We start from the raw sequence: 143,758 nt of genomic DNA, 5'->3' as shown, positions 1-143,758 counted from the left end.
GCTGAGGCCATCTGCCTAGGCCACAAACATCCCACAAGCTTCTCTTGAAGAACAGAGCTTTAAATCCTGTCCAGCATACCAAGCATAGAATCATAGAATTGGAAGGGATTTCCAGGGTCATCTAGTCCAACCCCCTGCACAATGCAGGAAATTCACAAATACTTCCCCCTAAATTCACAGGATCCTCACTGCTGTCAGATGGCCATCTAGCCTCTGTTTAAAAACCTCCAAGGAAGGAGAGCCCACCACCTACTGAGGAAGCCTGTTCCACTGCATGTTGGTAGCATCTCTCTCTTTTGCACTAGTTAAAGCATGACAAAGAGGGAGAGGGAGAGAGACAGAGAGATGGAGACACAGAGGGAGGGAGACAGAGAGAGGGAGACAGAGACAGACAGACTCTTAAAGGGAGTTTTTTGGCTCACTGTGGGCTACAGTCTTTAAGAAGAAGATGAAGATATTGGATTTATATCCCGCCCTCCACTCCGAAGAGTCTCAGAGCGGCTCACAATCTCCTTTACCTTCCTCTCCCACAACAGACACCCTGTGAGGTGGGTGGGGCTGGAGAGGGCTCTCACAGCAGCTGCCCTTTCAAGGACAACCTCTGCCAGAGCTATGGCTGATCCAAGGCCATTCCAGCAGCTGCAAGTGGAGGAGTGGGGAATCAAACCCGGTTCTCCCAGATAAGAGTCCGCACACTTAACCACTACACCAAACTGGTGCAAAAGAGAGAGGTGCTACTAACATGCAGCACCTGGGCTAATTCGAATCTCTTAGAATTTGTTTGCTGCTGGTGGTGTTGCTCTGAGAGCGTATTTGGGGGATGGAGGAAGCCCCCCCCCCCAACTGGGAGTCCAGAGGCCAGGAATCTGGGTTGGCTAAGCAGCTTCCTCATTTGCGTGGCACAGAAGCGGGTGCCAGTGGGGCATGTCTCACCACAGATCTTTGCAAAACAAAAAGAATGCTTTTGGCTGCGGAATGGTTGTCATTCATATAGAAACGTATGCAATATTTAATCATTTTATTAATCATGTAAAGTGCATCTGATTAATCAGCTAAGAGGGGGGGGTTTAATTGGATGCCTACAAATTGAGTATATGCAAGAACAACCCTGCATAGCTGTTTTCAGAAGCCTGGAGTTAAGTTTTCCCATCACGTTTCGAAAAATGCTTTTGCTGCAGCACAACACCTCTGCCGGTGGGTTATATTGTGGTAAACCAGTAGCAATCAACAATTAAAAGAAGCAAATTAGGCTTCGCTGTTTCGATGAACAATACTGTGGTTGAAAAGCTGCCCGAATCAGCAGCGTTGCTATGAACAGGAAATGCGGTGAGCTGCAGGAGAAAGATTCCAGAGCCCTGCTTGACTGAGGAACCTGTTTCCAGACCAGCAGCAGTGTCAGGCCTTAATGTCTCTTGAGATTGTCTCCACTGAGAGCACAAGTGAGCCCCAGAGAATCTGAGCCCACAGCCAGGTGAGGGAGCTTCTTTGCTTCACGGCGTGTTGTAAAGACCACAACTGTGGTAAGGATTTAAGTGAATCACCAGAGCAGTGCCTGTGACCAAAAGCCACATGCCAGCAGGAGTTGCGATCTTGAAAATGAGGTGGGAAGAAAAGAAAGGCGCCTTTCTGATGCTATCTCCTTGATGGCAAGGGTGGCAGAGTGGAACAAGTGCTAGACTTTGATTTTGTAGATTCAGTCCCAGCTGGGTCATGAAGTACACCAAGGGACCTCAAATCTCTCTCAACCTACAGTTGCCAGACCTTCGGGTGGAAGCAGGGGTCTTCTACTGACAAGCCCTGCCACCCCAGCTGCCAATCAGCTGGACAGCAGGGAGGACACACCTGGAGAAAGAGAAAGGGCCAGGCCTTCTTGCCAGCATTGCACAGGAAGTGATGCCATCATACCAACAGTATTTAGGTGATGCTCTAGTATTTGGGAAAAAACTCTATGGCAGAAGCTGGTTTTATCATATTTTTGCCTGAATACCAGAATGTCACCTGGATATCGCTGGTGTGATGATATCATTTCTTGTGCAATGCCAGATGAGGTCTGGGCCTTTCTCTTTCTCCAGGTAAACCCCCCATCCCCCACCAGGAGGGACCTGGCAACCCTCTCAGCCTAACTTACTCTACACCAGTGTTTTCCATTTGCAGGGTCATGACCCGGTACCGGGCCACGGAAACCTCACTACCAAGTCACAAAAAAAGCCAAAGCTAGCCCCACCCCCAGCAAAGCTAGTCCCGACCCATCTCTGTGTTGTGCAGAGAGGAGCTGAGCTGCCTCTCCTTCCTTCTCCCCCGCTCCCAGTGTTTGAGAGAAAAGCTTGCATCCACTGGCACTTTAGACCCATGAAGTGCTCTTCAAGGTCTGAACTTTCATGTGCCTTGCAGTATGTTCTTTTGGGAAGATTTTCTCGAGAGGCCTGGGCGGCAAAGAAGGGTGTGTGTGCTTTTTTCAGCCGGGAGGGGTGGGGAGTGGGCATTCCAGTAGCTATTTTTTTTACCAAACAACCCCTGGGCAGAATTTTTGCTGGCTGGGGTCATCTGATGGTGAGGAAGGCTCCTTCTTTCTTTCTTTCTTTCTTTCTTTCTTTCTTTCTTTCTTTCTTTCTTTCTTTCTTTCTTTCTTTCTTTCTTTCTTTCTTTCTTTCTTTCTTTCTTTCTTTCTTTCTTTCTTTCTTTCTTTCCCTGCAAGTGATGCTCTGTCTGTATTCTTGATGCTGTGGGAGGGGGGAAGCAACAGTGGGAGGGCTTCTAGTGCCCTGGCCCCACTGGTGGACATTCTGGTGTTTTGGGGCATTGTATGAGGGAATTTTGGACTGGATAGTCCACTGACCTGATCCAACATGGCTCCTCTTATGTTTATGTTCTTTCTTTCCATGTCTTTCTTTTCTTCTCTTTTCCTTTCCTTTCCTTTCCTTCCATTTCATTCTTTCTTTCTTTCTCTTTCTTTCCCTTTCTCTTTCTTTCTTTCCTTCCATTTTTACTGGATGAAACTTTTCTGTTCATCATATTGTTGTTGCAGGCATAGGAGCTCTGCCAATGAAAAGTTGCACCCCCAGTTGTAGCCAGGGGGCCTCCTATGAGATTTCTGTGTGAGTGAGTGAGAATGTGGGGCAGAAAGAGATTATTGGAGATTACTGCGGTATATCTCAACAGCACTGGAAGAGATGGTACTATGAACTTGGCACCATTTTACTGGTCCTGCTTTTAACAGCTGTCTGACACCAAAATTAAACTCCTCCTGTAGATATTAAAAAGGATGAAAGTAGTTCACTGGCTAAGTATCTGCACAACAGGTTGCTTTTAAAGGCATGGGAAACACAGCCAGTAAAAAGCTGCAAGTCCTTCATAAATATCCTTTTTGGGATAACTGCAGAAAAGCTTGTATGAACTTCATATAACTTGAAATTAATTCATTAATTGCAGTACAATTCTCTGCTACTTTTCACAGCAATTTCCCTGTGTTTCAACCAAAGAAAAGTATGAAAAATAGCTGTCAAAAGATTTTCTTGAAACCAAGCAAGCTTGGTTGTAGCTTGAGGCAGCATTCCAGTAGTAGCAGCTGAAGGAAGGGCCTATTAAATGTGTCAGCATATTTTGAGGTAGAGCAGCTACCGGGGCCCAGTGTGGGTGATACACAGTGCTGGCATTCTTGATGACAATAGCAACAGCACTCCCAACTGCATACAATGACCAGTGCTGTTGAGGAAGGGATGTGTAGGTGGTGCAGGCAATTGAATATGGGCATTAGGAGTGCTTGCAAGCTGGAGAAGAATACACAAACAGATAGGTGCATGCAGGTGTGGGGGTGAAAAGAGAGGACCGCCCACTTTCCACCCCCATTTTGGCTCAGCATGAGTTTCAGAGAGATTTTTCTGAAAATGAATTTACTTCTGAAGAAGAAGCGGGTTTGGAGGAGTGCCCTGGAAGTGACATCACAAAAAAGGTGGAATTTTGGTTCAGTGTGCCCTGGAAGTGACATCACTTGGTCCTTGACACTACAGGAAATGACATAATTCCTGTCTCCTAGCTCCACCTGCAAAGTCTCCTGGCTCCACCCCCAAATTTTAGTTGACCATGAAGGAGAAGTGCAGAAATAATCAGGCCATGGGAAAAAGGGGAAACCCTGCTCTACACAGTTGCAAGAATGAAAGGGGGCAGGATTGTCTGTGCGTATCACCTCAGCTGCTTGGAGAAAGTTGAAATAAAAAGGTAACAATCATAAATAAACCTATACCTTTCTCTGTACATCTTCTTACTGCTAGTTTGAGGCCTACGGGAGGGAGGGAAGACAGCAGGCACAAGAGAAGGCGGAAGGGAGAGGAGGTGAACCCTCCTCCCCTTCTTGTCCCCTGCCCTCCTCCTTCTTTCTAGGGCTATCAACTGATGGTGGGAGGATGTCTGCTGGTGGGCTCATCTCCCTCCCCTGCTTACCAGATGGGAGAAAGGTCTGGGGTGGACAGGGCTTTTTTGGTTGAAAAAGCCCAGCAGCAACTCATTTGCATATTAAGCCACACACCCCTGACGCCAAGCCAGCCGTAACTGTGTCCCTGTGCATTTCTGCTCAAAAAAAAAAAAAAGCCCTGTGGGTGGAAATGGCAATGCATGATGTCACACAAAATGCAATGTCATTTCCACCCTTGACTCTGCCCCTAAAGCTGCCAGGAATACTGGCCACCAACCTGGCATCCCTACTTCCTTCACATGACTCCACCGCTGTTTGTGTTGCTTTCCAGAAGGGGGGAGAGGGGTAGGCTTACACAAAGATGCTAAGGAGACAAAATAATGCACAATTTGATAAACCTCCTTCTCCTGGGCCTACCAAACTCTGCTTTTCTTTCCAGAAACACACCAACCCAAATACCCCACTGGCAATCTAACCCTAATCAGTATTATCTTTCCCTCCATCCATCCTGTCTGTGCTAATCCTTGCCAAATACATATTTCAAGTGGTTTGAAAACCTGGCTTTTGGGAGCAGAGTCAATTAGGCAGACTAACTGGTTCTAGGCGAATCTTGGCGACGGGGCGTCCGTGTGAGTTGGATCCTGGGGTGTTATTGCTGGAAGTAAAAAAAGAAAAGATAATTTGACCCAAAAACAACCAGAAGCTGGCAGCCGGTCTCTTGAGTGCCTGAAATACAATGTCTCTTGTTCCGATTTTCCTCCCAACAGACAGTTGTTTTCTCTCTCCTCCCGATCCCCTACCCTTTCTTTCTTGCCAGCCTGCAAGACTTGGCACCTAACAAAATAGAGACATTGAAATATTTCAGGTTTATCTCATTGACTCATCTGGTTCTAAGTAGCTCCCGACAAGCAGGACTGAGAATAGCATCAAAGGCCTTTTTTTTTTCTGGGCTGAAATGTAAGAAATATGTGAGGGGCTGCAAAAGGACTCCGGGAAAGTCTCTGTTTCTTGTTCCTTCCTCTTCTCTTTTCCTGTGGTTGGTGGCTGAGCAGTCGGCAGAGTGTACGTGTGCCTCCTGAGCTTCTCCCAAGCGGTGGCTCAGTGTGCCGGACTCGAGAGGCAGTTAGCAGCCTGTGGTGCTTTGCAGCCAGGCGGCCCTGGGTTCAATTACTGGCAGAGAATCAGCTGAAAAGAGAAATGGCCCTCTGAGCTAGGAAGAAAACCCTGGCCAGAAAACAGCTGTGGCCAGTTGAAGCAGATTGTACTGGGCTGAATGGACCCAAGTAGCTAGTCTCGATCGGGGTGGAATTCTAGCAGGAGCTCCTTTGCATATTAGGCTACATACCCCTGATGTAGCCAATCCTCCAAGAGCTTACAAAAAAGAGTCTTGTAAATTCTTGGAGGACTGGCTACATCAGAGATGTGTGGCCTAATATGCAAAGGAGCTCCTGCTAGAATTCCACCCCTGGTCTCGATAGAAGGTAGAGATGCCAGCCTCCAGGTGGGACCTGGGGAACCCCCAGAATTACAGCTCATCTCCAGACTACAGAGATCAGTTCCCCTGGAGAAAATGGATGCTTCGGAGGGTGGACTCTAGGGCATTGTACCCCACTGAGCTCCCTGTCCTCCCCAGGCTCCACCCCCAAATCTCTGGGAGTTTCAAAACCTGGATCGGGCAACCTGACCCCTCACCGGTGGCCAAAGGGGACCTAGTAACCCTAACCCAAAGAAGCTGTAATATAAGGTCGAAGGAAGGGGATTTGGAGGCCAGGACAACCCACAAGGACCTCCAGAAGATTATGGAAATGACTTTTCTCTTGAAATCCTAGATAGCTGCAACCAGCCCAAGTAGACAGTACAGAGTTCAGCGGGCCAAGGGCTTGACTGCATTTGCTAGTCTAGTTGCAAGGGGAGATTGGGGGTTCGTAGGCTGCAGAAGGAGAGGGGAGAGTGATAAACATTTGCATAAATGAGAGAGCAGCAGCTTTGAGTGCAGAAGGCCGTTGGTGCAGTCTCCGGCATCTCTGGTTAAAAATCACAGATAGCAGAGACACCCCCCCCACACACACACACACACTCTGTTTTGCAACTCTGGAACGCTGCAGCTGGTCAGAGTGGGCAATAATGAGCCAACTGGAGAAAGTCCTGATGGTGCCTGGCACCTTTGACTTCCATCTTTGCAAGAAAATGGCTCCATTTAGACATAACTCAGATCCTGGGTGTCTTTTAACGCTAGGTCATTTGTGAAACCAGGAGTTATTTGTTCCACTTATACAGCAGGGACCCCAAACAACTTCTGTTGTTTTCCTCTCCATTTTATTCTTGCAATAACGCTGAACAGTAGGTTAGGCTGAAAGAAGGTGTGACTGGCCCAGGGTCACCCAGCAAGCTCCTATGGCAAAGTTGGGATTCGAACCTGAATCTCCCGGATCCTAATCTGACACTCTAACCACTACACCACACACAACCAATTACAAGCCCTTGACTCCTGGGTGGCCTCAACAACTGTTGCTATCCTTTCCACTCCTTGCCTCTCCTCCCCTGCAGAGACCCACCCACCTGGTATCCTTGCAGCAAAGACCGTGCTGGGAAGAAACCAAGATGTCTGTGATGGTACATTCTGTGGAACCCTCATTTGATTGACTGCCATCAGGGGTGGAATTCTAGCAGGAGCTCCTTTGCATATTAAGCCACACACCCCTGATGTAGCCAATCCTCCAAGAGCTTACAAAAAAGAGCCTTGTAAGCTCTTGGAGGACTGGCTACATCAGGGGTGTGTGGCCTAATATGCAAAGGAGCTCCTGCTAGGATTCTGCCCATGACTGCCGTGAATCGACATCTTCCAACCGTGGTTTTCAGAGCCTGGTTCTTCAGATCCTAGTTAGCCCATGTTTTGACAAACACTCTCATTACTGCTTAATTAAAACCACGGTTTGGCATTATGTCTGAGCTGAACTGTTCTGTTCAGTGTCTAAAGACACCCTACTGACCCTCAAGGCAGCAGCTCTGGGGTATGCCTCTTATTTTTATAATGGAAGGAAGCCAAGGGAGGCTGAGGAGTTGTTTCTTCGGGAGAGGTGTTCGAGATCTTGGCTTTTGTTACTGCTGTGCTGAAGCTTTGTTCCTTCCACTGGGCTCGCCGTTGCAAATCGCGTGCAGAAATTTAATAAAGACTATGCACAACAACGAAAGAGTTGGACCGGCCATTTCCCAGATCACACTCGAGGGGCAGAACGATATATTAATTTTTTGTTTGCTCCATCATTCTTTTTACCAATATTTCTCCGTTTTACACAGCACAGCTGCTGGGTGTGTGATTTAAAGGGGAGAGTGGAGCTATGTCACCTTTGCCCCTACATTTAGATTTCCCAGCAAAGATGGGGGAAGAAACCCCTAGGATTGCCAACTCTGGTTTGGAACATTCCTGGAGATGAGGGTGTGGAGCCTGGGGGGAGTGGGCTGTAGAGAGGACTTCATGGAAGTTCAGTGAAGAGCCAGTTTGGTGTAGTGGTTAAATGCACGGACTCTTATCCGGGAGAACCGGGTTTGATTCCCCACTCCTCCACTTGCACCTGTTGGAATGGCCTTGGGTCAGCAGGAACACAGTTCCAGCTGGCTTGGCATCATGAGGTGTGGCCTAATATGCAAATATGTTCCTGCTGGGCTTTTTCTACCAAAAAAAAAGCCTTGGGGTCAGCCATAGCTCTTGCAGAGTTGTCCTTGAAAGGGCAGCTCTCTCAGTCCCACCTATCTCACGTGTTTGTTGTGGGGGAGGAAGATAAAGGAGATTGTAAGCCACTCTGAGACTCTGATTCAGAGAGAAGGGTGGGGTTTAAATCTACTGTCTTCTTCTTCTCATAGAGTCCATCTTCCAAAGCAGCCAGAGGAACTGATCTCTGTTGTTTAGAAATCAGCAGTAATTCCAGATATCCAGGCTTCACCTGGAGATTGGCAGCCTAACTTCCAGATCCTAGTACATCACTCTAAGCACTACACCACACTGGCTCTCTTTACAAACTGGTTACCTGGAGTGGGGGAACGCACAGGCTAGGGTTCTGCCTTTGTGATTAAATGTGAAACAATTAACTTTCCTTTGCTCCAAATAAGCTGCAACGGCACATGTGGCTCCTTTTTTCTCTCTCTATTTTCACAGCAACCCTGTGAGACAGGCTAGGTTCCTGCCTTAGAGCTGTCAGGTTCCCGTGGCCAGTGGGACATCTCCCACCCCCTGCAAGTCCTTCCCACTGCTACTCAGCTGGGTGGCAGAAGCATAACTGAGTGGGAATCCTGACATGAAGACATCGCTCACTTCCAACAAAACCAGAAGTGAAGTCGTTGCCACAGCAGCACTACTGTGATGTCACTAATGGTCTTGCTGGAAGTGACATCATTGCATCACTGCTGCCTCTCAAGTGAGTCTCTCATTGGTTGATGGCCTTATGTTGGCAACTCTGCTATGGTTAAAGGCCATCCAGTAAGTTTCATGGCAGAGTGAGGATTTGAACCCAGGTCCTCTCCCTTTCTAGCCTGACATTCTAAATGCTACACCGTACTGGCATTCTTTAAATGTGTTTGAGGGCTCTACATAGGGTTGCCGAGTCCAATTCAAGAAACATCTGGGGACTTTGGGGGTGGATCCAGAGGACTTTGGGGGTAGAGCCAGGGGACTTTGGGGGTGGAGCCAGGAGACATTGGAGTGGAGCCAGGAGCAAGGGTGGGACAAGCATAATTGAACTCCAAAGGGAGTTTTGGCCGTCACATTAAACGGGACCACACACCTTTTAAATGCCTCCCCCCCACACACTGGAAATAGTGGATAGGGGCACCTTCTTTGGGGGCTCATAGAATTGGACCCCCTGTTCCAATCTTTTTGAAACTTGGGGGTATTTTGGGGAGAGGCACTGGATGCTATACTGAAAAGTTGGTGCCTCTGCCTAAAAAAAAATAGGCCCCCAGAGCTCCAGATACCCATGGATCAATTCTCCGTTATTTTCTATGGGAATAAGTCTCCATAGGGAATAATAGAGTTCCCAGCAAACATTTCCCTCCCCCCTCCCCCACCCCCCGCTTTCTGATGACCCTGAAGCGGGGGGAGGGCTTCCAAACTGAGGGATCCCCTGCCCCCACCCGGGGATTGACCACCCTAGCTCTACCTGAGCGGCCATTCTCTTGTTCACTGGATGTGGTGGAAAAGAGAGTTAAACCCTGAGGATGTAAGACTGGCTGCCTTGGTGGAGTTTTGCTCTTTGACCATCGGCCTTTTTTTGCAAAAAAAACAACAACGATGCTCAGTGTAGCAAGATATTTTTAGCTCCAGTGTGGAGCTCGTGCTCTGGGGACCCCCAGAGATTCAGCAGTCCTCAGATGTCAGCGTTTGGGTCTCTCCTCTTTTACACATCGATAGCGGTTGGTTTTTAAAAGTCTATGCTTAATGGAAATAAATGGGAGTGATTTATAGTCATTATTTTAATATAGGCTGTTCTTGATATTTTTCTTTTCTCAAAAATCTGGAAACACATTTAATTTCCCATATGAAAGGGGGGGGGAGGAAACATTCACATTTATCTTAATTTTCTTGCAGATGGAGTCAGATGAATCTGTTGCCCATATATGCAAAACATATGCGACATATACAAACTGTTTGGATGTCATAGGCTATGAAAGGGAATATAATAGGTATATTACGCATGTGTGTCTGATTTGCAAATGTAATAAGCGGAATTCTAGCTCTGCCAAGGCAAAGCATCTGTTAACAGAGCTGAAATAGACAGGCAGCCCCGGCTGGCGCATAGCATTTCAGACTGCAGGCAAAAGGCACCATTTAAAGAAAACATACTCCCTGAACATAGAAGGCTAGCAGATCAGGAAGAAGGTGAGAAGAAGGACTTCCAGGGTTAGAAAATGCCGAGCTGAACTGCTTCTCAGAAGGGGAGCAGGATGGAACTTCTGATTGGGGTAGTGGAAGGCAATCTAATGCCTACTGCCTACTTTTCTCAGTCAGAGATCAGTCCAAGATATGCACAGGAAACTTTGAGGAGATTTACCTTGGCTAAAAGGGAGTCCCGGGGGGGGGGGCTCCTTTGAGGGATCTCCGGAGATGAGTTGCATTTTCATCATCTGCAGAAGTTTCCAGAGTCATTTATTTGACATAAGCTCGACAGGATCCTAATCTTCTTTGATACTGCTAAACTTCTAAAGCTATACAAGACCGGTGTTGATCTGGATAACTACAGAAAAGGTACAGATTGCTATCTTTAATTCCGGGACTAATTAAAGTTAAACAAAATAAAATCAGAAGGTGGGAAAATGAAATCTAGAAAGCTTGGAAGAAGAAGGGGAGAAGGGGCGAAATTTGGACTTTGTAAATTTAAAGGACAGTGTTAAAAAGTGGAAAGGAATTTATTGTTTTGTCTACTTGCAGTTTTGGAGAAAAAGCCCCATTGTCATAGACTTGCAGCTCCCACAGCCAACACAGGAAATACGTCAAGCATCGTGAGATCTCTCTACCAGCGAAAACGGGATTTGGTGGCAAGCAAAGCAGGAAGTATTGGATGGAAAAGGGAAATCATTGAAGCAGCCAGCCTACTCTAGGACTATAATATCATAGAAAAACATTGGAGGCTAAAAATTAAATAAAAATGTTAAAGTGTTCGGGACATTAAAAATTGGTGGAGCCAACAGAGGTGACGATTATAAGGTAAATACTATTGGACATTACTGTTAATAACTATTTTAGAAGCCTCTAGAGAAAAAAGGAAAACATTTTTAAAGTGAGGCAGAAAGTCGCGACCGCCATTTTGGAAAAAAAACTTTTAAACATTAATATCTGAGCCCAGGAGGCTCCAAGGACAGCGAAATTAGGCTTATTGAAAATAGCAAGTCTCACTCTTTTAAATCTGATAGTTGAAATTTAATTTGGTGAGGTTAAAATTTTCGGTGTTTTTACATGTCAGACCATAAGCAAACCCGTGCAAGGACTGCTTCACTGGAGAAAATGCAGGACCAATTAGATGCAATGGAGCCAGGATAATGAAAGGGATGAAGGAGATGATAACTGCTTCCAAAAAAGAAATTAGAAAAGATATTGAAGAGCTAAAAAAAGATATAGAAGATCTTAGAAATGAGGCTGGTGACATCAAAAAAATTGTAAGAGGTGGAAGGGAGAGTGAAAGTACATGATTCCACCTTATTAAAAATATAAGAAAAAGTGGCAATTCATGACTGCAAATTGATGGAGACCTAAATACGTCTGAGAGGAGTACCTGAGGATGAAGAAACTGATTTGAAAGAATATATAATAAAAATAATTGCAGAATTTTTGGAGGAAGATCCTGAAGGGACTAGAAACATGTATGACTATATAGAGTGAACTCACTATATGCCAAAAAAAATAATCTACTAAGAGATGTGGTTATAAGATATATGACAAAAGAAATGGTGGGGAAAATCATGAATAAAAACATTGCAAAGACATTGATAGTGGAAGGCAGCAGAGTAAGAATTATGAAGGAGTTGCCAAGACAAGTGATAAATGACAGAAGAGCATATAAGAAATTGACAGAAAAATTACAGGACAATGAAATGAGGTATAGATGGATAATACCTGAAGGTTTGAGATTTGAGCTACAAGGAAAAAGGATTACAATTACAAGCACACAGAAACTGCGTGGATTTTATGAAGAACATAAAGAATTTGCACCATGATGGATTACAAATTATTATCTTGGAATGTAAATGGACTAAATTCACCACAAAAAAGAAAGGCAACGTTTCATTGGATTAAAAAGCAAAATTGTAATATAGTTTGTTTACAAGAAGTACATATCAAACAAAAGGATTACAAATTTTTATGGAATAAACAATTGGGACTAGAATTTCATTCATTGGCTGAACAGAAGAAAAGGGGAGTGATTTTTTATATTAAACAAGAATTGGACCTGAAACTAGTGTTTAAAGATAAAGATGGAAGATTTGTAGCGGTAGAAATAAATATTAAATGTAAAAAAAATGTTATTGGGACTGTATGCACCAAATGGAGTAAAGAATGCTTTTTAAAAAGACATTATACAGCAATTTGAAGAAGTGACATATGATCAAGTTTTGATAATGGGAGACTTTAATGGAACAATTAAGAACACATTGGATAGGTCTGGGGAAAAAATAATAAGGAAAGAAAATTGCCAAAGTCTTTTTTTGAATTGGTCAAACAAGAAAATTTGGAGGATATATGGAGGAAATTTAATCCTGAAGTGTGGGACTATACCTTTTTTTCAGCAAGACATAAAACTTTTTCCAGAATTCACATGCTGTGGGGTTCTAAAGATTTAGGCCTTATAACAAAGAAAATAGAGATTTTACCTAAAATAGGGGCTGATCATAACCCAATAATGTGGATTACAAAATTGTCTAAAAAGTCGAGAAGATGGAGATTGAATGAAGATTTACTACAGAATAAAGAAATAGTGACATCTCTAGAAAATGATACTTAAGCTTTCTTCCAAATAAACGATAAAGAAGATATAGAATTTCAGACTGTGTGGAATGCTTACAAAGCAGTGATGAGAGGAATATTGATTACATTGAATAATGGAGACAAGAGGGCAAAAGAAAAACAGATGCTGGACATTCAAAATGAAATAAAGAAAAAGAAGGAGAACTGAGAAAAAGACCAGGGAAAAAGAAAATTATGAGGGAGATTACAATATTACAAACACAAATGAGACATTTGTTAAATAAAGAACTGGAATGGAATCTGAAAAGGTTGCAGCAGAAATCTTTCGAGGGAGCAAATAAACCTGGAAAATATTTGGCCTGGCAATTGAAAAAGAGGGAAAGTAAAATTATTAATAAAATTGTGGTGGAGGGAGGAGAGGTGGTAGATCAAGAAGGAATAAAAAGAGAATTTTTAAGTATTATGCCAAATTATTTAAGGGTATTAAAATAAAGAAAGAAAAGATGGAAGAGTATTTACAAAAGATTAAAATAGCACCCTTAATAGAAAATATGGGGAAAGTCTTGAATGATCCAGTTGAAAAAATAGAAATTGAAGCAGCAATTAATGCAATGGAAAATGGAAAAGCACCTGGGCCAGATGGATATACAGTTAAATTTTTTAAAACCTTCAAAGAGGAGTTAATTCCGAAACTTCAGAAATTGATGAACATGATAAGAATAAAAGGGAAAATACCAAATACATTGAAGGAAGCAGTTATTTCGTTGATTCCAAAGGAAGATAGAGATGTCACGAATGTAAAAAAATAATGAACCACTCTCACTATTAAATAATGACTATAAAATATATACAAGAATCTTGGCAGAACGGCTTAAACAATATTTGATAAATTTTATAAAGGAAGATCAAGTGGGGTTTCTCCCCAAAAGGCAAGTAAGAGAGAATATTAGAACTGTTGTAAATATTGTAGAATATTATGAAAGACATCCAGAAAAGAAAGTAGCATTATTCTTTGCGGATGCAGAGAAAGCATTTGATAATTTAAATTGGGACTTTATGTTTGTAGTAATGGAGAAAATGGAGTTGGAGGAAAACTTTCTAAGGATGATAAAAGCAATATATACTGAACAACGTGCAAGGTTATGTATAAATGCAGATCTTACAGAAGACGTGATAATTAGCAAAGGTACAAGACAAGGCTGTCCGCTTTCCCCACTGTTGTTTATAATGACTCTTGAAATCTTACTGATGCAAATCCAAGAAGATAAAGAAATAGAAGGATTAAAAGTAAAAGGATTTACTTACAAATATAGAGCATTTGCAGATGATATGTTTATAAATGAAAATCCCATACAAGTCACACCTTTGTTGTTAGCTAAAATACAAGAATATGGGGAATTGGTGGGACTGTGTATTAATAAAGAAAAATCAAAACTTCTATGTAAAAATATGCAAGTAAGCAAACAAAAGGAACTGCAGAAGATAACGGGATATGAAGTTACCTCTAAGGTAAAATATTTGGGTGTGGAGATAACAATGAAGAATATTGACGTTTAAAAACAATTATGAGAATCTATGGCATAAAATGGATGAAGATATGATAAAATGGAATAAATCTAATTTGTCATTGCTTGGCAGAATAGCTGCAATTAAGATTAATATTTTGCCAAGAATAATGTATTTGTTTCAAACTATTCCGATTGTGAAAGACAGTAAACAATTTAATAAATGGCAAAGGAAAACTTCAGAGTTTGTGTGGGCTGGGAAGAAACCAAGGATCAAAATGAAAATCTTAATAGATGCAAAAGAGAGAGGAGGATTCCAATTACCCGATTTAAAATTATATCATGAAGCAGTTTGTCTAGTGTGGATAAAAGAATGGGTGACGCTGTTAAACAAAAAACTTTTAGCGTGGAAGGTCATGGAAATAAATTTGGCTGGCACGCTTATATGTGCTATGGGGGAAAAAAGATGGATGGTTTTTTCTCACACCATTATATAAGAAATAATTTGCTAAACACTTGGATGAAATATAAGAAGTATGGGGATGAGAGAAAACCATTATGGATAGTGCCAGCAGAAGTAATAAAAATAACAGCTGAGACGGGTGAAGAAAAGTGGTTGTCATATAATCAACTATTAAAAATACAAAGTGGCAAAATAGAATTGAAAACTGCTGAAGAGTTGAATAATAAATATGATTGGTTCCAAATGCAACAAATAAAGAGCTTGGTGGAAAATGATATTAAAACTGAAGGAATAAGAAGAGAGCAAACAGAAATGGGAAAAGTTCTGCTTGGAGACAATGAAAAATTAATTTCAAAATTATATAAATTACTTTTAAAATGGTCTACAGAAGATGAAGTAGTGAAATCTCAAATGATTACGTGGGCAATTAATGTAAAAAAGAAATACAGATGGAAATGTGGGAATATTTGTGGAAGAATTCTATAAAGCTTTCGACGTGTCATAGTATTAAAGAGAACTGTTTTAAAATGACGTACAGATGGTATATGACTCCTAAAAAGTTGGCAAAGATGAACAATAAGATGCCAGTTAGATGTTGGAAATGTAAAAAACATGAAGGTTCTTTCTACCATATGTGGTGGACTTGTGAAAGAGCGAAAAAGTATTGGCAGATGATTCAACAAGAAATTTCTAGGATCTTGGGATACGAATTTAAGAAAGTTGCAGAGACTTTTCTGTTGGGATTACAAATAGAAAAAATTCCAAAAGAAGATAGAACTATAATCTGGTACTTGCTTTCAGCTGCTAGGACACTGTATGCGCAGTTGTGGAAGCAAAAAACCCCCCCAGAAAAATGGGATTGGATTGTAAAGTTATGACATGGAGTGAAATGGACAAATTAACAAGAATTTTAAGGGACTATGACTTAGAAGTTTTTAAGATGGAGTGGGAAAAGTTTCGAAGATATGTAGAAAAAGAGTGGAAAATAAAAGGACATTGGACAATTTTTGATAATGATTATGTCTTAGAAGGAAAAAGAATATTAATCTTTGTTTTTATTAGTTAAGGGTACCTTTAAATGTTAGTATTTTAAGTAAATAACACCGGTGGGGGTCAAGTAACGGGGGGAGGGGTGGTTAGAAAGTAATATATGGGATAGATAAAAAGAAATTATTAACGATGCAAGAAATATATATTGTTACCATATGTTACTAAATAAAATTGTTTTAAACAGGAAGAAGGTGAGAAGAAGAGAGGAAGTAAGCACGCAGTAAGCATACTTCTAACCTTCTTCCCCCGCGTGCTTTCTTTCTTTTACAGGCTTTATTTTATGCAGGATAAAGCATTCAAATATGTAATTTCTCCTCCTCATCACCACCGCCACCCCAGCTGCATCTTGAAATAGAAGCTACACCAATGGTTGGCTTGGGGCCTTCTAGTGAACTTCTCGTAAAGGCAGTCTGATTGTCTGAGTGTCAGACTGCAGTTGAGAAGCCAGGGTGCAAATCCTACCTATGATGCCCCCGTGGAGCCAGTCTCCATCTCTAGGGTTGCTGACCTCCAAACTGAGCCTGGAGATCTCCCAGAATTGCAGCAGACTAGGCAACAGATCAGTTCCCCTGGAGGAAACGGCTGCTCTGGAGGGCAGACTCTATGGCATTATACCCTGCTGAGGTCCCTTCCCTGCCCACGCCCTGGAATCCCCAGGCTCCACCCCCAAATTGCCAGCAATTACCCAACACAGAGCTGATAACTGTATCTGTTTTTCAGTCTAATCTAACTCACAAAAGGACAAAACTGAGCAGGAGAGACAATTTTCAGAGAAACGGTAAGATAAATATGTAATAAAGGCAGAAGTCAAACCAGGAATGTCCTGGTTTGTCACTCAGTCTAAATCGTACATTTGCAATACTGCATTCACTGCTATGCCATGAAATCTAGGATATGTTCTTTCTCTCTCTCTCTGTCTCTCTCCCCCCCACCCACTTCACAGATTTGTTATTTATCATGCATCAAATAATGTGTGTCCATGTCAAAATGTGCCTTTTCCATTTGATTACTCTGGTACAGGTCAGCAAAACCAAAAAGGAAATCAGTGTTCCTTCCTAAGTTCCTTCTTCTTCAAAAGAGCTTCTCTAATTTTTTTTTGTCTGTTCCTTTTTCAGGAGGGTGGGCGAATAGAGGCTTTATCCAAATGGGGGGGGGGGGGGGGCGGTGGCCTCCCACATCAGCGTTACTGATCAGTTATAACTTATGGTCAACATGGCTGTAGTCCTCATTATATAAAACAAGATCTATCGATGCTTTCAACCCTGCGTTGGCTCCTGGAGAACTGGGGAAATAACCTGAATGTAGGTTGGTTAGATTCAAGTTCAGTAGCACCTTGGAGACTAGGAAGAGTTTCAGCAAATAAAGCTTTCAAGAGTCAAAAATCCCTTTTTCAGACACAAGTAGGAATGGTTGTCATTCTAAGAGTACCTTTGACATTTGATGTCTATATTTATGAATGATGAGTGAAGAAGGAATATTGTACCTTATAAATCATAGATTTTTTCAAGGCTTTTTTTGTAGCAGGAGCTCCTTTGCGTATTAGGCCACATACCCCTGATGTAGCCAATCCTCCTGGAGCTTACAATAGGCCCTGTAAGAAGAGTCCTTTAAGCTCTTGGAGGATTGGCTACATCAGGGGTGTGTGGCCTAATATGCAAAGGAGTTCCTGCTACAAAAAAGCCCTGGGATTTTTTTTTAAAGACCTTTGTTTTCAGTTAGGGTTCCCAGGTCTGTATTGGAAAATACCTGGAGATGTTGGGGGCGGAGCCAGGAGAAGTTGGGGTATGAGGAAGGAAGAGGCCTCAGCATGATACAATGCCATAGAGTCTGCCCTTCAAAGCAGCTGTTTTCTCCAGGGGTGCTGATCTCTGCCAGCTGGAGATCAGTTGTAAAAGCTGGAGATCTCCAGGCCCCACCTGGAGGCTGGCAACCCTATCCGGCACATACAGTATTACCCTACTGTTAAATTCTGAGGCCACAGATATAAGTGGCAAAGGACTATATACCTATCTAATTTGTTTCCCGACTGAAGATACTGTGAGAAGAGGAGGCTCAAATGAACAGTCACCCCCTCCCCAAGATCCCACCTCTCGCATTCTTGAAAAGGGCCTGCATTCTGCTCATTTCCCCATATCTGCAGAAGAAGCCTCCATCCACGTTTTCTCCTGCCCAGCGATTTTTCAGCGAGTTGACCTCAACTGGACCGCCTCCGTCGTGCAAGGCACCCATCACTCTCTAGAGGGCGCTTGCTCTTCAATCGTACATGCCAATTTTTGGAAGGGCTGCTTGTCGCCTTGCCGGGATTGAAGACTGTGCCACATTAAAGCCAGAAAAATAAAATAGTGCTACTCTCCCAGCTGCGTTCGCGTCTGGTATCAGAAAATCAACATCAGGAAAGAGGCCGGGGGAGGCATTTCATGGGCAAGGGAGCCTCCCCCCTTCTCTAAAATCCAGGCTTCTAATTTCTGCTTTTATACCTCTTTGGTGTAGTTGTCAACAAATGTAAAAGGCTTAGATCTTCAAATTCTTGCCTATGTGTATGGGTCTGGACTTGCAAGCCCCAGCTTCCCTCCAATGTACATTAGAATGCCAGCTTCCACGTGGGACCTTGGAATCCCCTGGAAGTACCGTGCATCTCCACACTACAGAGATCCATCTCCTTGGAGAAAATGGATGTCTTGGGGGGGAGATACCAAAGCATTATACCTCACTAAGGACTCCCCAGGCTCCATCCTCAAATTCCCAGGAGTTTCCTAATCTGGCAACCATCCCCCCCATCCCCCACTGGGGGCGGGGGGGGGGAAGCCTAGCAACCCTAAATGCATATTTAACTTCTCCTAAGCCACTTTTGGAATTAATGCAATCTTATCCAGGGCTTTTTTTTTTTTTTTTTAGTTCTGGCAGGCTTTGCATTAGGGGGTGTGGCCTGATATGCAAATGAGTTCCTGCTGGGCTTTTTCATAATAATACCCTATCTTATCCATGCCTCTTTTCTCAGCTGTGCAACTTCTAATCCCACCATTATTGTGCAGCAAGATGTGTGAATGTTTTCTGGGGAAATGCTCGCTACTTGAGGACATATGGAAGCAGGGTTCAATATTCCTACCCTGCACACAGCATCATTTGACAATGCAGCTCACCAGTGATGGCCCTCAACTTGCTTACTTCACTTATATCCCACTTTTCTTCCCAATGGGGACTGGAAGTGGCTTATACTATTCTCCTCTCCTGCATTTTATTCTGACAACAACCTTGAAGAGTATGTGACCGGCCCAAGGTCACCTCAGCAAGATTCCATGACAGAGTGGGGATCTGCACGTGGGTCTTCTAGATCCCTGTCTGACACTCTACACCAGGGCTTGGTGTAGTGGTTAAGTGCGTGGACTCTTCTCTGGGAGAACCGGGTTTGATTCCCCACTCCTCCACTTGCACCTGCTGGAATGGCCTTGGGTTAGCCATAGCTCTGGCAGAAGTTGTCCTTGCAAGGGCAGCTGCTGTGAGAGCCCTCTCAGCCCCACCCACCTCACAGGGTGTCTGTCGTGGGGGGAGAAGTTATAGGAGATTGTAAGCCGTTCTGAGTCTCTGATTCAGGGAGAAGGGCGGGGTATAAATCTGCAATTCTTCTTCAATTCGACTTCTTTATTTGTAGAAAAAGCCCAGCAGGAACTCATTTGCATAGAAGGCCATGCCCCAATGCCAAGCTAGCCGGAACTGCATTCCTGTGTGTTCCTCCTAAAAAAAAAAACACCCTGCTCTACACCATGAAGGCTCTATAGCCACTCCTGTCTTGTTGGTCTAGTTTTATACTTGTAAGGACAGTGTTTTTACACAGGCATGCATTTGAAATTGTGGCCCACACCTCCAGTCGAAAATGCAGCAGTCCATTCTACCATCTTATCCTGCTGCATGAGTAGACCAAGCCTCAAGGGCTGATTCAGACCCAGCTGTTGATGCATAGGAATTGCTCTTGTATGGTTTTCTAGACCAGTAATTCCCAACGTGGGGCTCATGGGAGCCATGGCAACAGTGGCTGCGCTAGGACGCTGGCCTGAGGCCTGTGCCCTGGAAAGGGCACCAGTGCCGCCTCAACACTGGTGACGGCAAGCACAGCTGCAGTGAGGCTCCTGGTGGCAGCATGCGCGCCACTGCAGCCCCCCCCCCCCCCCGTTGCTCTGCCTCTTGCATTTGTGACATGAGAGACAGAGCAACAGCAGGCAGCAGCAGCAGCATGCACGCTGACACCGAGACCCTCGCTGTTGCTTCTAAGTGGACAATTTCAGTCCGCTTAGAAGCATGGGTGGGAAGGAGGGCCCAAATGGGTGCCCTCTCCCCAGCTCAGCACTCCAGGCAGCCGCTTACTACAGCTCAATGGGCATACTGCATGGCAACTGCATGGCAACTGCATGGCAACTGCATGGCAACTGCCGATGTGTTTCTTGGGGCCTACTTGCTTCTTCTCCAAAGTAGCTCTTCCATAAAGCCAGAGGGCAGTCCTGGCTTTCTCCTTTGTGTCTGCAGGGAGCATCTATTTGGAAACAGCTGCCTCCGTCATAGAAGAGGGCTTGGCTTGGAACCTCCCGACATTTTATGATTCGACCCAACCTCGATGGCAACCATTTTGTGGCTGGCTGTGCTCCCCTTCCATGGCAGCCATTTCATAAAGGGGCCCTCTGCTTGTTTTCAAAGTTCCCAAAGCATCCACAAACTCAACCATATTGGCGACCCCTGAACTAGACCTTTGCTAATCAGGTGAGCTAGACCTATGCCACTCAGGTATAAACACAATCTGCATGAATGACCATAATATGGTTACATCCAGGGCCAGCCCCCAACCCCACCCCCGCTCCCAAAGAAAGAGCTATCTAGTCCTGTTTGCCCATGTTATTTCTGCCCACATACATTGCCAGAATGACATGGGATTGGACAAGAAAGGGATAACTGTCATTCCACAATTTAAACAGTTGAACTGAGCTTTCTCAGTGACAGATCCAGGGCTCTTTTTTGAGAAGGAACACACAGGAATGCAGTTCCGGCTGGCTGGGCATTGGGGGTGTGGCCTAATATGTAAATGAGTTCCTGCCAGACCTTTTTCTACAAAAAAAGCCCTGGACAGATCCTTAGGGAATTTTCAAGGATGTTACCTGACCTAGATGACTCAAGTTAGCTTGATCTCATCAGATCTCAGAAGCTAAGCAGGGTCAGCCCTGGTCAGATGGGAGGCTACCACAGAAGTCCAGGGATGCAACACAGAGTCAGACAATGACAAACCACCTCTGAATTCTCTTGTCTTGAAAAGACTACAGGGTTTCCACAAATGAGCTGCAACTTGATGGTCCTTTAAACCACCACCAAAGCCTACATTTTGGCCCATCACTAGGAGTGCATGCACTTCATATGTCCATGGGATGTGTTGTGGAAATATAGATGTCCTACACACCATCTGACCAAAGGCAGATCTGATTTCCATATCTTTGACCTTAACAACTCACTATGCTCATTTCTTCCTTTGTGAGGATGCATTTTAAAAAGTTACTGTGAATTGCAAGGACTGTCATTCTACAGTATTCAGCAGCTCCCTTCTCAAGGCCCTTGGGAGTTAAAGTTGAGTGGGTGGTAGTGGATGCATTTGATGCTCATGTAGATAAATGCTTGTGCACAGGCACCCCTGTGCCGTGCATTGCACAGCCTCCCACTGAAATGCACCTACAGCTGATGCATCTTGAACCGTTGGTGACATGTTGTAAGGCAGTTATGCATTTCTAGCATATTGGCAACCAAAAACAACCATCACCTTCTTGGCTTTTAAATCTGTAGAAGAGGGATTAAATTAAATACAGCATCCAGCAGGCTATGAAGATAGGGTTGCCGCTTATCCACTGGTAGTGGGCCATTGTCTTCTGCAGCAGCAATCTGTCCCCCACCTCCAGTAAATTTGGTAGTGAGAGGTAAGGGGGGAAGCCTGTGCCACAGTGTAATCTCCCCTTCTTTGGCTCTCCAGAGCCCCTCTGCACCCCCCCCCCCAGTAAATTTCCTGCTGGTTGCAGGCAACCCTAAAGCAAAGGGCCTTAAAAAAATGTGTATCAGTGGAAAAGGTGAAACTTCCATAATTATCCCAGACATGAGAAGTACTACACAGTAGGAGCATAAGGACCAATGGGGTCCACGCCCCCCCCCACACCCCTGGCTCTGTACTGTTTTCATCAGATATGGTCGGAGGATGTCAGTAAAGTCAGTCTCTGTCTTTGTTTAATTCAGCATTGCAGGCACAAGCACAAAATGGCTGCCACGAATAAGCAAGCCCCCTCTACAGAGGCAAAGGGGCCCATTGAAACCAGTTCATTAGATTGACAGTGGAGCCAGACTTGTCAATATTTCTTCTTTCCCAGGGACAAGGAGGGAAGGGAAGAAAAGACTGGCCAGTAAGGGACTCTTTCAGATAGATAAAAGCTGATAATTGCCCAAGCCTCAATACAGTGATGTACTGTCCCTTTAAAAAACCCATTTTCTCTCCTATTTAGAATCAGACCAAAACTCTAGAGTAAGAGTTCCCAATTTTTTTGAGCCTGTGGGCACCTTTGGAATTCTGACACAGTGTGATGGGTGCAGCCACAAAATTAAGGTTGCCAGTCCCCTGTTCAGAGTGGAGGTTACTCTGATTTTGGAGGCTCCAATCCACTGCCAGCCAGCTGGCCAGCAAGGGAAGTCCCACCCTGAACAGCCCCCTCCCAGGTCAATATCATCAGCATGATGACATCACAGGTGTGACATCATCATGCTGGACACATTGCACATTGACACTAGCAAAATCTCTATGGTTCCCATAGAGTTTTTGACCAAAACGCTAGAGCATTGACACATGGTATGCCCCTGATGTGATGATGTTACTTCCTGGTGATGTTGTAATCACATGAGAGAACATCCCAGAATGGACCTGGGGGGCCCCTGCTGGAAGCCAGGCAGGATCTGGCAACCGTACACAAGATGGCTGCTACAGGAATAACAATGAGCTACAAAATGGCTGCCACAGCTTACCTTCAGCCACACAACAAAGATTCTTCTGCTGTGGTGGCAGCTGCTGCCATAGCAATGTTTTAAAAAATTGTCACAGCCAATCAAATTTCCAGTGACCAATCAGAAACCTTGCTGGGCCAAAGGTCTAAATGGCACTGTCCACTTTCTAAAAATGGCATTTTTCATAGCCTGTAGCAACAACTTAACCCGTTACAGCACTAGGATTATCTTGCAATAAAAAAAGAGAGCAGGAGAACAAAAAGAAGAGGAAAACTTTTTATAAATGTTACTGACCACCTTTCTTTCAATGTAATTATGGTACTTTTTTATCTACACGTATCTACAAATATCTACAAATTATCTACATTATTTGCAGATATGACTCTTTGGTTGAATTGAATGCCTTTTTTGTTACACTGCAACAATCAAAAAGAAGAAAAACACAAATTGCATAATTGTGGGGGGAAGGGAAGAAAGAAAAATAAATATACCAACATTTTTAAAGGCTTGACCAAAAGCTTTGGCACTGATCCATGTACAGGAAGAAACCCCTTCAGAAATAACAGTGGCCAAGAAAGGTCACATGGGTGAGCATCTTGGAACCGGCGAGCAAGACAATTTCACGCCAAGTCTTAAGAACAGTATTCGACAGCATGGTTTAATCAGGTACTTTAAAGAACTCACAATTCACTGCAAATATTACTTTTCCTTTTTTAAAAAATTGCATATGTCTTGGAAACCATTTTATAATGGATTCAGATGTTTGCAACAGAAAAGAAAAGTTAAGGAACTCATTTGCTTCTGCCTGCACTCCTGAATGTTGCCAGACCCTTCAGGAAACAGAGAGCTCAGTGCTGAACACGGGGCTGAAGTTACCCTGCGGTAGCAACACTGCATGGGGGGGGGGGTGAGAGCGAGGAGATGTGCTTGGGAGCAAGAAGAAGCCTGTGGAATTTGGAGTGAAGAGGCATGAAGGAGGAAGTCACACCCAAAAGCCTGGGTATGTTTAGGCTAGATGCGGGTCAAGATAGCAAGCATATTTTTAAAGGCTGCCATTAAGAAAAATGAGCTCATAGCTTTTCAGAGCTGCAGATGGGTAGGCCTGCATCAGGAATGCCTTTGAGTACGGGGCTTTTCACTGGATACGGTTGAGCAGGATAAGTTGGGTTATAGCTGAAACACCAAATCATACTTAGCTTCCCCCTTGCTGTTGATTGCAGGCTCTGTGGCAACTCGGAGTTTGAACTGTTGTTTGTAGCGGGAGGGGGAGGCAGCAGGAAGGGGGGGCGGGCGGGAGGGCCACCTGCTTGGAGCTCCACAAAACCTTGGGCCGGTGCTGTCTAGACCCTCAGTATATATAATATGTGCCCAACTGAGCCGTCATTTTAACTTATTAAGATCTGCCAAATTGTGTTGTTCGTATTGATTTGGTTTTAACTGTTTTTTAGAATGTTGTTATCTGCCCTGGGCCTGTTTTTGGGAAAGGGTAGAATATAAATTGCCTAAATAATAATAAATAATAATAATGGGGGGGCACTCAATTCAGCACCCCCAGAAGGCCAGTGCTCTAGGCAATTGCCTAGTTTGCCTAGTTTATGGCCCTGACTGTAAATTCATGTCCAGTAGCACCAAGAGGATTTCCACAGTATAAGATTTCAAGAGTCAAAGCTCCCTTCACCAGATACAAGACTTTGACTCTGGAAAGTTCATACTCTGAAATGATCTCTACGGTGCCGCTGGACTCGAATCCAGCTCTTCTACTGCAGACCGACACGGCTACCATCTGAAACTCTACCCAGTAGGGCATGCTCCTAACGTGTGGAAGGTGAAGATGCAGCTCCATCCCATTCACATCAATCACACTGTGTTCAATAGAATTTTACCCCAAGCAACAGTGGGTTACTACATTTCTACACAGGATTTTAAGGCAATACATGGGGGAAATTGTTTGATTTCTTTATAATATAACAGGAACTTTCAAATCCCTGCTATGTATCTTCTGAGTATTTTAGTGTCCAGATGTTGTTAAATCAAATAGGAACCAGGTATTTTTATATCCAGAAGTTCTTAAAATCTACTAACAAAGACTGTCTTCCTTAACAGAGAAGGCCCTAATGAGTCTCTGGTGTCTTTCCAGTTCACAGTCACGATGGCTAACAGGAGGCTGATTGTTCAGGGTCGCTGAAGGAACATTCTGAGCGGGAGTGGGGGAGGGGGGATGAGAACAGGGTGGGTTTGGAACACAGTTCCTTTGGGGCGACATCAGCCCAGAGATTTATTTAAACCAGAAACATCCCTGTTCTTAAAAACCAATACCCATTCTTTACATGGATGCTGCTGTGTCACAACTTTGAGAGCCTATTTTTGGGGGGGAAGCCTGAGGTGGGATAAGCCAGTGTTCTGGGTAGCATAGCATTGCCCACTCTGCTCTGCTGTAGTTGTGTAGCACACAACTGCCAAGCCCTTAACAAAATTAAAACTTGCAGGTGAGAACATTGGGGACTATAGTTTACTTCATACATGGATTGTTCGGTGAATTTGAAAGGCCAGCTAATAATCAGAGTTGCTACAAACAAACAGTGTACATCATCTCTCTGTTTTTAGCTGACTTTAAGATATTTTTACCCCACCATTTATCTCCACTGGGGGCACAAAACACCTAAGAAATTATCTACTGCTTTTTATCCTCTCAATGTTCCTGAGAGGCAGTGACTGTTGTCTGCGGTCTGATTATGTGGCCCAATAGGTGCACCGATGTTTGCTGGATTGATCAGGTAAAGAGTTTCGGGGTATCTCCAGCTGTGTAGTGAATGTGCACCCCATCCTTCACTCTCTGCATAGTCAAATACAAGAGGCCCCTGGGATTGCTGTGAAAAGCATGATTGAGCTGTGACTCATTCCACACACTTAGAAACAGCAGGTTCCCATCCCAGTACCTCCTAGTAGTGACTCAATGCCCATATGCACCAGGATGGCTTCTCCTTGGGGCAAAGCCATTGAATAACCAATATGCAATAACCAGGAAGCTGCCACAGACTGAGCAGAAAGACAGTGGCAGCTGACTGTGTTTATCAGTCCTTGGATAGGACCCCAAATGGTCCATTGGTATCTTAAGCGGTAGAGGGGAAGACCAACCAGTGATGCTAACCAATGTTGGAGCAATCTGATTCTTAGCATATACCGTACTCTTTCTTTGGACCAACACAAATTAAATTTGTACTATCTTCTCAGATGTGGACAAGGCCTCAGGGCTTTCCTCTAAGGCTCCTCCTTATGCAATTGCAGCCCTTTACCCATCATTCCATAGCAATGGATGGGTTCCCCCCCCCCCACTTTTTGCAATCAAGTCACGGATGGCTTGTGGTGACCCCATAGGGTTTTTAGGGCAAGAAATGTTCAGTGATGATTCGCCATTGCCTGCCTCAACATCATGACCCTCAGGGGTGGAGTTCTAGCAGGAGCTCTTTTGCATATTAGGCTACACACCCCTGATGTAGCCAATCCTCCAAGAGCTTATCAAAAAAGCTCTTGAAGGATTGGCTACATCAAGGGGGTGTGGCCTAATATGCAAATGAGCTCCTGCTAGAATTCCACCCCTGATGACTGTGATATTCTTTGGAGTTCTCCCATCCAAATACCAACTAAGACCAACCTGCTTAGCTTCCAAGGTCTAGCCTTGGTGAGGGACGGTGGCTCAGTGGTAGAGCATCTGCTTGGTAAGCAGAAGGTCCCAGGTTCAATCCCTGGCATCTCCAAAAAAAGGGTCCATGCAAATAGGTGTGAAAAACCTCAGCTTGAGACCCTGGAGAGCCGCCGCCAGTCTGAGAAGACAATACTGACTTTGATGGACCCAGGGGGGTCTGATTCAGTATAAGGCAGCTTCATATGTTCATATGTATCCAGGTCAGGCTGAATGGGGTCTACTGCCAACTCATATGTGAGAAATGAAGAAAGTGAGCTGGAATAACAACTTCACTCCATGACTAAAGGGAGGGGAAAGCAGCTGCCGCTGGGGAAAGGGCTGGAGGGACATAGTGGCCTGCACATTTCAGATCTTGTTGCCCCAAGAATTTCTTTTTTTTTTTTGGGGGGGGGGGATCCCTGCTGGAGAAACTTGCTGATTAGCTTGAGCTCTAGGAATACCACCAAAGGCAGCTATTAGTATCTTCTAATAGGGAGGTTCAGTGGTAGAGTATCTGCTTACTAAGCAGAAGGTCCCAAATTCAATCCCCAGCATCTCCAACTAAAAAGGGTCCAGGCATGAAAAACCCTCAGCTTGAGATCCTGGAGAGCCACTGCCAGTCTTAGAAGACAATACTGACTTTGATGGACCAAGGGTCTGATTCAGTATAAGGCAGCTTCATATGTTCATATGTTCTAATGGACTGGGCTGACCCTCAGCATGCATGGACCAGGTATTGGGAACAGACAAGATTAAAAAAAAGGCCAAAGTCAGAAACAAACAAGCGAAACAGTCAGTTGAGAGAGCTTTTGCTGAACTGTATCCTTTCAGACAGCAAAGGACATTGTTTTCAGTATTCTTAGGCACATATATGTCATGTCCTGAGCATCTACAGCTTGCACCTCAAAGAGAAGGTGAAAGTAGAACTCTTTTCCTGGATGTACTAGTTCTGCTCGCACAGGGAGACAGATAGATGTGTATTGCACACGTATTCAGACATCAGCTCCCCCGCCGACACTGTGTTAAAACCCAACAGAATGTGTGTGTTTTGCCCATTTGTTTCTGCTCAAAGGATTCGTTACACCTTCCTTGCAGAAAATTGGAACAACAGGGAGGAAACACGTCTCTGGATTGTTCAATTGCAAAGCCTTTTGCAAGACGTTATGATCGAATGCACACTGCTGTGGCATTATAACTGCTAGAATTATTATCAGAACGTTCATTCTGTCACAAGGCAATTGACTTCTACAAATTTAATGCCATAATAGGGCTCTTTCAGACAGACAGCTAGGGTTGTCAATCCCCAGTGGGGAGCAGGAGATCCCCTGGTTTGGAGACCCTCCCCTCGCTTCAGAGTTATCAGAAAGCAAGAGCAGGTTGACTGTCTGCTGGGCACTCCATTATACCTTATGGAGACTGGTCCTCTTAGAGTATAATGGAGAATAAATCCATGAGTATTTGGGACTATGGGGGGCTGTTTTTTTAGGTAGAACCACCAACTTTTCTGCATAGCATCATGTGCCTCTTCTCAAAAAAGCTCCCCAAATTTCAAAATGATTGGACTAGGGGGTCCAGTTCTATGAGCCCCAAAAGAAAGTGCCCCATCCTCCATTATTTCCATTTAAAAGGAATGAGGTCCCTGTAAATGTGATGGCAGAACTCCCTTTGGAGTTCAATTGTGCTTGTCACACACTTGCTCCTAGCTCCACCCTTAAAGTCTCCTGGCTCCACCCCCGAAGACCCCAGATATTTCCTGAGTCAGACCTGACAACCCTACTATCAGCCTTGCAGGCACAACGTGCAGACTGGTCTGCATTCTGAGAACAAATATGGCTCCCTCTGTGCCAATAACGCTGCACATGAATTGGGTATTCATGTGATTGGTGTCACTCCACAGTGGTAGGAGGATCATGAGCCCTGTGCAAATCCCTTGTACATTTACACTGTTTTCATGCAACACCATTTGTGAAGGGTCAGGTGTGGGTGTTCCCAAAGGTTGGGCTTACTCTCTCGCCACGCTACGGATTGGATAGCTCTCCTGCAGGGCCAGCATCATGGGTTGGTAGCGGTGTACCCTCTAAGCTGAGTTAGCATGAGCTAGCTCACAGACTTTTAGCCTCCAACTCACACATTTTTGTCTTAACTCAGAAAGGATGACCCCAGAGCAAACTAATTCATGCAATTGCTCACAACTTTAATGCCAGTAGCTCACAAAGTAGAATTTTTGCTCACAAGACTCTGCAGCTTAGAGGGAACATTGGTTGGTAGGCTTACAGGGACACTCTCCAGCCAATGAAAGCTGCTGGGGGGAGCTCATCATTCATCTTTGATCTAGCCTCACTGCGTATTCTTGACCAAGTCGCTATAGCTTTTTCCAGCCTATCTCTCAGGGTTCTTTTGAGATGCTTATTTACTTCATTGGTACCCTGTATTTCTTCCGAACAGGGATGCAAAGTGGGAAGGGAGGTCATGCCCAGGGCCTATGAAAACCCTGCTCTTCTTCAACATTATTTGTTTGCATTCAATGGCGAGAATTACATGATTGGGACAGTCAGGGGTCATTTTGTAGCAAAATAGGTGGTGGAAATCATTGGCATAACTCATTAGTATATCCTGCCCACCCACCCCCAGCCAAAAGCAACCCAATGCAAGAAAAGAGAGCCCCAGGTGAGCGAGGCCTGCTTGAGCTGGCTAGAGATTCAACCAGCCCAAGCAGGCCTCACTCACCTGGGGCTCTCCTGGCCGCTGCCCCCCCCCCACACAGTCAAAAGGCCAGCAAGCCACCCGCCACCCCAAATCACATAAGAAGTGAAGAAAGGGTGGCACGGGCTTCTCCAGGGGTTAATGAGAGCTGCTGGGGGCGTGGCAAAACTGGTGGCTAGCTGGCTCCCCGCTCTCCTAACCAGGGATTGTTATGCCGCCCTGAGCCTGCCAAGGTGGGGGAGGGCGGGATATAAATGAAATTAATAAAATAAATGCAGCTGTACCTACTATTCAATGGAAAAGATAGGTGGGGAGGAGGAGGGGGTCCATCAGAAAGGTTCAGAAGCTGCACTCCTGTGAGCTCCTGCTGAATTCAAGGCCTGGGGACAGTGAATAACTGCAGTAGCATTGCTGGGTTGTCCAAGCTCTCTGCCCTGTTTGGGACGACAGATTTAATGCCACAGAGCACTCACTGAATGGTTGAGATACAAACAGCATCAGTTACCTGGTGTATAGTGAGCCGGTGCCCACATTGCTAACAAAATCATGCAAATAAAAGCACCAGGGATGACATTCACTGTGCATAGCTGATGTTCACCCTTCCAGGTGTGCAATTGCAAAGGTCAGTTGTTTATCAGCATGCTCTGCTAATGTTAACTGGATTGATGCATTTGCAGACAGAAGCCCATCGCATTAGACTGGCTTTAGGCAAACATCAGTTTGCTTCAGTTTCATAGGGCTATCTGCAGGACGAGCTGTCCTACCTATAACACAGCAGTGCCGGAAGCAGCCTTCCTCAAGCGCTTTGAACAGGTAAAGAGCTGCAAAAAAAAAGAGGTAAAGGTTATATTAAGGGGACAGCAGCAAGGGAATAAAGCAACATATGGCTTCATTTATAGAGAAAAGGAAAAGTGCAGCTGGCAATCTCTGCGTTGGGTGGGGGGGGGGAGACTGGTGCTCCCAAACATGGTGGGAGATGGTGTGAAATGCCGCAGAGGAAGTCCCGACCGCCATCCATCACTCCAGTCCTGAGCTCAGTCCATCTGAGTTAAGCCGGCCTATCATTTCATCCCCTGGGATCAGGAAGGAAACCGGTCTTGATGGATGAATCTGAGGGTGCAAAGAAGGGAGGTGCAGACGAGCGATAAAACTTGTGCAAGAGATCAAAGCGCATCCCCCCCTTTGCGGAAACACAGAGGTTATGGTGCCAGTTCTTCCAGCAAGATAGTGCTCTCCAAAAACATACGCTACTGAGCAATTCAAACCATGCAGAAAGCCAGTCAGAGCTTTGGGAACCTTTGGATGGCGATGTTATCTCGGTCCGTAGTCATAGCTGGTAGGAGCTCCTGTGGTGGAATACATGTTGGCTGCGGCAGCGGCTGCTGCTGCCGCAGCTGCTGGATTCATGTGGTGGTGATGGTGGTGGTGATAACCGTGTCCCCGGATGCTGGGCAAAGGGTAGGGTGCCGGTCTCTTTGCTCCCAGGTAATGATCATAGGCCGAGACTGGATGTTTGTAGGGGTGGTGATGAAGGGTCTCCGAAGCAGAGGGCTCCAGCCGCAGTTCATGGTGTGGAGGGCTGGGCCGGCTTCCTGCCGCACTGGTGAGTGGAACCAGGCCACCTCCGCCGGGCACAGGCAGTGCCGGGCTCAGCACCCGAGACATGAGCTGCTGGTGGGCGGGATCAGCATGCAGAGGCGTCCCGCTGGCTGCTTCCCGTTCGTACTCCCGCCGACTCTCCACTGCATCTGCAACAGGTGCCAGAGGAAGGGGGAAGAGAAAGGCACAAGAATCAGTAACTGACAGAGACCTTGGCAGCCTCATGGAAATTCCTGGTTTCCAAGGACTGATCTAGAGTCTGGAGAGAAGACAGGGAGAAGACAGAGAAGACAGGGAGCCCAATCCTCTTATTGGTTGTAAGCCCCATGGTTCAAAAGGTGACTTACATATCACTAAAGATGCTGATGGATACCATACTGGGCCAATATGGCAGACCTAGGGTTGCCAGCACTGCCACAGCAAATGCTTGGAGATTTGGAGGGCTGGGCCTGGGGAGGGTGGAATTCGGGGAGGATATGACATCACTGCTGAGGGATGCTCTAGGAATTTCCCCACTCTCTATGGTAAAGACCACAGAGATGCAGGGAAGTTCTTAGAGCATCCTATAGAGGTCATTGTTTCTCCTCAGCTTTTTGAGGGCAGGGGATCAGGGCCAAAGGCAGGGAGGTTTACCTGCCACAGGCAGGCATATGGCAAGCCTAGACAAGGCCTCCCTTTCCACTTTGCATCCATGTTTGGAAGAAAGGCAGGGTAACAATGAAGTAAATAAGCATCTCAGAATCCAGTTCTATTCTCTCTCCAATATGGTTGCCCCAGTAATTTGGCTTCTAGCATGTGACAGTTATTGCCGTGCCATCTCAGTCAAACTCACAACTGCACAGGGCAGTCAAACATGTACAAAAGCCAACAGCAACTAAATTAAACAGCACTGGACTCTGCACGGGACGTGGCTTTAGTGCAAGAGTGCCCATGGACTCAACTCAACAGTCAGATGTGCTTAGACTGTGGAAAGACACAATCTGTGGAGAAATAGGTTGAATCTTAAGTCTCAAACCAAACACAAACTCCCAGACCTTGGGCCTAAACCCATTTGGAGCCAGCTACTGAACAATTTAATCTCAATACATTCAAAACGTCCTGGCAAGTGTGGTTAGGATCACAGCCTTTCTGGATTTCAGGGAATTTTACTATCAAGCGGGGATTGCAGTGATAGGTATAGCTATGGAAGTGTGAAAGCAAAGGGGTCTACTTTTGAGGATACACGGTAAGGATGACGTCCTCAAGTGTGTTTCAGAGCTACCAGCTCTGAGTTTTGTAAGAATATAGCCATAGTCCTGCAGGACCAAAACAAAGGTTCATCTGGCCCAGTAGTGGTCAGTCAGATACTTCTAAGAAGCCAACAAGCAAGGCATGAAGGCAATAACCACCCACTACTGTTGCCCTTCAGTACCTGGCACTGAGTGATATCATGGGCACCCATCATGGTCAATAGCCATGGAAGAACTTATCTTCCATTAATTTGTCCAGTCCCTTTTCAATCCATTTTAGCTATAGACGATCTCTGAATCTTGTCACAGTGAATTCCATATATTTGAAGTAGAAGATATTGGATTTATACCCCACCATTCACTCTGAATCTCAGAGTAGCTTACAATCTCCTTTACCTTCCCCCCCCCCCACAACAGACACCCTGTGAGGTAGGTGGGGCTAAGAGAGCTCTCACAGAAGCTGCTCTTCCAAGGACAGTTCTATGAGAGCTATGGCTGTCCCGAGGCCGTTCCAGCAGCTGCAAGTGGAGGAGCAGAGAATCAAACCCAGTTCTTCCAGATAAGAGACCGCTCACTTAACCACTACACCAAACTGGCTCTCGTATATTTGCTACATGTTGAGTGAAGAAGTATTTTCTTATGTACAGGGCTGGCCCTGCTACTAGGCAAATTAGGCAATTGTCTAAGGTGCCGGCCTTCTGGAGGCACCCCAATGTGACTCGGTGACGTTATCAGTGCAGGAAGAGCACCAGATGTTAGGGTGCCAGACAATCTAAGGCCAGCCCTGCTAATGTCATGATTATTACTTTTTTTTTACTGTTAAATCACAGCTGACTTATGGCAACCCTGCAGGGTTTTTCAAGGCAAGAGATATCCAGAAGTAGTTTGCCATTGTCTGCCTCTGTGCAGCAACCCTGGAATTCCTTGGTGGTTTCTCATCCAAAAACTCACCAGGGCCAACCCTGTTTGGCTTCTGAGATCTGAAAAGATGGGTTATCCAGGTCACGGTGTCCTAAATCTACTGCCCAACGCTGAGTAGCCAAAAATTCTAGTATTATGGGAGACTTGAGGGGGGAAATATCTCTATTAACTTTCCCCATTACCTCCCTATCTAAAACACTCCCTGCCTCTTTCCACCCAGATAATGAGAGATTAGGGGAAGGTCCTGAAGTTGTACCCTAATTATTGCAAAAAGCATACCCTGCAACATTTCACAGATGGAAACCGGAAAACCCTTGTAACTCCCCTAAATTTGGGGGGTTTTATCCTGTCCTACCTGCAAGTGGGCTCGGGGTGTCTTACATCACACCATAAAACAATGCATAAATTCCAAAGCAGAAAACCATTAAAACATCAATATAAACTTAAATTCTAACATGATTAAAATTAAAATCACCAATCCAAAATGTCTCACATATTATTGCTGTATACGTTAATTCTTTGATAGTTTATTCTACCCTACTTTAAAAAAAAAAAAAACCAAGGAACCAGTATGAGAAACAATGACAGACAAGGAAAAAAGCAGAACTGTCCTAAAGTCCAATGGTAGCCATGTTGGTCTGAAGCAGCAAAAGTAGCATATAACATAATCAAGACATTAAACGTTATGTTGTATGCTAATCTGCTGCTCCCTTTCTACCTATATGTATGGACTGGCAACTTCCACTCCAATGTATCTGAAGAAGTGTGCATGCACACGAAAGCTTGAATAAAACTTCGCTGATTTTAAAGGTGTCACTGGACTCAAACTTTGTTCTGTCCTACGGTCTGTTATTATCCACAGTTCAAAACAACTCTTTCCTGAAGATGCAATGGCATTGCACATTGCCTTAATGTCCATGTGTTTAAACACGTGTGCGTTAGAGACCAGATGCCTGGATTCCCCCCTTGCCCATTCAGGGATTTGACAGCTACAAATCCTAGAGTGGAAGCTGAATCCTGAACAAGGGACAATTCAAGCAAGAAAGACTTTTTCTTGTGCTAAGAAAAATTGAAGGCAGTAGGAAAAGAGGAAGACCCAACATGAGATGAATTGAAGCCAAGGCTGTGAACGATGGGATATTTGGGAGGATATTAATTAATAGGGTCACCATAAATCAGAAGTAACTTCATGGCACTTAACACCAGGGGTGGAATTCTAGCAGGAGCTCCTTTGCATATAAGGCCACACAGCCCTGATGTAGCCAATCCTCCAAGAGCTTACAAAAAAGAGCCTTGTAAGCTCTTGGAGGATTGGCTACATCAGGGGTGTGTGGCCTAATATGCAAAGGAGCTCCTGCTAGAATTCCACCCCTGCTTAACACACATACAAGCATAATTTAACAAGGTGAAAATTGGAACAAAATAGGGACAGCTGTTTACTGGGACTAGAAAACAGGGGCGATCCTGGAAATTATGGAAGAATTCCTTTTTGGACGCAGCCTTTCTCCAATGTTGGATTTTCACCCAGCAAAACTAGGGTGTCCTTCATTAAGGAGAAGCCAGTCTGGGTTGGTATCATCTTATGCTATTTTGTAAAAGGGGCACATTCTACACCAAGGAATGCAGTTATGCTAGACAGTGGAATTTCTTTCTTATTTTTGCTTGCTTGCTTTAAACTTACTATTAGAAATAACTTTTACACACACCCCTGTAGGAATTGTTCATTGTAATGTCACTGTGTTTCAGAACCAAAACCAAGGACCGCTTTTGTTGTTTCTTAATGCAAAGATCTTATGTTAACACAGAAGAGAAGAGGAATGCCAGAAATAGCAGCTCTTGAAAAAAAATGAAGTGTTTAACATTGTGTTCAGCAGAAATCCGTGCTCCTGGGACAAGACATTCTGACTGTGATAAATAGAGCTGAGTTGAGTGACAAGTTTGCACACGCTTGAAATTTTTGCAATTGTATAACACTAAACAAATAGAGACTTCTCTTTATTTTAATAGGCCTGGAGTGTGCTGGGGGAAAAGGGGGCCCCCGGGTTTTTCTCCTTCCAATTGTTTACTCTGCGTAATGGAAGGAGAATCAATGCAAAGTTCCTAATGGGTATTCAGGGCTCCGCAGAAGGCTAAATACAACTACTGAATTTTAGGATTTGTGGCACATTGCTTTTTCAAAAGTAAATAAAATAAAACAGAGCATACAAAACACTGACAGACTATAGTGAGAATGCTGGGCACGGAGAAGAGATCTTGGACACTGGGAGAAAGGGAATGGAAAGGGGGGGGAGTTGTATTTTGGTATGGAGTTAATTTTAGAACCAAAATCTATGACTTTTCCTCCCAACAAAGATACAAAAAGCAACACAGTGCTGAAAGGAATATCTCAATCAAACTTCTAAGATTTTACATCTAATCTCCATCAAATTTGCATGAATTGGAACATGTCAAAATGTAGGCGTGTTTGTATATTAATATGCATTATCTTTCCAATATTTATCCCATTTTATTGTAGTTGTATATTAGGCTAGAACAAAAACACTAAGCATTGGGGAAATAACTCTGCTTTTAATAAAGCATCAGTGGAAAGGGCCTGGAAATGATTGGAAAGAGGGGAAGTGACACGTCAGGAGAGATTTTCAAAAGATCAAGGCAAATTTCTTAAAAAATTATAGTGATGTCTCTCTCTTTTTTTAAAGTCTCTGAAGGAATGTGTAAACATCATTTTAAAATCATTTAAGCAATTTTTGAGCAGTGCCAACTGATTTCCACTGTAAAGATGAGTATTTTATTTAGTGTTCATTATTTTTAATAATTAATATTTAGTAGTATTAATATTACCTTTGATCAGTTTTTTTCTATGTTTCACAAAATGGCATAGTGCAATGTTATTTTGCTGCAGTGTACTTTGCATTCAGAATACAGATTTTTAATTGTCATTTGTGGTCATACTTCATATTCCCACACATTTTTAATGTTTTTATTTATTCATATGGAAATAGATATATCTCAGGTTGCCTCAGTCAATGATTTCCAAAGCAGTTTACCGCATGCAGTAAAGCCAGTAAAACAAATAAAAATTGAACAATTAAAACTAGTAGCATACAAAGCAGCAAAAGCAGCAGCAATAAAGACAGTGCCTTAAGCAGTGTGAGTGGAGTTGCCCTAGAGGACATTCACCACGGCTTTAGTAGCCTTCTGTGCCCCTTTGCACTGTGATCCTGCAGAATGACACCTTAGGATCCAGACCATTTAAAATAAATAACAAAAGGATAGATAATGCAAAAGCCAGCAGCACTCTGTTTTAAAACCCTCAACAAATAACAAAGCAACCCAGCAGAGATAAAAGAGTCATGTAACAAAAATACGTTAACCCCACAAGAAAAGGTGCAGTGTAACAAAAATACGTTAACCCCACAAGAAAAGGTGCAGAACAAAACAACCAAAGAGCTTGAAAAAACACAAGCTTATTGTCTGAATGGCTGTGAGTTGTATCCAACAGGGGTTTTTTGTTCCCACATAAGCGAACTGCTACCAGCAAAAGAAGCAGTTGCTGATTTTGAACTCCCACTGCAAACCCTCACAATCTGTTTAGCATGTTCCTAGTCCTCTTCATTGGGAACACCATAGGCTGCATCAAGAGGCAAGGGAGACTGCCCTTTTATTTCTAGAAGCCAGGGCTTTTTCTGAGCAGGAAAGCACAGGAACACAATTCCTGCTGGCTTGGTGTCAGGGTGTGTGACCTAATATGCAAATGAGTTCCTGCTGGGCTTTTTCTACAAAAAGCCCTGTACAAAACAATGGTGATCTCAGGGGGAGTGGCCTAATATGCAAAGAGTTCCTGCTGGGCTTTTTCTACCCAAAAAGCCCTGCTAGAAGCTATTTGTTAGAATGGCTTTATGTTGAAGTATATGTGGGGTGAGGGGGGTGGGCTGCATGTTCCACTGTGCCTTGAATTCCCACCTCAAACCAATGAGCAAAGCAGCTGAATCCTCAGAAGTGCCCTGAGCAGGGTTTTTTTTTTTTAAAAAAGCACTGAAACATACAGTTGCTCATCTACAGCTCGAAATGGTACAACCCAGGAAGACCTTTTAGTGCTCGATTCTGCGGCATGTTTGAGGTGATGCTTGGATGGATTTCTGACACCACTCATCAAGCATCTTGACCCAAAACACAGTCACACTGATCCAGTGAGAGCAATCTGTGTGTGCAGACAGGTTTCCACAAGCAGAGTTGCTACGCCAGGTGTGCCAAAACTTTCTGCAAGGGGGGGGGGGATGGAGAGAAGGCAAATACAGTATTCAAACTGTTGGGAAACACAGGCATAATTCCATTGCTTAACCCAGCAGATGCACATCTCCTCCAAGCTAATGCACAGTGCTCACTATTGGTATGCCAGCATAACAGCCAGTGAAGAAATCTTGGTTGCTCCTTCGGTTCTAGGCCTGACAGCCATCTGCCATTTCCCAAGCCTAAAAGAGTGGCTTTTCAGTTTTATATGAGGAGCCTGCAGAGAGAACAGGTAAGCTATCCCAGGTGCATGCATGCTTTGGCTTGTATTTGCATGTCTTTACACTTCTGGGGCCTGACGTAGGAGCAAGTCCCATTTTCAAGGCACCTTGTTTCCAAGAAAATGTTATTTAAAAGAGGCACCGATTGCAACTCAGTATACCTCTGAAGCTGAAGCGTTTGGGTCGAAGAGGACTCCTGCCTGGCCTATATATGTGACAGAATAAAAAGGCTAAGGTGGAAGGATGTACTACTGAGAAAGTGCATTTTCCAAACTTTCCCTACCCGGCCTGAAAATGGCAGACTAGCACAGCATGTCAAGGAACTAGCGCAGAACCTTTAACCTGATGCACTATTTTTTATTTACAGAGAGGTTTTTCTTTCTTTCTTTTTTACAGAAAGGAGCACTGAAAAATGTGAGATCCTCCCACCAACAGTGATACAGCCCATTCCAATGGTGGTGAAAAGTGCTATCAAGTCACAACTGACTTATGGAGGGGTTTTTAAGGCAAGAGGCGAACATGAGGGGGTTTCGCCATCACCTGCCTCTGTGGAACAACCCCCGACATCCTTGATGGTCTCCCATCCAGGGGTCATTTTGTAGAAAAAGAGGTGCCAGAGCTCATTAGCACAACTCATTTGCATATTCCACACACCCCTGACATCACTGGAAGGTGTACTAAATTATATCAGCTCAGCATCTACCTTAAGAAGAAGAAGACTGCAGATTTATACCCCGCCCTTCTCTCTGAATCAGAGACTCAGAACAGCTTACAATCTCCTATATCTTCTCCCCCACCCCCGACAACAGACACTCTGTGAAGTGGGTGGGGCTGAGAGGGCTCTCACAGAAGCTGCCCTTTCAAGGACAACTCCAAATGCTTTTTGAATTATAAGTGTCATAATAAAACCTTGCTCCTATCATACTTTTCCAAATTACTTTCTCCTATGTGGCCACAGCGGCATGATGAAGATTTTCATTTGTCTGCTTTATAGGTTTTGGTTATTTTCCCATTTTTTGTGGGGGGAAATATGAGAAAGTTTGTCAAATCTTAGAGTTCAGCAAAATTCCCACAGGGATTTGGACAATGGAGAGAAGCAAGTATTGGGGTGGGGGGAGGAAAGAAAGAGCACAATAAAATTTGGAGGTTCTGGAGCTCTGCTCCTGTGAACTCCTGCCCCAAATGAGGCTTGCTCCCATCCAAATGCTAAGCAGGGCCGACCCTGATTAGCTTTGCATATCTGATGAAATCCGGCTAGCCTTAGCTACCCAAGTTAGGACTACTGCCCGTTCTACTCACAATAACATCACTGCATTCTGCAAAAATGTCTAGACCAAACACACCCTCCTGAACCACTCACTAGCCCAACTCAGTCCTCTTCAGCTGGGCAAAGCTACTCTATCCTTTCAGCCATTCTCTGGGCCTGCAGGCATATATACATCCATAGCCATTTGTAGATTTATCTACCATGAATCTAATAATCTCCTTTTACAGCTGTGTATTCCTGTTTAATCCATCCTCCTCTCTTACATGGGACGAACAGCCTATTCTAAGTCTTGCTAAATCAGCAAGTGAAGCATTTGGGATGAGATTGCAAATGTAAGGTGGTAGAAAGCACCATCAAGTCACAGTAGGGTTGCCAAGTCCAATTTAAGAAATATCTGGGGACTTTGGGGTGGAGCCAGGAGACTTTGGGGGTGGAGCTAGGAGACTTTGGGGGTGGAGCCAAGATCAAGGCTGTGACAAGCATAATTGAACTCTAAAGAGAGTTCTGGCCATCACATTTAAAGGGACGGCACACCTTTTCAATGCCTTCCTTCCATAGGAAAAAATGAAGGATAGGCGCACTTTCTTTGGGAGCTCATAGAATTAGACCCCCTGGTCCAATCTTTTTGAAACTTGGGGGGGGGGGGGTACTTTGGGGAGAGGCACTAGATGCTATACTGAAAATTTAGTGCCTCTATCTCAAAAAACAGCCCCCCCCCAGAGCCCCAGATATCTGCAGATCAATTCTTCATTATTTTCTATAGGAATAAATCTCCCTAGGGAATAATAGAGTTCCCAGAAGACATTTCCCTCCCCTCCCCCCGCTTTCTGATGACCCTGAAGTGGCGGGAGGGCCTCCAAACCGGGGGATCCCCTGCCCCTACCTGGGGATTGGCAACCCTAAGTCACAGCTGACTTATGGCAATGCTGTTGGGTTTTCATGGCAAGAGACATTCAGAGGTGATTTGCCATTGCCTGTCTCTGAGTGACTGCCCTGGTGTTCCTTGGAGGTCTCCCATCCAAATTCCTTGGAGGTCTCCAATCCAAATACCAACCAGGGCCTGCCCTGCTTAGCTTCTAAAAGCTGCCGAGATTGGGCTATTCTGGTATACATAGGAGCAAATACTAGAACAAGAACCAGATCAGAATGTAAAGACAAAAAGCTCCGAGTCTCTAATGCTTCTGTAAGCACGCAGATACTTTCTCTTTAGGAGTGAGATTTTTTTCTTGTAAGTCGATAAAGCCCGACTGGCAAACGTCCCAAGCATTGTGTCTTAACTAGTTAGTGGTTCTGGCTGTTAATCACACTTCAGTTTAGAGTCTCCTGCATTGCAGTGCCTAGAGCCATGAGCACACTTAACAAGAATTTTGCAAGGTGAAATTCCTGGTTGTTAACATGTCTCTGGTTCTAAATGCTGTCCCACCTTGCGGCAATGAACACAATGGATTTTCTACCTGTATGATACAAACTCACCTTTCTCACTGCCATTCTGATGCACTGGAGAAGATACTGGATTTCTGGACCTGGCAAAAGCACTCATGAGAGGCAGGGCCCCAGGCCTGTGATTTCTGGGCCTAAAACAGGGAAATAGAACAGTTACAATCAATTACACACAACATGCACCAATATCAATAAATAAGCAGTTCAAACAACTATTATAAAACAGCTCAAACAATTAAAAAAGATACAGCAGTGTACTAATCTGAAGGCGTCAGATGTCAATGTATACCTTCCCCATGGGGGGTGGGAGGGATGGGCAAGAGATGGAGACCAGGCTTAATGGCAAACCATTGCTGTCTTCCATGGGTGGAATTCTAGCAGGAGCTCCTTTGCATATTAGGCCACACACCCCTGATGTAGCCAATCCTCCAAGAGCTTACAAGGCTCTTTTTTGTAAACTCTTGGAGGACTGGCTACATCATGGGTGTGTGGCCTAATATGCAAAGGAGCTCCTGTTAGAATTCCACCCCTGCATGTCCTCAGTCATAGGCCTGACAGAACATCTCTGTCTTATAAGCCCTGTGGAACTGTACAAGGTCCCGCAGGGCATGGGTGTCACTAGGCGGAGAGTTCCACCAGGCCGGAGCCAGGGCCAGCCAGATATCTTTCAATACAAGATCACCCGGAGATTTTTGTTCCCCAGAGCAAGTATCAGGAGAGGCAGTCCCAAATTGACACTAGCCCCTGACCATTCAAGACCTTAAAGGTTAATACCAGAACCTTGAATCTGATCTAGGGTTGCCAAGTCTAATTCAAGAAATATCTGGGGACTTTGGGGGTGGAACCAGTAGCAAGATTGTGACAAGCATAACTGAACTCCAAAGGGGTTCTGGCCATTACATTTAAAGGGACCACGCACCTTTTAAATGCCTTCCTCCATTGGAAATAATGGATAGAGGCACCTTTTGGGGGGCTCATAGAATTGGACCCCCTGGTCCAATCCTTTTGAAACTTGGAGGGTATTTTGGGGAGAGGCACCAGATGCTATGCTGAAACTTTGGTGCCTCTATTTCAAAAAACCAACCCCCCCCCCCAAGCCCCAAATGCAGATCAATTCTTCATTATTCCCTATGGAAATCTGTCCCCATAGGGAATAATGGAGTGCCCAGCAGACATCCCCCCCCCCGCTTTCTGACAATCCTGAAATGGGGGAAGGGTCTCCAAATCAGGGAATCCCCTGCCCCCGCCTGGGGATTGGCAACCCTAATCTCATCTAATACTCAACCTGGAGTCAGTGCAGCAGTTGAATGTGTGCTCATAAGGGGTCACACCTCTCTAGGAATTCCTGGAAGCGCTATGGTAGGCTGAAGCTAACCTCTTTGTATGCTTGAGAAATGTAACTTCTTCCCAAATAATGACTACTTCAGGCTTCATGTGTGACCCTAAACCTCACACTGTTCCGATAGTTTATTCCCCGTCCCCAAGTTCTTCATGTGGTTGTTCTTTGGACAGGCGTTCACTGGAACCAGCTAATGGAATTCATTCGTGGTGGCAAGTCTACTACTTGATAAGTTGTTTTCTCAATTAGCTAAGTTTCCAACCATGTTTGCAGCATAAAGAGCTTAAAAGTATCCTGTGGCTATAGATCTCTCCAGGAAATCCAAAAACTAGGCATGAAGGTAGCAAGTTTCTCACTGGGCTTGTCTCCTGGAAGTCTCAGGCAAGGAAAACACAAAGATTGTGCATCCTCTTAACCCCCAGCTCTTCAAGACCCAACTCCAAAACCTGTTCTGAACACACTCAGCATTTTGCATTCCAAATCAACCAGGTGATAGATAGATATTTATTTACGACAAAAGCCAGCATCCTAAACAAAAAGAATATCTATACATATCTGTAAGAGCTATCTGTAAAAACATGATAAAAGTATTATGACATTATTAAAATTGAGAAATATACAGAAACGGCCATTAAGACAAACATATTCTGGCATTTTAAGCCGCTAATAATTTTTTTGTCCTAAAGGCAAGCCAACCAAATGTGGCTATTTTAAGAGTAACTGCAGGATATTTGCTCTCCAGGAGTTCTTTGGTATATTTTTTTGACTGCTGGAAGGGGGAGTGATCATAGAAGGCAGGAGGGTTTCCCTATGCTTACTATACACTTTGCAGTCATAAAAAATATGAACTAATGACTATGCCATCATTACAGCAAGGGCATGTACGAGCTTCATAAGGTGAGTTCATTCAGGTTAGTTAACACACATTCCCATGATTTTGCTCAATTTGCAAGGTCCTTTTTATCAAGCTGCAAAAAAGGTGGCATGCACTGGAAGGGGAGGGGCTAAATTGGGGGGTGCTAACAGAAACCCAAACTCTCATGGCCTGAAAGCCTTGTCAGTTTATGTCACTCCACTTCTATTTTGCTGAAAGCCTTGTCCACAGCCTCCTTCCTGTAACTTAAAAGGTCCTGTTAAAGGTAAGCTGTGGTACTGGCTAGGATAGTGAAGGGGCCTGAGTCAATAAGTAAGGAGTAATACAAAGTTCTGATTCAAAGAGTTTTAGCAATTTCTGGCAAATATAGGGTTGCCAGATCCACTTCAAGAAATATCTGGCAACTTTTGGAGATGGAGCCAGGATCAAGGTTGTGACAATCATAATTGAACTCCAAAGGGAGTTCTGGACATCACATTTAAAGGGACTGCCTTTTAAATGCCTTCCCTCCATTGGAAATAATGACAGGTAGGGGCACCTTCTTTTGAGACTCATAGAATTGGACTCCCTGGTCTAATCTCTTTGGAACTTGGAAGGCGTTTTGAGGAGATGCACTAGATGCTATGCTGAAAATGTGGTATCTCTACTGTATGGAAGGTTCTCCATTTGATGGAGCTTTTTAAGCACCTGGGCCCAGCTTTAGAGCTGCCAACCTCCAGGTGGCACTTGGAAATTTCCTGCTATTACAGTCATTCTCCAGATGACCAGGACTTTTTTGTAGCAGGAACTCCTTTGCATATTAGGCCACACACCCCTGATGTAGCAAATCCTCCTGGAGCTTATAGCAGGCCCTGTACTAAGAGCCCTGTCAGCTCTTGGAGGGTTGGCTACATCAGAGGTGTGTGGCCTAATATGCAAATGAGTTCCTGCTACAACAAAAGCCCTGCAGACAACCAAGATGAGTTCCCCCTGGAGAAAATGACTGCTCTGGAAGGTGGCATCTACAGCATTATACCCTGCTGAGGCCCCTCCCCTCCCAAACCCTGCCCTCCTCAGGATCCACCCCCCAAAATCTCCAGGTACTTCCCACAGAATTACAGGGTAGCCTCTTAGTGCAATCATGTTTGTGTTGCAGGACCTTAGCAGTGAAAGAAAATTAAGACCTGCCTTACCAGTCTTCTGGGTCACAGTCTCGGAATCCTTTAGCAAAAGGGTTGCTGGCGATCTTGAGCTGTGTAATCTGGAAAGAGACACAGGGTCGGGAAGAAATCGGTGTTGGAGTCAGCCAGGAAGAAGCCGGGAACAAATGGAAGTACTTAAATAAATACTAAGCAAACATAAAACTTAGCCAGCGCCCCCAGCACAATTGCAGCCATCTATTAATTACATCACTCTGTCTTTACGTATTTCCTTGGAAATTAGCTGGAAAGCTGAGCAAAAATACCAATAGTTAATTTTTAATACTGCCTTTACACCCAATTTGAGTTGTCAAAGGAGCAAACAGTTAAAAAAAAACGTATTAAAATTCATCTTTTAAATGATACATGGATTTTTATAAAGCAGAAACTGAAAACATGAAGAGGAAGGATAGTCAACAAGGAGAAGCCAAATGAAACAAAAAGGACTTCAACCTAGGGTTGCCAATCCCCAGGATGGAGATGAAAACACAGAGAAAGGTCACTCTAGATTGCAAAATGGAAACAACCCGCAGGGTTATAGTGACCAAGATTACTAAAAGTTTTATGCACCAGAATTCCAAAGTTATAGGTGAAACATAGATGCACACATACATTAAATTATGGAACACTCTCAAAATACATTAAATTATGGAACACTCTCAAAAATGTCTTAACACAATAGAAATTCACAATACAAAGTAGAGTTCCATTGTACAGGAGGTCGACTTCATATCCTGCTTCGAAGTTCCTTCCAGCAAAAGTAAGTTCTACAGTCTTTTTTCCACAGAGACCACTCCAGTAATTTCAAGCACAATCCAAATGAAAGACAACTTCAAATTCTTCCTCCTTCAATTATTATAAATTCTTCATATAGTATATTTACGACTGACATCAAAGTCATTTTTGAGCAGTTTGCCTATTAGGAAAGTGACAAGACTTTGATGTCAGTTGTAAATGTACTATACGAAGAATTTCTCCATCTGCCACCCATCAGTTGACTGAAGCACCCAAAGCAAGGTCCTTAAAGTTGACCATAATTGTCAGGTAGCTTCACATGAGTAGGCAGTCCTTAAGGTATGCTGGTCCCAAGCTGTGTAGGCCTTTAAATGAGCCCATAAGCATCTTGGAAGCCAGTGTAGGAAGAACAAGGCAGGAGTGATAAAGTCCCTACAACACGCTCCAGTCAAAAGTCTTGCAGTAGTGTTTTTTACCAAATAAAAAGGTGCTTGGAGAAGGGATTCTCAGTGAAGGTGTAGGCAAGACGTTATAGGGTACCTGTCACCCCCTTGTCTCCCCCTCTGCAACCTCTGAGTTGGCGATCGATAGCTGGCAGTGGAGAGCTCAGTTGGAGCTGGGTGTATAAGGAGCCGATTTCTTATTGGTTGTGTCTCTCTTCAGGGGCTTGAAGCCAAAGGCGAGAAGTACCACTTTGGCATCGGTACTCTGCACTAATCCATACCTGCTTACTTTGGAGCTAGGGTGGTGAAATGCACTAATGAGCGATGCGCTTATGGTTATCTGAGGTCAACAGCGATAAACCTGGGAGCTTGTTTCCAAAGTTGCTAATATATGCACATGCGGGGGGGGGGGGGGAGAAGGGTAAGGATACTAGAGGTCTCTATGTCAGCATGGCATGTGCTCTGTCATTTGAGCTACAACCTTCTCCCTAAGGTCATGCAGACACTATACACCCCCGTTTAAACTACTTTCCTATAAGGAATCCTGGGAATTGCATAGGGTGGGGAACATAGAGATCTCTGACAGATAATCCCCAGCCCTCACACAAAGCCCCAATGCGGGAGCTTCCTTACGGAACCGGTTTTAGATTTGCAGAAGGGATGAGCAAGCGCTCCTCGGTTCTCTTCTTTTTATGTATCTGTTTACATTTTCATCAGCAGTTTCAGTTCTCTGTTTCGCTGTTGTTTTTGCAGATTCCTTTGCGTTGGGTACACACGCTGTATAGCTTTGGTTTGCAGTGTGTAGATAGAACGTATGATGTTCACACATTTACTTTATGTATAATGGATAAGGCTAATTTATCGATGCAAAAAACATTGTTGAAAAACGTGGGCACATTTCGTGCGAAAATTCGGTGCAAGGAAGAAGAAAGTGGCACGAAACGCTCACAATGTTCACAGTTCTCACAAGGGAGAAACAAAATCGAATGAGGATTTTTCAGGACAAAACAGCAAACAGACATAACTGGAAATCTGAAATCATCCCTACTTCGCAAGATACGACACGTAAGCCAAAGTTCTGCCCTGGGATTGATGTGGCTTTTAAGTTTTTTTCTTGCTTGCAGTTAACGGGGCTGTAGACCCAGGTCCCCTTCAAAAGCAAAAGGCAGTGGGACTGCATGTGAGATCTCCGATCTGGCCTTGGAATTCAACCATGTGGTTTCCCTCTGCTCCCCAAAGTAGAATTGTCTTCTATGTAACATTAATTCGCGGCACCAGAGAAAGGCAGCTCATAAGCTGTCTGCCATGAATGCACTTGTAAGTGGATGCCACATTACATGGCCTTCCCCACCCCCCACCCCCGCCACAACGGAGCAGCCATGTATTTATTTCATTCACCAGGGAGAGGGAGAGAGAAAGGGCATTTTTCTATATTTAAGCAAATCCACGGATAAAGTATGAGATTGTGAGTTTCCGGAATGGGTTGAAAAACAAACTTTAAGCCCCTCAGTGACAGTTCCAGCCTTAGAGGTCAAACTGATAGAAAGCAGGAGAGAAGGAGCAGCTGTCCCGAGCCATCAGATGAATGCCAGTCTGGGAAGGCCTCCGGAGTCTCTTAAAGGCACAGCGCCCTCCTCTCAGGAAGGGAGGGAATGGTTTCAGACGCTGTCAAAACTCAAAACAACCATTGTGGCTTAGTCCCCCCACCCCACCTTTGTAGCACATGGCTAAAAAGTGAAAAATTACAGGTGTTTAGTTTTTCATTCAGCAGTTGTAAGCACTGGTTTTTTATAGTAAGCTTCTATCACCAAAAGCAGACTTTTAAATGTCATCCAACTGATGCATTTGCAGATTAGGCCCGTTCCATGATTTGGTGGAAATTTCAAATATAAACACGAAAGCTTGATTCCATCCACTCCCTGGTAAGGTGTATGAGCTTTAAAATAAAAGGGATGTCAACGTACCAAACTGAATTTTGTGCCCAGTGGCTGCTATAGGACCAACAAAATTTTATTCTCAAAGTTTAAGCTTTCAAAAGTGTGCATGCACATGAAAGCTTATACTTTGAGAATAAAATTTTGTTGATCTTACAGGTGGCACTGGATACAAACTTCAATCTGAAGAAGTGTGTGTGCGCACAAAAGATTATACCTCGGATAAAAAATTGTGAGTCTTAAAAATGCCACTGGAATAGAATTTTGTTCTACTGCTTCAAACCAATACAGCCACCCACCTGAATCTATCAACATATCAGACTGTGAGGCTGCTTCAGCAGCAGTGTAAACCTCCTCCCCCCTTTAATGATGTTATGCAGATGAGGCATTTGGGTCATCTCTAATTCATGGCAAACATGAGAATCTGGGGCCTGCTTTGATTTCCCTACATGAAAAGCATTCCTGTGTGCAAAGTGTGCGTAGCCCTTTTGCCACTATTATTCTGCCTCCGCGCCACACCGACCCTGTTACTCTATATGGGAACCGTCTGCTTTCTTCTGGCAGAGTTCAGTGCTACCTCTTTTATAGAAGGGTTTATATACAGTTTTGATATTGGCCTTGCTTTTATAGCTCTATTATGCTGTGTTTTGTCTTGTCTTGGTATTGTATCAGTTAGCTTTTAAATTGGGGTGGTTTTTATGTGTGTGGGGGAGGTAACTGGTTTTTTGCTTTTTTTTAATACTGTCTTGCTGATCAGTCTTTTTAAAGTTGCAGCTTAGTTTACTGTCATGGTGTTCCTATCTATTCATTTATGCATATTCTATAGCTTTTGTGGGATTTTTTTTAAGAATCCAAGAATTTGAATTTTTTCCCTAAGAATCTGAGAAAGTTGAAATAACATTTTACTTTACAAATGCATTACACGTACTGTTATTTGTTGTATACATTTTTATATATTAACTTTTGTATTTCTGTAATTGTATAAATACACACTTCCCTGTACTATTTTGAATTTAAGTTATTCACTGCTCTTTATGTGATTCTAGCAGTTGTTTTATGCCTATTTACTATTTTTTTTTATTTATCTGAAACATTTACACTGGCACTCTCAGAACACACAAGCAGCTTTTAGTCTCAATAAGAATTCTAACAAATTTCAGAAACAAATATAAAATCACGAACAGCCTACAAAAGCAACTGAAATTACCATTAGAATCAATAAAATAATCAGAACAGTCTGAACATTTCCTTAAATGCTAGGAACAGCAAAAGGAACACAAAAACCAAGAAATATCATCTCAGAATTGGAGAGGCAACAACAGAAGAGGGATGGGTAGGAGGAAACTAATGTAACTAATGGAATTCTCATGTAGAATCAGCATGGTCTAATATCTGAATGAGGACTTAGAAGACCCATGTACATGAACTACATTGAGCGGCTTTGGGCCAGTTACTCTTTTCCAGTTTAACCAAACTCATAGAAACATGTCTGTCTCGCTACTCCTTGGAAGGATAAAAATGTGATGAGGAGAGAGGGGCAAGGTTAACAAAGTTTGTTAAATCTCATCTCTGCCTGACAAACCACTCTCTCTTACCTTCAGTCATATAACTATACCTATTTATAATGTAAATAAATCTATAATATGAGGACAATAATATCGTCACTTGAATCATGTCTGTACTATGCGCTATACTCTGTAAATGCTAATTGTATTATTATTGCGCTGTTGTTGTTATTATGGCTTTTTTAAAGAATATAAAAACATAAGAAAAGCCATGTTGGATCAAGGCAATGGCCCATCCAATCCAACACTCTGTGTCACATAAGAACATAAGAGAAGCCATGTTGGATCAGGCCAGTGGCCCATCCAGTCCAACACTCTGCGTCACATAAGAACATAAGAGAAGCCATGTTGGATCAGGCTAGTGGCCCATCCAATCCAACACTCTATGTCACACAGTGGCAAAAAAACTCAGATGCCATCAGGAGGTCCATCAGTGGGATCACTGGGAGCAGGAACACACAGGAACGCAGTTCCAGCTGGCTTGGTGGCAGAAGGTGTGGCCTGATATGCAAATGAGTTCCTGCTGGGCTTTTTCTAAATAAAAAGCCCAGTGTGAAACAATGGTGATGAGTTCCTGCTGGGCTTTTTCTACCAAAACAGCCATCATCATCATCATTATTTCTATGCACAATGTTCTCTATAAACTCTAATATGAATACTTGTAATTGGGAAGAAAAAGAAAAATGCATGTAACTAGCATTTCACCTGACAAATGATTAATTGTCAAGATGACAAAAAAAAATCTTAAAGGCTTTCTCTGGTTCAAAAGATACATTTAGGAAGTCTGAAGTGCTGAGTGACTAATTGCAGAGTTTAACCAAATAATCCTTTCAGCCTTAAAACAACTATATTTAAATTTGTGCCTGAGTTTATATACCACATCGATATTTATTTTGACAAGAAGAGGATTTTTTAAAAATCACACCTACAGAAACAGAACCGGTGTTATGCTCATACTTCTGAAATGTAATTTTTTTCTTTCTTTCAAATTGCTCCCTCACAATTCAACAAAATGTCTGGGTGAACTGGAGGGGGGCGTTCTCCAATAAAGGTACTTTCATACACACTGAAGAATGCAATTTCAGTCCACCTTCAATGCACTTTAGCAATCATTCGCAAGCCACTTTGCTGTTTTTACACAGTAAAATCCAGTTGCAAAGCAGTCCTGAAAGCGCATTATTCCACATGTGTGAAAGAGCCAGCAAAGGAGATGGAACAACTCTGCCAGTTCCAAGCGAGAGCAGTCTACCTGGCTGACCAATCTGCATTGATCACACTCCGTTCTGATCAAGAGGGGTAGCCGTGTTAGTCTGTCTGTAGCAGTGTGCCCCGTGGCGCAGAGTGGTAAAGCTGAAGTACTGCAGTTGGAGTCCTCTGCTCATGACCTGAGTTTGATGCCAGAGGAAGCTGGGTTCAGGTAGCTGGCTCCAGGTTGACTCAGCCTTCCAGCCTTCCGAGGTTGGTAAAATGAGTACCCAGCTTGCAGAGAGAGGGAAGTGTAGATGACTGGGGAAGGCAATGGCAAACCACCCTGTAAAAAGTCTGCCGTGAAAACATTGTGAAAGCAACCTCACCCCAGAGTCGAAAACGACTGGTGCTTGCACAGGGGACTAGCTTTACCTTTTAGCAGTAGAAAAGAGCAAGACTGATTCCCCACTAGGCTTGTTCCAACGTTGGAGCTTTTTTCTCTGCAACGCTTCCGTCCAATTTTGCACACGCTGCTGCGAGGCTGCAACTCGCCCTGCCTCTTTCCCCTGGCAAGCAGAAACCAGTTTTTAGAGGATCTTGTTTGCCGTGGGAAAGAGGCGAGGCAAGTCACAGCCCCAGGGCAGCATGTGCAAAATTGGAGGGAAGAGTGGGGGGGGTGGGGAAAGAGCTCCGATGCTGGAACAAGCCTAGTGGGGAATCGGGTCAAGAGTCCAGGAGCACCTTAAAGTGACAAGATCTGTGGCATGGTAGGAGCTTTTGTGAGTATCTGAAGAAGTGAGCAGTGACTCACAAAAGCTCATACTTTGCCACAAATTTGGTAAAAGGTGCTACTGGATTCTTACTCTGTTCTGAGGAAGCATTGCCTAAACTGTCTCTGCTAGTTCTTTATACAAGCACTATATCGCTGACCGAAACGACTGCAGTGAAATGTGCAGGAGTTAGAGGTAAAGGTAGTCCCCTGTGCAAGCACCAGTCGTTTCCGACTCTGGGGTGACGTCACATCACAACATTTTATGGCAGATTTTTTACGGGGTGATTTGCCCTTGCCTTCCCCAGTCACCTACACTTTCCCCGCAGGAGTTACAAAGAAACAAAAAGGTGAAACCCTTGCCAGCTTCTTTTAAAGGAATAATGAAGCAAGGACTCTCAGGATGATCAAATTCCTCCAGCAACCAAAGCATGGGTTTAGCAGATGAACTTCTCAGGGGAGGAAGAGGAGAGTTGCCTGTCAGCAGCTTGAGGAGAGACCAACAAATCTGACAGCAACACAGTCCATTCAGACCATATTGGAGTAATCCTCAACCTTCTGGAAGGGGGTGGCTGTAACAGCAAGCCACGAGGAGAAGAACTTTGAAGCTTGCTCTTGTTCATCTGCATCTTGCCATGTCTATGGGATTGCACCACCAATGCAGCGATGTTTTAAACCTGTTTGACTACTGCTTCTCCTCACTGCACATTAGCCCAGGTTCAATCCCCAGCATCTCTAGTTTAAAAGGATCAGTCAGTCGTGATGTGAAAGATCTTTTGCCTGAGACCCTGGAGAGCTGCTGCCAGTCTGAATAGACACTACTGACCTTGATGGGCCAAAAGGCCTGATTCAGTGTAATGCAGCTTCACCTGTGAACCTTAATGTAAATGTGCTGACAATTCTCTGCTGGAAATCCCTAGTTCAGGAGTGGCCAAACTTGCTTAACATAAGAGCCACATAGAACAAACATCAGAAGTTTGAGAGTCATAAGACATGAACGTCAGGTGTTTGAGGAAGGAAGGAAGGAAGGAAGGAAGGAAGGAAGGAAGGAAGGAAGGAAGGAAGGAAGGAAGGAAGGAAGGAAGGAAGGAAGGAAGGAAGGAAGGAAGGAAGGAAGGAGAGGTAGAAAGAAAGCAACTTTAACTTTAAATGCATTATCCAGATCTCTTCTTTCCCCTGTTTCCCTGATAGAAAATGCTCCCCAAAACCTGGTTTAAGCCCTGATAAGGGATGGGGGAAGACAGATGCCAGACAGTCTTTCCCCACTAGAAGGACTTAAAGCAGTGTGGGAGAGGCAGCTACATTTTCTATGAGTGAAATATCATGGGAGGGAAGAATTCACCCTTCTCTTCCCCAGTCCATATCAGGCCTACCTGTGGTTGCTTTGTAAGGGCCAAATTCTAACTCAGCAGTTCCAACAGAACTTAAACATCATGTCTGGCTTGGCTCGTAAATTGTCCTATGCATTTATCTCTTAAATGGAAGAGGTGGCACTTAAAAGAGGGTTAGTGAGATCCTAGACACCTTTCTTCTGAAGCAAGTTGCGATAAATGCTTTCACCCAGAGCTTTTTTTGTAACAGGAACTCCTTTGCATATTATACCAGAGGCCCTGATGTAGCCAATCCTCCAAGAGCTTACAAGAGGCCCTGTACTAAGAGCCCTGTAAGCTCTTGGAGGATTGGCTACATCAGCGGGGTGTAGCCTAATATGCAAAGGAGTTCCTACAACAAAAAAAACCCTGTGTATTTCCCAAAGCCTGCATTCAAAGCTGAAGGATTCTCCAGGGAACAAGAGGCATACTTAACATGTATAAATACATGACTACACTCAGAATAAATTAGGGTTGGGTTTCCGAAACTGATTTTCTTTGGGATAAAGAGGAAATAGTTTGACTCTGCTATGCTGACCATACTAGTTTTGAAAACGTGACTAGAGCTGTTTTCACAGCCGCTTGAATAAATTCTGCATGAAAACTGTTGATTGCCCACATCCCAGGGTGAAGGGAAATGTACCCTCGTCATGTATTTTTAGCATGTTAGTTATAAAAAAGTAAACAACTGCTGTGGGGTTTTTTTTTTTAACTGCTTAATATAACCTAGATTAAAAGAATTAATGTACAGTGGTGTGTAAAGTGCTACATGCGGGTTGTGGGAATGTCACAGCATAATCCTATGCATGTCTCCATTCAGAAGATCCTATGCATGTCTCCATTCACTGATCTCACTGAGTTCAGTGGGGGCTTGCATACAGGCTAGTGTGCGTAGAATTGCAGCCTCAGCTCCAAATAGTGGAGAGGAGAATGGAATGCAGCTCAGGGCATGCAGAAGTTTTCCGGCAATTCCAGTGGAGACGGCTGCAACCAGCAGAGTAGAGACAGAACTCTGAAGATATGCTGACAGTCAGACTAGACCAGGAATGGCCAAACTGTCGCTCTTTCACACATATTGTGTGACTTTTGAAGCCAGAGGCTTGGAGAATGCATTTATTTTTTATTACTTTCCATTTAAAGTTGCTTTCTTTCCACCTCTCCCCATCTATTTGCCTACCTGCCTGCTTTCCCTTCTGTCTTGTGGCTCTAAAACATCTAACATTCATGTCTTGCGGCATTCAAACACCTGACATTTATTCTATGGGGCTCCTACGTTAAGCAAGTTTGGCCACCCCTGTACTAGACACATGAACACATGAAGCTGCCTTATACTGAATCAGACTCTCGGTCCATCAAAGTCAGTATTGTCTACTCAGACTGGCAGTGGCTCTCCAGGGTCTCAAGCTGAGGTTTTTCACACCTACTTGCCTAGACCATTTTTAGTTGGAGATGCCAGGGATTGAACCTGGGACCTTCTGCTTACCAAGCAGATGCTCTACCACTGAGCCACCGTCCCTCCTCGACAATAGTGTGTTAGAGAAGCCAGTATCTTCACATGCCCACATGAAGCTTATACTGCCTTATACTGAATCAGACCCTTGGTCCATCAAGGTCAGTATTATCTACTCCGACTGCCAGCAGCTCCCCAGGGTCTCAGGCAGAGAGGTCTTTCGCATCACCTACCACCTGATCCTTTCAGCTGGAGATGCCAGTGTTTGAACTTGGGACTTTCTATATGCCGAGAAGATGCTCTACCACTGAGCCATGACCTCACCCTCATCTTTACCTTGGATATGTCTTGTAGTCTAATTAGCTTCTAAATCAAGAGTGGCCAAACTGTGGCTCAGGAGCCGCATGTGGCTCTTTCACACATATTGTGTGGCTCTCAAAGCCCCCACCACCCCATCAGCCAGCTTGGAGAATGCATTTAAAGATAAAGTTGCTTTCTTTCCACCTCTCTCTCCCTCTCCCAACTATATCCCTGCCTGCCTGCTCTCAAGCATTTGACATTCATGTTTTTCAGCTCTCAAACATCTGATGTTCATGTCTTGCAGCTCTCAAACATCTGACATTTATTCTATATGGCTCCTACATTAAGCAAGTCTGGCCACCCCTGTTCTAAGTGAAACTAGAACTGAACAAGATGTGACTTGGGGGAGGGTAATAGCAACTGGGGAAGGGGGATTATCCTGGTCAGATCTGCAGTTCTGGAGAAGACAAGACTTAACCCCTGCCTCCATGCAGGGATCTCTCTCTCTTTTAATAAAGCCATCAAGTGGTGCTCTGAACTTGTCTGAGGAAGAACGGGACACAGCTGTCGATAATGTGACATTGAATCCGTGGCTGTTGTAACTTGTTGCAAAGGCTTATTGAGTGGAATTCTTGTCAGCCTGGATCCAGTTTATGATTCATTTCCTGCCCTTTCACTAAATAATAGCTTTGGCTTAACTCATTGGGGATAGGCCGCAAAGAACAAAGTCCCAAATTATTACTAGCATTAATAAAACAAATAAGGCTCACATATACGATTTTGTCTTGACCTGGATAGTCCAGGCTAGCCTGATCTCATCAGCTCTCAAAAGCCAAGCAGGGGAAGCCCTAATTGGTATTTGAAAGGGCGACCACCAGGGAATGTGGTGTGGAGGCAGGCAATGGCCAGCCACTTCTGGATATCTCTTGCCTTGAAAACCTCATGGGGTTGCTATAAGTCACCTGTGACTTGACCGGGGGAGGAGGGTAGAACCTGCAGTCTGTAAATGGACTGATATTGCAATTCTATGCACAATTCCTAGGGAATAAGGCTTGAGTGGAGTTTACTTCTGAGTAAACAGTGCAAGACAGCATTGTTAAGTATCAGAACTAGCACAGGTGACTTTGTATAACTGCAGTTCGTAAACCATGGTATTGCAATCCTATGTACAATTCCTAGGAAATGCCCTGTCGACTGCGGTGGGATTTACTTCTGAGTAAATGTGTGCAAGGATGCATTGTAAGTAGTACTTAAACGGGCATTCCACCACATTCCACCACCACCACCTCAAAAAAAACCCTGGAAATAACTTTGCCAGTGGCATTAGAACTCATTTCTATGTGTTTAAGTTTGAGGCCTTAAATAATGTGGTTTAATCAGGCCTTGGCGACTTGTGGCTCACAAGGTATGAAGGCAAGTAGAAGTCAGGAACAAACATGCAGCTTAATATATTCAGTTCCATATAAATGCTAAAATTGGATCCCACAAACAGTTTTAAAGATGACGTACCTCCATTTATTTAAACCATGTTGAATCTCGTCTGTTTAGTCTGATCACAAACGGGACTACATGACCTTTGAAGGTGTTGTGGATGGCATCCGGTATTGTTTGGTCCTGAGATTGTTGTTTTTCCCCCAACTAAAGCCCCAACTTGATTGACTGCTCTGAACAATCTATCCTTCCTGCCTTCCCTTCTCGACCTCCCCATCCATCATGTTGCTGGAAGTGAGGTGAGGCGGGAACCTTTTTTTTTTTTTTTTTGATAAATGAAGTACTGGAAGGTTTGTGTCTCAGTAATGAATTCCAGATACTCACTCTGTGGTTCTGGTAGGCCGTCACTGCGGTGAAGCGGGTCTCCTCAAAGACAAAGGTCTTAAAGTTCTCTTCAGCATACTTCTCGCTGTCTTTCCTAGGGTCCACATAGACCACGTGGAAACGAGGCTGATATCTGTGCATGGAGTTCAAAATGATCTGAATGATAAAACGAGCAAGGGAGATCATAATTGATTCATTCTACTATACCAAGACGGCATGTTGAGAATGGAGGGGGCCCCACACCCACACAGAGGGTACCAAATGCAGTGTCAGGATGGGAGGCTATATGGGGCAAGGAGTGGGGGGGGGGATCACCGGGCCTACTGCTGTCTTTGAAGAGAGAGCTGGACTGGAGGAGAAACAAATGAAAGTGACAAAGTTTATCAGATCGTGGCATGAATAATTTGGATTTATTACGAGGGGGAAAGTCTTATGCTATTAAAAATTAATTTTTACTTGTCAAGGTAAAAAAAATTGTCTCCTCCAGTTGTTTGACTGCATACTCTCTTCATTTGAGATAATAAATTCCAATCTTTTTTTATCTGATAGCAATTACTTAGAGGGCAAGTGACATCTCCTAGCAAAGAACCTTTTGATGGATACCCTTCAGTTAAGGGTACAATTTAGCCACCAGTGTTTTAAATTCTGATTTCAGCAGAAGAGATTAAATACTTGCTTGCTTCTCCCATGGAAATGTCTTTGTGCTGTGTCAAGTGCTGTCAAATTGATTCCAATGTACAGCAATTTTATAAATTAATGACCTTCCAAGTGCTGTTGTTAGTAGCCTTGCTTGGATCTTGCAACGTGAGTGGCATGGTTACCTCGACTGAGTCAACCCATCTCAGAGGTGGAATTCTAGCAGGAGCTCCTTTGCATATTAAGCCACACACCCCTGATGTAGCCAATCCTCCAAGAGCTTGCAAGGCTCTTTTTTTGTAAGCTCTTGGAGGATTGGCTACATCAGGGGTGTGTGGCCTAATATGCAAAGGAGCTCCTGCTAGAATTCTACCCCTGATCCATCTCATATTGGGCCTTCCTCTTCCCTGCTGCCTTCAACTTAGCCTAGCATTGCTGTTTGTCCCAGTGAGTTTTGTCTTAATGTGACCAAGTTATGATAATCTCAGTTTAATCCTTTTTGCTTCTAGGGAGAATTCAGGCTTGATTTGATTTAGAATCCACTTGTCTTTTTGTCCATGGAAATAATGAAGTTTCAAAAAGCCGAAGACTGCAGTCTTCTGAACAATCATTTGGAAGCAGCCAGCCCATTTCAGTTACCAGGACATAGTTCCAAATAAACATACCTACGACTACACAGACAAGGCTGTAGTCCTATGCAAACGTATGCGTGTCAATGAGACTTCATTATTAAATCTGACTGATTGAAGTCTTAAAATGATAGCACTAAGCACTATACAAGTGTTATTGATATAGACAAAACTGGATCTAGATCCAACCGGGAAACCACACACAAGCCAGCATCTTTTCCACCTGTTAAATGAGCTCTGGAAGTAACTGTTGCAAAATATTAGGAAAGACAAAGTCCTCCTCATAACTGTGTGCAATTGGAAATTAAACCCCGTTAATTTCATGGAGCCTTATTTTTCAAAGAAAGATCATTAGGATGACAACCATCTTTGTACACAGTCAATATGACATACTTAAAACAGCATGGTGATAATGTTATACACTCCAATAAAGTTACTATTTTAAAATGTTTCATTGTTTTCATAAGAAAAACAGCATACTTCCCCCCCAGGGGTGGAATTCTAGCAGGAGCTCCTTTGCATATTAGACCACATACCCCTGATGTAGCCAATCCTCCAAGAGCTTACAAGGCTCTTTTTTTGTAAACTCTTGGAGGATTGACTACATCAGGGGTGTGTGGCCTAATATGCAAAGGAGCTCCTGCTAGAATTTCACCCCCTGCTTCCCCCCATTACAAGACATATTAATTGCTTACTTCATAGGGATGTTGTATGGATAGAAGAGTTACAGAATGCAAATAAGTTTACATAGCAAATTTACAACAGATATGCCCGTTGATATCTGTTGTGGTATTTTGCTAGTAGCCCTTTAGAAAGTCTCAGGTTTCGGAAGGCCACACATCTGTCCCAGATGTGAACCCTTCAACCTTGGGCTGATGCTCTTAACAGTCATTTTCTGAGGCTTTGCTGCCCACCCACAGGAAGGCCTAGATCCACCATCCCACCCTCTTGAGATTCATCTGCTATTGCATTGAGCTATTGCATTGATCAAACCCTTCAACCATGGTTTTCTGCCTCCCTCTCGTAACACTTACATGTCCGTTGTCATCCAATAAGTTGTTAGTCAGCTTAAGTTTGTCAAAGGAGACAATCTGTTTCATCCACTGAGCTCCCCGGGCTGGGGAATCCGGGTGGTAATGGACTCTCCCGGGAGTTGCCGGGTCAGCCTTGCCAGCTACTAGCCAGGAGGAACTGTGAAATGCATATCTGCATGGAGAGAAAAAGCCGGGTCTGAGCATGAGTAAACTCCAGTGCAACAGTCCAGAAAATTTACTAGACTCTGGCAAGGACCTTTCTGCTATCATGCACCAGGGCTGATCCTTTTCCTGGGTTTTAAAATTCACCGTGGCTCAGAACACAACGGTTGTTTTTTCAGCACAGATCAGGGATTCTATAGGCATATTCCCGAATGCATAGAGAGAGTTCACCTAGAATAGGAAGTAGAAATGGCTCTGGTTTGTATTTCTGTAAGTGTAGATGGCTGGGGAAGGCAATGGCAAACCACCCCATAAAAAGTCTGCCATGAAAACATCATGATGCGACGTCACCCCAGAGTCGGCAACGACTGGTGCTTGCACAGGGGACTGCCTTTACCTTTTTAATGCATTAGAGTGAGTCTCTACGTGGGCCTATATAAATTCTTTTATCCAGGCCTCAGATTCAGCGGGCGCTCACAGGGGTGCAGCTCCTGAACCTTTCTGAGAGTTCCACCTCCTCCTTCCTACCTTGTCCACTGAATAGTAGGTGCAGCGGTATAACAATCCCTGGATTAACTCCACCACCTATTTTTCTACAAAACGACCCCTGCTTTTATCTATTTATTTATTTACTTTATTAATACCCAACCTTTCTCCTCAGTGGGTACCCCCAAGCGGCTTACATTATTCTCTGGCGGGAAAGTGATTGATTTTTTATTGCTAAGAAATTTGTCTAAAAGAGTTGACATAGCATAGCGACAAAGAAACTGAGGTATGAAAACCCTGGGGATCAGATTTGACCCTTGGCATGAACTCACAAGATGGGCCTTAAGGCAAGCCATTTTCTTTCTGCCTCAGCCTTTCTATCTGCAATATGGGGATATGAATGGTCCCCACATGGCAACAAGCTTGATATAAGGAATATAACGGGATGGTATGCATCACTGCTATATTTACGCAGAAGCAAGATGAGCCCACCTGCTAATTCCATGAAGGGAAAAAGCAGCCCCATAGCTAGGGACCATGAGGCGAAGGGGCCAAGGGGGAGGGGGCCTTTTAAATCATGGTGACTGCTCCTGCTGCCCCTCCCGCATGATTTGGACTCTACCGATCAGCTGATTTGTGGACCCTTTAAATGGCATGGGAGGAGAGCAGCTGCTCCCGGGTGCCTCTCCCATGCAATTTAAATCGCTACAGGCCTGAGAAAAAGTGTTGGGATTTGCAAGTTCCCCACCTGAAGCCACAATAGAATTAACTGTTTATGCATGCTGATGTCCTAGCTAGTCAAGTTTAGGGACCAACCCAATGGTAAAGGCTACTATAGGACTCTCCACTGGATACTTCTTATGTCTTATTTTTGCCAAGTGAACTCAGTGGAATTGCTGCCAGAGCAAGGTGACAAAATGTATAATTAGTATTTGGGTTCTTCAATCAAGGAATCAATACATTGGGGCTGGACTAGAGAGTAAGTCCTGTTTTATTGCTCTTTGTCTCTCTAGTTCACGCCCACATGAGGTTTAGAAGTACAAGAGTAAAGATGTAGGTTAGAGCAGGTAGCCAGGATGTTAATCCTTGTTTTGTTTATTTAATCTCCCGGGAAACCCTTTCCTTATTAGTAAGTAAAGTTTCTTTTAAGGCTAATCCAGATTTCCGTGGCTGTGCATGCTTTATCTCTGCTTGTTGGAATTCAGGTTACTTACAATTCAGCCATTATGGAGTTAACAAATGTTAGTTGTTAGCAAACAGGATATGATGTTATGGATAAAGACACTGCTGCTTTGCATACATAACAAAAAAGGGGCTGTCTTGCATTCCCATACATGTTACAAGGATGAACAGTAATCAAACCTTTTTTGTGTGTGTGTTACATTTGGGGTCATCTTAATTCAAGATCTTCTTTCTTTGGGTTAAATGCTATGTATTCAAAAGGCGAAGGAGACTTGTGGCGAGTACCATTTGCCAATAATCATTCAATAAGGAAGAGAGATGAAATGGAAATTTTGTGGCCCTAGTCAGGCATGGAATTCAGCAGGAGCTCACAGGAGTGAACCTTTCTGAGGGTTCCCCCTCTTTCTCCACACCAACCTTGTCCATTGAATAGTAGGTGCCACTGCATAACAATCCCTGGATTAGGAGAGCAGGCAGCCAGCCAGCCACCAGGGGCTTTGCCATGCCATGCCATGCACTCATTAACCCCTGGAGAAGCCCACACCACCATTTCTCTACTTCTTATGTGATTTTGGGCAGCGGGTGGCTTGCTGGCCTTTTGATTGGGGGGGAAACCAAGGAGAGCCCCAGGTGAGCAAGGCCTGTTGGGCTAGCTGGATCTCTAGCCAGCCCAAGCAGGCCTCACTAGCCCAGGGCTCTCCTTTCTTGCGTCCTATTGCTTTGGGCTGGTAGAGGGGCAGCATACCCTAATGAGTTATGCTAATGAGCTCCACCACCTATTTTTCTACAAAACGACCCCTGGCCCTAGGTAAAATAAGTTAAGTGCTCCTAAACATTTGGAGTTAAACAATGTCTTCCCCCCAGGTTTGGGGAGGGGAGCCTAAAGTTTCAGGGGCCCAGGGAACCAAGCAAGATGCCACTGAGGGAAAATAGCAATTTTCATTTTATTTAGTCTGCTTTTATCACTTGGACTCAAAGCAGTTTACACAGAGCGAATCAATACAATGGACGGGATGGGACATTGAATAAACAATGCAATAGGATAAGGATGTAGAACTAACTAACAGTTTTTAGAAACAGAACTGAAACGAAGCATTACTAACATGACAGATTAGGCCAGGGGTGCCGAACTCATTTGTTATGAGGGCCTGATCTGACATAAACGAGACCTTGTTGGGTCGGGCCATGCGTGTCATAAAATGTAATTCCAGGTAGCAGAGATAGAAACTTTACAAAGGACACAGATAAAAACAATTAAAGCATTTTTAAAAAACTTAAAAATAGAACATGTTTAAAAGATTAGCACTCTTGCAATATTTTGTTTATTGAACAATCTGACACCACTTGCTCTGAATTATTGCACAAAAATCTGGAGACAATGTCTGTGCTGTAGCAATCTTAAGTATGCTGTTCAGTTGTTGTTCTGTAAGTTGCAAACCTACGTTTGATTTATTAACATTCATTGCATAAATCTCATGGTCAATGCTTTGAGCCTTAGACCTAGAGGAAAACACAAAATGGCTGGCCATTGCAAGCTTTTGTACATAAATTGCTTCTTGTGCTGGTCAAGAAGATGTGAAGGCACCATAACACGGGCTGAGGGCTGTGTTTGTCTACAAAACCATAGTCGTCCCCAGAGAAATAACTGCAGCTCCTATGAGGCAGAGCCAGAACAGAGAAACAGCAACGTATAGTGGTCAGTATCAGCCTACTTATATGGGAAGATTAGGTTAGAATCACCAGTCTACAAAGTAAATATGCTGAGTGAACTTGGTCTGAACACACACACTCAGCCTAACGCACCTGGTTGGCTTGTTGTTATTCCTCATCTAGATAGTTCACAATGCTTTCCTACTGAGAAAGACTGGATCATAAAGGCATGAATACAGAGAAAAGGGAAAGGCAAAACCCAGTTGCACCCAGGACAGCCCTGACATAATGAGCCAACAAAACACGCTCTCTCGCACGCACATGTGTGCAGGCCTAATGGGAGCCCTCTGGGGGCCTGGTCTGGCCCCCGGCCACACATTTGACACCTCTGCATTTGACAATGCAATATTCCATAGTAGGAACCTAGCTGCAGCAAGCTAAGAGAACCAGTTTGTACACTGACTCTTATCTGGGAGAACTGGATTTAATTCCCCACTCCTCCACTTGCAGCTGTTGGAATGGCCTTGGGTCAGCCATAGCTCTGGCAGAGTTGTCCTTGAAAGGGCAGCTGCTTTGAGAGCCCTCTCAGCCCCACCCACCTCACAGGGTGTCTGTTGTGTGTGTGTGTGGGGGAAGGTAAAGGCGATTGTGACCACTCTGAGACTCTGAGATTCAGAGTATAGGGTAGGATATAAATCTAATACCTTCTTCTATACATAGCGGTATAGTCCACAGTCCCTAATAATTTTATTCCCCAAGTAACCTTGTGAAACATTTAGTACAGTGGAACTCAGTTGCCCTTGTAGAAAATATCTCTGTTTCAACTGCTGATCTTGTCTTCTGAATGTGACGTGGGTCAGAGGGAATCTTTGTCTGGGGCCTCTGGTGTGCACAGGTACAGGGCAAAACCATGAAAGCATTTTCCAGCTTCTCCCCCCCCCCCCCCCCCCGTATTCTATCCTTTCAAAGTACATATTGATTCAAGAGCACAGACTCAGACCTCTCCTCCCTTTGCATGTTTATTTAAAATCCAGCCCTTTGCTCAGTGGGAGAACTCACTCGCATCGGACTTGAGCAGAAACACAAAGAAAAGAGAAAGGGGGCTGGTGGGAGAGAGATACTCAATTGGATGTTATATATCCCATTTCCTTTGACAAGCAAACATTTCTGAAACGGCCTGGGAAGCTGGAGATCTGTCTAAATATTTACATCTTTGGCATCACCATTCGTAGGCACAGGGGCTTTTCAGGCGTCTTGGATCTGTCGAGAGAAGGGTATAATGCGTCTTTCACTGGCCCTTTTAAACTCAAGGTGTTAAGAAGTCAAAGCACAGAACTGGCGGGGAGGGAGGGAATAGCAGGGCTGCGCCAAGTCGTGGCCTTCTGGAAGACCACCGAGAGAAAGGAGGTTGTGGTAGAGAAAGCATCTCCGGAGGGAGAGACACAGGCTGAGACTAGGAGGACAACCGGAATATCAAATCGCTTAGGAGCTGATCCCCCTGGAGGTTTGCCGCCTGCAAGGAGCATCTAGGTCAGGGCAGGATGGCCAAACTGTGGCTCTTTCACACCTACTGTGTGGCTCTCCAAGCTCCCTCTGCCCTGTCGGCTGGCTTGGAGCATGCATTTAAAGTTGCTTTCTTTCCACCTCCCCTTCCCCTCTATTTGCCTTCCTTCCGGCCTGCCTTGTTGCTCTCAAACATCTGATGTTTATTCTACGTGGCCCTTACCTTAAGCAAGTTTGGCCGCCCCTGGCGAGGTTTTGCCTTCTCCAGACAAACATCATTCCGGATCCCTGGCTCTCTTTTCAGGGGAGGGAAAAGCCCTTCGTGCCTTTGCCGTGGGCCGTCCTGCTTCCCGAACAGGGTTCGGCGGTCAAGGCCAGACATCTCTTCACTGGGGTGGTGGGATCGCTCTTGGGAGCGCTGATTCCTTGCTCCTTCCTGGGCTTCCCCAGAGCTCAAAGCCCGGATCATTCCCCCAGAGACTGGCCACCTTCGTTCCAAGTCCCTTGCTGCGGGCTGTGGAGTGGGAAGTCCCCCCTTTTGCCTGGGCCAAGCCTGGCCCGATTTCCTACTTGGGCTGGATGTTCCTTGAAGAGGTGCTATTCAGTCCGGCCTGTTGCTCCTCGGCGCATAAGAACCGAACCCTAATTTTGGCAGGGCCCCGCCTTTTGGAAACGTCACGGGTGTTCTCAAGCCCCCTACACAGCACGTGTATAAGAAAGCGATAGATTTCCTAGGCTAGCCCGATATTCACTTTAAGGAAGTCCCAGTGGACTTCTTACGGTCCTTGTAGATAGATCCAGGTGGGCAGCCGTGTAGGACTCCAGTGGCACCTTTAAGACCAACAAAGTTTTATTCAGAATGTCAATTGTATGCATGCACACTTCTTCAGACGAAGGAAGAGGGTACTTACCCCTATCCCCTCCTCCGATGAAGTGTGCTTCGAGCACACGAAAGCTTCCATTCTGAATCAAACGTTGTTGGGCTTAAAGGTGCCCCTGGACTCCTGCTTTGTTCTCCCAGTCCGGTTGGAGGTGCTGCTGAAGGCAGCCGGGCGCCTGCAAGGATCCTGACCCCCAGCGGTCCCTCGAAGCTGACTTAGTGTGAGCGAGCTCGCAGTTTTTTGGTCTTAGCTCAGGAAGGATGACCCCGGGGCCAAACGGCTCGCTCACCGCTTTAATGGCAGGAGCTCGCGGACTACAATTTGTGCTCACAAGACTTCCACAGCTGAACACCATAATCGGTCCCATAGAAGGAACCACCTTCTGTCTCTCTCGTGGCATAAGGAAGAAAGCACCTTCTGCGTAAAGACCTAAGCATATGGCTGCGAGATAGATTTTAAAAAACCCTGCAAAAACTGGGTCTAATCGGTTACAAATTGCAGACGCCCCACGGCAAAAAAAAGGGGGGGGGGAGAAAGAAAAGACAGAGAATTAGAGGCTCCCGGGTCGGCTGGCAAACTGCGGGCTTCAGTGCTGAGTCAGAGGACCCGCGGGAGAAACAAAACAATCCTAGAATCACCGAGTTGCTTTCTCTGGTTCTAGTATAGAATGTCTGTTTGGAGACAGGGCTAAACCAAGATTAAAGGTCTAGTGAGAAATCCCCTTGCAAAACTTTGCGCCCCCAACTCAAGCTGCCCAAGACCCGCGCAAACGCCACTGCCCCGATCCAGATGGCCCGACGCTGTCGTTTTAGGACCGTTGTTTCAACTGCGCCAACGTTTCCCTGCCAGGATAGATGCAGTAGTGGGGGGGGGGGGGGGGACTGAGAGCCTTCGCACGTTTTCCTAGGAGGAAGCGCCACTGGATGTAGTGGGACTTACTTCCGAGTAGACTTCCGGGGTATCCTTTCTCTCGCTCTCCTTGTGCCCCCCACCACGGGGCACTGTTTTAAAGTAAGACACTTGTACACTGATGTATAGGGAGACGCGGGTGCGCGGGGAGGAGGGAGCTGGAAACCAACAGAAACCAGGCAGCCGGTGTTGGAAAACGGATTGGGGCAGTGGGGTTTGCGCGGGTTTGGGCAGCTTGAGTTGGGGGCGCAAAGTTTTGCAAGGGGATTCTGCATTCTTTAGCATGCGTGATCCCAGTCGAAGTGTCGTCTTTGAACTCAAAGACGACACTTCTGGGATCACGCATGCCAAAGAATGCAGTTTCAATCCACTTTCAAACTGGATTTTGCCAGTTCGCACAGTAAAAACCCAGCTGAAAAGTGCATTGAAACTTGGATTGAAACGGCAGTATTTAGCATGAGTGATCGCATCGCAGCCTTTGTTAGGGCACCTGGGCCAAGCCTGGAGACCCAGTTCAGGCCCAGCGGGGATTTGCGGCGCGTTTTGTAAGAGCCTGAGAAATCTTTGCTGCGACAGTCCCAAGAAGACCGGTCTAGCGCAGCCCTCTAGAAACTCACTGGGGCGGGGGTGGGTGGGGGGGCCTGCGTGGGTGATGGACACCTGTCCTTGATCGTCCCTGGCAGCTGGGCCTTTAGAAGTCCATAATGCCTCTGAATATAGATGCTCTGTTTTTAGCTGTAACCGTCTATTCTCCACGAATGCGCCTTCCTGGGTAAACCCGAGGCCTTCGCCGCGCCCCGCGGCCATGAATGTGTTTTTCTCTTGCATCACCCATCAACCTGCCTGCTGCGGATATGGATAAACCCGCTGTGATTGGAGGGCTGGTATTTTATCATGCCTTTTAAAGGCTAAGGTTGCTGCTGGTGGCGTCCGGAGTTAAGGAATATTAAGAGAAAAGCGGGGGGGGGGGGTGTTTGTTTTTTAAAAATTGCATCAATTTGTTGTGCATCCTTATGACAGTAGGGTATTTATGGCAATGATTAGTTTATGTGGCGCAGAGTGGGAAAGCTGCAGTACTGCAGTCGGAGCCCTCTGCTCACGACCTGAGTTCGATCCCAGCGGAAGCTGCTTTCAGGTAGCCGGCTCCAGGTTGACGCAGCCTTCCATCCTTCCGAGGTCGGTAAAATGAGTACCCAGCTTGCTGGGGGGGGAAGTGTTATGACTGGGGAAGGCAATGGCAAACCATCCCGTAAAAAAGGTCTGCCGTGAAAAAAGGTCTGTTGTGAAAGCAACCTCACCCCAGAGTCGAAAACGACTGGTGCTTGCACAGGGGACTACCTTTACCTTACCTTTTCTTTTTTTAGTTTGTGACTTACGGCCATGGGCAGCAAGCCCGGTGCATTGGGCAGAATATCGCAGGATGATCCGGAAAGGGCAGTTTCCCCGGGAGGAAAGGCTGAAGCGTCTGGGGCTGCGTTCATACAGCGACTGTTTGCAAGTGGATTTTGCTATTCTTAGGCTATGATCACACACAAAAAATAATGCACTTTCAATCCACTTTCAATGCATTTTCCAACTGGGTTTTGCCAGTTCACACAGGAAAATCCAGTTGGAAAGTGTACTGGAAGTGGATTGAAAGTGCATTATTTAATGTGTTTTATTGCAGTCTCAGGCTACGATTACACACACTCAATGTACGTACTTTCAATCCATGTACTTTGGAACTGGGTTTTGCCAGCTCACACAGTAAAATCCAATTGGAAAGTGCACTGAAAGTGGATTGAAAGTGCATTATTGAGTCTGTGTGATCGCAGCCTTACGCAGTAAAAAAATCCAGTTTCAAAGCACCTTATTTAGTGCGTGTGAACGCACCCTGGGGCTTTTCAGTTCAGAAAAGAGATGGGGTGTGGGGCGCGCATGATAGAGGTTTGTCAAATTATGCAAGGGGTGGAAAGAGTTGATAAAGAGAACTTTTCCTCCCTCTCCCAAAATACTAGAACTTGGAGGACCTCCAACGAAACTGATGGGCAGTAGGTTCAGGATGGACAACAGGAAATACTGCTTTAGGCAGGAAGTGATTAAGACGTGGAATTTGCCGCCAGAGGATGTAGTGATGGCCAAAGCTTGAAAAGAGGATTAGATAGATTCAGGGAGAATAAGCGTTGGAATATTTGCAAGCTGAATATTTGTGAGCACTTCAGTCATGACAGAGTTAAACTGATGTTGTGTGTAAACTGCATGTTACCTAGTTAAGCTGCAACCAATTAGAAGTAGGGAAAGTTCCCCGGGTTAGGGTGGGTGGTATTTAGTATAACTGCTGTGCTCTTTAGTCTTGTTATTGCCTGATCAATATATTTGTTTGAAGATGTGTTTTTGGTCACCCGGGCATTTGTTTGATAAATTTCTGTTCGTTGTCCTGAGAGTTGTGACCAAAGGCGGAGTTGCCATCTTTAGCTTTTTAACTATGTACCTGCAAAGATCTATCTATATGAAGTTAGAATGTACCTTCTTACTTTTCTCCAAATGTAACCCTCCCCGTTCTAGACAAAGCTTGCTTTTACTTTAAAGCTCACACACACACACAGCCCGGCTCTCCTTTATTTACCTTGCTCTACTTCATTAGCACAACGAATTATAAGTCTATCAAATGGCTACCAGCCATTGTGTCGCTTTTGGGTGCAAACCTACTCCTTTTCGACTAGGGTAAAGGGATTTTTTTTGCAGCAGGAATTGCTTTGCATATTAGGCCACACCCCCTGATGCAGCCAATCCTACTGGAGCTTACAGTAGGCCCTGTACGTAGAGCCCTGTAAGCTCTTGAAGGATTGGGTATATCAGGGGTGTGTGGCCTAATATGCAAAGGAGTTCCTGCTACAAAAAAAGAAAAGAAAAAGCCCTGTCCCTCTTTAAAGGGCTTTTTTTGTTTGTTGTTCGTTTACTTCAATCATGGAGATACACTTACCGGTATCGTTTGTCATCCACTGGTACGAAGTCCATTAGGAGCATGTAGTCAGCCATGGGGTCCATCCCGAAGATCTTCACCTGGAAGGTGGGGAACATGCGCCTGGAAAAGGGGGAGGGAACAGCACAGAGCAGGAGATGAGCTAAACACCCATTTCTGGTATTGATCTCGCAAGAGCCAGCATCCCGCTGAACTTAAGCGCTTGGTGCGTTCAAGGAAGACACACCGAGCGCTCACTTCAAGCTGCCTGATACTGGGTCACACCCCGGGGGTCCATCAAGGTCAGTCTGGTCTACTCAGATTGGCAGCGGCTCTCCAGGGGCTCGGGCAGACAGAGATCTTTCACGTCACCTACCGCCTGGTCCGTCCAACTGGAGACGCTGGGGATCGAACCGGGACCCTCTGCATGTCAAGGAGATGCTCTGCCACTGAGCCAGCCACAGCCCCTCCCCTAAACAGCTCTGCTCTCCTAAACAGGTCTACTCAGAGGTGTTATGCAGCTGGGATTACTCTCGGGAAAGTGTCTTTAGGATTGCAAGCTTAGTCTCATATGTATATGTATAGTCTCTGTGTGTGTGTATACTCACACCAATGTTCCCTCTAAACTGTGGAGTCTTGTGAGCAAAAATTTTATTTTGTGAGCTACTGGCATTAAAGTTTTGAGCTACTGCATCAATTAGTTTGTTCTGGGGCCATTTTTCCTGAGCTGAGACAAAAATGTGTGAGCTGGCTCACACTAACTCAACTTAGAGGGAACACTAACTCACACACATATGAAACTATACTATATAGAGAGAGTCTCATATAGGTATATAGTCTCATATAGCCTGCCTCGGCGGGGAGGGCGGGGTATAAATAAAAATTTATTATTATTATTATTATTATTATTATTATTATTATTATTATTATTATTATTATTATTATTGTTGTTGTTGTTGTTGTTGTTGTTGTTGTTGTTGTTGTTGTTGTTGTTGTTGTTGTTGTTGTTATTATTATTATTATTACGTTTGAAAACTGATTTGGTCGAACCGATCTCCGTCCTTGGACCGCTAGGAACAAGCTGGAAAAGAAACGCTCAAAGGAGATGCCTCCTTGTCCGCAGGTGTCGTCGGCGTGGTTTTCAAACGAAGGCCCTAATCTTCTCTAATGGGGCGCCCCAGCAGTTCCACCGTCTCCAGCGCTGCCGGTTTCCACCACTGCGATCCTGACTGTAAACGAACCCCGAAGAGGAGCGGCCTCATCCTTTCGACCCTAACTGCAAATGTATCGTTTGGATTTTCAGTCCCCCTTCCACACGACATCAATGTCCCTGACCAGATTTCGGGGCGCTGGGTTCCACTGAGGGAGGGGCGGGATGGGAGCTGGAGTGCATAAGTCTATCATTAATGGTTTTTATGCCCTCCAAGGGGGCGTTCGCACTACACTATATAACGTGTTTTGCAACTGGGTTTTTACTGTGTGAGACTAGCAAAACTCCAGCTGCAAAACGCATTATTTAGTGTAGTGTGAACCGATGTTCCCTCTAAACTGCAGAGTCTTTTGAGCAAAAATTCCACTTTGTGAGCTACTGGCATTCAAGAGGTGAGCGACTGCACCCATTAGTGTGCTCTGGGGTCATCCTTCCTGAGCTAAGACAAAAAATGTGTGAGCTGGAGGCTAAAAACCTGTGAGCTGGCTCACCTAACTCAGCTTAGAGGGAACACTGGTGTGAACGCCCCCCAAACTGGCATCCTTTGAATTCTGAAGCCGAGCCGTTCATTTTACAGCGCATCCTACTTGCCCGTGGGATCGGAAAAGCGCGTCGGGCTGCTGGTAAAAAAAAATTAACAAAATAAAATGAAATCTCAACAATTGTGTTTGGGTTTTGTTTTATGTCGGTGTCTGAGACTGAGAGACGGCGGTTCCTCCGTCTGCGATAAAAGGGAGGGACGGTGGCTCAGTGGTAGAGCATCTGCTTGGTAAGCAGAAGGTCCCAGGTTCAATCCCTGGCATCTCCAAAAAAGGGTCCAGGCAAATAGGTGCGTAAAACCTCAAAACCCTGGAGAGCCGCTGCCAGTCTGAGTAGACAATACTGACTTTGATAGACCAAAGGTCTGACTCAGTATAAGGCAGCTTCATATGTTCAAAAGGCTGTCAGTGTGCGGCTATTCCGCTTCGAGGGTTTAAAGGGGAGGGGGCGGGGAATAAGACCAGAGTTCTTGTCGAGGCGACCGATTAAGGCGGCCATGTGAAGCATCTGGACCTTACTTGGGAGCAAGTCCCAAACGGAACCAGTGAGATTTTCACACCGACGCAGGCAAGCCAGTTGCGCCGTAAATCTTTTGACTTAAGCCGGTTTCAGTCCTCCAGAAATAAACTGGCTGAAATCCAAGGGTAGCTGCTCTGTCAGGGCGGGGTTTCGGGGCATGCAGCTGAGTCCAAAAGTAGGGTTGTAGCACTAGAGAGAGGCGCGGCAGAAATGAATGGCAGGACCCAGGAAATGGGACGGGACTGTAACAAAACCATTCAGAAAGACGCTTGGAGGTAAAGAGGCTGTATTTTCTGCAAAATAACCCCAGGGGTTATTTTGCAGAAAAAGAGATGCCAGAGCTAATCAACACAACTCATCTGCATAACGCATTTGCATATGCCCCACACGCCACACCGCTAACTTCACCGGAGGGTGTACTAAATTATATCAGCTCAGCATCTACCTTGAAATGTTTCTTGAAGTATAATTGCCACCTTACTCCCATCATAATTTTAAAATTACTTTCTCCTATGTGGCCACAGTGTCAGGATGAAGATTTCCATCAGTCTGTTTTATAGGTTTTGGTTATTTCCCCGTTTTTTGGTGGGGAAAATGAGAAAGTTTGTCAAAATCTTAGAGTTCATCAAAATTCTCAAGGGGGTGTGTGTGTTGAGCAATGGAACCCAGAAGCAAGTATTTTTTTAAGGGGGGGGGGGGTAAGACAGAAAAAGCACAATAAAATTTAGAGCGTCCGGAGCTCCGCCTGTGAGCTCCTACCCACAATGAGGCCTGGTTATACCGCTGTATTTAGGCTGTACTATCTGTTGCCCTGCGCAGGCTCTCACTGTGTTGTTTGTTAGTTTTTTGCAACCTTTAATGTGTCATCATCACACTTATGCTATGCCTCACCACTGTTTTTGATCTCTGGATGGTTCCACTTTCAGATCTTTACAAATCTTTAAGGTATTGTCCATTGGACGTCCCATCCTGCTGATAGCATCGATTTATTCTGGGTAATCCATCTGGAGTTCCAACGGGAAAGACGGACTACGAATAACGTTAAAAAGTAAGGTGGTAAAGGGGACTGTACCGCTTCAGGGATGTTTAAAAATTACGCTATCCCGTTGTTTTTAACTCCCTGCAAGGGGGAGGGGGAACATCGTCGATAGGATGTTTTCTACCCAAGGAAACGTTCAAATGTGATCCTTAGAACTTCAGTTTTTAAAAAAATTACTGTGTGTTCCACCCCCACCCCCCCGCAGGACTCTAACACCTCCAGCCAGATGCGTTTGCAGTCTGGGCCAGAACAGCTGGGGTGGAGGGCAACGCTTCCTCTAAACTGTGGAGGAGTCTTGTGAGCAAAAATTCTGCTTCGCGAGCAACTGGCGCGAAAGTTGCGAGCGACTGCAAAAATTAGTTTGCTCTCTGGGGCTCTCTGGGGCCAATGTGTGAGCCGGAGGCTTAAAGACTGCGAGCTAGCTCACACAAACTCAGCTTAGAGGGAACCCTGGTGGGGGATCCGGCTGACGCAGCCAACCGAATGGCCTTGAAACGGCAGGAAAGTTGAAGGGTTTGGCTTCTGGGGGCTGCAGAACCGACCCAAAGGCCAGAGACTGGTGATCGGACCTCGGCGGTGGGGAAGCCGCCGATCGTTCTCAAAGCAGCGGGATTAGGGCCGGCTCGGGAGAAGCGGGGCTTGAGAGGAAGGGCAGATTTACACGGGGTTAGCGCGAGTCCCCTTGGCTCTGGTTCCCACTGGCATTAGGATGGCGGCATGGCGCTGCACAGCTGCTGAGCGCCGAGCCTTCTGGGCTCAAGGGGGGCTGGGACGGTGCAAAACGCTTTGGGACCAATACTTCCTCAGAGCTGTGGAGGGCACAAAATCTGCTTTGTGAGGCTACTGCCATTAAAGTTGCCAGCTCCTGCATAAATTATTGCCGGGGCCATTTTTCCTGAGCGAAGACAAAAATGTGGGAGCCGGAGGCGACTTAGAGGGAACATTGGTCATGGCCCTGTATCTCTAGGTGCCTGAAATTTAACCATCTTTTAGTCTGTTCCAGAGCCTTTTGGTAGAAAAAGTCCAGCAGGAACTCATTTGCATATCAGGCCACACCCCCTGACACGTTCCTGGGCCTTCCTGCTAAAAGAAAAGGGGGGGGGAATCCCTGGTCTGTTCACACTTCTCTGATGGCTCCTCAGCAGAGTCAGTGTTCAGACTCCATAGCGAAAAGAATGCAGATATTTTCAGGAAGGGATGCGCCAATTTCTGCCTTGCACATTTAAAAACCAGGCACAAGTGTTCCAAGGCTACTAAGTGCCGACCACACTCCCTCGAAGCTGCAGTGTCTTGTGAGCAAAAATTCTACTTCGTGAGCAACTGTCATTAAAGTGGTGAGGCGGCTGCAAAAATTAGTTTGCTCTGGGGCCACTTTTCCTGAGCGAAGACAAAAATGTGTGAGCCGGAGGCTAAAACATTGTGAGCTAGCTCACACTAACTCCGCTTAGAGGGAACGCTGCTTGGGACCGCCTCGTTACTCGGGGTTCAGGGACAAAATAATGTTCTCTTGGCGATCGGATTCTGGAAAAGGCTCAGAGCGGAGGCGGCGATCACACACACGAAATAATGCACTTTCGATCCACTTTTCAACTGGATTTTATTGGGCGCACTGGCGAAATCCAGTTGGAAAGTGGGCGGGAAGTGAATGGAAAGCGCATTATTTCGTGTATGTGAGATCGCAGCCTGAGAGACCCCATCACAATACAAAATCCCCACAATCCACCTAATCTACGCCGGTTTGGAGAGCAGGGAAGCTGGCGAGAAAAGGCCTCTAAAACCCCGGCCGCGGACTTCTTTCCTGGGGAACCTCCGCAGCTTTCCGCCGCAACAAAATCGAGAGCTGCAAGCTTTCCTTGGGTTGTGCCGGGTCCGGCGGAGCGCAGACTAAGCTCAACAAAACAGCTTCCTTGCACGGGTAACATTAACCTCTCAAGAAGAGGCCTCGCACGGAGGCTTTTTTCTAGAAGCCCCAGTGGGACAGACAAACCGGATAAAGATCGAGGTAGTATCTGAAGATAGAAGCCCCGTGGCGCAGAGTGGTAAAGCTGCAGTACTGCAGCCCGAGCTCTCTGCTCAGAACCTGAGTTCGATCCCCGCGGAAGGTGGGTTCAGGTAGCCGGCTCCAGGTTGACTCAGCCTTCCATCCTTCCGAAGTAGGTAAAATGAGTACCCAGTTTGCTGGGGTGGGGACGTGTAGATGACTGGGGAAGGCAATGGCAAAGCCACCCCGCAAAAAGTCTGCCGTTAAAATGCCGTGATGCGACGTCACCCCAGAGTTGGAAAGGACTGGTGCTTGCACAGGGGACTACCTCTACCTTTAGTATCTGAAGAAGTGAGCAAGTGACTCAGGAAAGCTCGTGCCCTGTCGCAAATTCTGTTCCACTTTAAGGCGCTACTGGTCTCTTTTTCGACTAAGACAAACTTGGGCGCGAGCAGCGACCACCGGATTTTGCTGCGTTTAGAAATCGTGCCTCAGCTACTTTCATTGCCCCACACCTCGAAATAAGAGGGAGGCTCGCTCACTCCTTTCAGGACTGTGGCCTAGACTTCTGTATTGTTGCCTGATAGATCCAGGTGGGCAGCCCTGTTGGTCTGAAGCAGTAGAACAAAGTAGGAGTCCAGTGGCACCTCTAAGACCAACAAAGTTTTATTCAGAATGTCAGTTTTCGTGTGCATGCAAACGCCATCGTTGTCTGATGAAGTGTGCATGCACACGAAAGCTTACATTCTGACTAAAACTTTGTTGGTCTTAGAGGTACTACTGGATTCCTACTTTGTTGTATTGTTGCCTGTCACTGCAAGGACGCTCCGACTTGGCTTCTACACCGTTTGACGTGTTGTGTTCAAATGCTCGTGCTTTGTTTTAGCTCTGTTTTAAATTTCTGCTGGTGTTCAGATTTCTGCCCTCCTCCAAAGCCCCTGGTGCAGAGTGTTAAAGCTGCAGTACTGCAGTCCTAAGCTCTGCTCACGACCTGAGTTCGAACCCCGGTGGAAGCTGGTTTTTCAGGTAGCTGGCTCGAGGTTGACTCAGCCTTCCATCCTTCCGAAGTCGGTAAAATGAGTACCCAGCTTGCTGGGGGGGAAGTGTAAAAGACTGGGGAAGGCAATGGCAAACCACCCCGAAAAAAAAAAAAGTCCGCCATGAAAACGTTGTGAACGCAACGTCACCCCAGAGTCAGAAAGGACTGGTGCTTGCACAGAGGAGCTTTCCTTTTTCCCAAACCCTATTGCGCTGTTCATTGGATGTCCTGTTAATCGTCTTTCGATTTACACTATGTAATCCGCCCTTTTGAGTCGCAGTGAGAAAGGCAGACTATAAATAACAAAGAAATACAATTCAGGTGGGCAGCCGCGTTGGTCCGAAGCAGCAGAACCAAGTTTGAGCCCAGTGGCACTTTTAAGACCAACAAAGTTTTTATCCAAGGTATAAGCTTTCGGGTGCATGCGTCTGAAGTCAAGCGTGCGTGCGTGCGCGCGCACGAAAGTTTACACCTTGAGTAACATTTTGTTGGTCTTGAAGGTGCCTCTGGACTCAAACTCAGTAAAGAAAAAACGTAGCACTGAGTAAGCCTCATTGCCGTCAAGGCTGGGAATCCTAAACGGAGTCACACCATTCTAAATCCATTGAGTTTACCGAGCTTAGAGGCGCGTGACTCATGTTAGGATGGCGCTGGCCCTGTCTTGGCAAAATTGAAAGCACCTTTAGAAGAGATTCCCCTCTTCCAACGTCATTGGCTGATAATCCAGTCTCCTCCCACCTCCCAATTCGCGACAGTTCGTTTAAGCAAGTTGGGGGGGGGGGCCTAAGGAGGCTTCCTCGGAAGTAAATCTCAGCGAGTTCTCGGGAGCTTTTTCCCCATCAGTGCGGCTGACACAAGACGAAATGCCTTTCGGCTTCAATGGGGTTTGGATACAGACGCATCCGCTTCACTGAGTTGCGGGCTGTTAAAAGAAGGCTCTCCTGGGTGCTTCGCAGCCTGCTCTGGAGACGGGCCCCCCTTATTAACCTCCTTTCCAGGCGGCCAGGCTGGGTTCAGCCTCTCCCCAAGGTCACCTCTTCCAGCGCAGGGGCAGACGGGAGCGGGGAGCAGGAGCCGTCCAGACGGCGTGGCTGGAGTGTGCGCGCCTCAGGAGCCAGAAAGGAGTCCGGGAAGCCTTCCAGGGAGAGGCGAAATCATCGCCGAAAGCAACGCAGCCTTGGCTGGGCAGCTCGCAGGTCCCCCTGGCTTCTTAAAAGGAAAGCCCATCAACGCTATTGGGATTTCATCGAGAACAGGGAGCGAGCAAATGCCATGGCCGTCGCCCGGCTTTGCTTCCAGACGAAGCTTTCAGCATTAAAGCTGTCGGACGAGAAGGAGGCCAGCTCGCCGATTTTGGGGAGTAAAACCGTCTCCCCCCTCCCCCGCAGGCAGGGTTGGATTAACAATTAGGCCAAGTAGGCGCTGGCCTAGGGGCCCCCACGCCTTTCGGGGCGCCGGGCCTGCTCCCCACACCCCGTTTCCCCCTTGCTTGTAGCCCTCCCAGCCTGCACAGCCAGCAACAGAGCCGCTGTTTGCCTGACTTGTCTGGTGTGGCTGCTGACCTCGTCTCCAAGTTTGCCTCTCTCTCCTTCTCCCCCGCAGCTTTGTCAAAGGGGCTTTTGGGAAGGTGCCTGCAGGCTGCAGCGGGGGCCACGGGTGGCGGCGCCAGCGCTCCAACTCTGAGATAATTTGTGAGGGGGGGGGTTCCCAAGATTTTGACTGCCTAGGGGCCTCCCCAGGGTTTAATCCAGCACTGCCCCCAGGCCTACGCACATGGCTAGGCTGGCCAAGAGAGCCCTCCCCCCCCCCACTGCTCAGGCGTAAGAAATATCAAACCTTCCAGGTGTGTCCAAGGAGGGTATCCAAGGACAAAGGCTGTGGTCGCACACACTCAATAATGCACTTTCAATCCACTTCCAGCGCACTTTCCAACTGCATTTTACTGTGTGAACTGGCAAAACCCAGCTAGAAAGTGCATTAAAAGTGGGTTGAAAGTGCATTATATAGTGTGTGTGATCGCAGCCAAAATCGCCTGTGGCTGCGGGGAATTCCTTCGAGAATCGGTCGCCGGGCTTCCCAACAACCCTCTGCTCTTGTGGAAGAGGCCGTTCTGACGGGCAGACGTTGTTTACAGACGGGCTGGGCCAAAATCAAAATGCAAAAATAAAACAACTCATCAGGACACCTTTTATTGGGGCCAGTCCAAACGACGCAAAAGGGCACACAAGCTTTTGAGTTTTCCAGAATTCTTCTTCCAGCTGGATGTTAGTAAACAATTATTTTCAGAGCAGTAGGGAAAGGGGGAAGAAAAGAAAAGGTGTTTCGGGCCATGGTTTTAAAGGCCTTTTCTCGCCAGCGCCCCTGCAGTCAACGCAGGCCTGCAAGTGGATCTACAATAGGTGGATTAGATCCAGAGAAGTTAGCCGAGTTCTGCAAAATAGTGAAGAGCCCAGTAGCACCTTGGAGACTAACCATTTTTATGGGAGCATAAGCTTTCGAGAAAAACAGCTTTCTTATTATTAACCTGCATCTAACGAAGAGCGCTGTGTTTCTCCAAAGCTTATGCAACGATAAAAATGGTTAAGTCTTAAAGGTGTTACTGGGCTCTTTACTAGTTGGTGGCTTGTGGGATTTTTATTTTATTGGTAATGTTACGGGGTCATGAGAACATAAGGGAAGCCATGTTGGATCAGGCCAATGGCCCATCCAGTCCAACATTCTGTGCCACACAGTGGCCCCAAAACCCAGGTGCCATCAGGAGAGTCAGGGTCACTTAGCGACTGGCCTTTCCCTTGATTTCCGAGGAGAGCGTTTTTCCAAAGCCTACCCGCCGCGGTCCCTTATTGTGGTCTTATTCCCTCGGGCGGGTTTGCATTTGACAGGCCCCACTAATCCTGGCCTATTCCCGGGGAGGCCGAGCCGCTCGGGCGACACCGAGGGCAGCTCTTCTCCCCAGGTCCTTGTGGAAAGCTAAACACTGGAAAGCGCCCCGGGCTACAGCGGGCGAAGGCGAACTGTGCCCGTTGCGAGCAGACAGCTGTTCCCGCCCGGGTGTCCCCTGACGGCTCAAGGCCTCGCCCTCCTCGGCACCAGAAACCCGGGCTTTGTGCAGGAGGGAGCGCGCCCGCGCCCTCGGTGAGCCCCTCGGCCTTGCAAAGGCGAACCGTCTCCAAAAGGCAACCTTTACCGGAACCCAAGCAGGCAACGCTCTTCACCTAACTCGGTTCTCCTAAAGTGGCACTCCGGTCCTTATACACAAAAGCGCCCACAAACTATTACCAACCAAGGGCGCAACAGCCGTTGTCATTTTAGCCGATGGAGGCTGGATTCGCTTTGAGTCTTACCAACCTCCTACTCGCCTCCTGTTTACGTTTCATGGAGGAAAACCCCAACTTAATGGAGAAACCCCCAAAGTTTGCTTTTTTCAAAAAGGATAGTCAGAGAACCTTATCGAGAACAGCAAAGCAAGAGCCCCTAATGACTGCTCCCGGGATGTTTTCACCAGGGACCGAAAGCCTGTTTTTTTGCTTTTGCCTAAATGTTCACACTCTCCCCAAGATTATAGGCTGTTCTGTTTCTCAAGACAGTTGGGGGAGACAGAAGCCCCCAAACGACAAGAAATAGTATCTTTGTTGAGTGTTTTCTCATTTCAGCTTTCCTTCACTCCAGAACGGTTCTTTTCTCCTCGTTCAAGGAAACGCACTGGCCAGGGCTGTCCCGGGAGGCGCTTCACTCATCTCTGTTAAAGGGTCTCTCACGCAGACCCTCAGCAACCTTCAGTGAAAACAATAATCCTTTCTCCCGTGTAAAAAAAAAAAAATTCTGTGCTCCCAGAAGAGCTATCGGGATTTGAAGTTTATTTTTAGATGTAGCAAATTTGATTTGTCTACTTGGCGCTAGAAAGTCTTTTCTTGGAATCCCCAGTTCCAGCATCCCTCGCAATCACCAACGTTAAGTGCTTTGTGAATAATAAAATGTATTTGAGTCTGTTTTTTTTAGCATTTATAACCCTCTATTTCTCAAAAAAAAAAAAAAAAGATATCTGGGGTTGCTATGCGATTCCACCCAGAATGCAGGGTTTGATTCCAGTCGGGTTTGATTCCAGTCCCCACCCCCCCCGCGCGCATCTTAAAACACAATATATTAATAATCCTTCCACAGCTCCACGTGTTAGTCGAATTAAATAGGGGAGGGGGGGAGATCTAAACAAAAACAGAGCTGCAAATCCAACCCCTTCCCCCCTCTTCTTTTATTTCTCTCCCTCCCCCCCTTTTTGGTAAAACCCCTAACAAATAGGACAGAAGGGAGACCCCCGGGATCCGGATCCACGCTAAGAAAAGGTGTCCGAAACAAATCCGGAATTATTGTTTTGTTTGTCAAATGCATGGATGCTTGGACTTCTCCCCTGTGCCTATAAAACCCGGCTGCCACCCACCCACTCACCCACTCGCCCTGAATATGCAACCTTTGTTTCATTGCGGCTGTATAGCTTTACCCTCCCCTCTGGCTCCAGAAGGCAGACTGCTCTCCGGTTTCACGCCGGCTGCCTCTCGGCTCTCGCTCCGCTAACTTTATCTCTCCGAGGCCCGGGAAGCCTTCTTTCGATTTGCCTCTCTCCCCCGCTTTTGTGGCTGCCCTGCTGTCTTCTACGCTAGGTTACTACGCTAGGACTGACGCTCCGGGTCAATATGGGCCTCTGGAGCTCAGAGTAACGGAAGGACTCTTTTCTCTCTTGAGCCGAGCGACTTCGGAGGGCGAACCAAGGCCTCTAATACCAGGCAGCTGAATATACCCTGTTTGCTGAGCGATTATGGCGGCGCTCTCTGGGATACAGTTGGGGGGAGGGGGTGTTGGGCCCAGTTTTATGGGCCCCCAAAAATCATAAGGGGGGGGGATTCGCTCCAAGAGAACGCGGTGGGCAGGAGGGCAAGGCTTTGCCAAAATGAAGGCCGCAATTCTATGTACGCTCTCCTGAGGATTGAAGTCCCCCTGACTTCCCCACGGGCAGGCGAGGTTCTAGGGCCCTTGAAAGCCCCGCACGCCTTGGGACAGAGGAGAAGTCCAATCCCTTGCTCAAAAGCAGGGCTCGACGGCTTCCAAAACTGACAGTGACTCCCAAATAAAGGTGGGTGGGGGGTGAAAGTTGGCAATCCTGCGCCCACTCGTTTGGGACCACGGCGAGGTTCGCTTTTGCGCAAACACTGGGGAATGGCGAGGCAACAATACAAGCCTCTGCCGAGCCATTCCAAACCAAGGGAGTCACTCCGTATAGGAATGCACCGCTGAATTCAGGGACTTCTGAAATGGTGAATGTATGGTTGCATCGTGTGTCCTGCCCCCGCCCTCCATTTTCTTCTACACATCCTGCATGCAGAAGTTTCTCAATTGTGTGTGGAGGGGGGAAGGATATTGAATGATGTCCCCGTTTGCAAATCTCCATTCACTAAAAGTCATCTGTACTCGAACAAGGACCTTACGGATCTATGGTCAATATTTGCATAAGACCATCCTGGATAAACTAAGTCGGAAATACCGACAGAGCTCTCGGTTCTCCTCTAAAGGAGAGGGAGGGGGAAGAGTTGTTTCTCAAGGGACAAATCCAAAGCCTTATTCGTTTGGCAAACGGCACACGTGGAGAACCTACAGTCTACGAATTTGCAAAATGACAATACTGGGAAACCACCCCGAGGGATCATAGAATCATAGAGTGGGAAGGGACCTCCAGGGTCATCTAGTCCAACCCCCTGCACAATGCAGGAAATTGACAAATACCTCCCCCTAAATTCACAGGGTCATCTTAGCCCTACTCTCTGCCCGTGACCCATCAGACTTATGGGGTTCAGGCTACCCCCTCCAAACCACCCACTTGAAAACTGATGAGATACACTGCTTTTATATGAGTTAGGTGGAAATCAGGCTTGGTGGCTTTCGTCCTATTACAGCCTTAAAAAATGGAAAACAAAATAATAATTCAGCTCAAAGGAGTCCCAGGTGGTCTTGATAATAGCAGGAAGATTCCTGACATGAATTTATGACAATTTGTAATCTTTCTTGTTTTGTTTTTTTTAAATAAATTCCCAGGCAAGATTTGCACCTGGACCAATAGCAAAAGCATCCTTTCTCAAGGAAATATTTAAAGGGCACCTCCTGGAGCACATATTCGCAGTCCAGAGCAGATACAAAACACACACCATTTTTTTTAAAAAAATAATTTCATTACATACAGTTTTACATTTTTAAAAAGCTACGCGCCACTTGTGTTGTCTCCTGAACCTGGAAAAGGTGAAACTGTCTTTTCCCACCATAAGATAAAAATTTTACGAGGCTCTGTCTGGACGCCTCGACCTTCCCGGGTTCTGACCACTGTAAACAGCCGCCTTCGGGAAGAGCTCTCGGCGTTACTCCCCCCCCCCCACACACACACACACACGACGAAACGCAGAACTCGTCTTTACAGAAAACACAAATGACTGAAAAGCAGATTGCAGTGAAAAATGGGAGGGAGGCAAATCTCTTTCTATTCTTCGAAAACAGGCCTGTAAATGCGCCCCGCTCCCCCCCCCCCCCCATTTGATTCCATGCCCTAAGGGGTGGTGGTGAGGAAATATATATATTTGTACAAGGATCCCATTAAAGGCCTTTGGCAACAGAAGCCCAAATTCGTTGCGCTGCATTGCGGGGAGGCAGGAAAACACAAAACTGTTCCTAGAACCAGGTTTCACAAGAGCTCCAGAAAGACTCCGAACCCAGTCCAAGAGCTCACAGCATGGCGGAAAAAGAATACAGGCTAGAACGATATTAGGGCAGCGGAAGCCGGACTCCTCCTGGGACCTGGTGAGAAACAACAGGCATTGGTGGGATTTTCAGATCCCCCCTCCTGCTCTCAGCCTCTGGGCCTTTCCTAAAAATTGGGGGGGGGGCTCCAATTACAAGCCAAACCACCAAGTTTAGAAAGTGGAACAGGACCATTCAGGAATGTTTCTATAGAAATAAATCCCAATGAGTTCTATAGGAATTTTCTCGCGGTGCAAAAGCAAACGAAAAAGACCAAAGAGGACTGCCTCGGCCCACGTGAAAGGGGTTTTTTTTGGGGGGGGGGGGTCCGGGTGGCATCTTTTATTGCATTCAGGAGACCACAGACGACCCCGGGTCGAATGGGGTTTTTTTTTGGGGGGGGGGGAAGAATACAAGTGCTCCGAGAATGAGTGATTTATACTTTGTGCCAGGAAGCCCAAACCGGTTTGAGAACCGGGGCGGCGGGACTGACGCTTAAAGGAGAAGCAGTTCTCAGACAACGGGGTGCAGGATCTTTTATAATTATTACTTTTAAGAAATGCAAATCGGGCCCCGACGCTTCTTCGGAAGGGCGAGCATTTACCCGCAGGCCCACCTACTCCGGCTGGTCTCCAGCCATTATTTATCGCCGCCGTCATGTTGACAACAATAACTCACCCCTCGTCTGAACTTGGAGCGCTCGCCTCGTTGCCCGTCGGAATTTCGAGGAAACCTCAGGCATTCCGAGCCACCTACATCGACGGCGTTCCACGTGCTCGAAAAGGAACGAAGTAGGGGCTTTTGGAAAACAAACATGGCAACATTTGCGGAGGGGGTGGGTGGGCGGGCAGGCTGCGGGTTGCACCCACTGGATCAAAAGGGATCCGTGTCTCAAAGGCGAAGCTGATACTTTCTTTTTTTAAAGCGCCGACGGAGATGTTTCTGTATCAATGAATTATTAACTGCTTCATGAACGAAGTCTCCGCAGGAAGGAAAACAGGGGAGGACAGGAGGCGAAACCCCGGAAGGCTGGGGGCGATTTAGCGACGAATGCCTGGGAAACAGACGGCTCGGATTCGTTCCACCCCGGGCCATGGGGAAGTTCAAGGAGCCCCACAGCCTCTGCTCCGACCCCGAAGCCTTGCCAGGGGATTTGTTTCTCAGGGTTTCAGTTCTGGGCAAAGCGGAGCTTCGAAACGCAACCCCTGGGCTCTCCGCGGGACTGATTTCTAGGCGGTCGGAAAGATTCTAGATAGCCTGAAATCGAAAGCAGCCCGATCTGCTTCCAAGGGAGCAGGGAGCGAAAGGGAGAGGAACCGAGCTGTGTGCTTAACCTTCCAGCACCCTCGCCCGGGAGGAAGCGCCGCTGGGATCCGGCGGGCAGGGGTCCAAGCCAAACAACGCAAAAGAGCAACAGTACTGGTTTTTCCACGATCGTAGCGCAAGCAGGCTCCCGGCAAACGCGGCTGAGGGCTTGTAAATTGCCTCCGATTTTCGGGACAGAGTTGAGCGTCTGCTGAAATCCTCCCCCTCCCAAAATAAAAAAAAGCAAAGGGGTTTGCAAGCGCAGATGTTTCCCAGTCGAAAGCCTTCGGGTTTATTTATTTATTTATTTTATTGTATCAGATTTATATCCCACCCTCCTCTGACTAGGGAAGAACTCCTTTCGCTGTCAGGGAAAAAGTCACCTTCATAGGAAGGTGCCTAAGAACACTAATAAGGACGCAAAACAGAAAGGAAACACAGAAACTCGACTATTGCCGGCCGCCCTTGGAGGACTCCAGCCTGCTTTCTAAGCAGGAGTTCGCGCCCGGGACTAGAGGCCTCCGAAGGAGGAAAGTTTTTGACCAAGTTTTCCAAAGTTTGTTCACTGGAACCCCCCTGCCGAGGAGCGCACTGTCTCCCAGGGCCGCAGCACGCTGGCCTGTCGGCTTGGGGGCTGCCACGGACAAGCCGGGCCTTCCGAAGGGCATTTCCCGGGGGCAAGCAAGCGCCCCTCGCATTAGACACCTCCAGCCAGGTTCTGAGCAGAGCTGCTTAGGATGGCATAACTGAAAGACCCCCTTCCTGCACACTTCCAGGGTAAGGACTCTGGTCTCTTTAGCATCGCCCCCAACCTCTATAGGATCGCCCCTTCACTGGAACGAAACCACCGCCCCGTATCCAGCGGCCGCTTGCTGTGAGCCTCAGCCGTCCCCTCTTGCAGAGCGCAGCCCGGACAACCGGAGCGCAATCGCGGGGACTTGTTTCGGAGGAAGCCCCCTGGCTAGTCCGTCCTGATCCTCCCGTGCCTCAGTTCTTTTGGCTGCCCTGGGGAGGGGGAGGCCACCAAGTCCGACCCCGCGTCTCCTCTCGCCTTCCCTCCCCCCCCCCCATCATTCTGCAGCCCTCTCCGACCTGCGCCCCCCTCTCATTCCTGCAGGGCAAAGTGCTCGAAGGGGCTCCCCGCAGGGGAGGGGAGGGGGCATGGGAGGGACTGACCTGCCGGCCTTGGTGACGATCATCTCGGTGCCCAGCTGGTTGAACTCGTCCCAGAGCGCCTTCATCTCCAGCTGCACGCTGACGTTGGCCACCTTGGGGTTCTTCTTGACGGGCGCCTTGGCCGAGGCCGGAGCCGCGGAGCCGGCCGCCCCCTCGGGGGTGTCGGGGCTGGAGCCGCTGCCGAAGGAGGAGTAGCCGTGCGGCTGCTGCTGCTGCTGGGGAGGAGGCGGCTGCTGCTGCTGCGGGTGGTGCTGCGGGGCGGCGCAGGGCTCGTAGTGGGGCGGGGGCTCATGCTGCTGGCCGTAGGGGTCCCCGGCGGGCGAGGGCGAGAGGTGCGGGTGGTAGCCGGCGGCGGCGGCCGAGGCGGCGTTGAGGCTGCTGAGGCTGTTGGCCGTGAAGGCTGCGACGTCGCAGAAGTGCGAGAGCTGCGTCAGCCAAGGGCTGGAGATGGCCGAAATCATGCCGCGCCGCGCCTCGCCCGCCCGCCCGCCAGCCCCTCCGCCCCGCAGGCAGCTCTGCGCCCGCCGCACGCCCGCCCCGCCGCACTTATAGCCCGCGCGCCCCGCCTCGCGCCCGCACCGCGCTCCGCACCCGGGGGGAGGGGGCTCTGCCCAGGGAGCGCGCCTGCGCCGCACAGACCCGGCCTGCCTGCCTTCGCTCCCGCAGCCAGTCAGCTGAGCCGGGCGGCGGGGGGGGGGGGGGCTCTTCGGGGCGCAGGCGCTCTCGGGCAGCCGCTTGCCCTCCCTTTGTCTCCCGTCGGGCGCCTCCGAGCCTCTCCTCAGCCTGCCTTGCCCTCCGCTCGGGCTGCAGCGCGCGCCGCTCTCGCCTCTCTCGGGCCGGCCCGCCCCCCCGCCCGCCAGTCTCCTCCCCTCCAGCGCGCGCGCCCAACCCTGGCCCCGCCCCCTCCCCCGCCCAGCCTCCCCCCGGCGCCGCCAAACCAGTTCCCTCCGCGGCGCTGGCTGGCCGAGGACAGGAGAAGGGAGGCCGGCAGGTAAAGCGCGCCTGCCTGAGGGAGGCCTCGCCCAAGAGCCCCGCCGGGCTGATTGGCTGGCAGGAGCGCGCGCCCCACCCCCCCCCCACAACGCCTGGCGCGAGAGAGCGCGCGCTCCTCCCCCCCCCCGGCACGCCGAGCCGCTCGCGGGGAGCCCGAAGCCCGAAGGCGAGGCTGCCTGCGAATGATCGCCCCCCCCCCCCGCTTCCTTGGCGGTCAAGCCCGCGGCCCAGCGGCTCGGCTGGAGTGGCCCGCGGCGGCGGCGGCGGAGGCAATGGGGGCGGGAAGGGGAACCCACTGGGGGTTGTTGTTGGGGGGGGGGGCGATCCTCAACACGCTGCTGGATGGAAGCGCCGCACGGTTCCCTCTCTGCCGCCGAGTGGCTCCTCCTGGAGCTCAGACGCCCCCGCGGTGACGCTTCCCTTGCCGAAAGAGGAGACGGCCGCGGACGTGCGATCGCCTCCCGGGTCTGGCGGTTCTCCTTGGCTGCGATCACACACGTTAAAGAATGCCGTTCCAGTCCATTTTCAACCCGGCTCTTTCCAACCGGGCTCTGCCAGTTCGCACGCTAAACGCCAGTTGGAAAGTGCATTGAAAGTGGATTGAAGCTGCATGATGCCGCAGGCGTGACTGCAGCCCTTGGGGCTGTTTCTTTCCCGGGTCTCCTTCGCCGCCTTCCTCTAGCCAGACCGTCTGCCGATGAGATCGATTCGAATCAAAACGGCTGGAGTGTTGCTTAGGAGGCGGCCGGCCCAGAAATGAAGCCGGTGACATTTCTATCGCCCTTGCCCCCGGACTCACTCACTGGAAAGGAAGCGTCTCGGTTTCAAGGATTAGGGGTCCTAGGAAATATGGGTCAAGGGTTTTTGTCCTATCGAAACATTTTTTAAAAGATGCAATTCAAACAACGAACGTCTGTTTTTAAAAGTAACTTTTAAAATGGCATGTTTTAAAACATATATCAAAACGTGCCTAATAGAGCGAGGGGACCTATTCTGACCCGGGATTTGGCGCAGCCGCGGTTCAGCGGCCGAGGTCTCTTCTTGGAGACCCATAGGAGTGAATGGATCCGCTCCAAAAGACTCTCGTCCCCCATTCATCTGAATGGGGCTCGCAGGAGAGCGCCTGGTCTCCCAAGAGTTCCAATTTGCATCTTATTCCTAACGGTGTGTTTTGCAACTTTTATCTCCCGCTTGGCTTTCCCTCATCCCGGACAAAGGCCCGGCTCTTTCCTTCAACACAGCGAGTGACGGATGGAGACGATCCACCACCCTGATTGACTCTTACACGTTCTGATATCACTGCCCTGGGCCTGCGGTTAGTGTAGGATTTTAGCATTCATACATTTATGCTTGATAGGTTATTTTACAAGACCTCTCCCTGCAATGACTATTACATGATTACAAGGCTCTTGGGGAAAAGTTATTGGCGTTGACTCATTAATTCCCTTCCCCCCGCAACTCCGATTTAACCCCCAGATGCGGGTTAGGAGAAAGTAATTTTTGGCTGAAATTCCGACAGACCTGTAGCAGATTCCGGTCGTACGTCTTTAACTGTATTTAAATCCAATGCGCTCGAAAATAGAACTCGCTCCCAAGTGACTTTGGGATAAGGGTAAGTGTGTTTGATCTATACTATGATTTTACACTCTGCACAATCTGTTTTCTCATTTATTATAGTTATTAATTTTTATTAGACTTTTACTGCAGGCAATTTTGTGCGGGCTTACTCAAAAGTAAGGCCCACGTGTACTTTGCGAAGCAGAGTGAGAGCGTTTGGTGTATATGCGGTACAGAACCGGGAGACGCATGGGTACTTTTCTAAGCCCAAATCTGAACTATCTGAAGTCGAGACCATTTTAGCAAGACTCTCACGTTTAAAATGAATCGGACAGCCTACCGCTGTGTGCGTTTACTCGGAAGTAAGCCTCGCTGTCTTCCACGGGGCTCATCCCCAGTTAATGCGCCTTGGGTGCGCATCCTTACACGTGCCGCACTTCGGCCGGATCGTGCCCTGCGCCTCTGTGCTTCGGCGAGAAAGGCCGGAGATCTCCAGGGGGACTCGGCGCCTCGCCTCCCTGCCTCCCGCTGCCAAATGGGACTACTCTGGAGGAGCTGGAATCATCCTAACTAATCAGTGTCTCGCTCGAGGCTGCCTTGTCGATTGACAGGGAAACTGCAGCCGCCTTGCAAGGCTGAGAAGAGCTCACCGCTCGCCGCCAGGCTGCGATCTTGTGGGAACTTTTATTTGCATTTTGCACCGCTGACGCTCGGGTAGTTCCGGAGCCGGGAACCGGAGCTGCAGAGGCCGAACGGTCCGCCGCTTCAAGCGAGCGGAAGGTTTGGGGAGAGCGCCAGAAATCGCCCTCCGGAGAGAATCCCAAGGCAAGTGGCTGTCGGAACGAAAGGCGGGCGGCGTTGAGGGTCCAAGCGGTGCTGAAGCCCGAAGGTTCTGACCCTCCGCGGCCCGCTCGTCGGAAGTCAAGCCTGCGCCCAGCGCTCCGGCAGGATTCCTTCGCTCCGTGCGGAAGTTTCCCCCCTTCCCCTGAGCAAAGCGTGTTGAGGATCGCGGCGCTCGGGTTTCCCCAAACGGAGATTGGGGTGAGGGGGTTTTTTGGGGGGGTAGGAAGGCCGGGAGACTTGGCAACCAAGGGGAGCGTGCTGGGGGCCGGGAGGAGAGGGAGGGAAGACCCTGCCCGGGACTGCGGAAGGCAGAGAAGCGCCGGCCTTCCCGCAGCCCTGGGCAGCCCAGCCGTCGGGGCGCCCGCTTCGTCTTACCTTCCATGTCCCTGGTGACGGCGCTGAAATGCATCCTCCTGCGGGCTGCGGGGCTGCAGGGCTTGGGGAGCCCCCCGAGGGCGGAGGCGGCGGCGCTCAGCTGCGCGTCCAGGGCGGCGATGGCGTCGTGGTGAGCCTGGCCTCGGCCCTCCTCCTTCCCGGCCCGCCGGGCGGCGGCTGCAATCAGAGAGGCGATGCTGAAGGCGGTGGCCTTGGGCGACAGGGGGCTGCCCTCGTCCATAGAGGAGAGGAGAGCCGAGCGCGGCGCAGGCTAGAGTCCCCCCCCCCGCCCCCAGCCCGGAGCTCGCCTCGGCTCGGCCTGGGCAAGGCAGGCAGGCAGGCGGCCCCGGGCTGCTGGCAGAGAGGCGCGGGACGCTTCCCCGGCGACTGCCCTCTGCCGGGCCAGGCCCAGCCCTTCCCCCTCCCCTCGCCGCTCCCGCCCCGCTGGAGGAGAGCCTCGCCGGCCGCCCTCGCCCTGCCCTGCCCCGGCCCGGCCCCGCTCCCCTCCCCCCGGCAGCTATTTATTTATTAATCTCTCCCTTCTCGCCCCCTGCCTCCCCTCCCCCCCGCTCCTTCCCCTGCTCTTTTTATCCCCTGGATTTATTTCCTGCTTCTCTTCTTCTTCTTCCACCCCCCCCCCCAGTTTCCCCCCGCAGCCATGTATTGATTTGCTCTCGTCTTGTATCTATTTAACGCCTTATTCCCCCCCCCCGCGGGTTTTTTCCTGAGTAATTTTCCCTCCTCCCCTTCTCTCCCCTGTGCCTTCTTCTGAGCCCCCCCCCCCACACACACCCAACTTTTTCTTGCAATGCACAGCAAGTGGCCAAAGAGCGCGCGCACACACACACACACAGAGTCCATCTTTAAGTCATTGGTTGACAGCGGTAGCACATGGAAGATTTGTGTGTTAACAGGCTAATCAAAAGGCCCACCAGGCCTCTCATTTCAAACTAAAGAATCGGGCATCTTTACAGAGGACCTGGGGACGAGAGGGAGGCAGAGACAGACAGAGACAAGAGAGAGAGAGCGAATCTTCACCTGCCCTGGTAGGGCTCAGAGAAGCCTAGGATTGGAGGAGGTCGGTGAAGGGGGAGAAAGGGTTGCTTGAATTCTATTGCTAGAATTCTGCAATACATTCGAGTCCAATAGTCTGGAGACCTTCGTCAGAGCTTCGACCCCCGATAGCTTGTACCCTGCAATTGGACTGTAAGATGCTGCTGGACTCGAACCGACCTGTTGTGCTGCAGACCGACACGGTTACCCTCCGAAACTGAAATTCTACGGACCCCCCACCCCACCCCTCCTCAGTCAAGTGGGCAGCAGTGCAGAGCGGAAAGCGAAGCTCGGAAGAATCTCTGTGGCCCAAATAGATCCAGGTGGGGGTAGGCCCCCGTTGCAGGCCGGCGGTGGGTGTAGAAACCAGCAAGAGTCCTGTAGTCTAGCGCCTTAAAGACTAACAAGAATGTCTGGCAGGGGAGGAGCTCTTGTTCGGAGAAGGGAGCAGAGAGTCACAGAAGCTCCTCCCTCTCTTGCCCCAAATCTTGCCAGTCTGTCAAGTGCTACTGGACTCTGGCGCTTTCCTACGATGGCCCAAATATTAAGGCCAGGAAAGGGGTCGGCACCTCCGTGCCCGGCTCTTCTAGACAGAATACGGCCCTTTGGGAAGAGTGTTGGAGGAAACGGTTTGTGCTTTGTTTCGCTCTGGCTACAATCACACGCACTAAATGATGCACTTTCAATCCACTTTCAGTGAACTTTCCAACTGGATTTTACTGTGTGAAATGGCAAAATCCAGCTGGAAAGTGCACTGAAAGTGGATTGAAAGTGCATTATTTAGTGTGTGCGATTGCAGCCTTTGTTTGCTCTGTGTGTGTGTGTGTGTGTGTGTGTGTGTGTGTTTAAACGGAGGAGAAACATTCGTGAGTGCACGCGCGCTTTCCGGTGTAGGGCCTTCACCAAGCCTCGCGGTTAGCCGGTGCAACCTCCCCCTCCCGGTCTTCTGGAAGTTTACTCCTCGCCTTTGGTAGAGATTTTTTCCCAAACTAAGCGCGTATGCCTTGGCCAGCATTTAACCCCCACTGACTTTAGCAAGAGCGAAGGAAGTGTCTGAAAGTCTGTAACTGAAATTTCAGGATCCTTCTCGTTCTGATCGTCGGTTCAGTCACCGGCACCCTTCTGCCAGCACAGCATCACCGGGTACCATCTGGCTCAAGACCGGGGCAACGAGGGCTTTGGGGTAAGGAAGTCTGGCCAGTTTTCCCGGCTCCACCCACGGCTCCATAGGCAGAAACCTGAAGGACTCGCGGGCCAAGGCGTTTTCGGTGCGCAAGCAAGAACGCGACCAGTCAGGAGGACCGAGTCTGTGGCAGATTGCCCTCCATGACGTTGTAGCAGGACGTTGCCCCTCAACCCCCAACGAAAGCAGAATCTGGGATTGGGCGCACACAGGATCGGGACGCATAGCAACCCCCCCACCCCCCCCCAGGAAGGAAGTGACTTTCATTTTACTACGAATTCGCACCAGCGACGATTGATGTCCTTGGGATGAACGGACCTTCTGGAAGAAGGCCTTTTGGATCTCTCAGGAAGGCCGAAAAAAGCGAAGCTTTAGGAAGCGGCTAAAAACCAGCCATGGTTGGAGCAAGCGGAGAACTCCGGAAAGGAAGGAAACTCTTCCCCGAATCTTGATGGGGATTTTCTTTTCTCCCCTCCAAACAAAAAGATTCTTACAGGTGGAAAAAATGTATTTTTTGGACAGAAAAGGCGTGTTACGAATAGATAAAAACTGCGAAGGGCCAGAGAACGCGGCTCGGCTGTCAAGCGCGGATCTGCGGGCTTTCATCCAGCCTGGATTTCTTTGCCGAAGGGAGAAAGCAGAGACGCTCCTTTCAAGGGCCGACGGGAGGGTCTGCATCGGTTCCCCTCCCACCCCGCTCTCCGGCGCGTCTCCTCTGCCCCGAAATCCCTGGGTTCCAATACCGGGTTTTTAAAATGCTGTTTCTGGCAACCCAGAACAGAAGGTCCTTGTGGCGGGCGCGGGCAGAGCGGGGCCTTCTCCTTGGCGGGCGAGCCAGACACATAAATCTGCTTAATTGGCAGTCACCTGGAAAGTCATCCTTGAAACGCCTTCACCTTTCTCGGCTGCAACGTTAGAAGGCCGGCCCGCGGAACAGGATCGCTTTTCATGGCTCGACCAGACGCGGGGCTGGTGGAACGCGATACCCCCCGGCTACAGCAGCAACAACCCCTCCGAGGAGAGGGCTGGAAACGCCGGCCTGGGGGGGAGGGGGGGGGCGGATGGCCGAGCTGGCGCTCCCCCTCCCCCCTGCATTGGAGCCCAAAGAGTCACAGGCTAAATACTGCACTTTCGATCCAAATGGATTTTGGATTTTGCCAGTTCACACAGTAAAATCCAGTTGGAAAGTGCACCGATAAAGTGAATTGAAAGTGCATTATATAGTGTGTAAATGATGAAGAAGATAATGGGTTTATATCCCGCCCTCCACTCCGAATCTCGGAGTGGCTCACAATCTCCTTTATCTTCCACCCCCACAACAGACACCCGGTGATGTGGGTGGGGCTGAGAGGGCTCTCACAGCAGCTGACCTTTTAAGGACAGCTCTGCCAGAGCTATGGCTGACCCAAGGCCATTCCAGCAGGTGCAAGGGGAGGAGTGGGGAATCAAAGACGGTTTTCCCAGATAAGAATCCGCACACTTAACCACGACACCAAATAGATCCAAGTGGGCAGCCGTGTTGGTCTGAAGCAGTAGACAAAATAGGAGTCCAGTTGCACCTTTAAGACCAACAAAGTTTTAATCAGAATGTAAGCTTTCGTGAGTGCATGCACCATTGGATTTTAAATTTGTACAATTTTGCATTCTAAACCATTTTGCATCGCCTAACAGCATATGTAGCTCTGCTCACTGTACCTGATTCCTCGTCTGAAGAAGTGTGCATGCACACACGAAAGCTTACATTCTGATTAAAACTTGGTGGGTCTTAAAGGAGCTGCTGGGCTCCTACTTTATACAGGGTGTGTGGCCGCAGCCACAGTCGCCCAGAAGGGAGAGCCGAGACCGGTAGCCGTCGTTCGTCTGGGACAGAAGTAAAGAGCAAGAGACTCACAACCATTTCGGGCAGCAGGGGGATGAGATCTTATGAGCCGCTGCTGCGATCTGAGGAAGTGAGCAGAGGCTCGCAAAAGCTTCTCGCCTCCCACAGATTTTGCTAGATTCACTCGGGCAGCCTGCAATAGAACGAAGTTGGAGTCCGATAGTCTGAAGAAGAGTGACCGCGCACGAAAGTTTACATTCGGAAGCAACTTCGTTGGTCTTAGAAGTGCTACTGGACTCCCAACTTCGTTCTACAGATTTTGTTAGAAGGGCCAGCACCCAGCTCTTTCCCGATGGTGTCCCGCAAAGATGGTCAGGGAAGGGCGGAAGTTATCTCAGCTCAATCGGCAGCAGAGAAGGGGATAAAGCGAAGGAAGACGAAACCCTGCTGTCTTTTGCTCCCTTTGTCGGGGCAAAATCAGTTCTTCTGAGGAGGAGAGCTATATGCCGGACGGGAATATTTCAGACCAGATTTGTATTCCAGACTGGAATAGAAACCTGTTCATGCAACTTTGCGTTATGGTTTATCCGACGGATAATCCGGGTCTCCATCGCATTGTTTTACATTCCTATAATCCGCCTTGAGTCTCGGTGTGAAAGGTGGACGATAAAGGCAGTGAAACAAGGAAAGAAGGAAATGAAGGTCTGGAGGCTGCAATCTAAGATGCTTTTATACTATTTTAATTCTAACATGGCTGTGTGTTCAGTGTTCTGTGGCGTCAAGTCACTTCCGATTGATACTTGGAATATGTTGTAAAATTAGATCAAAATAAAAATAGAATTGGGGGGGGGGAGTCACTTCCCATTTCTGGCGACCTTGTGGATGAACGGCCTCCAAAAGCTCCTTTCATTTTAATATTACCCCTGTCATCTGTTATTCTCCTTGACCTCGAAGGGCCGGGATAGCCCGATCTCCTTCGATCCCGGAAGCTGAGAAGGGGGTCCTTGGGGAGTCTTTGGGTGGGAGACCTGTGGGAGCTAACTGAAAGTGCTTCTTCTCGAACTTGGAACACAACACAGGCGAAACCAATCAGACCACCGCGGAAGTCCAGCCCCACAACGCAGAGTCAGGCAGCGCCTGGGGACGTCTCTTACCTCGAAACCCCTGTGCCGTGGCCAAAAACCCCTTGGCCACTTTTCCTGCCTCCCTCCCCGTCTGATGGCCGCTATTCCCTTCTGCTTCTCTCTCTGCTTCTCCAAGCAGTGTGTGCCGGACAGCAGCAACCCGGTTCAAGCCGATGGGTCATCTGGCTGCGGGCGGCGGCGGTTTTGGGGGCTCTGAGACGTTTGCAGATCGGGTCGCCCCCTCGATCGGTCTGTAGCAGTCGAAAAGAGCAAGCGACGGTCAGCACCCGCTTTCCAAGGCGAACGATTCCCTCGCGCCCTTTCACTTCCCCGTTAAACCGAAAGGACTGGGGGGGGGGGCGCTTAACCAGTGCCCGAAGCCTTCCGTAGTCATTCACCGGCTTTTCGACACAAGAGGTAAATCGAGGACATCTAGACAGGGTCGAAAGTCTTGTTCACCAAACGACTAATGCGAATTAAAAACAAACAAACAAAACCATTGCGCGAAAATTGCTCCGGTGTGGTTTTCCTTTTCCCAGGATGCCGCTTCCGAAGACTCTGGCAGGGACCCGGCCCCCAGGAGAAAAACGGATCCCAATCTCTCTTTTAGTTCTACCACTAACGAAGGAAAGAATTGCACTAATTAACCCGCCGCTAAAAGACTCTCCCCTTTTATTAGTTCCCCAGTTTCTGTATCCCTGCAGCGATCTCGTGGCGCAGCGCTGCGCGTTCTACAGTCAGAAGAGCAGGCGGCGGTAATGACTGTTTCAGACCTCTAATGCTATTAATTATATACTAATAGGAAGAATATTAACCACCGATATAGACGTTTGAAGGAAATGAAAACCTCAGGAGATCTGGAGGGCCTCGAGGAAATGCGATCTCTCGCAGGGTGTCATTACTTTTTCCTCGGATTGCTTAATTCAGATTCTTAGGTGTGGGTGCTGCGGAACAGAAGGGAGGGGAATTAAGATGGTTCTATTTGGCAAGATTATTCTTCGCACCAATGCTTTAGCATTTCCTCCACAGGATTTAAGCAATAGAGTGTTTTGTTTTGTTTGTTTGTTTGTTTAAAAAAAGAAAATCTCCTCACCACTGCCTTTTTTGGAGATGAAATATGAAAGAGTTGTATTTTGAAAATGAGGATTTGAAAACTTTCCGATCACCGAGCCTTCAAAACTTCACCACTGACCATCAGCACAAGGCTGGAGGAGGAGGGGAAGATTGGATGTATACCTCGCCCTTCACTCAGTCTCCTTTCCCTCCCCACAACAGGCACCCTGTGGGGCAGGTGGGGCTGAGAAAGCTCTGAGAGAACTGCTCTTGAGAGAGCCGCTCTTTCATGACTGACCCAAGGTCACTCCAGCAGCTGCATGTAGAGGAGCGGGGAATCAAACCTGGTTCTCCCAGGTAAGAGTCTGTGCACTAAACTGGCTCTCAATAACATATAAAATGTCTTTCTCTGAACTGGCCTTCTGAAGAACCCTGGCAAGCGAGTCCCTACATCATTTCCATTTTACAGATTAAAGTCCAAACTAATTGAGAGAGCTCAACGTTCTCCACAGAATCCGCCTGCTCTCAAGTCTGACAGCTGTAAATGGATTCTACTGCAGGGAGAATGGGCCATTTTCACGCAATCTTTTGTCCTTGCACTCCTCCAGTGATTTGCCTAATAGTTATCTCTTAGCCCTGGTATATACTCCACCGAAATTCTTAGGGTTTCCTCTCCTACAGGGAAGAGGATCTGATCCAACAAATCTTTAAACCCCACCCTTCCTCCAAGGAGTTCAGAACCCCCGCCTTGATCCTCACAACCACCCTGCAAAGTCGGCTAGGCCAGGGGTGGCCAAACTATCGCTTGGGAGCCACACCTGGCTCTTTCGCACATATTGTGTGGCTCTCAAAGCCCCCAACACAACATTGGCCAGCTTGGAGAAAGCATTTGTCTCTTTAAATCACTTCTCCAGTCAAAGACAGCCTGTGGCTTGGAGAATGCATTTAATGTTGTTTTCCCTCCCTCCCTTCCTCCTATCTACCTGTCTGTCTGCCTGCCTGCCTGCCTGCCTAATCTGTCTATCTAATCTATCTAATCTATCCATCATCCGTCTGTCTGTCTGCCTGTCATCTTCCTTCCTTCCTTCCTTCTCTCAGACATCTGACATGTATTCTATTTGGCTCTTACATTAAGCAAGTTTGGCCGCCCCTGGGCTAGACTAAGACTTGGTGAGTACCGAGTAGTCAAGTTGCCTGAGTGGAGACTGGAACCCGGGTTTCCCAAGTCTTAGTGCAACACTTTCACTGTTAAACCCTACCAACACACTCATGTGTTTGCATAGGGACTGGATATTTACTTCTCTGTTGCATATTCCTACCCCCACCCTTTGATAGTTACTTTTCATTCCTCTTACTAAGAAAGATCAGTCACCCTGGAGAGAGATAAGAGACAGAGCTGGAAGGGAAAGGAGAAAGGGAGTCAGCAGCTCCTTCTCTCCCCCATCAGATCCCCCCTCCCCTTGCCGGGTGGTACGGATGCCTCTCTTTAAATAGGCGCAATATCCTGAAGGTGGCTGAGGTCATTTTCCTGGAGCAGGGCCTGCTGCTCTTCCCCATCCCAAGAGAGTCCCAGCCCAGGCTATTTCCACTGTTAAGAAGCCTGAAATGGCAGGCAGGATGAACTCTCAGGCCTTCCGACCTCATGAAAGGCCTGGGGAAGAACCGAGGTGAAGGACGCCTTGTTCTTAAGGTCTGTTGCATCCCACCCCAGACAAGGCACTCTTTCCAGAGCATAATCCCAAGAGTAAAGATGGAAAGGCTTCGGTTTATATTTGCACAAAGGCAGCCTCGGCTGAACACATGTGGGAAATGACTTGGTACCTTGGGCAAAAGATCAGAGCCTTGCTGGTTTGTTTACATGCTTCATAGGTTTATATCCTGCTCGTCATAGAGTCACTTCTAGGGTTCCCCAGTGGGTCTCCCATCCAGATGTCTTTCAGATCTAAGTGTTTTTTTGGCTTCAGCAATCTATTGCTCTTATTCTTCTTTTAATGTAACAGCTGCCCAAGGCAGTTTATAAGAGAATAACTTAATTCCTATCTAAAGAAAATCTTGGAGGGAAGGCAGTATGGTGTAGCCCAGGGATGACCAAACTAGGCTCAGGAGCCACATGTGGCTCTTTCACAAATAGTGTGTGGCTCTTGAAACCCCCACTGCCCTGTTGGCTGGCTTGTTGAAGAAATTTGTCTCTTTAAATCACTTCTCCAAGTCAAACCAGCTGGCAGTTTGGAGAATGCACTTAAAGTTAAAGTTGCTTTCGTTCAGCCTCTCCCTACCTCCCATCTATGTTCTTTCTTTCTTTCTTTCTTTCTTTCTTTCTTTCTTTCTTTCTTTCTTTCTTTCTTTCTTTCTTTCTTTCTTTCTTTCTTTCTTTCTTTCTTTCTTCTCTCTTTCTTTCTTCTCTCTTTCTTTCTCTCTCTCTCTCTCTCCCTCCCTCCCTCCCTCCCTCCCTTCCTTCCTTCCTTCCTTCCTTCCTTCCTTCCCTCAAACATCTGGCATTCATGTCTTGTGGCTCTCAAACATCTGATGTTTATTCTGTGTGGCTCTTACATCAAGCAAGTTTGGCCACCCCTGGTGTAGCCCATGCTTGACAGATCTTGGAAGCTTAGTGGGATTGGATAGGAGAGCACCAAGGAAGGCTCTGCAGAGGAAGGCCATGGCAGCCCAGCTCTGCTTCTCACTTGCTTTGAGTGCCCCTTGTAGGAATTGCACAAGTCAGATGTGACTTTGCAAAACATACACACAGACACCCACATATATGTAAAGTAAATCTTTACAAAATAGGTCAAGGAAACAGTAACAACACTGCTTGCTGCTAGATCATTCACAGGTCCACAGTAAGCACAGAGTCCTCGCGTTAGAAGAGGCCTTATGGGACATCCCATCTAGCCCCCATGCTCAATGCAGAAGACAGCCAGTGTGGCGTAGTGGTTAAAAGTGGTGGACTCTAATCTGGAGAACTGGATGTGATTCCTGTTGTGTTCATTAAGCAGAGCAAAGAAATAAGCGAGAGCCATGTGTAATGTGTGCGTTTGAGCTTTAAAGTGAACGTAATCTTTATCTAGAAAATAGGAAAGGTATACATTTGGAGAAAAACAAGAAAACACAGTCCAGCTGTCTAGAGCCACACCTTAACAGTTACATGGTTCAAAGCTTAAGATGGCAACTCTGCATCCAGGGCTTTTTTGTAGCAGAAACTCCTTTTCATATTAGGCTACACCCCCCGATGTAGCCTATCCTCCAAGAGCTTATAGGGCTCTTCTTACAGGGCTTACTGTAAGCTCCAGGAGGATTGGCTACATCAGGGGTGGGTGGCCTAATATGCAAAGGAGTTCCTGCTACAAAAAAAAAGCCCTGTCTGTATCTGTTCACAACTCTCAGAAGAAAGACAGGAAATTTTGCCATAAAGCATCAAACAAATGCCTGTGTGACCAGAAGCCCATTTTCAAACCACTATATTGATCAGCCAATGATAAGACAGCATTACAGCATTATACTAAAACACTACCCTCTCTAACCTTGGAAAACTCTATCTACTTCTAATAGGTTATAGCTTAGCTAGGTAACATCCTGTTTGCACACAACATCTATCATTACTGAAGTGCTGACAACTTGCAAATATCCCAACAAAATTCCCCACTCTTCCACTTGAAACCAGCTAAGTTGTCTTGGGTCAGTCACAGTTCTCTCAAACACCCCCCCCCCCACACACACACAAAGAACTAGAGTTTCAGGTTGCCAGGCAATCTTCAGATCTCCTGGCTATATTACATCTACTACCATATGATAATTATAATGATTATTATTATTCAAAGCAGAAGATACAAAGCTAGACCTATCAAGACCTCCAGTGCCAAAGAGCCTCCCCAGGAGTTGGTTGTATTGTAGAATGGCTCTCACCTTCAGAAAGCTTCTAATGTTCAGCCAAAATCTAACCTCCTGCAGCTGTTTGTGTGAACCAATTCCATTGAAAAAGACTGCATTTGAGACAACATGGGGGCAAATCTGATCATTCTGTCCTCACGGCACATTCACACATACACTGTTTTGTATGGGAGAGGACATGGCTCAGTGGAAAAGCAGGTCCAGTTCCCAGTGTCTCCCTATAAAGGGATCAGGCAGTAGATGATGTGGAAGACCTATAGCTGAGACCTTGGAGAGCTGCTGTCACTATGAGTAGACAATATTTATCTTGATGGACCAAAAGATCTGCTTCAATATAAGGCTGCTTCATGTGATTGGGAAAGGGGGGAATTACTTGTCTGCAGTCTCCAAGTGCCCTATGAGGTGGCTAATCAGGAAAATCAGGAAGGTGGCTAATCAGGAAAATCCTTCCAATTTACCAGTCTGCAGATTTATTTGGATTCTAGGATGCTTGTCTCAAAATAGATCTGGAATCTGAACTCCTGTGCACACTACAGGAATTTATCCTAAGGTAACAAGCTGAGCCAGCATCCTGAATCTAGCCAACTTTGCAAACTATATGTTTATCTTCTGCATAGCCAAGCCTTGAAAGAGGGAAAGCTAAGAAAAATAACCTTCTGATGACACAATGATACCTCCCACCCACACCCCTGTTGAATCCATTTACATTTGAAAAGGAGCATGCAAGTTCAAAACACACCAGCCAGAAAAGTTTCCTGACAAGAGAAATCATGCATACATTTACATCAGTCTGGGCTGCTAATTTTACAAGGGATTATTTAAGGACCAGTGTTCTGTTTTCTACCCTCTGAGACTGAGGCACCTGCTGACTACTGAACCAGACAAATAATACTATTGTGCCATAATTCACTTATGGTGCAATGCAAGATCCTTTACGACCAGCACCAGGAGTTTTGTCACCGCTTTAATTGAGTGTGGATTGCATTGTCAGTTTCTTGCTTCAGTCCTTGTGGTGTCTCCTGAACAAAGCAGAGGTGTAGCCAGAGCTTCAAAGCAGAGCTGACAGATCAGAAGCCAGAAGCCCATAGAGAAGATCACCGAAGGAGCAGCTTCCTTAGATAAGAGCTGGGAAACAAAGTTGTCAGATAGGTTTGGTTTGTGTTTGGCCCGTAACCTACTGGGAGTTAGTCTAGTATCCCATCTCAGACTTAGCAGAGTGCAACTTGGCTTCAAACAATAGCCTATGTTTCAGTGTGTTGGCAGAGTTACAAAGCTACACAGAGCCACTGTTCTGTTTCAAGACTAATCATGGTCCTTTTATTTAGAAACTACATTCTAGATAGTGAAGCTTAAGAGATAGAGACAGAATTAATCTAAACTACCTTGGATGGGTCCAGATACAGAGATACATCCGGCCTCCATCGTGGCAAAGAAGAGAGCAGCATGCTCCTTTCTCTGCTGTGTGTTTGAGAGAGGAGACTGGAAACAGAAGGGAGAGAGGCAATTTCCATGAGATCTATCAGTCGACATCAAAGGGGCAGTGAAAGGACAGTAGACAGGAAGAAAACTCACAGCTTGTCCATCTGACTGACTTGTTTGCAACCCCACCCCCCCTTTTGAGGCTGAGGCTTGAGACAACATCTTGGACTTCTCTTCTGGCAGTTTGAAAAGCAGGGTTGTCTTTGAGCCAGGTCTCAAGCCAGAAAAGATTTTGGGTGATGGTGATCATTTATCCTACATGCCTGTGCAAATTGCCTTGCTGCTGAGCAGCCAAATACATGCAGATGGGCAAGGCTCTCGGCTGGTTTAGACTCCTAGCATTTCCCTGTTCTAAATGCAACTATCTTGCTTCCCTGCTGTATCAACTGGAGGGGAAGTGTCAGCTGTGACCTGGGTGATCCAGGCTAGCCTGAGCTTATTGGCTCTAGGAAGCTAAGCAGCATCAGCCCTAGTTTGTACTTAAATGGGAGACCACCAAGGAAGTCCAGAGTTTCTATGCAGAAGTAAACAACAATGCAAACCCAAAGGAAAAGGAAAGGTCCCCTGTGCAAGGACCAGTCGTTTTCTGACTCTGGGGTGACGTTGATTTCACAACATTTTTGTGGCAGACTTTTTATAGGGTGGTTTGCTATTGCCTTTCCCAGTCATCTACACTTCCCCCCCAGCAAGCTGGGTACTCATTTTACCGACCTCGGAAGGATGGAAGACTGAGTCAACCACAAGCCGGCTACTTGAAAACCCAGCTTCCACTGGGGATCAAACTCAGGTCGTGAGCAGAGCTTAGGACTGCAGGACTGCAGCTTTAACACTCTGCACCACGGGGCTCTTAGGCAAACCCAAAGCACCATTGTTAATCTCTTGCCTCAAAAAAACCAACAGGGTCACCCAGGGCTTTTTTTGTAGCAGGAACTCCTTTGCATATTAGGCCACACACCCCTGAAGTAGCCAATCCTCCAAGAGCTCTTAGTATAGGGCCTACTGTGAGCTCCAGGAGGATTAGCTACATCAGGGGTGTGTGGCCTAAAATGCAAAGGAGTTCCTGCTACCAAAAAAGTCCTGGGGTCACCATAAATCGGCTGTGACTTGCGGGCACTACTTCCCACCATCATCTTCTCCTCTTTGTTTTCAAATTAAGCACTTTTAAGGATTCCATGTCACTGCTGAATGTCAGTGTTCTGTGTGTCTGAATGCTTATTACAAAACTTCAAGGGCCAATGCTTCTTATAAAGCCCTCTAAAGATCAGGGGAGGGGCCGTGGCTCAGTGGCAAAGCATCTGCCTGGCATGCAGAAAGTCCCAACGGTTCCATTTTAAAAAGACTGGGCAGCAGGCGATGTGAAAGACCTCTTCTTGAGGACCTGGAGACCCACAGCCTGTCTGAGGAAGCAATGCTGATAGACCTATAATTTGATTCAGTATAAGCAAAGCTTTTTTTTGTAGCAGGAACTCCTTTGCATATTAGGCCATACACTCCTGATGCAGCCAATTCTCCAAGAGCTTCCAGGGCTCTTAGTAAAGGGCCTACTGGAAGCTCCAGGAGGATTGGCTACATCAAGGGTGTGTGGCCTAATATGCAAAGGAGTTCTTGCTACAAAAAAAGCCCTGGTGCAAACTATACACTCATCTGTTTGGACTGCTGCTATATTTTTCTGCCGCATGGTGATTGCAGCTACATCATTCCAAGCTGGCAGGCACCTCTGTAGAATAAATGAGCCACAGTTTTCCCACTGGGGAATTTCGTGCTTACTCGCTCTCCTTCCCCCCCCCCCCCCTCCAGAAAGCTCTTTGCGTTTGAGCAGGCGTCGTTTTATAGAAAAATGGGTGGTGGAGCTCATCCAGGGATTGTTATGCAGTTGCACCTACTATTCAATGGACAAGATGGGAAGGAGGAGGGGGAACTCTCAGAAAGGTTCAGGAGCTATACTCCTTTGAGCTCCCACTGAATCTGAGGCTTGCATTTGAGTAATCTTTTGCGCTGATTCTTAAATGGCAGTCAGATGGGCAAAGTTCTGTTGCATCGAGGGCTTTTTTTTGTAGCAGGAACTCCTCTGCATATTAGGCCACACACACCCTGATGTAACCAATCCTCCAACAGCTTACAGGGCTCTTAATATGGGGCCTACTGGAAGCTGCAGGAGGATTGGCTACATCAGGGGTGTGTGGCCTGATATGCAAAGGAGTTCCTGCTACAAAAAAAGCCCTGAGTATAACGCAGATTGTGTGTGTTGTATGTGTCAATAGATTAACCCCTTTCCTAGTGCATTAGGCAGTTAGCCCACCCAGCTGAATATTGCTTGCTCTGATTGGCAGCATTCTTTTGGATCTTGCACAGAGAAGGGCCTCACTTGCTGCTTGTGTGCCTTTATCTGGCAATAAGAACATAAGAGAAGCCATGTTGGATCAGGCCAATGGCCCATCCAGTCCAACACTCTGTGTAACACAGTGGCCAAAAAAATTACACACACACACACACATATATATATATATACACACACACTGTGGCTAATAGCCACTGATGGACCTCTGCTCCATATTTTTATCTAACCCCCTCTTGAAGCTGTCTATGCTTGTAGCCACCACCACCTCCTGTTGCAGTGAATTCCACATGTTAATCACCCTTTGGGTGAAGAAGTACTTCCTTTTATCCGTTTTAACCCAACTGCTCAGCAATTTCATCAAATGCCCACGTGTTCTTGTATTGTGAGAAAGGGAGAAAAGTACTTCTTTCTCTACTTTCTCCATCCTATGCATTATCTTGTAAACCTCTATCATGTCACCCCGCAGTCGACGTTTCTCCAAGCTAAAGAGCCCCAAGCGTTTTAACCTTTCTTCATAGGGAAAGTGTTCCAACCTTTTAATCATTCTAGTTGCCCTTTTCTGCACTTTCTCCAATGCTATAATATCAATGTCAGGGGCTGAACCAGGAACTTACAGCATGCAAAGCATGCCCTCTGACACTGGGCCAAGGCCCTTCCCCATTTGCTCAAGATGTGCAGAACAGTTATTCTTTAGTGCAGTCTATCACCTTCCTTCCTTTGACACACCCAGATGCATCACTTAAGGCAGACGCAATGGGTTTGGAATATTAGGGTTGTCACCAGATTAATAGGATGTCTTCATCAGGTAATTGCATAAACTATAGTTGATTGAAGATTAATTTTCTACCATAATTTGCAACAATAAACATATGGAGCAGAGGCCAATCAGTGGCTATTAGCCATAAGGTGTAAATGGAACACTCTGTCTGGGGCAGTGATGCTCTGTATTCTTGGTGCTTAGGAAGACTTCTGAAAGGCTTCTGGAGTTCTGGCCCCATTGGTGGACCACCTGGGTTTTGGCCAGAGTGTTGGACTAAACACAGAGGGTTAGAATAGATAGGCCACTGGCCTAATCCAATATGGCTTCTCTTATCCAGGGCTCTTTTTGTAGCAGGAGCTCCTTTGCATATTAGGCCACACACGCCTGATGTAGCCAATCCTCCAAGAGCTTACAGTAGGCCCTATACTAAGAGCCCTGTGAAAAACAACAGCAATAGTTCTAAAGAATGAAACACTTGCCTTTGTTTTTAAGATAATGCTCACCTATTTCAGCAGCCATTGGCTTAAAAGTCACATTTCCCTTCTCTTTCACAAAGTAGGAAATGCTTCTTTCAAGCATCTCCTTTGCCATGTGTAGTTTTTGTAAATATTTTGATTAAACTTTTTAAAAAAGTAAATCTGCTGACATTGAACGCAGGCATTCTTAGCAATTAAAGTGTTTTAATCACTGAATCTAACTAATCCATTAACTAAACACTTGGATTTGATTTAATACTAATCTTGCTCTATATAAAACTTTCAGGAACCTCTCAAGCATTTGAGACAAAGAGTTATAGAATTAGCTAGCAGACCTCTATTTGCATAGAAATCCAGAACACCTTCTAGCTCTGAAGAGTTCCACCAAAGAAAGCTCCATCAAAGAGGGAACCCGTACTTCTTTAGGAGGGACACTTCACTGCATCATAACAGAAGAAAGAACCACCATTCAGAGTGGGGACCAAATGAACTCAAACAGAGTCCCATAAAACAGACATCATGTCCCCAGTCCTGTACAGCAACTGAAGCCAAATCTTAATTATAACCGGGGCAGGCTGGGACGAGTGTGGGGCTTGCGGCTTGTTTTTCAGATCAGATCTCAGTGGTGGGATTTTGTCTTATCACCACTCCCTGGTGCAGCCCACATGCCAAAATCCAAACTGTACAAGCCACACACACCCATGATTGCTTCACCACCTCAGCTGTTCTTCTTAGGGCACAGGCTGCTCGTCTCTAGGGGACTCAAGCACCGAAGGTTGTCTGAGATCCATCTTCAAAAAGGGATCAAGGGCAAATCAGTGAGCACAGAGCCATGCCTAGAACAAAAGCAGTGTTTCCTCTAAGCTGAGTTAGCGTGAGCAAGCTCCAGTTTTTTAACCTCCAATATGAACAAATGAAGCTGCCTTATACTGAATCAGAGCCTCGGTCCATCGAAGTCAGTATTGTCTACTCAGACTGGCAGCAGCTCTCCAGGGTCTCAAGCGGAGGTTTTTCACACCTATTTGCCTGCACCCTTTTTTAGTTGGAGATGCCGGGGATTGAACCTGGGACCTTCTGCTTACCAAGCAGATGCTCTACCACTGAACCACTGTCCCTCCACTAGTTCTCACATTTTTGTCTTAGCTCAGGAAAAATGGCCCTAGAGCAGACTAATTTATGCAGTAGCTCACAACTTTAATGCCAGTGGCTCACAATGTAGAAGCTTTACTCACAAGGCTCCACAGCGTAGAGGGAGTATTGGAAAAGCAACAGAGACAAAGCGCTGTGAATCAGACTGCCCTTAATATTATAATCTATATTACAGAACAACGCCATCATCATCATAAAATATTTTACTCAATTATAGCGCATGATAATACGTCTGTTCGTTTCATTGTGTACAAATCATCCCAGAATTTCCATTTTGAAATGTCTAGAAAACTTACACAGTTTGCAATGACAAAACCCCACCCAGCATTTTGGGATTTTGCAATAATATATTCAGAAAGCAAGTAAACGACGAATAGTAATAATAAGTAGCAATAGTAACAATAAGTAACAAGTCCTCAAATATCCTTAAGAAAATAAGAACATAAGAGAAGCCATGTTGGATAGGCCAATGGCCCATCCAGTCCAACGCTCTGTGTCACACAGTGGCCAAAGTATGTATATACACTATGGCTAATAGCCACTGATGGACCTCTGCTCCATATTTTTATCCAATCCCCTCTTGAAGCTGGTTTGTAGCCACCGCCACCTCCTGTGGCAGTGAATTCCACATATTAATCACCCTTTGGTGATTAGAGAGCCAGTTTGGTGTAGTGGTTAAGTGCATGGACTCTTATCTGGGAGAACCGGGTTTGATTCCCCACTCCTCCACTTGCACCTGCTGAAATGGCCTTGGGTCAGCCATAGCTCTGGCAGAGGTTGTCCTTGAAAGGGCAGCTGCTGTGAGAGCCCTCTCCAGCCCCACCCACCTCACAGGGTGTCTGTTGTGGGGGAGGAAGGTAAAGGAGTTTGTGAGCCGCTCTGAGACTCTTCGGAGTGGAGGGCGGGATATAAATCCAATATCTTCATCTAGAACTAATAATAATAATAATAATAATAATTTTTATTTGTATCCCGCCCTCCCCACCGAAGCAGGCTCAGGGCGGCTCACAGACATGGAAGTACCATGATTACATTTAATACATTGTACGGTAAAATACATTAAAATACATTGAATAAATAATTAATAAATAATTAGTTAAAACCATTACAGTTCAGGTGCTACAATGTGGACATATTGGATGTATATCAGATGGCTAGGTGTCATTTCAGGATTCAATCTTATAGGCCATTTGAAAAAGGCTAGTTTTACAGGCCCTGCGGAACTGATTATAGTCCCGCAGGGCTCGAACCTCCACTGGTAATTGGTTCCATCAATGAGGGGCCGTTAGTGAGAAGGCCTGCTCCCAAGTTATTTTCAGTTTGACCTCCCTTGGTCCAGGGATTTTTAAAAGATTTTGGGAGCTAGATTTTAGTGCTCTCTGGGGAATACATGGAGAATAAAATATATGATTATTTTCTTCAATAAGGCATCTTCAGTCCTGCAACTCCGAAGGACTGTTGACTCTCTTCATCTTCAGCCCAATAAAGCTCTGAAGTCCTGCAAACGGCACCCAACTACTCCAATGAGATCCTGGTGAATTATTTTTCTCATTTCATTTAGAACTTTTTCAGTGGAGAGTACATACAGAGCTGTTATGCCTTGAATCTACATGCAGTATCTGATTTTTATTTCTTTTCATTTGTTCATTTTGGTCTCTTATTTTGCTCCTATTTATATAGCTCCTTGCTGTCAAATGCTATCATCTTATATATTGTAATTTTCTGAAGTTTTTAAATAAAGCTTTTGAACACCTTAAACCTGTTGAACTCCTAAAACCTAGAGGACATATATGAAACCCACGTTCTGCATGGTAAATACACCTTCATACAATAAGTAGAGTCCTCTTATCATATGAAGGTGTACTTATCAGGTGGAAAGTGGGTGAACATACGTCTTCCAGCTTTAACAAGAAGAAGAAAATATTGGATTTATATCCCGCCCTCCGAAGAGTCTCAGAGCGGCTCACAATCTCTATCTTCCTCCCCCACAACAGACACCCTGTGAGGTGGGTGGGGCTGGAGAGGGCTCTCCCGGCAGCTGCCCGTTCAAGGACAACCTCTGCCAGAGCTATGGCTGACCCAAGGCCATTCCAGCAGGTGCAAGTGGAGGAGTGGGGAATCAAACCTGGTTCTCCCAGATAAGAGTCCGCACCCTTAACCACTACACCAAACTGGCTTAAGGAGTTCGGCTGTTGACAACAGCTGACAGCTCCACTGAAGAAGTGTCATTGCAAATGGGGTAAGTTTTCTGGATGCTCGAAAGGGAAGGTCTGAAATGATTTGTATACAGTGAAATGAACAGACATATTGGGTGCAATCACACGAGAGATCTGGTCTGACCTAGCCATGCCTCCCTTCCAGATTTAATGTGCATGATCACACATGCACATCTGCCCCCAGAGCCCCGCCTGTACCTGCCTTGTTTTAGGACAGGCTGGGGCCAGATTAATTAGCTACTGGGTACTTCCAGGTAGCAAATCTCTAAATCATATCTAGGGTGTGTTTCCTAGCAGTCTGAATGCTCCTCATGCTCGTGTGTGGCTGGTGCCTCTCCCAGCCACAGGGTGGGGGCTGTGTGAGTGGCCCTGACACCATCAAAGAATAGTAGCTTTTCAAAGCTGGGATACTGCCGGGCTAGACTCCTTGTGTGATCGCACCCAGTGTCATAAATTATAATTGAGTAAAAATATTTTATGAGGGTATTGTTCTGCAGCTATCGATTATAATACTAGGGGGAACCTGATCCACAGCATTTAGTCTTTGGTGTCGATGGTTCTGTGCTGTCAGCCTGTGTTTTGTATGTCTAGGGCAAAGGCAGGCAAGCTGTGAATCTAAAACCAAATGTCGTTCAGTGCAAAACTCATTTTAAGCAAGCTACATTCAAGTCCGTTAGTACCGTGGAGCCCAATACAATTTTGGGGGCATGGCTTTTTGAGAATCAAAGCTCCCAAAGGGCTACTGGATTCTACTGCAGGCCAATGTGGCAACCCTCTGCAATTAAAAATGGGGGAGGGGGAGAGAATTCAATCTTTACGGGGTGTTGGAAGAGGTCGGTGGGATGCTAGAATAACTGGTATGCGAAGAGAATAGCAGGCAAAACTTTTGACGGGAGTAAAGGACTTCTTTGAGATGCTTTATAGAAAGGGAGATGACTGCGATTATTGGGTGTGAGGCTTGTACAGATTTATGTCCCTGCACTAAAATAGTCACATAGAGTGCTCCTGTGTATTGTTATTGCTTGGTGAGAGACCTTGAGTATGGCTCTTCCTAATAAAGAACTCACATCTATGCCCTGACCTGGTTAGCTGAAGCAAGCCCGATCTTGTCAGGTCTCAGAAGCTAAGCAGCAGCTAAGCCCTGGCAAGTAGTTGGAAGGGAAACCTCCTTGGAATACCAAGGCTGGCAGCCAGGGCTTTCTTTGCAGCAGGCACTCCTTTGCATATTAGGCCACACACCCCTGATGTAGCCAATCCTCCAAGAGCTTACAGTAGCCCCTGTAAGAAGAGCCCTGTAAGCTCTTGGAGGATTGGCTACATCAGGGGTGTGTGGCCTAATAGGCATAGGAGTTCTTTCTACAAAACAAAGCACAGAAACAGGCAATATAAGACACCTATCTGAAAAAAAGCATCCAGGCCCCAGAAGGGGTTACCAGAGTTCATCGTGACTTCCAGATATGCAAGCACACACACATACGAATACTGAGGGGGAGGGAAAGAACTCACATCTATCAAGGTCCAGTCTGTAAAAACTTGATGGAGTATTAATCAACATGTCAATTAAACCAGTAGTTAAGTTTTATATTTTCAGTTGTGTAAATGAGCTCTGTCACACTGGCTTTTCACAGCTCTTTTCCTTTGAATTCTGACACAGTTCAGTTCTTTATCTATATAAAAGCTACTGATCCCTGGTCTAGGAACAATGAATCTACTGAGGTGTTATTTTTCATTTTTATTTGCTACAACATGGTAAGGTCGACAAAAGTCACATACAGACCCTTGTTCTGTTCCCTGCATTTCTCTTGGAGCTGCCTGAGAACAAATACCATGTCGGTGGTGCTCCTGTTAGCTCTGAAGCCGCACTGGCTCTCTGGGAGGACAAAAGGAGATTGAGGAAGAATCGCACTGCTACAGGACCAACCCTAAATCAGACTTTTCCCTGCAGCCGCTGTGGCCGGACCTGCCTGTCCCACATTGGTCTTGTCAGCCACCAGCGAGCCTGCAGCAAACGTGGACTATTGCACCCTTCTTAAATCTTCGTTCGCGAAGCCAAGCCGAGAGAGAGTGCTACAACATGGGTGGGGGGGGAGCAGACTTGTTCCTCTTGACAAGGATGTAACAGTAGCCAATGTTGACTCCTTGAGGGCCACAATCCCAGTCTGTTTTGGCTGCCTCCCTCTCGGTTTCACATACTTTCCCAAGCCTTACTTGGCTAGTTCATGATTTGTTACTAAGGTTAGAAGAGGAAGTTTCTATCACCAAGATATTTCTTTCTGTGGTTTTACAAAAACAAAACCAAAAACCCTCTTCTTTCATGATCACAAGATTCCAAACAAGATAATCTGAACACTGATCGATTTCTGATTGTAGGCCTGCAGTCGGAAATTGAGGCAAGCAGCGCCTAAGGCCACAATGTGTGCACCGGGTGAATCAAAACTGGCACTCTCTTACAGTGATTTAATTAAAGAAGACTTGTAGGCAGCCAGCTTAGTTCATAGAAGAGTTCCAAAAGCCAAGCCTTGTAATATACAGCTTGGGTGCCTTCTATCATAAGGCTCTGGAAACTGTAGACGCAGGGACCTAATTCACGAGGATTTTAACTCCCTGCACTTCCGTTTCTTTGAATTTTAAAAACATTTGTACTGAACATCTGCCCAGATGACAAGCTGCACATCTGAAATTCAAGGGTTCAATGCAAAACTCAGCTTTCTTTTGCTCCAGGACTCAGTGTGGGTTTTGTGATGCACACTGTTTTATGATATTTTATTTGCCCCTCATATTCCATGACTTGTACATTAGCTATTTAACATATCAATAAAATGAATTTTAATTTTACAACATTTGTGAAGAAGGAGAAGAAGAGGAAAAGGAGGAGGAGATTGAATTTATACCCTGACCTTAACTACCCAAAGGAGTCTCAGAGTGGCTTACAACTTCCTTTCCCTTCTCCTCCCTACAACAGATACCCTGTGAGGTAAGTGGAGCTGAGAGAGCTCTGACAGAAACTGCTCTTGAGAGGAACAGCTCTGCCAGAACTTGTGATTGACTCTAGGTCACATCCACTGGTGCATCAAACAGTGTTCTCCCAGACAAGAGTCCACACACTTAACCACTACACCAAACTGTCCATCTTTGCACCCTTTGGGGTAAGAATCCTGATAGGTGGGAAACAGGATAACCACTAGGTATGTTTCCAAAATCCTCCTTTTCTGGATTCAGTGATCTAACTTCTAACTATGCATTTGAATCACACCTTTCCCCCAAGGAGTACAGGCAATGTCCATGGCTCCCCCGCCCATTTTATCCTCACAACATCACTGCGAGGTAGGTTAGGCTCATATCTCACATCAGAGAGCTTCAGGGCTGAGTAGTGACCTGAACCCAAGTCTCCCAGTTCCTAGACTGTACTACAGTGGCTTTCTAAACTCCCTAATCATATTTTGTTGAAGAAAAGATATTTGAGGAATCCTGCATTGTACAGACATGACACCAGCAAGGTATAGCAATGAGAGTGTTGGATTTGAATTGGGGAAATTCAGGTTCAAATCTGCCATGGCAGCTCATTGGGTGACCTTGGGTCAATCACATGATCTCAGCTTAACTTAACCTCACAAGATGGCTGTGAGGATAAAATGAAGAATTATATAAGCTGTTTTGAGTCCCCATGGGCGAGAAAGGTGGATACTGTTAGGTTTGCAACAGATATTAATTCAGGAAGGAAAATATGTGCTGTGTACAGCACTTCTTGATTGCTTCATTAGGCTCCCTCCCCCATAGATACCCATTGCCAGTACGGAAGAAATCGTGTCTGCATTAGTCAAATGTTGCACAAAATGCTCTTGATTAAATTACAACCGATGCCAGCAAGAATACTTTTTAAAAAGCATTTGATCAATGCAAGCACACCCAGTAAAAGGGTGAAGAGACAAACTGTGCATGTTCCAGCAACAAAATCATTGTTCAAAAATCTCCAATTCAACCAGCATTCAGGAGGAGTCAAATGCAAGAAAAAGCAACAAAAATTCATGATGAAGAAGCAGAAAGAAGACAGAAGAAGAGGAAGAGGAAGAAATGGGAAAGGAAGACAAGCATATATTTATATCCCTAGCAAGCGATTGGGTCAAATACTGCTTGCTTGCACATTTTAGTTATATGTAAATAAAAGGAAAAGAAACTTTAAAAAGAAGTTATGAATACAGAGAAGCAGCTTGGAATATATATATAGTATTTCTTTATGTGCGTGTGTGTGTGCACCTGGAAGTCATGGTGACCTCTGGTGACAGAGGTCTACTGGGGCCAATATTCAGGGACTAAAGCCTGCACCTGTCCTTCAGCTCTAGTATTTGAAGGTCCTCCCATCTAAGTACTAACCAGAGTTAACCCTGCTTAGCTTCCGATATCTGATGAGATTGGGCTTGTTTGAGCTATCCAGGTCAGAGCACAGCTTGGAATACAATTAAAGGTCCCTCCTGTGGTAAATGAAATGGATATTCTCTGACTGCATATCCTTCTACATGTTTCTGTTTGATAGGATGGTGGCACCTGTTTTTTGGCCATTGTGTTACATAGAGTGTTGGACTGGACTCTCCCAGCATTCTATAGGGTAAATAAGGCTGCTTTGTTTCCTTACAAACTGGCCAGTTGTTTTAATTCTCTGAGTAATATATTGCGCTCGGTGTTTTAATTGGTTTTATTGTTTTGTTTCTATTTGTATTGTATTGATTTGTACTTGTATTGTGTTTGTGTTTTTTAAATGTTGTCAGCTTCCCAGAGTTCGGGGGGGGGGGGAGAGGATGTGTGGTATAAATTAAACAAAAAGTTGACCCTCTGGAATGACTAATAGGTCACTGTGTGAGATGGGATGCTGGAGCAGATGGACCACTGGTTTGACCCAGCATGCCCCACTGCATTCTAACTGGGAAGCAAAAGAACACTTGCAGTCTCCTCACCTAAATTCCATGTTTTGTGATTGGGGATAGCTGCCTGGGGAAAGAGGCTGTGGGGGAAACCAGCTGCAATCCTCCTTCTCCTAAATATACCTACATGGAATCAATATTCCCTCTAAGCTGTGGAGTGCTGTCAGCAAAAATTCTATTTTGTGAGCTACCGGCATGAAAGCTGTGAGCTGCTGCAGAAATTAGTTTGCTCCGGGGCCATTTTTCCTGAGCTAAGACAAAAATGTGTGAGCTGGAGGCTACAAGACTGAGCTAGCTCACACTGACTCAGGTTAGAGGGAACCCTGCTTGGAACTGAAGTAAGGGCCACTGGAATCCAGGAGAGTTTCCAGGAAGGTGCATCTGGAACCAGACAAACAAAGGATGAGCTGTTCAATTGAAACACTGAAAGAGGAAATGTGTTCTCGGAGAAAATGAAAATGATTCTGGCGAAGGAAAATAAAACTTCATCACTCCTCTCTTGGCACACAATTGATGGCTTTTTCAGCACGGTGTGTCAGTCTACAACAAGGGAGAAGCAGCTTCAGACTCTGCCAGGGAAACCAACTCAGTGACCTTGGGGTGGTCATTAATCTACCAAGCAAGGTGGCTATGCAGAGAAAGGGGAGGGGAAGGGGAGGGAGAGAACCAGGTTGTAAGTTGCTGGGGGGAACAGTAGATTCAGGTAGGTAGCCATCTTGGTCTGAAGCAGCAAAATAAAGCTTGAGCCCAGGGCAGGGCCAGATCTAGGGGGGGAGCAGAGCGGAGTGCTTGCCCCAAGCACTGATGGAGGTGGGGTTGCCGAATTGAGTATGGAGATAGAATGGTCCAAAAGGGGGCGCCATTTTTTAATTTTGCCCCCCCCCCCTCAAAAAACATGTCGATCCGGTCCTGGTCCAGGAGCTCCTTGAAGACCAGCCAAGTTTTATTTTGGGAATGAGCTTTCGTGTGCACGAAAATATAATATTAACGTAAACGTTTGAGGTTTTTCTTCCTTGAAGAAAGGATTCTTTCCCAATAGTAGGCGCTAGTATAATTTCACCTGAGCAGTAGACCTCAGATACTGATTTGTATTTATGCTAATCTTTACTGTGCGATTCAAATAAAAACCTTGGGTGTGACCTGAATTTCATTCCAATGGAATACAGTTTGCATCCTTTGGCTAGTATAAAAGATGTCTTGTGTTGTTTTCCCCCAGATTGTATTTAAATTGTATAGTCTGGAGCTGCAATGCTCCATTGGTTTTTCAAGTAATCCCACGGCTCTTTGTAGGAACAGGATACCAATGTGGTAACCATTCCCCCCTATTATTAACCGGTTGTGGATCATTTTGCTGAATCAGTTAAAAAAAAAACAAACCCAAAATATATCCTTATGCTTTTATAGCCTTTGGAAATAATAAGCCAACCACGATGGACTCCATCCTAACCCAGTCTGGGCCAGATCCGATTGTTTGCAAATAATAAAAAATTATAAGATCTGCCTGTTTTGGAAATCGAGGGTTCCTTCTGTCTGGAACCTGCCAGTAACAATAATTTAGAGGAAGTCTCTTTTGCTGATTGTATAGGTATGCTGGAGCTTGATAGGCCCGATCTGGTGAATTGTCCGACGCTAAGCAGGCTCGGCCCTGTTTGGTCCTCGGATGGGAAACCTCCCACCAAGGAAGTCCGTCCAGGTTGCTACTCAGGGGCGGGCAACGGCAGGACCGGATCTACATGTTTTTTGAGGGGGGGGGGCAAAATTAAAAAATGACGCCCCCTTATGGGCCCTTTCTCTCTTACAGGCCCATAGAATACAATGGACTCCATACACAATTTGGCGCCCCCCCTGCCCCCCCCTTAGATCCCGCCCTTGGCAATGGCCAGCCCCCCTACCTCTGAACGTCTCGCGCCCCACGACGTTGACAATATGTCCCACGAGCAGTCGAAATGGGGCGAGCAATACAGAAGTGGGTTCCGAAGAATGCACTCCGTAATTCTGGGTTGCCAGAGAAAGTTACAATCCAGCTCACCTGGGGAAGGCCCCACTGAACCGAAGGCGATTTTATTTCTGAGCAATTATATGACTGCTGGGCTTTACAGTTATAGCTCACTGGATATATATATTTAAAAAATTACAACTGGGGGAGGGGGGGTGTCCTAAACAGGAAGTAACCCAGCGGAGGCTTGCAACATCAGACGCCCTGATCTGATCGGAACGGAAGACGCCAGCGGCCAGTAGAAACCTTTGAAAGACAGGGGTGGGGGGACATTCAGCCCTCGAATTAAACCCCCGGGATTTCTTGCCTCTGAACTAGCAGAGCACGCTTTCGCAGACAGGCAAACTAGGCGGTTGTCGGGGACACAGGGAGGGGGGGGGGGAGTCCAATTCGAAGCCCCCCTCCTTCCGGCGCCCTAGGCAACCGCCTAGTTTGCCTAGTGGGAGAGCCGGACCTGCCTCCCCCCCCCCCCGCATGTCTCGCAACGCCTCTTTCTTGAGCCCCTTCCCCTTTGACTCTCCCGCCTTCTCCAAATCTTCTCCCTTCTCCTCCATCGCTGCCTCTCAAACGCCCCCCGCACCCCCCCCCCCCTTCCGCAGCATATTTAGCGGGGCTGAGGATATTTCTGCAACCGAAGCTGAGTCGGCCGGGGGACCTGGCTGGGCCAGGCTAGCCCGCTCTCCTCAGCTCTTGGGAGCCGAATGGGTCAGCCCTGGTTCGTGTTTGGAGGAGGCGAGACCACCAAGGCAGTCCAGGGTCGGCGGGCCTCGGAAACCCCGCCCGAAATCGACCGCCACTGGACGGCGCCTGACGCCCCAGCAACACCCCCCCCCTCACCTCCTTCCGCGGGGATTGCGCTGCCCCCCTAGAGGGGTAGTGAGCGGAGCCCCCCAGCCCCCGAGGGGGAGGGAGCAGCAGCAAGAGCCTCAGCGGACTGAGGCTTCACCTGGGTTCTGGCAAGCGGAGGAAGCGGGTGGGGGTGGGGGGGAGAGGCGGCGGGCTCCGCTCCGGCTGGGTTCATCGACGTGGGTCGAATCGGACGGTGTGGAGGGAGGGAGGGGGGCTCTGGGGAAAGAAAGGAAAGAATTCCGGCGGCGTCCTCTGGCAGCAGCCTCGGCTGTAGAACAGGAGGAGGCCGGCGGGTTTAATGGGGCTTCAAATGAGTTTTCCTTGGGCCCTGCCTGCGCTCTCCTGGGCTCTGGCTGTGATCGCACACACTCAATAATGAATGCACTTGCAATCCACTTTCGCGGCACTTTCAAACTGGCTTTTACTGTGTGAACTGGCTAGAAGTTCAGTTAGAAGGCTCACTGAAAATAGATCGAAAGTGCATTATCTGGCGTGTATCGCTGCCTCTCCGTCTCAGCCCGAGTCCACCTTTTACCAGCTCACACCGTAGAATCCAGTTCGAGAGTGGATTGGGAGCGCGTTATCTCGTGGGTGTGAACTCAATCCAACACAGTTTTATTCCGGGTCGAGGCTTCTGAGGGGGTCCGCCGTGCCCACGTCACGCGCAGCGAAGCTTCTACCCAGAATAAAACCTGTTTGGCCTTCAGGGTGCTCCCTGCTGCCTCAGACCCACCCGGCCGCCCTACCTGGATCTCGCCTGGCCCTTAACTCTTTCCTTTCCTCCTTTTCCGGCTCAGGTTTCAGGCGTCCTCCTTGCAGGGGCCAGTCCAGGAGCCGGAGAAATCGCAGAGACGACTCTGCCGAAATGCATCTCTCTAAAGCATTTGGCCCTGTCATGCTCTGGGGCACCCCCGCCCCTGAGTTCATTGCTGTCTCCAGGCACGTTGCTCTTGCAATACGGTAGCTCTCCAGATGTTTTCTGCCTACAACTCCCATCAGCCCCAGCCAGCATAGCCAATGGCTGGGGCTGATGGGAAGTTGTAGGCAAAAAAAATCTGGAGAGCTACCGTTGGCCACCCCTGCAATAGCGCACCCGCTCCCTGTCCATCCGCAGCTTTGCGCCGAGCTCCTCTCGCTCTCAGCCACTTCGCCTGAAGCTACGGAGCAGTGAGGCCAAAGGGGGGGAGAGGAAAGGACCGCTCGCCTCCCCTCTGGCCCGGGCTCCGCTCTTCCGAACACCTCCCCCTTTTAACATTATATTTTAATCGATAGCTGGATGCCCATAGATGAGGGGGGTGGGGTGGAAGAAAGTCTGGGGCAGGAAAGAAGAGTTTCAATGCTACATGAAATCAATACTAGACTTTCACCCCCTCCTTAGTGTGTGTGTGTGTGTGTGTGTGTGTATGTGTGTGTGGAGGAGAGAGAGAGATCTCCCCTAGGGACGCTTTTCTGGGATAAAAGGCACCAAATTCCACGCTACCTTCTTCTCGCTAGATCTGTTCAGGATTGCTTCCACCCACCCACCCCGCACCCCAATAATTAGTCATGAAAATAGTTTCCATGGCTGAGATCCACATACCAGCTAAGCCGCAGCAGCCGGCTCTAGAGCTCTGAGTTTCTCGATTTTCTGGTAGGCTGCTGTTCTGTTTGGATTAAAGCATTCCGGCTTCACTAGTTTGGGGCTGGTTCCGAAAAAAGTTCCGCAAACACCACCGGGACGCACGTCACTACGGCCGCTGGCTGCGGAATCCACTAAAGTACGAAGATGGATCCGCACATTGCTCAGCCCGGCACATTTGCAAAAAAGGAGAAGCGCTCCTGGATCCAGGGGAACTGACTCCCGCGTCAACAGGCGCCGGCTGGCCATCTACAACCGATTTCAAGAAGAGCTCCCCCCGTCCGCCTCCCCTTCCCAGTCCTTCGGAAAGCAGATAAGCGGGAACCAGTTTGTGCAAGCAGGAAAACCGACGTGAAATTCACATTCACGGTAGCAGCGACGTCGGTAGCAGCAAAGCAATAGATTGGCACCCAAGGATTTAAAACACACACACACAACACCACTCCCACTCCCCGGTCAATGACCCCCTCCCGCCTCTTGACTCGGGAGGCAGCCTCGCGGAACGGAGGAGGACTCCTACCGGCCAGGGTCAAGGCCTCCTCGCGAGGTAAACGCCGCCAGCCTCGGGCTGCAGCGCTCCGCTCCGCCCCGCCGCATCTCCCAGGCGGCCCCGAGCCCCACCTTCACTCCGCCGCTCCCCGAGTCGATAAGTGGACGGTGAGGGCGCAGTGCTGGGCGCACTAAAAGGGCAGGGGAGCGAGTCCCTTTCGGGCTCTGCCTGCCTTCCCGGTCCAAAAGCCTCGGATCGCCTGGCGCAACCCCAGGGGGCGGCAGCGGCTGGGCAGCGAGCGGGGCGGAAAGGGTTAAGGAGGGCTCCTTCGGGAGTCACCCCATTCCCTGCCTGGCCAGGCGGAGATCAGCCGAGGGGGAGACTTACTGCGGGTCGCCTCCTCCTTCTGCCGAGCCTGCAACCGCGCCGTGCCCCCTCCCCCCCGCAACCGGCGGGAGCGCAGCTGGTGGGTCTCCAAGCGGCGCCCGCTGTCTTGCCTTTCCGCCGCTTCTCTGCTCCGCTGGCCCCACCGGTTTTCCGCTTCTGCAACCGACGCCCCGGAATCACGACCCGGGTCCGCCTCATTGGACGCCGCGCGCCTCAACACCCCCCCCCCCCACACACACCGCTGGCTGGAGTGGCGTCTGGAGGGGCCCCCACCACACACACACGCACGCACACAGCAGGGCCTAACCTACCCCCACGGGGTTGTTGGGAGGATCAAACCCAGGCTAGGAGAGTGATGGAAGCCGCCTGGGGCTCCCCCCACTGGCGGGAAAGGCGGGGTATAAAGGAATGAAGAAATGAACAGGATTGGCTCTGTTCCTTCCCGGCGGGGGGGGGGGGCGGGCCCTGCACATCCTTGTGGGGCAACTCAAAAGCAGGATGTAGATGAGGGGGGTGGAGCGAAGGAGTGCCGAGGTGGGCGGCGGTGGGACTTTCACACGCGCTACATAACGCAGTTTCAATCCGCTTCAGCGACCCTTCGCAAATGGATGTTGCCTGTTCACACACTGAAATCCAGTTGCAAAGTCCATTGAAAGTGGATTGATGGGAGAGAGAGAGAGAGAGAGGCCTCAGGCAGGACAATCGTTGCAGGGCTGAATTGCAGGGCGGTGGGAATCGCGGATGCAACAGCCAGTCTGTAGCTGAAGCAAGAGGAGCGGCGCCCCCCCCCCCCCTTTGAACGCGGGCTCCGTCCCCCTCGCTCGTGGGGAGCCAGAAGCCGGAGAAATCCCTTATTGTCGGTGGCTCATTCCCCCCTGCCTCGAGATTAACGCGCAGGGAAATGTAGCGGTGTTGAAAGTCAAACCCGGAGTTAATCTCTGTGCTTCTTCTTCCTCACCCGCGCCTAGGCTAAATGGTTCGCTCCCTCCTAAATCCCGTTCCCTTACCTGGGAATGGCTGAGGGTTGTCCGGGGCGGAGCAAAAAAACACTCTGCACATGCACGGAAACAGTCTGTTCTCCGCTAGTGACTTCGTGTCAGCGACTGCAGAGCCGCAGCCTTTCAAATGACGCAATCCCCCAGGGACCCCAAGAGATGATCGATTTTGCCATATGTCTCTCTACCCATTCACCCCGCGACGCGTTGTAATCCTACAAGACAACCTCTTGATTGGCTGCCTTCATTATTTTGTGGAGTAGTAGTAAATATGGAGTGGAGATGGGAGAAAATGTATTCACTCCATCTCTCCTGGATTCTAAGTAGGTATCGCTTGCGCCCCCCCCCTCCACTTTTCCGTCCTATCCTAGTTTCTCCGCCCCCCCTCCTGTCTTCCCCAAGCCGCTCCATCTCCTTCTCCCCTGCCTTTCATTCTCTTCGCTCTCAATCTTCATCATCTCTTCTCGCCCGCCCACCCCCGCCTCTCGCTTCTCTTCTTTCGCATTCCTCAATAAATCAAGGGCCCTCTTGGGGTCTCCAGACCTTCTCCGAGACTTAAAGGGGCGCTCCCCTCCCTCGGACTTGAAGGGGGGTTTCCATCCCGGATTCAAAGAGACACGCCTTGGATAGGCGAAGGCCTAAAAAACAGCAGCCGTCCGCCTTCTTTTCTCGTCAGTGTTTCCAAGTATATTTGCATTACCCAAAACCAAAAGCTAATTAAGGAAGTCCACTTTTTTTGTAGCAGGAGCTCCTTTGCACATTAGGCCACACCCCCTGATGTAGCCAATCCTCCAAGAACTTACAGGGCTCTTAGTGCAAGGTCTACTGTAAGCTCTTGAAGGATTGGCTGCATCGGGGGGGGGGGGGGGACTTAATATGCAAAGGAATTCCTGCTACCAAAAAAGAAAAGCCCCGAGGAAGGAACTTCGAATTCCAGGCAGGGCTTCGACTGACAAACTACCATTTCTGGTGCGGTTTGCAGCGCCGCTGGAAGGAATCAATCATCGCAATAACACCGGGGCGCCTCTGAGCATGTGCAGAGTGCATCCCACAAATGCACGCTCAGCCTTTGATTTCCCAGGGTAGGATGACAGGATTGACTGGGGATGGGCGGGGTGTTGTTTTTGTGAGTGGACCTAAAAAGCTCTGCGGTAGGCGACCTGTGACGGGCCATTCGCGCATGCGCCGGTCGCCACTGGCTGTTGCGGTCCTCCAGTGAAAGATCAGTGAACCAAGCGAACAACGCGCCCTTGGCGGTGTAAGGAGCCGGGCCCTTCGGACCAGGGGGCGTGGTTTTTAGCCCCTCTCCTTTTAGGGATAAGTCTTGGGATTCAAGTTAATGACTGGAGCTTCTGAATGGCCCAGGCTATCTCTGGCTGGTGGGATCAGAGGAGCCAAGCAGGGTCAGCCCTGGCTAGTATTGGGATGGGAACGGGGGGGGGGGCGGTTCTTGTTCGGAAAAGCCCAGTAGGAACTCAATAGCGTATTAGGTCACATCCCCTGCCTCCAAGCCAGCCGGAACTGCGTTCCTGCTTTAAAAATAAAGCCCTGGATGGGAGATGTTCCCTCTAACTTGTGGAGTCTTGTGAGCAAAAATTCTGTTTGGTGAGCTACTGCCATTAAAGTTGGGAGATTGCAGGAAAGGCGGGCCGATCCTATGCTCCCTTGAAAGGTCAGCCATCAGCTTCCTTGCTAGTTTCGCCTTAGAGAGTTCGGTTGCCCTGTCTGTTGAGGGGAAAAGGTGGGGTGGGGGAGAGGATCAATGCTCCCTCTAAGCTGTGGAGTCTTGTGAGCCGAAATTCTGTTTTGTGAGCTGCTGGCATTAAAGCTGTGAGCTATCCTGTGAATTTAGGTGGCGGTATTTGTGAATTTCCTGCATTGCGCAGTGGGTTGGACTAGATGACCCTGGAGGTACCTTACCTTCCAACTCTGTGATTCTACTGCATAAATTAGTTTGCTCTGGGGCAATCCTTCCTGAGTTAAGACAAAAATGTGTGAGCTGGAGGCTAAAAAACCCTGTGAGCTAGCATAAACAGAGGCAGTTGCCGATGCATTTTTTAAAAATGGGGCATAATGCTTATGAGAGTCTTAAAACCGAAAATCCCTTGGGAAAGTCTGCATTAAAAAGACCTTCTACGTGGTGGCCCCAGAGCAGAGAATGAACTCGGCAAAATTGCCGGATACACTTACTCCTTGCGAAAAAGCTGTCAAAAGCCAGCCAAGCAACTGGGAATGATTGAACTAAAGGATTAACAGCCCCACCCCCAGGATGGTTTCGTTACTTTTCTTTCTTTTTTTGACCACTTGATTCAGTGGTCAGCCGCTTTGAGATCTGCGCTTCTTTCAAATTTGAAAGAGGCATGCATGTTTGTGTGTGTAATGTATAACTTGTTTTGCGGTGCATTTGAAGAAAGAAAAACCCTGTCAAGATTCTGTCTTTCTCTCCCTCTCTCAAAACACGTAAGCTATCTTTCCAGGTATCAGCTAGAATCATTATGCCTGTATGCTTTCCCCACTTAACAAATATTACCTGGGAGGTAATATGGATCCAAGAAAATTTCCCGGGGGGATGTTAGCCCCCACGTTGCCGCTGACCCGGTCTGAGCCCCGCCCCGCGCTTGTCCTGAATTTAAGAAGAAGAAACTCATCGGGGATCTTCTTCATTTGGCCCTTCAGATCCGGCTTCTCCGTGCCCGGGACATGGATCCCAGCGTTGAGCAGAGCGGCGCACGATCCAGCCCAAGCTTCCGGAAAGGAATGACCGACTTGCGAGTTAACCTCCCTTGTGAAATTGGTGAGGGAGATGGAGGGAAAGCCCCAGGCTCGAATCCTGACACCGCCATGTCAGCTTGTTGGGTGACCTTGGGCCAATCACACGCTCTCAGCCTCACCTACCTCACAGGGTTGTTGCCAGGATAAAATGAAGGAGAGGAGAATGATGAGAGTCACGTGGGGAGAAATGAAACAAATGGGACGAAAGTGTTGCGTGGGAGCGGACTGTTCAACCTCTGTTCAAGGGAGAGGGCTCCCTCCACCCCATCCCCTTCCACGTCCCAGCTATTAGCCAGTCTCCCCTTACAGTAAGAAGCCCAGCCAGATGGGGATGTGTTGGAAAGCAAGCTGCGCACATTTCAGACATTATAGAGTTAACTGTTGTTGTTTATCTGAAAAGAGGATGTGCTGTATTGTAGCTTAGACCCAATTAGGAACTCTCTCTTCTAAGTCCGGAAAAATGGTAAACACTGTATTGGTCAGCTAGCACCTTGTGTATGAGAAGCTTTGATCTTGTATGCAAGCTCCATTGCCTGTCTTCCTGTCCCAAATGCTCTCTGGGAACAAGAAGCCAGAAGACAAAGAGTTGTAAATGTAGCCATGTAGCAAATAGGACGTAGGTGCAGCATGTAGAATGCCATGTGTTTTTTTTTTCTTTTACTCCCAAGTCCCTATTCCTGATGTATTATGCTAGCAAACTTTATTTCTTTTGATAAGCAGTGTTCTTTGACTCCTCTATGCAAACTCCTCCTCTCTAATTAAGAAGAAGGAGAAGACTGCAGATTTATACCCTGCCCTTCTCTCTGAATCAGTCTCAGAGCATCACAATCTCCTTCCCCCACAACAGACACAACAGGGTGGGGCTGGGAGAGCTCTCACAGAAGCTGCCCTTTCCAGGACAACTCCTGCGATAGCTATGGGTGACCCAAGGCCATTCCAGCAGGTACAAGTGGAGAAGTGGGGAATCAAATCCGGTTCTCCCAGATTAGTCTGTGCACTTAACCACTGCACCAAACTGGCTGTCAGGATGGGGGTTCTTGGCCGTTTCCCGAGTGTACCACGGAACCCCCTGCCTCATGCTTTGGGCCTGTTGTTTCACGCCCACTGACAACTGTTCCCACAGCAGCAACTGTCCCAGGGAAGGCAGCCTCTCGGAACGCGCTGGGTTTCCTTCTGAGTCCGCCGGTTTGGCAAGCTCGAGCTGCAGGTCGAGGGGAGAAGAGAACCGCGCGGGTGGCAGCAGACCAACTGGCCGCTGTCTGTTCCTCTTGCTGTCTTCCCCTGCTCTGCCCTAGTCTTGGTTGCTCGGCCGCAGCGCTGTTGTTTGGGTCCCAGGGAGGCCCGGAGCTTCTCTGCCAGGCGATGTTTTGTCTGGGAAAGCGACCCCCTGCCCCGCCAAGGCAGCGAAAGAGGGGCAGGCGGCTGGGAGGGAGGGGGGCTGGACTGGAAGGAGGACCTGAAGGAAGCCGTCGAGGCTCTAGGGAATGTTTAGCCCCCCCCCCCCGCATCCGAACTGGGAGCCGAATCCCTTGGGATCCATTCCCGAGCGCGTTGCTTTGCAGGAAGTCTCCGGCCTGGCCCGCTTTGGGTGGATCCGGTTTCGCCTTTCTTCGTGCTGCTGACCTTCCAGCGAGTCCTGCCGTGGGGGGGGGGGGGGGAGCGGCTCAACTGCAGCCATCTCGGCCTTCCTGGCGTGAAAGGTTCGCCTTTGCAAAAACTCGCCTGACCCAAATCGAAGGCGATTCTTTGCTACCTTCCCCGAGCACTAGGCAATGCTGTAAGGGAAGGGTGGAAGGGAAGGCAACCGACACGCCTGTTTGGAAAAGAAACCGGAGTTTTGCAGCGCCTTTGAAAAGCTAGCGACGTTTTATCCCTGTCTAAGAATAGGGTTCTAGTCCACGAACGTTTACCTGGGACAGGCTCCGGTGGGCAGCCGTGTTGGCCTGAAGCAGCAGGACAAAGCTTGAGTCCAGGGCACCTTGAAGACCAGCAAAGTTTTATTCAAGAAGTGCGTGTGCCCCCGAATGCCTATATCTTGAATAACACTTTGTTGGTCTTCAAGGTACCCCTGGACTCAAACTTTGTTCTGCCTTCCTGGGATAAAACTGATTGGACTTTAAAGTCACTCTTGATTCCTTTCCCTAAATGACCAACGAGGGTGCCCCTCCGGAAATCTATCTTTCTTTCTTTCTTTCTTTCTTTCTTTCTTTCTTTCTTTCTTTCTTTCTTTCTTTCTTTCTTTCTTTCTTTCTTTCTTTCTTTCTTCTGGTTTACAAAAATTGTATTAAAATGCAGTAGTAAACAAGATAATCCTCACAATGAACAGTGCAATAAAGGACAACCCTGGATCCTTTGGAAAGAGCTCTCCATTGTCTACAACCGTATTCCTTTTATAAAATTTAATATTAATTATAACCTGAGTGTATTTCATGGCTCATCTCTGAATGGGACGACTACTGCCGGTGGGCTCTGAAGCCGGGAATAGCAGCGGGGCTTCCTTCGAAGGAAAGTGTGAGGCATCGGAAAAGCCAAACGGTTTACATCGGCTGTCACTCTGGTTTACCGTTGAACAGGATTTTGAACTCGTGGGGTGGATTCACACTACCCTAAATAATGCGTTTTGCAACTGGATTTTTACTGTATAAGAATAGCAAAAATCCACCTGCAAAACAACATTATTTAGGGTAGTGTGAATGCACCCAATATTCTCATTTACGCTCACTCCGAATAGCTCACTCCGGTTTAGTCTCCGACTCGGATTAAGAAGATGGATCCCTTTTTGTTTCTCTTCACAAACGCTGGAGGTAGAATATCAGGAGAGACGGTGCCCCCCCCCCCCGCCTTAAATGGGTCTGCTCAGAATCCGGCTCAAGTCTACTCCATTCATGGGGTTTAGATCCAGGAGGAAAACGGGTTTTTAAAGGATTGCTCACTTAAATCACCCCAAACTGTGGATGTCCGATATTTGTAATATCAACCATCGAATCTCTCTCTATACTTCCCAGGAGTTTCCCGCATCAACCTCACCATCATTCCAGCTTTAGATTGGGACAATATTTAGACGGCAGATCCCGAAAACTTCTTTCACTCTTTTGCAGAATTAGTTCACTCTTGTACTCCTTCCTTAAGGGCGAGCAAGCCCTACTGAACGCAACCAAGCTTACTTCCGAGTAAGCGGCATTGCTTCTGCAGTGAGTTTTATGGGTTTGCAGAGCAATCCGGAATGGATAGTTATTGTTAACATGGGACGTGAATTATGGTTTGTTTGAGTCAGGAGATGCAGGTGGGGAAATATAGTAGAATATACTGGTAGCCACACTGTTTTATGTGACCATGTGATCAGTTCGTTTGCCCTCTTTATCAGCAAACTGCTTGTATTTCAGCTCACAATACCTGATCCCCTCGTCTGATGAAGTGTGCTTAGAGAGCGCACGAAAGTTTACGTTCTGAATAAAAACTGGTTGTTCTTAAAGGTGCAACTTGATTCCTGCTTTGTTATACTGGTAAGGGTTGAGTTTTCTTTTGCTGCGGGGAGAAGAGAAAGAAGCTGCATTTTAACCTCCGAGGATTTACTTTCGAGTAAATCTATGTTTTCCTCCAGCATTTGCGGCCTCCCCCTCCACCCAAATTCCTTAACATCTCTTGCAGCGACCGGAATCTGGATCCAAGTTTAAGTAGGGAATCGTAGGTAGCGGCCCTAAACGCATTTCTTTTGTGGCGCCGAAATCAAGGGGATGTTTCCCGGTCCACAGCGCTGCGCTAGAGATGTTCGGTTCACGTGTGTGTCTTCACATATATATGTATGTATATTTGCCTTTTAAAGACTAAGGAAAAAAAAATACTCTATAGAAGTTTGCAATGGAAGTTTGAGTGTCCGCAGCATTACACTGGAAGGCATATGTCCATAACCACTACACCCATTTACATTTTATAAAGGACACGATCCTAACCGTGTTTACTCGAAAGTAAGTCTCGTTGGAGCGATCCGTCTGTCTGTACAAGTTATCTTCAGACTTCACATGTGCATATGCAAACTTTAGAAACTATTTTTAAATATCTCTCTCTCTCTCTCATTCTGCTTGCCTGTGACCGGGCCTGCGCACGACGTCAAAAATCTTTGGGTTTAGTACGCAGATGTACCCGTCAAGATTTTGACCAGACAATTGCTTTGGGTAGTAAGGTCTGGAGATCGGGAATGATGTGAATTGTGTCTAGCACTCCAAGTTTTAACACGCTCCCATTTTTAATAGCTGGAAGAAAAGAAGCCAGGAAAGAAAGGATAAGAAGGCATTGATGGCATTTTGCTTTAAGTCAAAACAATGAGCAAAGCTGGCCGTTTCTCTTTTCCTCCAGTTATTCCGCCGCGAAGCGAGATTCGGAACTGATCCCTTGCCCAGCTCGACAGTCGCTCGCGCCACTTCGAATTATTTTTAAAAGAAAAATATGTAAAGTGCAGGAATTGTAACTGCCTGGAATAATATTTCAGAGCTTCGGAGAAATGGTCACAGATTCATATGATATGGTCGTTGGGCGGCTTTTCCCCGGTCCTGGAAAAGGATCGCGAATGGCGCCGCTGTACTTTTGGTCCTCCTGAGCAATGTTCCCTCTAAACTGCAGAGTCTTGTCAGCAAAAATGCTACTTTGTGAGCTACTGGGATTAAAATTGTGAGCTACTGCATAAATTAGTGTGCTCTGGGGTCATCCTTCCAAAGCTAAGACAAAAACGTGTGAGCTGGATTGGCCTTTATTGCACTGTTAATTGTGTGCATGGTCTTGTTTCTACTGCATTCTTTTTTTCCTAATTTTTGCAAACCAGTTCTTGCATTATTTATAGAGCTCACAAACCGGTGAGCTAGCTCACACTAACTCAGCTTAGAGGGAACACTGATCCTGAGCATGTTGATTTATGCCCTACTGAATCACCCCCTCGTAAGCTATTTCGAGTGGCAGGACTGGTGTGCTTTGGAGACTGAAACGATCATGGCAGACTCTGAGGAATAGGTTCAGCTCGAGGAGGAGATCAACCTCATTCCTTCCACCGAGACTTTCCTTGGGTGTTCAGGAACTGGGAAGACAGGTTCAGGCCCGCGGCCGTGTTGGTCTGAAGCAGCAGAACAAAGTTGGAGCCCAGTGCACACCAAAGCTTGTACCTTGAATCAAACTTTGTCTGTCTTAAAGATGCCTGGACTAGAACTTTGTTCGGGACCTAGGAAGACAACAAAGATTGGTTGGTTTGTTTATAGCCCGCCTTTCTCACTTGGCTCCAGGCGGATTACGCAGAGTGAGTCAATGCAATTGACGGATGAGACATTCAATAAAACGCGCGGTAGGATTGGGGTTGTCAAGCAGGATTCTAGAAATAGAAGAGAAGCAAAACCTAAGAACTCAAGTTCCAGCAAGTCGTGCACAGTAGCATAGAGCACAGTCTGGCGCCTTGGCTGCCAATGGAAATATTTGTACAGCGCTTTCGCTCCTACACATATGTTATTATAGTCATCTTTAGAACACCCCGGTAAGGTAGAACAGAGAGAGAGAGAGAGAGAGAGAACCACATAGGAAATTTGTGAGGCTGAAATGAGAGGCCTGGCGGATCTCGGGCTCTCTATCAGGTGACCATTGGGGCGACCCTCCCCCAGGTGGATCTGAGTTTAAGAAAAGGATGGGGGCAGAGTCTCTTCTAAAGGGGCTCCGACTTTAGGCTATTAACCTCCTAGACATGTACACATAGGCACACGCAAACCAGCCGGTTTTCATAAATCTAGGCTGTTCCCAGGGCTTTTTTGGTAGCAGGAATTCCTTTGCATATTAGGCCACACCCCCTGATGTAGCCAATCCCCCTGGAGCTTCCAGTAGGCCCTGTACTGAGAGCCCTGGCTACATCAGAGGGGTGTGGCCTAATATGCAAAGGAGTTCCTGGTACAAAAAAAAAGGCCCTGGCTGTCCCACTTATGCAGTGGACCGAATTTTGCACGCTTTTGTAATAACCGGGATATGAAGTTAAGAATATTCGGAGTAGGTGGGAATCGAGAGGTCGGTCAAAAGAAGCACAAAGCTTTGCTGATGTTTGTCAACACTTCGGGACGACCCCACGGCTTGCTTCGGTGTTAAAGGCGACGCGCATCTCTCTCTTTGCGCACCCCCCCCCCCCAAAGTCTAGTTTATTTTTAAGCCGCTTTGTCCCGCTGCATCAAAAGCCCCATTCAAAGCGCCCTCCCCCCCAGCCCACGCCAGCCGGGCCAGGCGCAACAGTTCCAAGCGCCCCTTTCAGCCAGAGTGTTTGTTTCTCGCAGCCGCCCCACCCCGGGGGTGGCTGTTCTCGCAGTCGACCGGCGGCCCCCTCTCGCGCGTTTCCCTTCAAGGGGATGATTCATGGCTCGGCCGCCCGCGCGGAGGGAGGGATCCCTGAAGGCGCTGGCCATTCAGGAGGCGTGGGCCGTGACGGGGGCAAACAGGGAGCCTCCGCTGTGTAGCTTGGGGGGGGAGGAGAAGGCCGGGGGGGAGGGGGGGAGGGCGAGGTGCTGAGCAGCCCAGGCAGTTTGGGAAGGCCGTCGGAGCCACAGAGGAAGAGCTCTCCCTTCGGCTTACAAAGGACCCAGGCGTGGAGGGATCGGGGCCCCGAAGGCTTCCTCTGTCCCTCCAGCCTATCCGGCCCCTGCCTCCAAGGAGCGCTGGTTTGGGGTTGCAAGAAGAAGTCTGGCGGGCCCTGCGGATGCAGCCGGGCTTCATTGGCAGAACCAAGTTGGCGCCTTTGAGACAACACCGTCCAATTCTGGCCTGGGTTAGACACTTCCTGCACGCTTCATCCGATCAGCTATCGGGAAAAGTGTGCAGGAGCAGGAAAGCTCCTCACCGAAGCCTGCAGCGGCGGGGCTAAGGCTGGGTAGCCGGCAAGGCTGGTCCATAGTCTCCTCCAGGGGCGCTTCTGCCCCCATCGAGGCGCCTTGCAAGGATCTCTTGGCGCACAAAACGCACAGAACGTGGGCCCCTCGCCCGAGTAGGAGCTTTGGGGAGTTCCCGGGGCTTTTTTGAGCAGGAGCGCAGTCCCGGCTGGCTTGGCGTCAGGGGGTGTGGCCTAATATGCAAATGAGTCCTTGCTAGGCTTTTCCTACCAAAAACGCCATGGGAATGCCTGCTCATTTCTTCAGAACAGACCGAGAGGGCTACCCATCTCGATCTATCCCCAGCAGAGTTTACCCCGTAGACACGCAGTTTCAGTCCACTTCAGTGACTATTTGGAAGTGGATGCATGTCTATATCCCCCTTAGGATCGGGCGGCCAGATTCCTCTTGAGCTCATTTGCATGGGAGTAAAATCGGTGGGGATTTGGTTCCGAGTAACCTGCCTGAGCTTCGTTTGCACAATCGCGGGTAAATGGTAACTGTGCCGGACGGTGGAGGGGAGCGGAGAATCCCCAAGCGCCCAATGGCTTTTGCAAGCTATATGTCTCTCCTCCCCACCCCCCACCCCCCGCCCAAGCCAGCCTCCTTCGGTCACCGCCAGAACTCTGTTTTTCAAGAATGATGTTTACTTTTTTGAAAGGGAGGGGGGGGATGTGTCTCGGGAGTAAAAACCGTGGCGGCCGACTGCAGAGGGTCAGTCCGCAAGAAGGGGGCCCTGGCCCGAGAAGCCCTTCGGGAGCTCCCCCTGCAGCGGCGCCGCCGAAAGCCCGAGCCGAAGAGGGTCGTGAACAGAACCCCAAGGCTGCAATCACACACACTCGATAATGCACTTTCAATCCACTTCCAATGCACTTTACAACTGGATTTTGCCAATCCACACAGTAAAATCCAGTTTGAAAGTGCACTAAAAGTGGGTTGAAACTGTATTATTTGGCATGTGTGATCGCAGTCATAGAATGACGATCCTTCCTCGCAGCTCTCTTCTCCTCCCGCAACTGAGGGCGGGAGGGTCTCTGCTGGGGCTGTGGGCGCTGCTAGCGGCCTTTCCGCTCCAAACGAGCCTGGTCAGTTTCACCCGCTTCTTTTCCAGGCGGTGGAGAAGGCAAACGCTTGACCGGGCGATCCGACGAGGCAAAAGCGCTCCGGTCAGGTCAGAAGTCCCCGCGAGCGGCAGGAGTGGATTGAGGCTGCGCTCTTCCACACACGAAACAAGGCACTTTCGAGCCACGTTCCATGCACTTTGCAACGGGATTTTGCAGGTCCACACAATAAAATCCCGCTGGGAAGTGGATGGAAGGTGGACCGAAAGGGCGTTATTTAGTGCGTGAGAGATCGCAGCCTTATAAGGGTGCGTGCACACTACATTAAATAATGCTGTTTTGCAACTGGATGTAGATTGTGTAAGCAAAAGTCCAGTTGCAAAATGCATTATTTTAGTGTTGTGTGAACGCTAGCCCGATCTCATCTCCGAAGCTAAACAGGATCCGGCCTGGCTACTATTTGGTTAGAAAACCAGCAAGGGATAGGCAGAGGCAGGCAACGGCAAAACCACTTCTGGATGGCTCTTGCCTTGAAAACCCTAACCGGGCGCCGTAAGTCAACTGTGGCTTGACGCCTCTCTCTCTTTCTCTCGCTGATTTATGTCGGCTGGGTAGAGGTATACTGAGCCACCCTGGGTTTAGGATTGCGTTTATTACCAGAGACTTTTGCTTGGCAAAGCCGGATTATATTCTCGCCCCCTCCCTCTGTAGCATTTGCATCATAGGCACACCTGGGGGGGGGGGGGGAGGCTAAAAGAAACTAGACGAAATTCGCAAAAGTGAATCCTATCTCTCTCCCCCGGAATAATTCGCTACCACACGTGTGTTTTCGAGGGCGCCGATTTCTTGGCTTTAAAAGGCCGGGAGAAGAGCAGACTCGGTAGGACTGGTGAAAGGGGAGGGGATCTTCATGAAAGGAGTTGGCGGGGTGGGGGCGGTGCTGACACTCTTTCCTTTGAAAACCGCCTGCCCTGAAACCTCCCAAGAGATTTCAGAGGCTGCGATGGAAAGGCCGTTAGTATTTAGTATTTTGAGCAAAGCTCTCAGAAGAAAGGCAGAAAGAGAGATGAGAGAAAGAGAGACGAGAGAAAAAGAGACGAAAGAAAGAGAGAAAGAAAGAAAGAGAGAAAGAAAGAAAGAGAGAGAGAGAGAAAGAGAGAGAGAGAGAGAGAAAGAGAGAGAGAGAGAAAGGGAGAAAGAGAGAAAGAGAGAGAGAAAGAGAGAAAGAGAGAAAGGGAGAAAGGGAGAAAGAGAGAAAGAGAGAAAGAGAGAGAGAAAGAGAGAGAGAGAGAAAGAAAGAAAGAAAGAAAGAAAGAAAGAAAGAAAGAAAGAAAGAAAGAAAGAAAGAAAGAAAGAAAGAAAGAAAGAAAGAAAGAAAGAAAGAAAGAAAGACAAGTGAATATTACAGTTTTTATAATAATAAGGTAAAAAAAAGGTAGTCCCCTGTGCAAGCACCAGTCGTTATAAGACTTTATAAGGTTATAAGATATTATAAGAGCCGGCAAATGCCGCTTACTCGGAAGTAAATGTAATGGGACTAACTATCAAGTAAATTGTCCCAGGACTGAAAGCGAGGAACACTAACGGCGGAAAGTCCCTCTAATTCCAGTGTCTGAGGTATACTTCCACTGTAAACGTGATGAGGCCTGACCCTGGGTATCCCTTTGAAATAAACAGGATGAATTTTTTTTATTTTGGCCGGAGGGGTCCGTAAGAAAAACAAAGTCATTTGAGAAACTAAAGTCTCCAACAGATTTGATTGTTTTTAGCAAACACCCCAAAACCCTAATTTATTTATTTACTTTGATTTATAGCCGGCCTTTCTCCACTGAGACTCAAGGCGGATCACACACTACAGAAAGACAGCACAAGACATCTAGTAACGATGCAAATTGTTACTAGAAGCCGCTCCAGAAAGGGAACAGCACGAAGACAGTTGCCCAAAGCACAGAGGCGCCACAAACAAGGCAAAAACTAGGTTACAGAAGTAGACCATGCCCTCGAAATAAGATAACGCATTCAATAAAACATGACAACAGACTGAAATCCTATTTCCTGATAATAAATTGAATAGGGAGAAATGTCGGCTTTTCACGGGTTCCTCCAGAAACCCATTTGTCCCAAACCGGAGAGATTCACTTCTGCAGGACCTTCGGATTCTAGTTCCCATTTAGGCCCCACAGATCTTTCTTAGGTCAGAATTCGGTCTCGCCACCACCGAACAGGAACCGTGCCTGAGGCTGACCACCAAGGCCTAGAAAAGAAACGGGTTTGTGTGGCGAGAAGCCAACACGCGTCTGCAGCAATCTGCCAAGCGGGCCGACCCGAGTCCGGATGCTTGAACCATTCGCGTGTCACCCTGAACTTCCGGAGGCCGCAGGTGGTCTTCTCCTCACCTGCCCTGCGAACACACCCTGCCCCCTCCCCGTTCCTTCTCCGGGTTAGAACCTTCGCTCTTCCCCTTCCGGATCGTGGCGTCTCCCGGTGCGGGGATTTGCAGAAGGCAAAGGACGAGCCAGAGGCTTCTGTCTTTCAAAGCTCGGGGTTGCAAACGCCGCGTCTTTCATGGTCTTCTTTGGGAAATAAGCGACCATTGTTAACAGCTGGGGGGGGGGGGAGTGGAGAGGGGAAGGGGAGCGAGGGGGGAAGGGCGGGAAGAGGCTGCAGAGGGTTCCTGGAGAATGCCATATCCCCCCCCCGCCCCCCCCGCAGGAGCTCTCTTTCCTTTCATTTTATAATTGCTCCGGACGTTTGTTAAAAGAAAGACCCAACTCGGCCCTTTGGGTTGTGCTCTCAGTTGCAGAGACAGGAGCGCAGAGAGGTGTGCTTGGGAGAGAGAGACTTCCGCAGAAAGAGGGGCGAGAGCAAACCTTAAAAGGTGTGTTTGTGTTGACATCCCCCCCTCGAAGGGCCCCCGGAGTCCCGACGAAGATTCCATCCAATGCTCCCTCCCTCGAAGCTGCGGTGCCTCGGGAGCAAAAAAATCTACGTGGTGAGCTACTGGCATTAAAGTGGTGAGTTGCTGCAGAAATTCGTTTGCTCTGGAGCCGTTTTTCCTGAGCTAAGACGAAAATGTGTGAGACGGAGGCTAAAAAACTGTGAGCTGGCTCACACTAACTCAGCTTAGAGGGAACAACATCACCAACCCCTACCCCTTTGACCCTGATCAAAATCAAAGATTCTCGGCTGGAGGCCACCTTCCACAAATAGAATAATAATAGTTCCCTATATATGAAGGAGGGAGAGAGAGAGAGAGGACTGCGGAGGCATTCCGGGGAAAGAGAAACTCTACTGGGTTGGTTGTCGGAGAGCCCCAACTGGGCCCCCTCAAACTGATGTCTCCCCCCCCCCCTCGAATCTCGTTTCCCCAGCCCTCCCCCCTCTCTGGATAGCCCTGTGGAATACTTATGCTATGCTTCGGAAGGTCCTAAAATCCTAACGTACTGGTTATTGAACTTCCCAATTTTAGTGTGTGATTGTACTGGCTCACTTAGGTGCATTCCGCCTTGAGTCTCTGCGAGAAAGGCGGACTATAAATAAGGTAGATACAAAACAATTAAAAACAACAACAACCCAGATCCTCCATTTAAAGCGGTCTAGGACCTTGAGACCAGGTTGCTGTCTTGTTTTCTGTTGAGTGCGCTCCTGGCGACCGGGTGAGTTCAGGTCGTCCACAACAACGTCCTGCTGTCGTCAACAGCCCTGTTCAAGCCTTGAGGTCTGGGGGCCTCGGCCTGCTTCGAGGAGTCCATCCGCCTCACGTCGAGCCTTCAGCTTTTCTCGCTGCCTTCCTCTTTTCCTCGCATTGGGCCTTTAAGACTTGACTTGCCAGTCAATGCGCTCAGCAGCGTCTCTGGGTGCGGGCCCGTTCCTTTCGCTCTTGGGCGACTCGGGGTCCCATCAAAGCCGGTTGTTCAGGTAGGGGTGGGTCGTCCCCTCTCTGGAGGGGGTGGGGGTCGCCCTCCTCTAGCTGTCAGCTGGGCGAAATGGCCGGCAAGAGGGGTGTTTGGACAAGGGCCCGACTTCCTCCTTGCACGAATCCAAAAAGTATTAAAATATGTAAATGGATCTGCAAGCTAGTCCGTGCTCCTTCCTTCCTTAACAAAACGGGGAGGGGGGGCAACAGAATTTAGAAAAAAGGTCTCAAGGGAGGGGGGCTGCATCCGTAGGCATGGGTTTCCAGGGCACCGCCCTTCTTCTAGTCCGCTTGCTCTGGGGCAGTTGACAATACCGAGTGACACACATGCGAACACGCACACAAAAGGGGGGGGGGGGAGAGGTTGATATTGATTTGCTTGCTTGTTTTTGTTTGTCATTGAGAGGTCCCCTTTCTCACTAGGGCTCATGGCGGATCATACAGAGGGAGTCAATACAATCGACGGGATGGGACACTCAGGCTGTCATCACACACACTAAATAATGCACTTTCAAGCCAGCTCACCCAGTACAATCCAGTTGGAAATGCACTGAGAGTGGATTTAAAGTGGATTCTTTTAGTGTGTGTGATCGCAGCCTCGGTAAACAACACGGTAGGTTCAGATGGAGAGCCCTGTTGGTTTGAAGCAATGGCAGGAAATCTCAGTTCAATGGCACCTGAGTCCAGCAAAAGTTTTGTTCCAACACCACCACCACCACCACCACTACAACAACTACTACTACTACTACTACTACTACTACTACTACTACTACTACTACTACTACTACTACTACTACTACTACTACTTCTTCTTCTTCTTCTTCTTCTTCTTCTTCTTCTTCTTCTTCTTCTTCTTCTTCTTCTTCTTCTTCTTCTTCTTCTTCTTCTTCTTCTTCTATTATTATTATTATTGTTATTATACTATGACGACGACTGGAATGTTCTCCCTGTAAATAAGATACCAGGGACGTTCTATTGGGGGGGGGGGCAGAACCAAAGAGATTACACGGAGCGAGTCTATACAATCGACGGAATGAGGTATTCCATAAACAATGCCATAGGATCAGGGTTGTTAAACCGAATCAGACATCTAAAACCAGATCTGAAGCCAAGTGTGAACGACATCGTAGCATCCTAGTTTCGTAAGCCCAACACAGTCGCATAGACCGCAGTTCCTAGCAGTTTATCTGAGGCGCTCTGTGAACCACGGTGTACAGTGCAACTCTGCTGTGATCCAGAGTAGATTCAGATGGGTTGCCGCGTTGGGGTGAAGCAGCAGGACAACGTTTGAGCCCAGGGGCGCCTTTCAGCCCAGCCACGTTTTATTCTGGTTCTCAGCCTCCTTTCCTGCACGCGCACTTCGCCCGGTATCTGATAAGCCCCACTGAATCCCTTCCTGATTCCCGAGTAGACCCGATGAGGTTTGCTCCCTTCGTTTGGACTAAGGGAGCTTGCCTTGGAGAATGAATGGCTTTGGGGAAAGGCATATCCGGACATGCCCCCCCCCACCCCCACCCCCCCGCTCCTGCCTTGTGAAGAAACACGCTGGATCTCTGAAAAGAGAGCAAAAGAGAGGGGGCGGGGGGGAGGAGGTATAAAAGACCCCCGAGAGGAGAAGGGAGCGCGAGAGACGCCTGGCTTCTCCATGCGGCATCATCGCCAGGGTGGGCGCAAAAGCAACCCCCCCCCCCTTCGGCGCGCACTTCGGGGGCCCCCTCGGGTTTCGCTATTTTTAGAGGCGGCGGTTAAATATAGGTGTCTCTTGGCTTAAAAGGGAGGGGAGCGCAGGGAGATTTCCGAGATGCCAAGGGAGGGAAGCGGATCCAGCAGCACAGCTTCTCCGGCAGAGCCCATGCCTAACATTGCTACTGGTTTACTCGCGTCCCGCCCGAGTCCGAAATCGCCGTCCCCAGGGCCCAAAGCTTGGGTGGATTGGGACCCTGGCACTCACCGACCTCATTTTGGAGTCCACGTTTCTAAGGCTGTGATCACACACACACACACACACACACACTAAACAATGCACTTGCAGTGCAGTTTCCAGCTGGATTTTACTAGGTGAGCTGGCAACATTCAGTTGGAAAGTGTTTTGGAAAGCGTATTATTTCGTGCAGCCTAAAGCACATAAAAGAGCCCCATGACTCAGAGTGGTAAAGCTGCAGTACTGCAGTCCAAGCTCTCTGCTCATGACCTGAGTTCGATCCCGGCGGAAGCTGGGTTCAGGTAGCCGCCTCAAGATTGACTCAGCCTTCCCTCCTTCCGAAGTTGGTGAAAAGCTGGGGGGAAAGTGTAGATGACTGGGGAAGGCAATGGCAAACCACCCCGTAAAAAGTCTGCCGTGAAAACGTCATGATGTGGCTCCACCGCAGAGTCCGAAGCGACTGGTGCTTGCACAGGGGACTACATTTTTATCTTTTTAAAGCACATAAGCATGGACGCTAAGGAATTGAATCGTATTTTCGGATAGGACGCCGATAGTGTTGGATGTGAGCCAGCCCGTTACGGTGTTGGAATCTGCACTCTGCTATGGAAACTCTGTGGCTGACCTTGGGATCTTTCTCTCCGCCTAAACAACCTTACAGGGGTGTTGTCGGAAAGACAAAAAAGAAAAGGGAGAAGGACGTTGGAAGCCTCGTTGCCTGCGTCCCCATTAGGAGAAATGGTGGTGGGGGGAAGCAGACAGATAGACGTGGAGGGAGGGAAGGAAATAATGGATTGACACCGTTTTCCCCAGCAGAGAGAAGGAGCGTGCTTGGACCACATATATTGGTGGGGGGGGGGGCACCCAAGTGAAAGTGAAACGAACGACATAACGTCCCCACCCACGACATAACGTTTTGGCCTATCTCGATCTGATATAAGAAACACACGCGATTTAATCAGAGGTAGGCCTATATTTCGGCTTGCCTGCTAGAAGGGGAGCCCGATAGAACTTCACGGGTTTACGTCTGGGCCAGCTCCAGTCGTCCCGTAAATAAATAAACAAGCCAAGTATCTCTCCCCCCTCCCCACCCCAGGCAATTGGCAACCCTACACTCAATGCAAACTGGAAAGTGTTGGTATATGTACAACTCGCTTACACTTTCAGTCATTACAGGGTTGACGGTTGTTGTTAGTAAACAGGAAATTACCCAAATGATCTGTAACCAATTAAAAGTTGAGTTTAGCTAGCCCGGGAGTTTATTCTAATGAAGGCGTCTGTAACCTCTCTATTGGCTGTCAGTAGAACTGATTAGAAGAAATGCTTTGATCTTGCACGCATCTATTTTATTGTACCTCTTCCGTTCTTTGTCTGTGAGCAAGAAGCAAGAGCCATTAAACTTTTACCTCTTAACGGTAAAGATGTGGTCAGAATAGCTAAGGCTGTATTCTTTAATTTCTTCCAAATGTAACTGCCCTCCTTTTAGTTTTCTAGTAGTTTCCCCCTTGACTCAGACTACACTGGGTGTGCTCTGTTTATTTACTTGCTAACTCTGCAACTTTTAAAGAGAAAACCCAACAGATGCTTGCTAGGAGGGAAGCCCGATCGAACTTAAAGGGAAAACCCTTTGCAATCCAGAAACCTTTCTCAGTCCGAAAAGAAACTTTAATAGGATTTATCCCGCATTCTCTTGGGGACGAGAAAAACTACTCTGCGCATGCTCAAAGGTGCTGGGTCCTTTCGTCTGCCGCTGACGTCTTATCCAAAGAGAGAACGCACGTGGGCCTGACAGATGACGTCACTGGAATCCCTCCCAGGCTGAAGCCTCCTGCGGTCAGTGGGACGTGTGACGTTCTGATTTTAAGTGCAAATTTATTGGCTTGCCAGCCAGTATGTTTTCATGTGCCTTTTCAGGTAGGCGTGCATTCAAGGAGTTGAGCCTTCTTCTCTCTGCAAGGTTTCATCTGCTGCCATCGTGCTCAGACAGTGAGACAGCGACCTATTGACTTGCACGCAGCCTCTGTCTAAAATCAATTGGCCTTTCGTTTCACGAATCGCGAGTTCAAAACCCAGGCGGATGTAGTGATGAGCCAGGAGCTTGAGGTGCGGAAATCCTTCCTGATAGGTAAGGTGAGAACACTATGGCTGTGATCGCACACACTCAATAACGCACTTTCAATCCACTTCCAGCGCACTTTTCAACTGGATTTCTCTGTGTGAACTGGCAAAATCCAGTTGGAAAGTGCATTGAAAGTGCATTATTTAGTGTGTGTGATCACAGCCTCTGCCCCTCAGACCGGTAGCCACCCGCACAATCACTGGGATCATGGGATCAAGGATTGTCAACAGGTCTTCCAGAGAAAAATGATGGAGACTTAAGGGGGGATGTTATTGACCAGGTGATGCGATTTCCCTCCATGCCATGAAAAGCTTCAGCTTCCAGTGTCTACACATCAGGAAAGAGATTTTTTTTCCTTCAGGGTATTGGCAATCCTCATGGAACATCTAATGACATCAATAGGATTTTCTTCCAGGGAAGGCCTTTTTTTTTTTTAACAGGAAGGCAGTTCTGGCTAGCTTGGTGTCAGGGGTGTGGCCTAATATGCAAATGAATTCCTGCTGGGCTTTTCCTACAAGAATAAAGCCCTGCAGGGAAGAGATATTTCAGATCTGGGTGTGGTTCTGAGTCTGTAAAGACCCACCAGACCCTTGCATGTCTACCCCATCATTCCTCTTAGATGATCATGCCTATAAATAGATCCAGTGAGACTTTTGTGGCAGAATGTCACATTTTGGACTAGACTTTGTGAATGCAACTAACTGGGTCATGCAGAACAAAACTAGAGTCAAGAGCACCTTTAAGACCAACTTAGTTTTATTCAGAACGTAAGCTTTCGTGTGCTCTCTAAGCACACCATGTCATGTACTAAAACTCCAGGAGACAGCCCATTAATTGGGTTTTGCATTTCACAAGTCACTCTGAAACTGCAGGGGTGCTATGCTTTTCTGTTCTGAGGAAGGGCAGCTGGGCCAAACCTCATAGCCCTTTATCATCTATATCCCGACTCTACAAAACAAAGGATGAAAAGCCTGACTACGTAATAAAAACAGCTTTAAAATTGAGAATAACAGATCTTTTTTTTTTTTTTGTTAACAAAAATTGCAGACAAACCAGAACAAGATACCACCAACAGGAAAAATAAATTATTCAAGAGGGCTTTTCTATGCACGCTGTACAGTTGCACTGCAGTAAATGTTTCACAAAGTTACTTTGGTAAATCATTAGGGACTGTGGTCTAGGCTATTGTTGTATGGCTTGCTGAAACCCCACAATGTGATTTTTTGCATTTAATGTGTCATGTTAATGCTGATGCTTTGCTGCACTTCTGTTTGTAGACTTCTGGTTGTGTTTTTAGACAACCCTAATCTTATTGCACTGCTCATTGCATGTCCCATCCTGTCTAGCGTACCGACTCACTAGTTGTAATCCACCTGGAGTCCAAGTGAGAAAGGCGGATTAAATAAATAAAACAAGATAATATCAGAAGGAGGTTCTGCTGAAGAAGCATCTGGGTCAACTGGATTTGTGAGTCATGTATATGGCCTCACTCTGCCCTCTGACAAAGTGTGTAGTATCCTGTCCTCTTCCAAAGAGCCATCCTCCAACTTAAGAAGAAGTGCAATTTTTTATACCTTGTTTTTCTTTACCTTAAGGAGTCTCACGGCACCTTACAACCACATATCCTTCCTCTTCCCCATAGCAGGCACTTGGTGAGGCAGGTGAGGCTGAGAGACTTCGAGGAGAACTGTGACTGTCCCAAGGTCACCCAGCAGGCTTCAGGTGGAGGAGGAGTGGGGAATCAAACCCCATTCTCCTAAGTAGAGTCTGCCACTCAATCTCTACCCTACTGGCTCTCGATAGAAGAACTACTGAAGTTGGAGGAAGGCTTCAGCCTTTGCTCAGTGCTATGGTAGGATCCAGCCCATCATGATGACACCAATAGGGTTTCCAGCTTCAGGTTGGGAAATACCTGGAGATTTTTTTGGGGGGTGGAGCCTGAGGAGGGTGGGATTTGGGAAGGGAGGGACTTCAGGGGGGTATAATACCATGGAGCTCACCTTCCAAAGCAGTCAGCTTCTTCAGGTAATCTCTGTCAGTTGCAATCCCAGGAGATTTCCAGCCACCCCCTGGAGGTTGGCAACCCTATATTTCCAGCAAAGAGTCCATAAAAGAATATCCCTGTATCTGCATGCTGGTGAGGATCACCCCCAGCCTCTCAGTGTTGTGACTTTCTGCACCTTAATTTCCACTTTACACCCAGACGTTCTGGGAGGAGCGGCCCAAGCCACAAATTAATTACCACAGCGTGTCGATATAAATCAGGGGAGAAATCAAATGGACATTTTTCTTCCATGACTGCATCTATTTGTACAGGCCCGTGTTACAAGCTTGTTACAACAGAGAGGAGCCGCTTGGGGCCCTGAGGTGTAGGCTGCCAATCCTCAAGCACACTTCCTTGGAAGTAAATCCTCCTGAAATCCATGGGACTTTATTTGCTAGGTTAAATTAAGGCTGCTCACTGTAATTGATTGTGGTAGATTAACCACCAAAAGCTGTAATTGCACTCAGCAGATTACAATCTCCTCCCTTCCCTTTAATCAGTAGCTGAGGAAAAGAAAATACAGACTTCGGAACGCCTGCAGAGCACCTGGGCCAGAAACTCTCCGCATTCTTCCCCGCCGTCTACCAAAACACAAATTCAACTTGAAAGAGGGCATGGAAATTGTATTTACTGGGTTCTGTTGAAAGCAGCTATCCAAGTTGCTATCTCAAAAGGTAGGACTGACTTTCACTAAGGGGCTTTCTGCTCTTTTTTCCCCTAATTAGTGCTAATTAGCACATGAAAGCCGAAGCTGTAACCCCAGCCTGATTTGACTGACAGGCTCTCTGCCTTGTGGTTCGAGGAGCAACAGGGGAAACCGCACCAGGCACCGGCAGGTGGATTTGGGGATTAATTACGTGTCACTCTCTCATCCGTCTAATTTGGAGCATCTCCACCTTCAAGCCAATACAGAAATATGTGGAGTGTGTCTGTTGAGATGCGTTATTCCCTGATTCTGGAGCACGACAACAGGCCCTATCCACAATCCAGAAAACTGGGATATAAATCGGATTATTTGCACCCAATCTTAAACAGCTCAAAATTTATTTAATTTGTTTGCATCCTGCCCTCTTAGTGGGGTTCAGTCTCCATCCGCTTCCACCAGTCCAGTTGGACACCATCTTTGGCCTCTGCTAAGCAATATAATAAGCTCCACCAGGGCTTTTTTTTTTGTAGCAGGAACTCCTTTGCATATTAGGCCACACACCATTGATGTAGCCAATCCTCCTGGAGTTTACAGTAGGCCCTGTACGAAAAGCCCTGTAAGCTCTTGGAGGATTGGCTACATCAGGGGTGTGTGGCCTAATATGCAAAGGAGTTCCTGCTACAAAAAAGCACCCTGAGTTCCACCCCTTAATACTCAGGCTCCACCTTCTACACCTCAAGAGCTGAGACACAGGGATTTGGGCAAGAGGTATTATAACAAGAAAGGAAAGGCATCTGTTTTAGTTAGCTTTGATGGATAACTAGGGAGGGCTTGCTTCTTAGTGGCTGTAAAGTCCCATCAAGTAGCAGCTGACTTTTGGTCACTCTGTAGGGTTTTCAAGGCAAGAGATGAACACAGATGGTTTGCTGTTGCTTGCCTCTGCATAGCAACCCTGGATTTCCTTGGGGGTCTCCCATCCAAGTACTAACCAGGGCTATCTGTCCCTGCTTAGCTTCCAAGATCTGATGAGATCAGGCTAGTCTGGGTCATCCAGGTCAGGGCTGCCTCTTGATACACTGGCTCAAAGGTAAACCAAAACGAAGAGCAAGGCCATTCCAGGAGGCCAGATATCCAGAAGAAAGTTAGATACCTGGGTCTGTTCAGCTCTCTGGCCTGTTTTGTTGTTTTCCGAAGGTTTGATTGTCGCATGCTGTTTAACATGCTGGAACTCCCTTGTGTAAATTAGGTAATCCTTTTAATGGCTTTTCTCTTTCAGTTTTCCTTTCCCTCCGTTGCCTAGCCCTTTCTAGTCGATTCCAGTGGCCTCTTTGTGGTTGTCAATAAATTCCCCCTCCTCATGCAGCTGTAATTTTTGCTCCCATTCACAGTGCTTTGGAAATATTTGTTGCTTTGTGCCTCTTTTTATTACATTATAAAAACAGGGAAGAAGCAACATATGGCCAGTGGCCTCTTTGTGGTTGTCAATAAATTCCCCCACCCCACATGGCTGTAATTTTTGCTCCCATTCACGGTGCTTTGGAAATATTTGTTGTTTCTTGCCTGGGTTTATAATGTAAATAACAGGACTTCAGTTGTGGTTCAGAATGCGAGTTATCCTTCATGTAGGGAAGCTCCTAACCCAAATCCAAGACAAAGGAAGGGAGGAAGAGAGAAAGAAAGAGAGAAAGAGAGAAAGAGAGAAAGAAAGAAAGAAAGAAGGAAAGAAGGAAAGAAGGAAAGAAGGAAGGAAGGAAGGAAGGAAGGAAGAAAGAAAGAAAGAAAGAAAGAAAGAAAGAAAGAAAGAAAGAAAGAAAGAAAGAAAGAAAGAAAGAAAGAAAGAAAGAAAGAAAGAAAGAAAGAAAGAAAGAAAGAAAGAAACTTTGCTTTCTTTTGCATGCATCCCCATCAGTGATGGGGCTTGCATTGCAAACCCCCTAGCACTGACCATGTATCTATTTATTAAAACACAGTGATATTCACAATATTGCCCATTGATTCATAATTATCCATTACAATCCTATGTATCCTTACTTCAAAGTAAGGCTCACTTAACTTTGTACATGTGCTAACTAGACAGCCTAACCTCATTTTGTATTCTGCAATGGAAAAGAATCTCTGGGAGGATAAGATACTCCATCTGTAATGTATCTGAGCACTGTGAGCTCACCTAATTTGTGTTCCAAACCAGGAGATGATGAACTCATCTAAACATGAAAGAGTCTGCATGAAAGAATGTGATATGTTTCCCTAAGGTATGTAGGGATTTCTTTGTGCAGGTCCTGTTTCCTGTAGTTTTAGCATCCATTTGCACACTCATGGACATGACTTAGTGCAGGGATGGCTAACTAGTACCCATTGAGTAGCATCCATCCTTGTGAGATTTCGAATGGTCTTCATGAGGTCCAGCTCTGTGGTTCATGTGAAGTCTTTCCAAGTCCTGTCAAAGAGCTGAACACATGTAAAGAAATGGAGATACGACCCCCATAGTGCTGACAGAGTGAAGACAATCCATTGAATCCAGTTGGCGCCAGCAACTGGTCTCCACTTCTAGTGATCAGACCCCCTTAAGCAGCTGAGTGGCTCCAGGCGCTGGAATCTGGCCATCCCTGACCTAGGAGGTGAACAAAGAGCTACAAAAAACCCGAGAAGCATCAGCAACATTCACGAACATGACCCGAGTGGCACATTTTACATGGCTCTCAATAACTGGATGGAGGGATATCCCAATTGGTAACACTGCAAACCTGAGCCCTGGGACCAGAAGGAGTTGATTGTTCAAGCAGCATCAGCTGCTACTTTGGACTCGAAATCTACCCTAGAAGTGAGCCAGCTCTAACCCGTTTAATTTTCTACTTGTCCAAACGGTGTGTCTCATTGCCTGGAGGCCATTCAAAAGGAAGGCAGCGGAACACAAGTTTGTGACCCTGATATGTCCTTTTGAGGCTATAGTGGTTTGCAGATACGTTAGAATGGCTAATGGCCATTCCGAGCAGGTCTTCATGAAATGTTTTGAATGTGGTCCCTAATTTTGATCTTGATCTGTCTTTCTGCTGCCCAATCCTCCTACGTGATGGAGGAACAAAAGGGAATAATTGAGAATGGAAGTATTAATTCCCCTACTTCACAAGAGAATCTGTGGTTCATGGTGAATGGATATTAGTCAAGATTAATCCTGCATAAACACTGCCCAGTTCCCCTCATCTCTACCATCTTGATCTGAAGTTTGAAGAAGTGAGGGTCAAGATACTCCAGTGTCTTTCACAGGCCAGAGATTTGAGGACCACTATGAGGCTGCTTCATTCTTTCCAGGAAAGAACTCTGTCTCAGCTTTGAAGACCAACCTGGCTGTAGGCATTGGCCAGAGAGCAGAAAGTTACAGGGCCCTTGCTTTCTTCTTTCCTCTTGGAAATATATGTACTGTAAATACGAAGGGGTGCAATTACAAGTTGGCCACCCTGGATTTTGCCACTAGCCAGAGTTCCAGGAGCCACCAGGGAGTTGCACCCCCTCTCTCCCAGGAAGACCACACCAGCAAAAGAAGATAGAAACACTCGCTTATTTCATGCTGGTTTTTATGGCACCAACTTGAAATCTTCTCTCCCCACTGGAAGAGTCACCATATTCTAGTGTGACAAGGAGAAGAAAAAGAGTTGGTTTTTATACCCCACTTTTCTCTACCCTAAGGAGTCGCAAAGAGGTTTACAATCACCTTCTCTTCCTCTCCTCACCAAAGCACCTTGTGAGTTAAGTGAGGGGTTGAGAGAGTTCTCAGAGAGACTTGTTCAAGGTCACCCAGCAGGCTTCATGTGGAGGGCTGGGGGAATCCAACCTGGTTCTCTAGATTCAAGTTTGCCACTCTTAGCCACTACACCAACCTGACGAGGTCTTAAAACCACAAGTTAAAAAACCTGCTTTTTCTTCTCTCTTTGTAACATCTGACTTGGTGAAGAGCTTGCATACTGTTGCATGTCATTTGGTTGGTCCAAATGAAAAGTCCGTAATGGACTATGTTCTTCACTGCTTTCTGTGTTCACAAGGGTGTTGCTTGCCAGTTTTATTTGGAGCGTTTCTCCTTGGGATTTAAGAGAGAGGGATCTTCACTTCAGCTTTTCCTTATTTTTCAGGATAACCCTCAGAGCTCCTTTGATACCTCTTGAGTCTAACCCATTGTTTGAGAACCAACGTTTCAGGGAGGCAATTCTGGGTTCCAACCCCCCCCCCCCAAACGAACTAACAAAACTCACACCCTGTTCAAAAGCAAGAGTCAGGAAGCTGTAAATAACCTTGGTTGTGTAAGACACACCTCTTCCCTTTGCAAAAAAAAAATCCAAAAGGAAATTGATCATGGAGGGAAAAATTAGAAACACTTTCAACTACAAGCAAGATGCAGACAAACTCACTTTGTTTATTATCTTCAGGCAGTTGGCATGAACAAGGAGGGTCTGAATGTTCCATTGGTTACTTCCTCTGTGGCGGAACACACACTGAGCAACAGCCCAAGGGGGACCCAAAGGAAGTGGAGGGGAGACAGAATGAATGTAAGTGCAGAGGTGTGCGAGACTGAGGAGCAATGGAAATGTCAGAGGTTCAAAGCTGGCCAGGAACCAGCGCAATGGAGCCGCTCTCTGATTTGTTGACACTGCCAGAGGCCATGTTTTTCTTGGCATGGAGATCATGCAGACCCCCCAAAGTATTTGTGAATTAATTATCAGATACCATTGGAACAACAACATGGGTTTCCCAGGCCGGGTAAAAAAAAACACGGACCTCAAAATGGAACAGCCAAGGCTTACAAACCTGCAAATGTCTTCAGTTCGTTGGGGGATCGATTGCAATGAATGGTGGTTCAAAGATCAACAATCTTGGTCCAAGAGATTGGGTCAGACTTCTGCACAATGGCTCTCCATATCCTAATCTTGATGCATTGGTCAAACTTCAGCACAAGGACTCTCGATATCCTAAACTCATGATTTTTGTCACTAATCCAACTGCTGGTTTTATACACAAACCACTGCCGATGATGATGATGATAATAATAGTAGTAGTAGTAGTTGTTGTTGTGTTGGAAGGGACCTCCAGGGTCATCTAGTCCAACCCCCTGCACAATACAGGGCATTCACAAATACTTCCCCCTAAATCTGTATCGCTGTTGGCTGGCCATCTAGCCTCTGTTTAAAAACTTCCAAGGAAAGAGAACCCACCACCTCCCAAGGAAGCCTGTTCCACTGAGGAACAGCTCTAACTGTCAGGAAGATCTTCCTAATGTTGAGCCGGAAGCTCTTTTGATTTAATTCAATCCATTGGTTCTGGTTCTACCTTCTGGGGACACAGAAAACAATTCTGCACCATTCTCTATATGACAGTCCTTCAAGTACTTGAAGATGGTGATCATATCACCTCTCAGCCGCCTCCTCTCCAGGCTAAACATACCTAGCTCCTTCAACCTTTCTTCATAGGACTTGGTCTCCAGACCCATCACCGTCTTTGTTGCCCTTCTCTGGACCCATTCCAGCTCATCTATATCCTTCTTAAAATTTGGTGCCCCAAACTGAACACAATACTCCAGGTGAGTAAAGTAAAGTGATACCATCACTTCATATGATTAGGACACTATACTTCTGTTAATATAGCCCAAAATTGCATTTGCCTTTTTAACCACCACATCACACTGTTGACTCATGTTCAGCATATGGTCCACTAATAATACAGTGGCCAGAAGTGTGATGATCATTTGTGTTCTCAAACTCCCCTCTTGAGAGTGATGCAGTCCCTGGCTTCCTCATTCTTGACAGGTTCAGTATTGAGCATTTCCAGCTAAAGAAACTCGGACTGCAAGGCTGAGAATGACCTTTGCCTGAGACCCGAGAGAGCAGGGTGTCTGCGGTGATCTACATGTTCTGCCTTTTTCTGCTTCTTGGAAGGTCTGTTCTTCTAGTGCCCCCTGACCTGGATGGCCCAGGGTTGCCTTGAAGCTAAACAAGGTCATGGAAGCTAAGCAGGGTCAGCCCTGGCTAGTATTTGGATGGGAGACCCTCAAAGAAGTCCAGGGC

At 47.3% G+C, this 143,758-nt stretch overlaps 1 protein-coding gene across 2 annotated transcripts; it reads right to left on the bottom strand.

Moving 5' to 3' along the window:
* Positions 1–30,146: 30,146 nt before the first annotated feature.
* TBX1 (T-box transcription factor 1) lies at positions 30,147–83,269 on the bottom strand. 2 transcript variants are annotated; one of them, XM_060250022.1, is made up of 7 exons: positions 82,798–83,269; positions 67,236–67,337; positions 57,501–57,672; positions 55,202–55,357; positions 43,627–43,694; positions 40,275–40,375; positions 30,147–31,022 (listed from the first exon to the last, which is right to left on the bottom strand). In XM_060250022.1, the coding sequence occupies exons 1-7, from the start codon at positions 83,256–83,258 to the stop codon at positions 30,586–30,588; spliced, it is 1,497 nt and encodes a 498-aa protein (XP_060106005.1). In that variant the 5' UTR covers positions 83,259–83,269; the 3' UTR covers positions 30,147–30,585. The 2 variants fall into 2 exon arrangements, with proteins under 2 accessions (XP_060106005.1, XP_060106006.1); XM_060250023.1 differs by having other exon boundaries at positions 30,147–31,016.
* Positions 83,270–143,758: the final 60,489 nt, after the last annotated feature.

The sequence above is a fragment of the Heteronotia binoei genome, chromosome 11 (genome assembly GCF_032191835.1).
Source record: "Heteronotia binoei isolate CCM8104 ecotype False Entrance Well chromosome 11, APGP_CSIRO_Hbin_v1, whole genome shotgun sequence".
Lineage (NCBI taxonomy): Eukaryota > Metazoa > Chordata > Lepidosauria > Squamata > Gekkonidae > Heteronotia > Heteronotia binoei.
Note: the sequence above shows the minus strand (reverse complement) of the source record. Positions and strands in the feature narration are given on the sequence as shown.

Excerpts from the sequence above, each read along its gene's own strand:
- TBX1 (XM_060250022.1), bottom strand. The coding sequence starts at position 83,258 with ATGATTTCGGCCATCTCCAGCCCTTGGCTGACGCAGCTCTCGCACTTC. Across the intron at positions 43,695-55,201 it reads CGGCCTACCAGAACCACAGA|ATTACACAGCTCAAGATCGC; the intron begins GTGAGTATCTGG and ends GTCTCTTTCCAG. Across the intron at positions 40,376-43,626 it reads GACTGTGACCCAGAAGACTG|GCCCAGAAATCACAGGCCTG; the intron begins GTAAGGCAGGTC and ends TCCCTGTTTTAG.